General features: G+C 38.6%; 1 protein-coding gene across 3 annotated transcripts; it reads right to left on the reverse strand.

Moving 5' to 3' along the window:
* Positions 1–36,236: 36,236 nt before the first annotated feature.
* Positions 36,237–106,855, reverse strand: GPRIN3 (GPRIN family member 3). 3 transcript variants are annotated; one of them, XM_001162145.8, is made up of 2 exons: positions 106,169–106,855; positions 36,237–48,809 (listed from the first exon to the last, which is right to left on the reverse strand). In XM_001162145.8, the coding sequence occupies exon 2, from the start codon at positions 48,684–48,686 to the stop codon at positions 46,356–46,358; it is 2,331 nt and encodes a 776-aa protein (XP_001162145.2). In that variant the 5' UTR covers positions 48,687–48,809; positions 106,169–106,855; the 3' UTR covers positions 36,237–46,355. The 3 variants fall into 3 exon arrangements, with proteins under 3 accessions (XP_001162145.2, XP_009446299.2, XP_054539170.1); XM_009448024.5 differs by lacking the exon at positions 106,169–106,855 and adding an exon at positions 105,940–106,142; XM_054683195.2 differs by lacking the exon at positions 106,169–106,855 and adding an exon at positions 105,421–105,930.
* Positions 106,856–144,179: the final 37,324 nt, after the last annotated feature.

The raw sequence follows: 144,179 nt of genomic DNA on the forward strand, positions 1-144,179 counted from the left end.
TGTATTAAATAACTTTGAATGTAACTATCTGGGGGCTAACTCACTGAGGTAAATGCTCTGATGGGCCATCAGGACAAAGCACCCAGAAGTTTAAAATGGTTGAGTTTACTAAATCTTTAACCTACCAAACAACAAACAGTGAAAACTACTTTATTCCAGCAAGAATCTTGTTTTGCAAAAAAAAAATTAAAACAATGTTGTGTTAGTCCATTCTCATGCTGCTATAAGGACATGCCAAAGACTGTGTAATTTATAAAGGAAGGAGGTTTAATTGACTCACAGTTCAGCATGGCTGGGGAGGCCTCACAAAATTTACAATCAGCATAAGAGGAAGCAAACACATCCTTCTTCACATGGTGGAAGCAAGGAGAAGTACAGAGCGAAGGGACGGGGAAGCCGCTTATAAAACCAACGGATCTCTTGAGAACTCACTCACTATCACAAGAACAGCATGGAGGTAACCATTCCCATGATTCAATTACCTCCTACTGGTTCCCTCCCATGACCTGTGGGGATTTTGGGAACTATAGCTCAAGATGAGATTTGGGCGGGGACACAGCCAAACCATATCAAAGATTTAGTATCAGCTTGGAGAAATAAAAATTTCTGAGATATCTTCTAAACTTCTATCTGCTGCTTTAAGTTTAAATCAGATTAATTCTAGCAGGAAAACTGCCAGTCATCTGTGCATAGTTGAGACTGAGTTAGCCAGCACTTTCCAAGACACCTCTTGTGGTTGTCATTTTCTGTTGGCCCATTCAGATCTGAAGTCTAGTTTAGTTATCTAAGTTAGTTGGACTAGTTGCAATACAGTTACCAGATAATCCAGTTATAGTAGGTGGCCAGATGACTTATTTATTTTTCTCTTGGCAGGAGGAGAACTGAGAGGGTGGAGAAGTGGGTTAAGTTAAAAAATACTTAGAGCTTTACTTCTTAGGAAATTGAAATTTCTGAGAAAATGAATATATTTCTAGCTTTCTGGATAAATATCCATTCTTTCATTTACTTGTAAGCCCTGCAAGATAAATAAAAAAATAAAATGAAGTTAATTTAGAAGAGTTAACATCAGCTAATTTAGTGTACTGAAAAATTTTGATAAGCCAGTATCTTCATGCCAAAGAACAGAGCTTTTGCAGTATTTTGATAGATGAATATATATTTATTGACATTGGTGGTATAGAACTCACAGTCACCACTTAATTGAATTTATTTCAGTTGGAGAAATAATTGTTTAGTTTCCTCTTAGCATGATGGGCGGGTATTGTCATCTCCTGGCTTGATGGTACTAGTACAACTTTACTTGATGGAATAAAACAACGAATCTGAAGAGGAGGTAAAAGTCAGAAAAGTAAAAAAGAAAAAGTCAGAAAAGTAAGAAGTAGAACTGTGAAGAATGATTGTTTTAATGTTAGGGTTAGAAAAGAAACTTCTAAACTCATTGTATTTAAAAAAAAGATCACTTGGAAACTTATGGGATAAATCATGTTCTCCCAAATTCATATGTTGAAGTCCTAACCCCTATAACCTGGGAATGTGACTGTGTTTAGAGACAGGGTCTTTAAATAGATAATTAAGGTAACATGAGGTTATATGGGTGGACCTTAATCTAATATAACTGGTATCTTTATAAAAAGAAAAGATAAGAACACAGACAGCAGAGAGGAAAGACCACATAAAGACACAGGGAGAAGACATCCATCTACAACCAAGGAGCGAGGCATCAGAGGAAACCACCCTGCTGACACCTTGACCTGGGACTTCCAGCCTCCAGAACTGCAAGAAAATAAAATTTCTGTTGCTTCTGCCACCCACTCAGTGGTACCTTCTTATGGCACCCCTTGCCAATGAATACATATGGGACAAAGTTCTTACTTAACTGAGATAAAAGTGAACAAACATAATACTCCAAAGAGAAGTGATATGAAACTATGCATGATTCCATATTCTCTTTTCTCCTGATGAAACTCTACTTCCTATTTGATTGCTCTTATAAATCTGGCATCTGTCCAGTATTGAATAGTGTCATGGAGAGAAAGAGAGGCCAATTACACTGTCTTGAGTACTGATGAGTCCCAGGGTGACTGTGGCTCCAGGCCAGGGTTACCAGGGTCCACCTTGTTGAATCTAAGTAGTCCCCTTTCAGTGGTTAAAGGACAGAGGATGCTAAGGCTGGAGTACTCTGGAAGGAGACCCAATCTTAGGAGGATCGACAGGAGATTCACAGGCATATCAGTGGCTTGGTGCATGTCAATTCAAATTGCAGATTCCTTGGTACCCTTTACATCTAAGTGGAGCTTTTTGAACTTAAAATCCCTCTTAAAACCCTGCCTCATCTCCTCTTCTCGTTAAGAAACACTGATGCACACAAATGAGCAGTAAGGGCACACTGGCTTCATCTCTGTTTCTTCCCTCTTTCTAATGGCACCATCAAAGGCAAAATGGATTGAAATAAATAAAGGTTGTATTTTATTGTATTGCCTCAGGCAACTAAGTCCGATGGGTATCTGTAGAAATGATGTATTTTCTGATTCTGCTATGCATTTGCTTCAATCTTCCTATCAAAAGTAAGGCTTATCTTTGTAACAACAGAATTCTTGCAATATAGCTAATGTGGTGTGATCCTCAGTGATTTACTGAGTAGAAGTTTGTCTTACTAGACAAGTTACTTGGCCTGAAGGCAAATATGTTACCGTGTTAACTGCTCATGCTGAAAAGCAAATATAAAATGATGTCTGTGCATATGAAAGAGAATAAAAACAGGCTTTGATATGGCAACTGCTTTATCAAGTATTCTGTGCCACCTGCCTTTTTTGCATTTTTTGATGCAGAAATCTGAGTTACTATTGGCTTCCAGTGACATTAATAGAATGTAAGCATTTGATAACTTAATCACGTTTGCTTTAAGCACATTTGGAGTAAGGGGTTCTTTCTATTTAGATTTTACTAACACTTTTGCAAACCGTGGTACCCAGTATGCAACAAACTTACTAGGAAGCATGGTGAGATCACATCACCAGTAAATGGCAGCACGTGAGACCCTTTCTTTGTTTACATATTTTCTTGTTTCTTACACTGTTTTTCATGAGTCCTTAAGTCCTTATACAAATTTCGATTTTGGCAATCCATATAGGGATTAAAGGATCTGACTAAATGTCAGCCTATAATGGGTGCTGAAATATTGATGCATTAAAATTCCCCTGGAAATATAATGAAATGGAGAAAATTATACTCATTAGAGTTCTTCTTATGGAGATGTTCTCTGTACAATTGGAAGGAGTACTTTGATATTGCACTCTCTAGTAGCAATGCAACGAATGTGTTCTTGGTTGCATGCAGGGTTTTATTTTGCTAAGTAGGGTATGTGAGTTTGAGGCCAGAGTGGAATTGCTAGAGATAATAAGAGAAAGGGCAAACTGCAGCAGTGATGCATCATCACCTGTTTTCCATGAAGCTTTTGGCATCACCTCAAAATAAATATTAGACAAATGCTTCAAAATAGCAGTGTGACTATCTATAAAAATAACATACATGGCCCAACAGAAACACAGGGAAAAGATATAAATTGGAAGATCATGTAACAGAAACCAAAGAAGCAAATATATACATAAAAAGATGCTCAACCACACTGGTTATGAGAGAAATGCTAATTAAAACCAGAGATATTGTTTCATAATAATTACATAGTCAAAAATTAAAAGCCTGGTGATACTAGGATATGAAGTTCATTATAGTATTTTCTATAATTTTTGGTTTGTCTGTGAAATATTTAAACACAAATGAATTTGAAATAAAAGAATATTGATTTGAAGGGATGTTGTCTCAGCCTGTGTAAACCACTTGTTATTTGGCCTTTTATCGCTATCTTATGTGAAAGACTTTCTGAGATTCCAGTTTCCATGCATTAAGCTACCGAATATCTTCACCAAAATTCCTCCTAGGCACTGACATTTTAGGTTTCAGGCATTTTGTGAGGAGCTGAAGGACTTAGAGCAGAAGGTGTAGGTGCTGGACATGGAAGGAGGTTCCCAAAACCAGACTACATGTTTGTTCCATTTTCTTCTGAGAAATTTCAGAAATAAAAAGTTATGGATTTTATGTTGGGTTGCATATCTTCATGATTCTTAATAACAAGGCCAGAATTATTAAGCAATGCACTTTGGATTTAGGTGAGAAGTCAAATAGAAATATATTAAAGACCAAAAGAGAAAATTATTGCAGACAATACTATATGTTTACCAAATCATTTCATTGTCCTATAATGTACACAGGGAGACTATGTTGGCAGCCATACTTGTTACTGCTTGTGAATATGTGACTGAGTTCTGGGTAAGGTGATTTTTGCTAATTCTAGACTTGGCCATAAAATACCTTGTGCCATCTTCTTCTGTATCTTTCCCTGTTCATATGTCTGGCAATGGACGACTATGAGATGGTGGAACAACCTCATGGAAGGAATCTGGATTGCTTAGTCATCACCTGTAGTAGAGCCACCCAGGACAGCAAGACAACCAGGAATACCTACACTGGGACTATATGTATATGCAAAAAAGTCTTTGTAGTGCTAAACCACTAAGATTTTGGGGTTGTACTAGAAATTTTCCAGTAATTTCTTATGGTAAGATATGTTGTCTTGAACGTACTAGGAGGTCCTATAAATGTGCCAAGACAGCTACCACTTATTTTAGAATAATATAACTATTAGTTACACATTTAAAATAAACAGCTTTGAAATGACCCATTCTGTTTTCCTCCTGCCATTGTCACTATAGAGAAGGAACAATGCCAAAAATACAAGATGCTGTATGAACAAATAACATGAAAGCTGGAGATGAAACTAGATTTTTGAACTTGACTACATATGCCTCAAGGTTAGATGTTAGTATGGACTATTTCCTTTGACATATTAAGGGTGAATAATTCCCAGGAAAATGCAAGGATCGGGCTTGCTTTTTCTAGCCATGGTAGCTCAGCAAAACACATTTCTGATTGCTAGGACTCATTAGATTTTACCAGTTTTAATCTTGGATTATGGTTGTCATGAGGAGTTGGCGTTTTAAAGATATTCTTTACATTGAAGAATTTTTACTTTTCAAGTAGGATAATGAAATGAAAAATATTTGAGATGTAATAAATTTGGTGGGATGAATCTGAGCAGTTCACACCATTTAGATACTGAGAGGAACATAGGCCCCCTGAGACTGAAAACAAATAACCGTGGGATGGTAGATGACAGCCTTTCCAACATGTGCGGTCATGACTCAATCCAAACACTTTTTGGCCATCCCTGCCACACTGCCACCATTTTTCACCTGGATTATTTAATAGCTTCTGGACTGTTCTGCCTGCTGCTGCCTTTGCTCATGGCTTCCTGTGTCACTCAGAGTAAAAGTCAACCCATAAAATGGCTTCCAGGTTTTACACCATCTGTGTCCTTCTCCTCCCCACATTCGTTTCTCACCTCATCAACAGTCCCTCATCCCTGCACTCACTTTGCTCCAGCCATGCTGACTTCCTTGCTCTTTCTAGAATATATCACCCATGAATGACCTCAGGGCATGGAATTTGCTGCTTTCTCTACTTGGAACACTCTTCCCTCTGTGGATTGAATGTCACTCCGATGTCACTTCATCAGTGAGACCTTCTCTGACCACCCTAAATATAGCAAACCCTTTCCTAGTACCCTGTCCTCTGGAGCACATTTTTCCACTCACCCTCCCAGTGGCTGCTCCTAATGCTCTCTACTCATTATATTTTCCCCTGTACTGCATATTATCACTTGATATTTTTATGTTTTTAAAATTTTTTTATTTTACTTTAAGTTCTGGGATACGTGTGCTGAACGTGCAGGTTTATTACATGGGTATGCATGTGCCACGGTGGTTTGCCGCACGTATCAACCCATCATCTAGATTTTAAGCTCCGCATGCATTAGGTATTTGCCCTAGTGCTCTCCCTCCCCTTGCACCCGACTCCCCACCAAGCCCCGGTGTGTGATGTTCCCTGTGTCCATGTGTTCTCATTGTTCAGCTCCCACCTCTGAGTGAGACCATGCAGTGTTTGGTTTCCTGTTCCTGTGTTAGGTTGCTGAGAATGATGGTTTCCAGCTTCATCCATGTCCCTGCAAAGGACACGAACTCATTCTTTTTTATGGCTGCATAGTATTCCATGGTGTGTATGTGCCACATTTTCTTTATCCAGTCTATCACTGATGGGCATTTGGGTTGGTTCCAAGTCTTTGCTATTGTGAACAGTGCTGCAATAAACATAAGTGTGGATGTGTCTTTATAGTAAAATGATTTATAATCCTTTGGGTATACACCCAGTAATGGGATTGCTGGGTCAAATGATATTTCTGGTTCCATATCCTTGAGGAATCACCACACTGTCTTCCACAATGGTAGAACTAATTAACACTCACAACAACAGTGTAAAAAGTTCCTATTTCTCCACATCCTCACCAGCATCTACTGTTTCCAGACTTTTTAATACTCATGATTCTAACTGGCATGAGATGGTATCTCATTGCGGTTTTGATTTGCATTTCTCTAACAACCAGTAATGATGATAAGCTTTTGTTCATATGTTTGTTGTCCACATAAATGTCTTCTTTTGAGAAATGTCTGTTCATATCCTTTGCCCACTTTTTGATGGGTTTTTTTTCCCTTGTAAATTTGTTTAAATTCCTTGTTGATTCTGGATATTAGATCATGTTTTTTTGTGTCTCTTTTAAAAATCATCTTAACCATTTTTAAGTGTACAGTTTAGTAGGATTAAGTATATTCACATTGTTGTGCAACAGATCTCTAGAACTTTAATTTTGCAAAATTGAAACTCTAAACCTATTGAACACTAATTCTTCCTCCTTCTGGCCCTTGGTAACCACCTTTCTATTTTCTGTTTCTATGATTTTTACCACGTTAGATACTTAATATAAGTGGAATCACATAGTATTTATCTTTTATGGCTGGATTATTTTGCTTAGCGTAATGTCTTCAAGGTTCATCAATCTTGTAACATGTAATAGGATTTTCTTCTTTTTTTGGGCTATGTAATATTCCATTGTGGGTATACATCACATTTTCTTTACCCATCATTTGTTGATGGACACTTGGGTTGCTTCCGCTTCTTGGCAATTATGAATAATGCTGCAATAAACATAGGTGTGAGAATATCTTTAGATAGCTTGCTTTGAATTCTTTTGGATATGTACCCAGAAGGGAGATTTATCTCTTTTTAATTATCTATTCCCCCATCCCCAGAATGTAAGCCCCAAAAGGGAGGGAAGCTCTTTTATTCAATACTACCTGCCCAGTGCCTATACAGGAACATGCAAAACATGCATGTTGAACAAACAGGTGAATATTATCTCTTTATTTGAAAACTTTCTGCCTTTCTACTAGGGTGCAACTCTCTGAGGGCAGCATTACTCTCTGTTTTGTTTACTGCAGTGGCCTTGGTACCAAGAACAGCTCTTGGTTTGTGGTAGGCTCTTGTCCTAGTCTGTTTTGTGTTGCTATGAAGGAGTACCTGAGGCTGGGTAATTTATAAAGAAAAGTGGTTTATTTGGCTTATGGTTCTGTAGACTGTATACATGTATACAAGAAGCATGGTATTGGCATGTCTCATGAGGGCCTCAGGTTGCCTCCACTTATGGTGGAAGGTGAAGTGGAGCCAGTGTGTGCAGAGATCATATGGTGAGGGAGGAAAAGAGATGGGGGAATGTTGGCCCCTTTGTTTTAACAACCAGCTTTTGCGGGAACTTCTCTTACCCCTAAGGAAGGGCACTAATCTATTAATAAGGGATCCACTCCCATGACCCAAACACCTCCCATTAGGTTCCATCTCCAACATTGGGGATCAAATTTCAACATGAGGATTAAAGGGGACAAATATCCAAACCATATAGCTCTCAAAAATATTATACATATTTTTAAATGAAAAAAATTAATGTTCTTACATGAGCAGACAGGTAACAGAGGAGCAAATATAAGTTGTACAGAAAAATCTGAAAAACAAAAAAAAATTATTCTATCTAGAGATAAAAATACAAATTTACATGAGACCATTTTGCCCTATCAAATTAATACGTTTTCAAGCATGTGTTTTAAACTTTAAACTTAAAAGGGAAGTCATGAGAATAGTACAATGAGCTGAATTTCAGCTGCATTTGCCTTTGTTAGAATTTTTGTCAAATTTGCTTCTGTCTCTCTCTCCCTCTCTTAATCTCTCTCTCTCTCTGTGTTTATTCATTTATTTTGCTATACCATTTGAATTTGCTGCAGATATCATGAATGACCCTTCATCTTTAAATACTTTGGCCTGTACCTTGTAAGAAAAAGGAAATTCTTGTACATAATCATTATTTAAAACTACCCTCACATAAATTATCATTAATATAATACTACTATGTAATTGTAGCCTGTATTAGCTCATTTTCATGCTGCTGATAAAGACATACCCAAGACTGGGTAATTTATAAAGAAAAAGAGGTTTAATGGACTCAGATTTCCACATGGTTGGAGAGGCCTTCCAATTATGATGGAAGAAAAAAGGCACATCTTACATGGAGGCAGACAAGAGAGAATGAGAACCAAGTGAAAGGGGTTTCCTCTTATGAAACAATCAGATCTCATGAGATTTATTCACTACTATGAGAACAGTATGGGGGAAACTGGGAAAACTGTCCCCGTGATTCAATTATCTCCCACTGGCTCCATTCCACAACACATGGGAATTATAAGAGCTACAATTCAAGATGAGATTTCGCTGCGGACACAGCCAAACCGTATCGTAGCCCCTATTCAGATTTTCCTACTTGTACCAACCATGTTCTTTATTAGTATCTTTAAAAAAATCTAAGATCTACTCAAGGGTCATTCTTTGCATTTACTTGTAATGTTCCTCTAAGTCTCCTTTAATCTAAAACAGTTTTCCAGCCACTTTTTCCTCTTTCATGACATTGGCATTTTTTTTAAGTCCTTGCCAGTTGCTTTGCACAATGTCTCTCAATTAGGATTTGTTTGATTGCTTCTTTACCATTATATTCAGGTTAATCATTTTTGCAGGAATATTACAAAATTGGTATTGCATTCTCAGTGCCTCATATTAGGAGCATATAATATCAGTTTGTCCCAAATTTCTAAAAAGTTAAATTTAATCTCAGGTTTAGCAAAAGTGCAGTTTATAGGCACTCATATACTGCTGTGTACTTCCATATTATCAATTTAAAAAACTTGTATGAATTTTAGACAGCATGTTTAGCAAATAAGTATTTTCTTTTGGAGGAAGAAAGGTCAACTGTTTTCCCCTCCCCTCCAGTGAAGGAGAAACTGAAAAGTTTGCCAAGTAGACACTGTGGACATTAGCTAAGAGAATTATAAATTTGAGATTCTGAGTACTGCAGCAGTTCCTGTCATTATCCTTGGACAAGTTATTTAGTTGTTGGTTGCCTTGTTTTATCTTCGAAATGGTGGGAAATCATGCCTGCTGCTTACCTAATCTCTCTCACAAAGGTACTGGTCGTCTGGGCCAAACAAAGGCATTCAAAGGGGTGCTAATTTTGTAATGTAGATAAAAGACATGTAGCGACAACACTCTAGTATTATACAGACTGTTTTCATAATTAGCTTAATAGCGTTTTTAGGAAGCTGCAATTTCAATATATTGCACATTTACTAAAAAATAAACAACAGATGAGGCTGGGATGAGCATATCCTCAAGAGCAAATAATACCCTTATCTCCAAAATCTTTCCGGTAGTTAAGAACCTACACTCTTGAATGCAATCCTGTAATTATAATTAAGTATCATTTATTATGAAAAAGTAATTGGCCTTTTGTACGAAGGTGGTGTGTCAGTGTAATGGATCAAAGCCTATTAGACTGGATATTGTCATGATTCCAGATGTGAAGGTGTCGGGATGATGGCATTGCAATTATTACACTAGTATCTGTGTAGAAAACAGACACTGTGTAGCTGAACAAGATTAATTATATTTTAGCCAATTATTTTTTAGATAAGGTCTACGTAACTGTAAAAAATGCACATAACTGCTAGTCAAGGGGCTCTTTCTTCCTCATTGCCTTTTTTGGGGTTAGTTCTTGACAAAGGATAGTGCTCCATGCAGCAACTTGTTCTCCCAGATCTCATGTACCAAAAAGACATAAAGGGCATTCTTTTGGTTGTCCCTTGCTTCCAGACCTTGGCTGTTTTACCATTGTGAAGCTTAGTCATCTAGCTAGAGCCTCCGGTATCCCATTTCTGCCAATAATCTGATGTTCTAACCTTGTGTCCATGTTTATTCAACATCTTGGGATCTAGCTGACCCATCTGCCCCAATTCATGCAGTTAGAAATTTCAAAGTGTATAGTTAGAAAGATAGACTGAAAGATAGATAGATAGATAGATAGATAGATAGATACATAGATACATAGATACATAGATATATAGATAGATAGAGGTATGGTTTGGCTTTGTGTCCCCATCCAAATCTCATCTCAAATTGTAATGCCCTGGTGGGAGGTGATTAGATTATGGGGACAGTTTCCCCCATACTGTTCTTGTGATAGTGAGTGAGTTCTCATGAGATGATCTTATAAGGGCTTTTCCCCCTTTGCTCTCTCTCTCTTTCCTGCTGCCTTTTGAAGAGGTGCCTGCTTCCTCTTCACCTTCCACCATGATTGTAAGTTTCCTAAGGCCTCCCCAGCCATGCAGAACTGTAAGTCAATTAAACCTCTTTTGTTAATTAAGTACCCAGTCTCAGGTAGTGTCTTTATGGCAGTGTGAGAATGGACTAATACAGATAGCCAGGTAGGTAGATTATTATAGGGCCAGCTTCATGAGTATGCAACCTGTGCAGTCATACAGAGCTGTGCTTAGAAGGATCCGTTACATGGTAGAATGCTCTGCTATTGCCATCTTGAAGTTCTTAATTTTTTAACAAAGTGCCTGCAGTTTTATTCTGCTCTGGGCCCCACAAATTATATAGGCAGTCTTGACATTTGTTACAAGTTGAGTTTCCCAGGAAGGAGATTCTGAGATGGAGATTAGCAGAGGTTTATTGGGGATTGCTCTTGGTATTCCCACTTGTGGAAGTGAAAGGAAGGAAGAGCATTGAGCAAAGGGAGGAGCTGATTTTCTGATATAAGCAAAGGGAGGAGCTGAGTTCTGATATGGTCTTGATGGAGACCTCAACAACCCCATAAAAAACTCTGATGCTAGGATGGCCTTTCAGAATTGTTCCAAATTGAGGCAAGAGAGCCAGGAAATTATACAACTATGTTACCCAGTCATTGGATGTGGGACTTCCCAAGAAAGGAACATGGCCTTGGGAGAGCTGAATCTCTTTTCAGCCAAGGAAATTCCAAAGGCAGCTTACAGCTGAAGGCTATCTCAGCAGCCGGGGGAATGTCGGCAGTGCAGCACAACATCCACTTCAACTATCCATTCAACAATTTAGCCTTTAGGTCTTTTTCAAATGCCATTCATCCAATAACCTCAAAACATTCCTTGGCACTTTGTCAATGCAGGGACCTGCTTTATATTAGAAATCTTCATGTCCATGTCCTCCCACAACTGCTATGGCTGAGCTGATGTATGTTTACCATATAACTCCCTTTTCTGGGGACAAAGGCAGACTACATTTTCCTTGTATTTAGGTTGAAACTGAGTCCTTGTCAACAGAAATGTAAGTGGATATAATGTGCCACTTCCCATCTGAGACAGTTAAGTGTGGATATGGGTGCTTCCTACTTTTTTATTTTTTCTCCATTTGTTGGCTGTAAAGATCTCCAAGACTGGGCAGAGTTACAAGATAGAAGCAGCTCAGGACTGAGTCACCTTTGGAGGAAAGCCTTGAGGGAGAACTGCGTTTACCATATTGGACTGTGATGAAAGTGACTGAAGCACTGCTCTTCTTTAAATCAAACCAAATCAAAACAACTCCATAATACCCTCCAGGAAACTTCAGACTTTTAATTTCTGCTTGTATTTCCCCAAAGCTGTCGGTTCCTCTTGGCCATCTGCCTTCCCAAGCCAGTCTGCAAATAATAGTTGATGAAAAGCAATCTTTCATCTACACCTTTATTTGCTTTGCACGTTTTTCTCCTGCTGTGTTCCCTCAGCAAAACCCAGCTGAAGAGCAATTCAGCAACCCATTTTTTTCAACTCCAATGCCAGAATGGCTGAGGATTGCTGGAGACAATCACACAATTTATCTGACTAACATCACTAAAAAGTCATGATTTCCATTCTCAGTGGAGTCTTTAGCATTGCCTGGAAGTCCTGGGTCAGAATCCTCCTCAATTACCTCAAAAACCTTTTCCCAGTTTACTTCTTTCATATGTTCTCTACTCAGTCCCTATCCCACTTAATCTTAGAATCTTGCTTTCTTTTCAGAATAAAAAAAGATGCTCTAAGAAGAATCTTCCTCTAACTTCCTTTAACTATAAACTTTTGAACCATACTCAAGACAGACATGGAGCAGAAGGCATGATTTTGCCCCTTTAAATTTCTCTCCTTTGTGTTTTGAAACTAAATTACAAATTAAACCTGCCTTTGAGTTCCCATTCACCAGGGTTGTGAAAAATTCAATCACATTTTTGTCCTGAGATTGATCAAAGATCCTAGGAACTTGCGTGGGGCCTGGCCCATTGAGACTTCATCTGTTATTATTGCTGTTGATACTTCAGGGTCCAAACCTGAAGCCTGGCAGCCCCATTATTTTGTTTCTACCCTCTGCTTGCACTCTGAGAGGTGGAGTATTTCTCTGCCTGATGTCCAGCATCCCTAAATTGGCCACATCTCATTCCCCTCTGAGTTTCAACCATCTCCTGAGATGCTTTCAAAGACTGGGTACTGGGAGTGGGTGGCAGTGGTGGTGGGGAGCGTCATCTAGGTTTCTCTCCAGACGAGCCAACACCTCCATGCCTTCCATGTTTAGGAAAATTTCATCATCATTCTTCTCTGTTTCAGCCTCTCCTCTTAAAGTTATGCAGCCTGTCTCCCTACTTGGCCTCCAAAGAAATAACCTAGTATTGACTCTCTCAGTGCATTTCAGCTTTAAAACACAAAAACCTGGGGCTCTCTGTCTTCAAGAAACTTCTGCTTTCTGCTTCCGCTATGCAAATGCCCCTAAGGAAGAGAACACAAATGCTTGGCCACCTCATTGGGGAGAAAAATTTAATAAGATCAGATTCCAACTTCATAAATTTGTCACTTATTTTGCCACACTTAATTGCATCTATCTCCTTCCTCCCTTTCTTTAGGCTTCAGACAATTGCTTAAACTTTACCTGTATCTCTTCCCTTTTTTCTCCTCTGAAACATTAATAAGAAATGTCTTTTTCTTTTTACAGCATCTTCAATGTTTCTCTCTCTTCTTCTGTCACTCTGGAAACATGCTCTTCCTGTCAAAAAATTGTCCCTCGACCCCATGTCCCTCTTGAGGCTTTCCACTTCTCTCTTCTCTTTTATACCCAGACATTCTCAGTCAGTCTTCACTTCCTTGTCTTGCATTCATTTCTCAAGACGCATTTATCTGCCTTCTGACCACGATTCATTGAAAGTACATCTGCTAAGATGACTTGTGACTTCCAGTTGCCAATGCCAGTTAGAAAAAAAAATTAATTCTGATTTCACTAGACTATCTTAATGCATTTAAAGTTACTGATTGGCCCTCTTTCTGGAGGCTGTCTATATGGTTTCTGCTTAACTCCAGTCTTTCTCTGACCCCTTGGAGGGCTCCTCTTCCTCTGGGGGCCTTTTACATATTGGTGATTCCAAGGGATTGACTGAGAATCACTGCTTTCCTCATTGTGCTCAACCTTCCTGAGTTATTTCATCCACTCCCATGTTTCTTTTTTTAAATAGGTAAAAATTGGGTCAAAAATTTATATCCAGAGGTCTACTAAATCAAAAACTCCAACACTAAGCTCTCTGCAAAGGCTCAGATGTTCATATCCAGTGGTTTACTGGGCATTTGTTCTGGGCGAGAAACAAATTTACTCTCAGAAACCCGTAAGTAGACATATATGGCAAAGTCCTACTGCCTTGTTATGACATTTGCATATTGATTAAAATATTGTCTCATAGATAGTACAAAAGTATATATATGAATATTTTTTAGACATTCCCCAACCTTGCATGAATAGAATATAAGAGTTTAATGAGTTCTATAGGCTGTAACCTTTGTAATGGTGTTCTAAGCTGGATGCCATGGGCCTGAATTGTCCCATGGGCCTCAGGCAGTCCAGATTCTTTGATACCATATGATTGAAACAAATGCTAGCCAAAGCCTATCTCTGGAATGACTTTACACTTGTCTCAGGTGAAGCTTTTCATGAAAAGTATTTTTGGAGCTAAAGGATAAAGAGCTGGGACTTCATCATTTTTTTTTCTTATCATTGTTAAAGAACAGGTTACATGACTGTGCTGTGCCTGTTTGCTAATGGTGGCAGATTGTATTTGCCAGAGCCAGCCAGCACAGATTGTATTTCCCCCGGAAAGATGTGACCTTGTCATTCTCCCAGTAAGATACAGGAGCCTCTTTTTTTACCCTGTTGAATCTGGAGAAAGCCTGCGGCTGCTCTGGTGATAGAATATGTCAGAAATGACTGTGCCATTTCTGGGCATAGCCCTTAAGTGGCCTGGCAGTTTCTGCTTCCAGTTGACATGCTGTGGGGGGGCCCAAGCTCTATGGAGAGAATGTGTATAGGTGTCCTGGCCCCAGCTGAGCTCCCAGCGAAAGTCATCATCAAAAACCAGCCATGTGAGTAGCCATCTTGGATATTTAGTTCAATCCATCCTCCAGAACCCCAACTGGAATGACCCCTGAAAGTCCTCAAGAACAAACAAGCCAGCTGAGATTGGTCATATGTCAGAATTGTAAGGGGTAATAATCAAATTGTTTTCAACCCATAAGGTCTTAGGGTGGTTTGTTACGAGAATGGATAGCCAGAACACTAATAAATGTCTGTCTGTGCTACAGAGTTTGATGTGAAACCTGCTTTGTTTATAACCTGGCATTGAAGTTTTAGGGAGGTTTAGTCCTTATCCCCTACCTCTAAACATTCTTGGTCATTGAGATATAACAAAAAGAACCTTAGAGTTGTACATGACCAAGTTGACTTGGGTAGAAAAGGTATTTTCCCCAGTGCTAACAGAGCAAGAATTTCAAGGTCCATAGCTCAAATCTTAGGCCTGTGTAATGTGGTCTGTGGAATAGCAGAACTGTGGCTTCAAATATTACCATAAGTTACTGGTACTGACTTAGAGTACAAAAGCCAACAAGCCCATAGATTCATAATTATTTTGTCCTAGTGGGCAAAATTTCCATATGCATTGTTAAGACAGTGCTTTTTAAATGCATCTCCTTAAGATAAAAAGGACACAAGGAGGAAATACGTTAGCCATTTGCATCCTTATCTTTGCATTGCTTATTTGCTGCTTCAGAAGCGAGCCAAGCGGAAGCAACCTTGCATGACTCCAAGTCAATATTCTTACCCATTCTTGAATCTGGACCAGGTGGCCTAATGCAATACATCCACCTGAACACTCCACAGGCATCTCAAATGCATTGTGTTCCAAACAGGCATATCATATTCCCTCCTAAACATACTGCTATTATTATCTTCTCTATCTCAGTAGGTGTTAATCTTCCACCTGTTCACCAGATTGCTCTTTCTACCTCACTTGGCACTTCCAAACAATACTTGAGGCCATCTAATAAGACTTCCTAAACAGTTTTTAGGAATCCCTCCCAAATGCTGTGTCAAGAGCCTGTTCTTGATAGTGCTTTGCCTGGATCTCCTGATTCACCTCCCTGCCTCCTCTCAGCTAGCATGGTAAGCTACCCACCATGTAAATCTGACCAGGTGATTTCCTAGCCTTAAATCCATTGTCCTAAAAGCAGCACACTGGCATCCTTGCCCATCTCCCATGCCTCATTTCTCACCACCCCTGTGGTCTGAACTTTCACACTGGGTTTTTTTTCTTTTTAACCTTTTTTTTAGAATGCCTTTCCTGCTCACCAAGCTCCTTCTTGCCTTAGTGCCTTTGCTCACGCTCTTCTCTGCTCAGCATAGCTTCTCTCCGTGCCCTTTCCCACTTTCTCTGTTTTCATGTTGGGTAGTTTCCACTCATTCCTTGGAATATTAGAGCTTTAAAAAGTCCTTATGCATAGGCAACACCCCAGGTCAATTACTACAGAATTTATGTGAGTGAATTAAAAAATACAGGAATCTGAGTTTTAATAATCAGTTTCCCAGGTGACTTCCGTGGAAGCTATGGCTGAGAACACTACTTTAGAGTCAGTTCAGTCATCCTCTCTCCAAGGATGCCTTATCTGATCTGACACTCCTTTCCTCCTCAGATTGAAATGCTCTTTTATGATCCCATAATGTTCTATAACATCTCTATTATTGCACATTCCAGAAGGCTTTATAATGAGCTGTTTACAAGTTTGTCTCCCTAAAGGATGTGAGCTCCTTTAGGGTAGGAGCTGTGGTTTCACTGTAGTTTGTATTTTCAGTATTTAGCTTAGTGACTGGTAGGTACCAAATGTTCAACCAGCCTTTATGAAAGAACAAATGAATGAGAGAACAACTAAGCTTAGGCTAATAAACATTTTCAGAAAATTCATATATAAGTAAGGGAAACTGTCCTCCTGTTTCACTCCAGTGCTGTTCCTTTTTTTTTTTTTTTTTTTTTAGCTCCAAAGCACTTAGACATAAAAAATAAGGTTGGAATAAATAAAGTATGTTTTATTAATTTTGGAATGAAGATGATATGGTTCAGATCTGCGTCCCCACCAAATCTTACGTCAAATTGTAATTCCCAGTGTTGGAGGTGGGGCCTGGTGGGAGGTGATTGGATCATTGGGTATATTTCTCATGAATGGTTTAGCACTATCCTTTTGGTGTTGTCATCCTTGCGATGGTGAGTTCTCGTGCGATCTGGTCATTTACAAGTGTGTAGTACCTCCCCGCACCTGCTCTTTAGCTTGCCATGTAAGAGTCATGTTTCCCCTTTGCCTTCCCCCATAATTCTAAGTTTCCTGAGGCCTTCCTGGAAGCTGAGCAGATGTCAGCATTATGCTTCTTGTACAACCTGTGGAACTGTGAGCCAATTAAACCTCTTTTCTTTATAAATTACCCAGTGTCAGGTATTTCTTTATAGCAATGTGAGAACAGACTAATACAGAAGATATTAACAAAGATGTGCAAGCACTGTGGGTTTTCAGCAGGGTCACCTTGAAAAGGTACTGGCAGGTCCAGGAATGGGACCCAAGCTAGTGAGCTGGTAATGGGAGGTAAGGTCCTGCCTCACAGAGAGAAATAGAAAAGGGAAACATTTAGTATTTACTCAGTATCTTTGTAGAAAAAACGTCATTTATTTGCTGTAGGTTGACAAGAAACTTCAAAGGGATGGGCTAGATAGAATATATGTACTTTTGAGAGTTGAAAATTATATAACAAGGACGACACTAATTTAGAGCAGAATGCTGGTAAAATGAGAATGTTTGACAAACATATAAACCTGCAAAGCCGTACTCTGAAACCATTTCACTTCACTAACCCATTTTTGAGCATTCATATTTCAAGTTTCTGTGAACTTCAACAAGAATGTCCCTGTGCCAAGAAACTTAGCTAATGATAATGGTAATGGGAACCGCAATAGAATACGTATTTTGAGCATCAACTCTGTGCCAGATATTGTCCAAAGATCTTTATGTGTGTGTGTCATCTAATCTTCCCAATAACTTATGGTTAACTTACTATCCTCACTGTTTTTAGTGTCCAAGGCTTAGGGAAAGTAAGTCATTTGACCTAGGTTGGTAGAACTAGGATTTAAACTCATATTTTTCTGGTTCTAACACATTCTGCCTTCCTAATAGGTGAGATTAAACATATACAAATGCCACCTAATAGGTGAGTTTAAACATATAGTGATAAGATTTAGAATGTGCTATACAAAATTTAAAAAGTCCATCAGAGAATGTACTATAAAATTTTAGTTCTAACCAAGGGTGTAGAAGCAGACAGCATGGGGAAGGTAATATCGGTTAATAAGTCTAACATGAGGAGTAATTTTTCCCATTGTTCTGAGTTTATTAACTCTCCTGAAATTTTTTCTTTAGAAAGTATTTATTACAGTCATATTCTGCATAAAGACATTTTGGTCAGTGGTGGACCACATAAATGCTATACCCATAAGATTATAATACCATATTTTTACTATACCTTTTCTATGTTTAAATGCACAAATACTTACCATTGTATTTCAGTTGCCTACAGTATTCAGTACAGTAACATGTCATGCAGGTTTGTAGCCTAGGAGCAATAGGCTATGCCAGGGGTCCTCAACTCCTGGACCATAGACCAGTACCAGTACTGGGCCGCACAGCAGTCGGTGAGCAGTGGGCAAGCAGCATTACCACCTGAGCTCCACCTCCTGTTTCAGGTCAACGGCAGCATTAAATTCTCATAGGAGCGCTAACCCTATTGTGAATTGCGTATGCGAGGGACCTAGGTAGGTCACACGCTTCTTATGAGAATCTAACAATGCCAGATGTTCTGAGGTCAAACAGTTTCATCCCAAGACCATTCCCACCCCCTACTCCCATCCATGGAAAAATTGTCTTCCATGAAACTGGTCCCTGGTGTCAAAAAGTTTGGGGACTGCTGGGCTATACCATATAGCCTAGGTGTGCAGGAGGCGATACCTTCTGGATTTATGTAAGTGAGCTCTATGATGTTTGCACAATGATAAAATTGCGTAATGATGCATTTCTCAGAATGTATCCCAGCATTAAATGACACATGGCTGTATATTTGGATTTACAGAAGACTTGTGTGGGAGACCAGAATATGCCTTACCATAGCATTAAGGACTGTTGAGCTGAAGGCATTTAAGAAGAAACAGATACAGCAGAGCTCTCTGCCCTCCCTCTATTTGCCTGAAAGCAGGACATAGATTTATAAACACAAAAGGTATTCTGCCCCTACCCTTTGTTCTCCCCCAGAGCAAGAACAAAGGTTAACCCCTGAAGAGAGCTTTAGACCCTCATCTGCTTGGAGATGATACCAGAGGAATTTATGTTAGCAAGCTTTACTCACTAGTCTTTATCTGCCATATATTTACCTTTCCCCACTTGGCTGTCCATAGAAACTCAGAGTTATTTTCTTTTGTGTTGTCACTTCTCTTAGAATTGAAAATGCCATATAAGCCAGAATTCAAAGCCAACTCTTCGAGCACTACTAATTCTCTGGGTGTCTTCCATGTTTATATGAAATATACATGTTAATAAACTTCTGTTTGTTTTTCTCTTGTTAATCGGTCTTTTGTAACAGAAGTCTGTGTTCCAACCACAAATGTAGAGGGTTACGATTTCCCCCCTAAACTTGCAAACAATACACATAGAATTTATGTCCATCCTTCACCCAATTTCCCCCTCATCTTATATATCCTTGGCACAACTAGAAAATTAATATTGTTACAACACTATCACTAAATTATAGGTTTTATTCAAATTTCTCCATTTTTCCACTAATATTCTTTTTCTGTTCCAGGCTCCAAGAAATGGAATTTTATTAAAAGATGGAAGAGGAGGATATTTGAGAGAAGGGGAACTACCTAATACTGAAAACTAATACAGTCCAGGATAAATAGAAGATGATCAATAACACTTATTCAATCTAAATTACCCTATCAGCAAGTGGAGAATTCTCTCTCGGGATTGCTGTTTTCTTTCCTGCCAGTCAGCTCTGTCAGGTTGAATAGAAAGCGATAAATAAAGAGGAAAAGAATTCATTTTGTGCCCTTGCTGCACTGTTGCTTTTTCCTACTGCACCACCAGTAACAGAAAACTAGGCTGTGAGCATTTCAGTGCTAATGCACTCCAGTGGCTTTTCTGCCTTGGCCTTCTAGCTTTCGCCTCATTGCATCACACTACTGATTGGAGAAAAATATGCCAGTCTGTGCTGTGTTTCCCCAAACAACTTTTTTATTTTTCAGGGTAGAAAGAACTGATGATAATGTGCTCTATAAAAAAGGGATAAACAAAGGCATTTTCATCAAGGGCCTTCTTTCTAAAAGGCTTTCCAAATAGCCTATTTTAAAAAATGAACAAACACCCATAAACCCACAGAACAATAGTACACTAGACATACATTTAAAGAGCATGTCTCCATTAAAAACAGCTATGTCAGAAACAGGCACCTGAGTTTCTGGGGAAATATACGTGATAGAAAAATCTTAAATCTGGCCAAGTTCTCCAAGTTGATCTTTGTTCTTGTAGGATTTGATGACATTCAACCATGTTCATCTACTTTTCCATCTTGTTCTACAGGTGGACTATCTATTTATATATTTTTAAAAGACAGCCAGGAAAAATTGATTGATTAAGAAAGGTTTTCTTAACCTTTATTTGTGGTAAGAACATTTAAGATCTCTCTTAGAAAATTTCAAGTAAAAACACAGTATTGTTAACTCCAGTCACCATAATGTATATTAAATTTAGATCCCTAGAACTTACTCGTATATTAGATTTAGATCCCCAGAACGTACTCATCTTATAACTGAAAGTTTATACACTTTGACCAATATCTCCTTATTTCCCCCACTCCCTTACCCCTGGCAAACACCATGCTACTTTCTATTTCTATGTGTTTACCTTTTTTAGGTTCCCTATATAAGTGAGACCATATAGTGTTTGTTTTCTGATTTTTTTTAAATGAAAGAGCTAGGGCCAACTTCCATTCTTTGAAGTAAAGATTAAAAACAGTGGATATATTGCGGTATGACCTAAGGCATAGGCAGGGCTGCAAGCTAGAGGTGCCCATGTGATCAAGGACAATGGTGCACAGGTCACTAGTCATCACTATTTCCTGTCATCGGTGGGACTGCAAACTAGCACATTTTTAGTGACATTACTCATAAGCACACTGTGGTTGTTTAAATTGGTAGGGATGATAATGAGAGTAATTTGTGGGTAATTAAGTCTCTCCTTTCCACCTGACAGTTATGCAAACTAGAAGGAGATGAACAGCATAGTTATGTGTTTCTTCAACTAAGAAACATTTCATAAGAATTTTGAGTAATGTGGGTAAGTGATTAAAATGTTAAAGTGGAAAAAGTTAGAAACTGTTATGTTTTTAAAAAAGTTTTATTGAGGTGTAATTTACATACTATAAAGTTCACCCATTTTAAGCATACAATTCAGTGAATTTTAGTATATTTACAGAGTTGTACAATCATCACAATCTAGTTTTAGAACATTTCCATTATTCAAAAAAAAGTCATTTGTGTCCATTTACAGTTACTCCCGATTTCCACCTCCAGTCCTAGGCAGCCACTAATCTACTTTCTGTCTCTATATACGGTTTTTATCTTTCCAGGACATTTCATTTAAATAAAATCATACAGTGGGTGTTCTCTTGTGTCTGGCTTCTTTCATCAAGAATGTTTTGAGGTCCATCCATGCTGTATATCAGCACTTCATTCCTTTTCATTGCTGAATAATTCTCTATTCTGTGGCTAGATCATATTTTATCTGTTCACTCATTAATGGATATTGCGGTTATTTCCAGGTTTTGACCAATGTGAATAATACTCCCATGAATATTTGTGTGCAAGTTTTTATGACACTGAAGAGTGAAATTTCTGGCTGGGCATGGTGGCTCACGCCTGTAATCCCAGCACTTTGGGAGGCTGAGGCAGGTGGATCACCTGAGGTCAGGAGTTCGAGACCAGCCTGGCCAACATGGTGAAACCCCATCTCTACCAAAAATACAAAAGTTAGCTGGGCATGGTGGCTCATGCCTGTAGTCCCAGCTACTTGGCTGAGACACGAGAATCGTTTGAACCTGGGAGGTGGAGATTGCAGTGAGCTGAGATCACGCCACTGCACTCTAGCCTGGGCAACAGATTGAGACTCGGTCTCAAAAAAAAAAAAAAAAAAAAAAAGAGTGAAATCGCTAGGTCATATGGTAAGTCAATGTTTAACTTTTTAAAGAAATTGACAAGCTGTTTACTGAAATGGCTGTGCTATTTTATATTCTCACCAGCAACGTATGGGTTTCCAGTTTCTCCACATCTATGGCAAGACCTGTTATTGCATGGCTTTTTATTATGCTTATCTTGATGGGTTAAAAAAAAAAGTTATCTCATTGTGGTTTTGATTTTGTACTTCCCTAATGAATAATGATGTGGAGTATATTTTCATGTGACAATTGGCTTATTGGTATAATTTATTGGCACAGGTCATTTGGCTAAATGTCTGTTCAACTCCTTTACCCATTTGTAAATTGGGTTATTTGCTTATTTATCTCCTTTTTACCTCCAGGATGGAAGTGCTATTTCAATTTTTTTTTTTTTTTTTTTTGGAGATGGAATTTTGCTCTTATTGCCATGGCTGGAGTGCAATGGCACGATCTCAGCTCACCGCAACCTCTGCCTCCCGGGTTCAAGCAATTCTCCTGTTTCAGCCTCCCAAGTAGCTGGGACTACAGGCATGCGCCACCACGCCTGGCTGATTTTGTATTTTTAGTAGAGATTTCTCCATGTTGATCAAGCTGGTCTCAAACTCCTGACCTCAGGTGATCCGCCAGCCTTGACCTCCCAAAGTGCTGGGATTACAGGCGTGAGCCACCACGCCCAGCCAGCACTAGGTCAAATTTTAAGGTCATTATTCCTTTGCATTTAAAAAATTGTTTCCACCATGTATTCCTAAATAACACATTGTTTTGTTTTGCTTCTTTTTGAGCTTTATAAAAAATGGATTTATACTGTATGGAGTCTTTAACATAAAATCCTGAGTGTCTTCCTAAATTAAGTTTTCATGTTGGGCAAAAACAATTGTTTTCCAACAATGGTACTATGATATTTAAAGCAGAAAGTTATCTTTAAGAAAGAAAAGATTACAAATGGGAACACAGGGCTGCTGATTCTCGTCTTTTGGAAGATTTAATGGAGTTATCGTAAGTGGGGTATAAGAACAACAAAAAGATGTTCTTAGGATTTATGAAAATCAACTCTTGCACTCATTTGATACTAGAGTTTAGAGGTGTTTGCCTCTAGGTAGGTCTATTCTGCAGATTTTTTTTTTCACTTTGTGAGACTAATTTTTGTAGCTTTCATGTCTCTTCCTTACGCCAAATATGTTAATTACATGTCTTGTTAATTTCAGTGCTTTCAACATGCTGTTTCCTATCTGACACAGATGTAGAAAACAGGTAATCTAGAATTGTGATAAGGATTAGACTGAATAGGCTCTGATTATGAGTCTGAGGGATTCCCTCTGGCATAAGTTAATGAGCTTTAGCACATGGACTTTGTGACATTTATTTTGGTTGCAAAGGCCTCTTTTTGTTTCCTTCCTTATTCTCAACTTTTACTGAGCAGAAATTAGGAGTATGGACTTGAAAACAAACAGATTTGGTTTTGAGTCCTTGCTCTGTCATCTTATTGATTTTTTTTTAAAGAATAAATCACTCTGTTAAAAAAATTCTCTAAATGAGGATAGGAATGTATTGATCACAGTATGACATAATATAAGATGATATCTTTAAAGCACTCAATAAGTTATAAATATTATTATCTTTTTAATATATAAAGAGGCTTATCAACATCAAACTCTTAAATTGCTCTTTGGTGACATCTGAGAGTAGGAAAAATAAAAAGAGTTTAGACAATAAAATACAAAAATTAGTCTCGCGAGCTGAGAAAAAAAATCCCTGCAGTATAGAACTACCTACCTAGAGACAGACTGTACTTCATAGATAAGATATATAATGCTTATTAGACAGGACAAGGGAGGAAAAATTGAGAATAAGTATTGGATTGGTTGGAAGTGGTAGTGGTAGGAATGGTGATAGGGAGAAAGTACTCCAGGAAAGTCAGATAAGAAAAACTTTCACATTCCTGGTGAGCAAGTTGATGTCAGAAGTTTTATCATCAAGAAAAAAAAGTCCTGTAGGGGGGCTTAAACACAACATAGCTCAGGGTTCTCAAATTTGATCACCACCAAGACTTTCTTTTATTACCTTTCCCTCCATCTACTCCATTGCATAAACTGGTTTACCAAGAGAGCTGATCTATCAGTGAATTAATAGGTAATGTGCATGGGAGAACAGAATTTGGAGGGGGAAAGATTTTTTCTCCTTTTCCTCTCCAGATAATAAAGGCAGGATGAGTTTGGGGCAGCAGAGACTATAAGATAGAGAGGTTAAGAGGAGGTTTAGCTCTCAGTTTCGCCGAGGTTTATGGGCTTTCTCTGACCCTTACATAGAGACACCATTATTTTTCCTTATGTGCTGAATTGAGTTTAGCTTAAGTGCAGTAAAACTACAGGGTTCACTAGCTCAAGGGTCTTTAGGCATTGGAAAGTCAGGGAGACAACTTCATGGGATTGGCAGACAATCCCCAGAAAGTACCTGGAGCTGTGGTAATGGTATTTATGATGGATTTGCAAACAGCAGAAACCATCTAAAAGCAAGGAGGGGAAGAATACAATTTTACTGTTTTGTGGGCATTTGTGTAACTCCCCAGGGATTCTCAGAGGTGGCTATGTGAAATATAATTAAGGAGGTAGCTGATAATTGTACAGATAAGCGTGATAAATCGGATAAATTTTGGCTTAAATCATGATGTATGGTCATTCAAATCCACAGATGGGTAAGAGCTCAAGGTTTTTGAATTATGTAAATAATTTATTTTTTCAAATATGTTAATCTAGGACAAAAGTAATTACAATTATGCAATTATAATTAAGTTCTTTAGAAATATGTTAATTTAGTTAGCATACACATTACGATTCACGCATGGGTCTCTTGTAGGGCATAGACCTTTCTATTCCATTCTAGAATAGCTGTGTGTTAAAGAAGATAACTCAGAGGCATGAGTGGATTGTACAGCAGTCAGCTATGCTTGTAGCCTATTTTGCCCATCTCATCTCTAAAGATAAAATACTTCAGTTTTTTTGGGTGGAATTGGTGAAGAGACAGATGTCTCAGGCTTGTGGCAGAATGTCACCTTGGCAATTAATGGGGAAAGCAAAGATCCACGGCTTACTTACTACTAATTAAGAAGTCACAGTACAGAACTAAGGAGAAGAAAGATCTAGCATGGTGGCAGGCTGGAGCAGACAGGGTGGAGGTTGTAGCAACTAGCCGATGGGGCATTTATGGGCTTAGTTGTGTGAACAAATGTGAACTTGAAAGAGTCAGTCCTTCAGAATGGATCCCAAGTGGCTATTTAAAATAGACCAAGGAGCTATGTGCTGACCAAAGTTCACACACATACTCTGAGATGCACAAAAAGCCACACTTTTTTAACTTTGGGACTTTCAGAGCTCACCTGAACCAACCAGTCAGAGCTTGGCTCTATCAATCAATCAGAACTCAGCTGTGTCAGCCAATCAGAAATAAGGAAGTTTGAATCCTTTGTTTACATAAAAGGACCTGCTCGGGAAGCTGGGCTGAAGCTTTTGCTATAAAACCCACACTCTTTCTTTGTTCTCTGGAACCACCTTTGTTTTACACCTAAGGCTGTGTCTCACCAGTTAGCAAACCGTTCACTGGAATAAAGACTCTTTCCTTCAAATTCCTTTTCAGAGAACTTTTGTTCACAGTTGGCAGGAGGGAGAGTGGAGGGGAACTACCTCTAGGGCCTACCAAGAGTTTCAGAGACAGGTCATCCAGACCTTTCCAGCAGAGGGCAGTCACAGCTTGGTTTTTCTCATGCAACCCGTGGCTTCATTCCTTGGGTTTCACTGCCCTGACAAGGCTAACTCCAGGTTCCAACGCTTAGGGTAGGGCAGTTCACTCTCTTTTTCTCTAATCCATGGATACGGAAAAGGCTTTTATTGAGGTCTCAAATTCCAGAGAAGACCTTGGCGATATTGTAACTACATTTTTTTCATACAGGGTACAGAAATGAAGATATATCTACGTAGATTTTCTTTTTGCTTCCCTGCTCTCAAGTTTGATCAACGATCATGTTGGAACGTGTCTGTTCAGAATTTAATATGATTTAGACAAAGGCTTGAAGTTATGGTTGCTTAATTGAAAGTTTCTTGCAAAAGAGAAAAAATACAGACGTTTGAAGGTGGAAAACTAAGAGATTTAAGAAATATATGAGGAAACTCCTTTTCCCCCTCCACCAGCTTGAGGAACTTCAAACACCTAGAAGGCATTTATTATTCAAATAATTATTTTGTTAGTGATTACTGATAATTTATTAAAGTCCATAGTCCAGAAATCTGTTAATTAACTTTATATTTAAAAATTAAAATGGAATGTTATGCCATTCTTACCAACAGCAAGGTTTTAGATAACGATGTGGTATAAATGATTTCAATTAATTACTGTTTCCTTCTCTTATTTAAATTTAGGATTCAATATTTATTTTTGCCAAATTATTAAAAAAATTTTTCCGTTTCATTAGGGAAGTTAGTTTAAGAGACTTAACCTCGCAATAAACTTCCAATTAGACAGTTTATTACAAAGTCTTACGTAGTGCATTCTTAATTTAAATATTATTCATTTCTAGCTGAACTTTCACGAATGATGTAAAGTTATTAATTACTGATACTACAGCTGAGTAAAGTAAGTCTTTGGTTCCAACTGAACCAGGAGAGAAAGGTCATTATATTTCTAAGAACTGGGCCCGCCTTACCTTTGGAGGAAGGGTACGACAGAGCACAGATTTTATGTTCTAAAGATGGCGGCACCAATATGGTTATCAAACTCACATGATTTCCTTACAAGGCGATTGACACACTTCTCAGTGGGGTTTGTTTTCTCCCCTTGAATCTAGGCAGGGCTTGTAACTGCCTTGACTAATGGAGTATCTCAGAAAGGATGCTATACAATTTCTAGTGCTAGTTCATAAATGGGATGTAGTTTCTGCCTGTCTCTACTGGAGGGACGTATAGGAATGGTGTGCCAGGTGCAGGCGACATCAAGGAGTGGTGTTGATAGCTACAAACGCTAACACTTTAAAGGTGTCAGCTTATATTATAGGCAGCGTGTGGGCTTAGAAGATTTTAATATTACTCATATTCATGTTAGGGGGATAGAAACCCTCTGAAATCTATAGGTTGAATAGTCAAATTGTGAAAAGAGGATTTCTCTCTGGCTCTTTTAAATTAAACTGGGATAATTTTGGTTTTGAAGACTCTTCAATATCCCAAGAGTATAGTAGAGACTAAAAAAGAAAACCCAGGCCACCATAACCTTGCCTGTTTCCATGACTAAGACATGCACTGAACACAGATAAGCATTATGAAACAGAACTGTACAACTTTTGACCATGTAGGACAAGGTTGGAAAAATAAATGTGTTGTCTCTCAAGAACTTGAAAGGATGCATTAGATAGATTTAGACCAATGGCATAATTTCTTATTCATTCCTGTTGCTTCTTTAATGTTCATCAATAACCAGGCAAGACGTGGACAGTGAGGAGCCCTGTTGTCTGAACAGTGCTGCTAATGAATTGGTATCTGCTGTCACAAGAGTGCAATCACTAAATTGCATCTGCCTCAAATACTGACATACCAAATTCCTGATGGCTATGTGAGAACACTCCTTCTACACTGTAGTTCCTAGTATGGGGGTGTGAGGATACTGAGCATTTCAAGGCAAACCAAGTTAGAGGACACCCAAGGTGAGCACGTGAGAAGTAGATTCCTGTTTTAGACCAATTTTGTGTTGATTCACATGACTTTTTCACTGAAGAATATAATGTGATTTATTGTTTTTGTATTAGGAAACATTGAACACTGGTAGGCCATTTTTTTTTCTGCACTGATATTTGGCATTCTTTGTTATATATATGTTCCATAGATCACAAACACAACAGGTAAAAGCAAAAGGAAACAGTGGGCCTTATACGTTTTGTAGGAAAAAAAAAGCACTCTTAAAAATTATTTTGAATCAGATGTATCTTCCTCAACTACTGGTTCCAAACATGATTTAGGGGTTCTGAATAATGAAGGTTCATCTCTCCATGTCATATATCATACTGTATCATCTCCTCATATTGTATATATATATATAATATAATACATAAAAGTTTTTCTTTTCAGTGTTCATTCACACAGTGATTTTTCATGTTACAGTCCGCTTAAAAGTATCACATCTAATCAATTATGTGACCTAAAAAAATTACATTAGTAAAAATTTACCTATGTGGAGGGTATTATGTGTCCAGTGACAAATAACTTATGACATTATAATACAAGAAACTATAAATATACAGGAGTGCAAATATACACACAGACAGTGTGTACGGTGTTCTTTTATTTCCATTCTTTATCTTCATGATTGAACTTTATAGGCAGGGCCAGTGCTCAACTTCTGGGCTCCTAAAGTAACTGATAATGGCTCTAACATGGCCCTTCTCATATTGCTGTGTTTAGTGGTTTATGTATCTGGGAGCCTCTGCAGGGTAAGAGCTGAGGGTCACTCAAATTTCTAATACATGTTGGGTGCAGGTGCGTAATATATGTCTGTTGAGTAAAAGAGTGGTTCTTCTGATTTCATTTTGTTTGAATCCATTTTGGGTTCTAGGATTCAGATTCAGGTTGACATTTGACCTAATGTAGAAAAATTCTCCCAAATATAGGCAGAGCTGGTTATTATGCCCTGGAAAGTTTTCAGAAGGAGATATGATCTGTTCTTGTTTTTCCTAAATTGACCAGTTATCTAGCAAGTCATCTGTGTCAGTGCTTATTTCTTTAGTGTTTCTGATACTTTTCCCAAAGAGTACTAATGCGTTGTGTTTGTGACTTCCTTTCCTTCATTTATAAAAACATTTATTTTTAAAAATTTCTCCCTAGCTTTATTGAGATATAATTAACAAATAAAAATTGTATGTCTTAAGGGTGCACAACATGTTTTGATATACATATACATTGTGAAGCGATGACCGCAATCAAGCCTTCCTTCTTCACCTGTGTCAGATGTGTTGCTGGCTCCTGTTTTGTTGCAATGTGCCTCCTTTGAAAATAGATAAAAAATTGTCACAAAATGAAATGATTGCATCATCTTTAAATACATAATTACTTTAAAGCCCTACCTTGGGCCAATGTTACTAAGATTAGTATCTTTAAATGAGCGGTTCACCTTCGAGGGAAAAAGGAAATTGTATTAGGTCTCAGTTCTTTCATCAAGGAGCCTGGTGGTAAAATTAAACATTTATTTATACTTTCCAATAATTTTATGAATTATTTTCAAATATGCTCAAGGCTTGTTCATATATTTTATGAATTGCATGTATAACATTTATAAAAATTTAACTTAATTATTAAAACACTAGTGAGGGTAGAAAGCAACGTCATTTGCTGCAATCTCGTTTGCTACACGAGACAATACATAGCCTTTAATTTGTACAACTGTACTTCAGATTGAACATAAAATGCCTTCATACACCCATATGTTGTTTTCTTTTCCCAAGAAAAGGGCAAATAATTTTATAGCTTTTCTCTTTATATCGTTACATCATTTCTTAGTGTTTTCCTATGTTTTATGCAGTCATGACATAAAATTTTTGTTAATGTGAATATGAGGTTTGCATAGAGAATGAGTGGATATTTTGATGGCTTAGTCTGTTTTTTTTTCTTTTCTGCCACTTTATATATTATTTAGAGGAAATATATTTGAGTGATCCTTATTTACTCTCTAAAAGTAATTGTTCCCCTTTTTATATTCTGACTTTGATTTAGGGAAAGTTGTTACTATATTAGTGACATCAAATACTTCTCTGAGTTACCGAAACATTGAGTTACTAAAACATTGTAATGGTCAATAGGAGAATGTATCAGGTAGGTCACAAGGAGAAAACCATTAGGTTTTATTCAAGTAGTATTTAACATCCTGATAATCACTTTTGTTTTTATCAGCATGTTAGTGTGCAACAATGCAGTGCCTAGTTAGGTGCCTGGATGATGACACCAGGCTTGAGTGGTTTGAGTCTTGGTGCCACCATTTACTCACTATATGCTCCAATCTGCATTTTGGCTTGACATCCATAAAACAGGCACGACAATAATAATAATGTTTACATTGTAGGTTATTGTGAAGCATAATAAGATAATTGATATGATTTGACTATGTGTCCCCACCCAAATCTCATCTCAAATTGTAATCCCCATATGTCAAGGGAGCGACCTATAATCCCCCTGTTGAGGGAGGGAGGTGATTGGATCATGGGGGCAGTTTCCCCATGCTGTTCTTGTGATAGTGAGTTCTCACGAGATCTGATGGTCTTATAAGCATCTGGCATTTCCCCTGCTTGCACTTCTCTTCCCTGCTGCCATGTGAAGAAGGTTCTTGCTTCCCCTTCACCTAAGCCATAATTGTAAGTTTCCTGAGGCCTCCCCAGCCATGTGGAACTGTGAGTCCTTTCCTTTATAAACTACCCAGTGCCGGGTAGTAGAGGGTAGAAGAGTTTTGAGGGGTCAGAAGAAGATAGAACAATGTGAGAAAGTCTGGAACTTGTTAGAGACTTGTTAAATGGCTTTGACCAAAATGCTGATAGTGATGTGGACAACAAAATCCAGGCCGAGGTGGTCTCAAATGGAGATGAGGAACTTACTAGGACTGGAGTAAAGGTCACTTTTGCATGCTTTAGCAAAGAGACTGGTGGCATTTTGCACTTGCCCTAGAGATCTGTGTAACTTTGAATTTGAGAGAGATGGTTTAGGGTATCTGGTGGAAGAAATTTTTAAGCAACAAAGCATTCAAGAGGTGACAGAGCATAAAAGTTTGGAAAATTTGCAGGCTGACAATCTGATAGAAAAGAAAAACCCATTTCTCGGGAGAAATTCAAGCTGGCTGCAGAAATTGCATAAGTAATGAGGAGCCAAATGTTAATCACCAAGACAATGGGGAAAATGTCTCCAGGGCACAGGGCATGTCAGTGACCTTCACGGCAGCCCCTCCCAGCATTCTATGTATAAGAAACATAGAATAATGTCTAGTATGTAGTAAACACTTAATATACCTCAGCCATTATTATTAATTATTGAAACAGTCTGGAGAAAATATCAAAGCATAATCACCTATGATATGGTTTGACGGTGTCCCCACCCAAATCTTGAATTGTAGCTCCCATAATTCCCATGTGTCATGGGAGGGACCCGGTAAGAGGTAATTGAATCATGAGGGTGGGTCTTTCTGGTGCTTTTCTCATGATAGTGAATAAGTCTCATGATTTATGATGGTTTTATAAAGGAAAGTTCCTCCGCACATGCTCTCTCCCTTGCCTGCTGCCTTGTAAGACATGACTTTGCTCCTCATTTGCCTTACGCCATGATTGTGAGGCCTCCCTAGCCATGTGGAACTGTGAGTCCATTAATCCTCTTTCCTTTATAAATTACCCAGTTTCAGGTGTGTCTTTCTTTATTAGCAGTGTGAAAACAGACTGATACAATTTATATATAAATTTAGTTGTGACCAGAGACAAATAATACTAACTGTCTTATTTTGTGAATGGGGAAATTGAGGCATATAATTTCATGAAATATTTATTCATGAAGACATCTGTGACAAGTTGGTACCTATTTTACATCAGTAGCTTCTCTTTTACTGAAAATGACACTTTATCATATAGTAAAGAAAATCATCTATACATATGATCTACACTATTTACACAAAGAAATGCTTTCCAAATTTTCTGCAGTATTATCCCTAAAGGTGGGTGAGAATAGTAAACTTATAAAACTGCAGGGTAAAGGGGAATTGATGAAGCCAGCCAAAGAAAAATCAGTCTAAAATCTCCTGTTTTATCATTTGAAGACTGTGAATTTGTCCTTTGATGCCTGTATCAGTCAGCTTCTGGCAGGAGACAGCTGTCATTTTCAAACTGGGTAACTGAGGAGAGTGTTATAAACAGATTATTTATAAAGGTATAGGTAGGTTTTAGGGCAATCAGAAAGTAATAGCACAGTACTGTCTAGCGACAAACTGGGGTCAGGCACATCCCTCTTAGGCCTGACAAGTCAAAGGGAAGGAGGAGTTGGCAGGACCCAGCCTAATGGAGAGATCTGCCTGGTAGGGGTTCTGACTTTGTTGAGCTTGACATGGCCAACATGAGGCATCCTATTAGGGGTGGGAGTATTCAGGAAACAAATGCTCCAACCTTACTCTCTTCCCTGCCACCGCCTCTAGCCAGCACTTCTGAATGGCTGAATGCAATGGATAGCAGGATGGCAAGGGAGCCTGTTAAATCTGCCAATGCAAGTCAGCCTCCAGGTGCATAGGACGAGATGAATAAGGGTGAAGAATGAATAGAGAAGAGAAAATGAAAGATATCTAGTACAATAAATTTATGTTTGCTACAATATTAAAATGACTTCAGCATTTACTCATTAAAACTACCATCACATTTTTCAGTAAAATCGATGCTTCAGGATGGAAGGGTTTGTGTGTCCTGGTTTGGGTAGCATGGACATAAGCAAGTCCTTTACTACAAAATTGATCTTTGGCAATTTTGAATCCCTAATTGAGCTGAATGGCGTTGTATTAGTTTTGTGGCCACACAATGAACTACTGCAAACTTAACAACTTAATATAATATAAATTCATTATCTCACAATTTCTGTAGTCCAGGCAGGCTAGCTTGATTCTCTGGTTAGGGTTTTCTCTGGCTGAAATCAAGGAGACCATCAGGGCTGCAGTCTTCATCTGAGCTTGGGTGTCCTTTTCCAAGAAGGTTGTTGGCAGAATTGATTTTCTTGCAATTGAATAACTGCGTTCCTGTTTCCCTTCTAGCTATCAGCCGGGATCACTCTCAGCTCCTAAAGGTTGTCTGCAATTCCTGCAAATGTGGCCTCCATAGGCAGTTCACAAGGACGTTTGCTTTCTCCTAGGCCAGCTGGAGCATCTCTCTGACTTCCTCTTCTGGAATCAGCAGGAGAATACTCTGTCTTTTAAAGGGCTCATGTGATTATGTCAGGCCCACCCAGATACTCTCCCTAATCACAACCTGTATTACATCCAGCAGTGATTGAATAATGGGGAAAAGGTGTGTGCATACCAGAGGCTGGGAATCTTGGGGAGCATCTTCAGGTTTTGCCTACCACAGTGGGCCTTTAAAAAATTGCAGCACTCTTTCTTTCCACTCCCTGTGGAGGGTCTGATGTTGTTGCTGACCTCTAAAACCTATAGTAACTTTGGGGCCTCTAGACGAGCAGGAGCCACAAATGTAGATGCCTTTAGGGGCTAAGTAGATCTCATAATCACGGTAAGGTCATCATTAGTGACAACATCTATTTCAGTTTTGGGTACACTTCTTGATTCAGCCACAGGTCATTCAAAATTGCAAATATAGTCTCAATTCAAATTAAAAATGCCAAGTCTCATGTAATAATCATGTAAGTAATACTGTAATTCTTGTTTATAACTCAGGGTTCCCTCCTTACAAGCCCTATAGAGCTACATTGGGAAGAGGGTTGTGATTTTGATTCTTTTCTCTTTCCATCCCTAGAGATTCCATTTCTGCCAAATAATCTGGTTGAAGACCAGGGAGGAAGAGGAAGAAAGAGGGTCTGGAAAGGTCACACTTTCCTGAGTGCTGCACTCTGCCTGTGGCAGGTGTTTACATTGAACTCCTCTCATGGGCTTCCAGGTTCTCTTTGGAGAATCTTCCCTCTACAGCCTCACTCAGACACTGATATGGTTAAGCTTTGTGTCCCCACCCAAATCTCATCTTGAATTGTAATCTCCATAACCCCATGTCAAGGGAGAGAGCAGGTGGAGGTAATCGAATCATGGGGTTGGTTTCCCCATGCTGTTCTTGTGATAATGAGTGAGTTGTCACAAGATCTGATGGTTTTATGAGGGGCTCTTCCCCCTTCGCTCAGCAAATTCTCCTTCCTGCCGCCTTGTGAAGAAGGTGCCTTGCTTCCCCTTTGGCTTCTGCCATGGTTGTAAGTTTCCTGAGCCCTCCCCAGCCATGCTGAACTGTTAATCAATTAAGCCTTTTTCTTTACAAGTTACTCAGTCTCGGGTAGTTCTTTATAGCAGTATGAAAACAGACTTAATACACACACTCCCCCATCACCAGGTATCTCCAACGGGAAGATCTCTTAATACAGGCGAAGGACCCTCTTCTAACTCTTGTACATAAAGCTCTTAATTCAACTCCCATGAATCTGGAAGGTTTCCCCCAGCAACATTAAACTGTGGGGATTAGAGATTTGTTAGTGAAGTTTAGCATATTTTCATATGTTTATGATGCTTGCTTATATAGTTTGAGTAATCTATTTTATTGCTCATCTTTTAAAACTGATTTGTAGGTGTTCTATTTGCTAGATTCCAGTACATGACTTATTTTTCAATTAGTCTATGAAGTCTTTTTATCAAAGTTTTAAGTGTTAATGTAGGTAAAGTTACCAATTTTGTTTCCCCTTTCCTCCCTTTTTGAATTAGTAATATTTTATTAGTACTTAACTTTATATTTTAGAAATCACATTTAATGTGACCCAGTTAAACTTAATTAAAATCTTTTCTTAATTCTTAAAGGTCTGGCAATTTTACGTGTTGGAATGTGTTTCCCTCATGCTTTAAACAAAAAATAAAAATACTTTTAAAGTCACATTTTATGTATCTCACAGTCATACATTAAAACCATTCTTAGGCCAGGCGTGGTGGCTCATGCCTGTAATCTCAGCACTTTGGGAGGCTGAGATGGGTGGATCATGAGGTCACGAGATCAAGACCATCCTGCCTAACACAGTGAAACACCATCTCTACCAAAAATACAAAAAATTAGCCGGACGTGGTGGTGGGTGCCTGTAGTCCCAGCTACTCAGGAGGCTGAGGCAGGAGAATGGCGTGAATCCGGGAGAAGGAGCTTGCAGTGAGCTGAGATCGCACCACTGCACACTCCAGCATGGGCGACAGAGCGAGACTCTGAGGGAAAACAGAACAAAACAAAACAAAATTCTTATTATTTATCCAGATTTATCAAAAGTTTATTAAATAGAATAAAATGGCAAAATTCAAGGCTTTTAACAATTGAGTGGTAAAGTTCAAGTGGAAGAAAGCAAAACTCAGAGGAGTAAGAGAAGAAAAGAACAATATTTTGCCTATGCCATTTAATTCCCACAAATTTGCAAAGTGAGCATTGTTATTCTCAGTTTCCAGATGAATGCACTGAAATAATTTGGGTATTTATCCTCTCCAAATTTCATGTTGAAATTTGGAGGTGGGGTCTGGTGGGAGGTGTTTTGGTTTACTCAGCCAAAGAATTTAGCTTCTTTGATTCGAAGCTGAGATTTGAACCCAGGGTCCTTTGATTCCAAGCCCAGATATTTACCACAATATCTCTGTGATCATCCAATTTATATGTCTCAAGTATCTGTGCCATTGAAAAATTGTAAAACTGTGCATGTATACATTATACCTCCTAAGGTTGAGACATAGATGGAAGTGCCCAGCAAAACGTCTGGCACAAAGGCATTATTTTTTGTTTTGGCTTTGGGCTAAAAAAACATAGATAACAAGCAAATGCTTTGGAGCCCTTTAAGAAATCTTATCTTGCTTTTAAACACCTATAATAATCTTTGGCAATGACATTCTGCTTATTATTATTTTTAATGGCAGGTCAAGGCTCTTTTGCAGTTTGATTGAGAGACGTCAAGCGGGACTAAAAAAGGTGTAGGGAAATACCATTCTTGAGATGCCAGTACTCCCACCAGAAATCTCTGCAAGCACTTTCAGCTTCCATCCAGACAATTTGAATTTCAACTATGTTAGACCTCTGTGATATATTTAGAAAAACCAGAAAACCAGCTTCAGAACATTGTTAAGGTAGTTACAAGGGTCTAAACATTTTAGAACTCTGTAAATTAGCTCAGTGGTTGTGTAGAATGGTGTTGAAGAAAATTTAATAATGTTGGCATTCAGAAGTTCATTAAGAATGTGTGTGCTATGGTCTAAATGTCTGTATCCCTCCAAAACTCATGTTGAAGTCTGAACTCCTAAGGCGATGGTGTTAGAAAGTGGGGGCTTTGGGTGGTGATTAGATGGTGGTCACAGAGCCCTCATGAGTGAGATTAGTGCCCTTTTGAAAGTGGCTCAGGAGGGGACACTTCATCCCTTTTACTGTGTGAGGACACAGCAAACAGGCACCGCACGTGAGCCGGCAAGTAGGCCCTCACCAGACACCAAATTGGCCTTGATTTTGGGGTTCCCAGCTTCCAAAACTGTAAGAAATACATTTATTTACAAGCCTCCCAGTTTATGATACTTTATTATAGCAGCCCAGATAAACTCAGACAGGGTGGTTGACCAAAAGTGATCTTATATTGTTGACAAAAGGCAAACCCTTCACAAGAAACAAGAGGTATTTTGAGTTCACAATCAGTCCAGTGAAGCAATATTATGCTAAGAAGGATGTTCTTCTGTTTGCTACTCAACATTGAAGATGTGAAGAATGAGAACATTTGGCTGGAAATGGCACCTAATGAAACAAACACCCACTGGTGGGACATAAACAGCTATAGGCATAAGACAAACCATCTCGGCCCTCCTGAGACTTGCAAGATCTAACTTCTCCAGGCAAGGCATTTATATCTTTGGAAATGCATGAGGTTTTAATTTGACCAAGAATAAATGTTTAAGTATGCAAGAGTTAGAGAATGGCAGCCACAGGGCACCATTTTAGGTTAAAATAGTGTGCATTTATACACACACACACACACACAGCAGCTGGAGGGAGAGTATGGCTCTTGGAAATTTTGAAGCAATCACTGTTTAAAGTTCATGTGAAATTCACTAAATCATTGTTTTGAGATTTGGGTTTCATATATCTTGTACCTCTCCTTCTTTACAGATCCTTGATGAATTGAAGATATTCAAGGAGGTAAAAAGGGATCAAATTGTAGTGCTAGTTTTACTACTGGTCAAGTCAAACTGGGGATATGGCTGGGCTTTCCATCTCCTTCTAGGAATCCAGACTGCAGGATCCCAGTTTATTTTCTCAGGAGTAGGCAGAAAGGCTGGAGCTATATAGGGTACACCTGATGGCTCTGGGTAAGAGGCATCTAAGCCTGGACAATAAGGCAATCTAAGCGCCCTGGACCCCTACCCAGCTCTGTTACCCCACCCCCGCCTGTATTTTCACAATGCTCAGCTCTCATCATTCTCACCAAACAACACACACACAACGCACAAACACACACACACTCTGCTCTACCAAGTACAGGAAAAACCTCGCGTTTGATGACCAGGAGGAATTGTTGATTCTATGGGAATTCTATTTTAATTAAAGAAAAAAGTTCTTTCATTGCAAATACTTCCAGTTCCACTGCAGATTCCTAGCAGAAGCTGTCACATGGAAAATCAACTGATTCTGCACATTCATGGTTAAAAGAACGATTTCAATAGCAGTGGAAACAATAATAACATCAACAAAAAACAGAATAAATTGTATCTGTATTACATTTATTATGAAAAGTGAGATGCAAAAAAACATAATCTAAATTTTTTGATGGTAAAACTAAGTCATTAGTTGAATATCAGAATTTTAAGCATCCATTCAAAAATCAAATCCAAAATGAAGGTGTAAGTATACGTAATGCCAAAATCTTACTTCATCTTTGTATAAATTATAACATTTCTTCTTTTTTCTAGGAAATGAAGTTTTATTGGTCAATATCTGGAGGATGAGAACTTTCTGAAATGATTTTATGGCCTTCGTAAACATTATAATGTAGACATTATAAAAAAACATAACTTTGGATTTTAATATTAATACATTCATAAATGGACTTTCCATTTTGAATATTTTTTCTTGTAATATTATACCACACTTTTGATCTTTCTTAGTTGAGTATTTACACACATAAATGATTCTCATATTGAAAACTGCAGTTTTTAAGTTATAATTTTTCTGGGTATTATTTAAATTAATACACATCTTTCAAAAATAATCACATAAATTTATCTTTGAAGCAACCATAAGTATTGACAAACATCAAGATTTCAGGTACGCTGCACTTATAAACATGTATACTTTTATTAGTTAAAAAACACTGCCACTCTAGTTGTAATTGTAGTGTTCTTATAGCTGGTTAATCTTTTATTTTTATTTAATATACAACGATGGCACATTCGTTCTCTAAAACATGAATATGTTTTTAAATGTTATTCTTAACTTTCTACTGAGAAGTGGTTGTTTGTACTTTGCCAAATGGAATTCTCTATCAAGGGGTGATTCTGGTATTTCCATTTATATTTTCTTTTTTTTGAGACAGAGCCTTGCCCTGTCTCCCAGGCTGGAGTGCAATGGCGCGAACTTGGCTCACTGCAACCTCTGCTTCCCAGGTTCAAGTGATTCTCCCACCTCAGCCTCCCGAGTAGCTGGGATTACAGGCACACACCACCATGCCCGGCTAGTTTTTGTATTTTTAGTAGAGACGGGGTTTTGCCATGTTGGCCAGGCTGGTCTTGAACTCCTGACCTCAGGTGATCTGCCCGCCTTGGCCTCCCAAAGTGCTGGGATTGCAGGTGTGAGCCACCACGCCCAGCCTCCATGCATATTTTCAATCTGATACCCAACCAACGTAATTTTTAGTGTCGAGGATTCAAGGTCAAATTGTGTTAGGTTTTAAGAACCAGGTGAGACTTTCTGATCCCTAATAGAGCACTTCCTTTGAGAAGAAATGAGATAAATTCGAATAATATCAATTAACTGGTTGGAATTATGATAAGCTGACAAATCTTGTTCAGAGTTGACACTTGCCAGCTAATGATTCTAACGTTGTTAGAATCCACACAGTATTACCTGTTATTGATAATACTAATTTTTTGTTTGAGTCCATCTTAAGGAACTCAAGACATGAGGCAATTTCAGTGCCCTGGAACCCCACCCAAGGGTTCATTGCTCATATCCTATTATCTCACCAACATCATCTGCAATTTTTTTTCATTTAAATCTTTGACTTCTCTTCGGTGTTGGTAGGCATAGTTTTGCTGAGCTCAAGAGAAGAATGCCTGTGATCATATCCACTTTGAGTGATTATCCATGCTTGAAATCTAGGGATCCATTTCCAAAAAATGTAGGGCTTTTATTGGTTTGTGCAAATAAACACATTGATACATGTCCAAAAGGAGTCTCCAAAACATAATCGATTTTCATCACTGTTTGCCATTTCCAGATATGAAATTAGGTGCTTAAAGAGAAGCATTAATTCCCTGTAGCTACTCAGTTACCAGTCTGTGCTTCAGTTGCTGGAGTTTTCTAAGCACAAAATCTGCTACCAAGGAGTAACACCATTAATTGGGGGGGCATCTGATTCAATAATAATATTTGTAAAACAGAGCAGTCATGGAAATATGCAACTTTCAATTAGTGGTTTTAATTTGTGATTTATCTGAATATACTAGTATAAATAAAATGTATTATGTGTGCATATATATGTGGATAAGCTATTTACATTTTTATGTGTAGAAAATGAAAAATATATATTGATTAGCCCTTTTGAGGCTTTTGAACAACTGTTTCATCTTCCTTCTTTCCTGCAACTGCTTTGAGGATTTAGATAATTCATACAAGGTATGTACACAATCACACCCATAGTATGTACATCCTAGTCACACACTTAACATGGAGAGGATGTGTGAGGAATGTAAATTATCCCAGTGGTCAAAGAACTGACCTTACCTGTGACTAATGGCATGGTTAATTAGCCCTGGCATATTTAATAATATGCCAATGTACTGATTACTATATTCAGCCTTTGTGATAATTATGTTACCTACTCAAGGAGATGATAAAAAAAAAAACACAAATCAAACAGCCCTTTCTGACCTTCAAAAATAAAAGGACAAATTCTGTTACTGAATACATGTGCACACTTTTGTTGGCTTTATTCATGTATGTACATATGCCTGCCTGAATACAGAAATTGGCCTTTAAATGGGATACGACAAGTTATTTTTTTTACACATAAAAATAGAAAACTGATCACTCAGACTGTACACACTCACAGAATGTATTGACATACCACGACCAGCTACAGTATTATGCACGACATATTGTTCACACATTAGTACAGCAGAGATACACACATTTAGAAAATTAGTAATTGCTAGTATATATTTTTCTTATTTTCAGGCTGTGTTGACCTTTTTCAACCTTAATAAAAGGTATCTCCAGGGGCCCTTAAAACAAGAATTAGTCTCTCCTCTCCTCTAGGGATTGGGGAGTATGACTATAATACTGCAATCTCCTGATATACCAGCATCATTTTAAGAAACGATGGAAAACATTAGGAAAAATAAGTTACGTAAAGATGTGATCTAAAATAAATGTTAAGGAATCTCAACTAAAATCATCAAGGATGCCGATTAACATGAGTAAGCCCTTTCTACTCATTTTATATAGTTTGCTCTACACACAGCCTTTACATGTTATTAAAAGCAATGATATGAATCAGAAAAAAAACTGTTTAACTGCTCAAGAGTTTTTCTAAAGAGAGACAATTTTTAAAGCAACAAAGAACAATACTAGCAGCAATGTCAAAAAGCAAGCTATAATTTTCACCCCAGAAATAAATGAATGACATCTCCATAGTTAAGAGATCAAGAAAGCTGTTAGCAATTCTCTCCCATTTAATTCTTTGTAACATCATTAAATCACTGGGGTATCTCATCATAATTATCATCATGCAGGTTGATCATCAATATCCTTTTCTAAAGTGTAAAATATGTGATTTTTATTCCTACTATTTTGCAGCCAATTAATTTTGAGCTTGAATCCAGAAAGATACTTGATGAAGAGTTAGCATTTAGAAGTGCCCATCTGGAGCATCGTTTTCTGTAAGGCATCATTTGAAGCCTCTTTGGATACAAGATCTCATGTTTTAGTGATTTTACATCCGGGAGCCCATTTTTTTCACAGCTAAAGCTGGTAATCCTCTGGGCAGAGTTAACTGAATTGCTTTCTACATGCTAGTGTCCAGAAAGAGCAATTACCATAAGTTTAAAGTCTCCATTTCAACAAAACTTCTGGTTGCAGCTGTCTTGAGTTTTAAGCCAGCAAGACTTTGAGTGGCTCCTCTTCCCTCTGGGCTCACATAAAAACATAGATGCCAACTGTATCCTGACTAATGCTCATTAGTGCTGTACCTCTTTATGAAGCTTCTAAACAAGTTTTTCCAGGAAGAAAGCAGAAACTATGCCTTTGCTTATTTTATCCTGTGGGTTACAGTCAGTCTTCATAAAGCAAACCATCATTATATAATGGTGTGCCCATAATAGATGCATTTGCTGGTATAACTGCCTCTTTTTGGCACATTATTGCTTGGCTTTAATTTCATATTCAACAGTCTTTATTCTCATTATTAGTATCTGAGATATTTGTGTCTTAAAAAAACTTGTAAATAACATCTTGTTGCACCATTCTGGCCACCACAAGTCATTTCACCAAGGTCCAAGGTTATTTGAATGTTGTTTATAATTATCATCACGTTTACTTACCTAACAGCCAAAAGTAATGTTTCAGGATTGTTTGTTGCTGCTATCTACACATATATACAGATGTACTGGATTTACTTTGAGAGAGGTTATTTTGTTGTGGCAAGTGACTAGTTTAGCTGGTGACTGTTCACAGTTAAAAGTAGCTGTAATGACCTCTGGCAGATGTCACTGATCACTTGGGAGACAGAATTTTTCCACTTCAATCCATCTTCATTTATGTCCTTGGTCATTGCAAACCCAGCTTATTTGATTTCTGCAGCCAAGGAGAATTGTTTTCTTTCCAAGAGTAGGATAAAGTTCATGGAAATCTGTTTCAGTATTTACAAGACTATTTTTTTTCCCATTTGCAAAAATGTCTAAAATTTTGTAGACATCCTTAAGCCCATGTGTCTGGACAGATGACATTTGTAATTGCTCAGCCAGTTGAAGAATTTCATCAAGAAGGATATCGTTACAAGGATGGACAGGAGATTCAGCATATCCTCTGTTATTTGCCAGGTGGCAGCAGCTGACCCGAATTTGGAGAGAATCAACCAAAAAGGGCCACGCACAACATCAGGAAGCATTGCTAACAGAAAACAAAATGCTCAGATACATATGTAAAATAACAAACACTAAAGGGGATGTTTGACTTCTGATTTCACCATGTAGACAAAAACAGTGTGGGAATAAGGTCGTCGGCTCACTTATCCAAGATACTGCTGAGTTCACTGTTCTATCACAAAGGGAAATTCACAGGCCTCACTTCTCAAACACCACTTAGAACAAAGCAGGAGAGAGTAAACAGCATCATCTCCATGGCAGCATTACAGATAATTAGTAAATCAGGCAGGTAGAGGTCTACACAAGGCTACAAGTGCCCAGTTTTCAATAAAAACACATATACATATATGCAAACCTTATCCTAATGTATTGTTTTTCTTTATACTGATTCATAAAAGTAGACAAGGGATGTGGTTAATTATGTGTTACTAGGAGTAGACAAAATTTTAAACACTTGGCACAATATGTAGGAGGAAGAGAAGACACACATTTCACACATTTTGGCCGCAAAACAGTAACAAAGTGGATGCAGAAAAGGACAAACAATTTATATTAACAGCACACTTGCATATATCCTCTGTAAACACATTTTAAAGTAACATCATACTCTGTTCTTGGTATGCTATATATAGGGATTCTCAGAATGACAGGCATTCCCAGAAATGAGAGGAAAAACATTAGTATAAGCTAGGAACAGTGAAACCTCAATATGCTAGAATACAAACAAATGCTATTTTCCTCTTCTGCTTTCTACTTTAAGACAGCAAGCTCCTATTATGAATTTGGTTCTGAAATCCAACCTCTAAGGTATATGTTACACATGCATATTTAGTTCAATTTATTTCAATTTTTATGTTTAACTTTATAACATGGTGAACACTGGTATTCAAAACAGTATCAGAGAATTCTCAAGATTAAAAAAATTATCAAAGATCAAATTACATTCAATATAGGTGAACTTATCAAGGCAGGAAACATACTAACACATTTTATAAATATTCAATTTCAGACGTGAACAAAAAGGTTTCTGGTTAACCTTGACTTAACAGGATGTTCAACTTTTGCCAGTGACCCAAAGCACAAAGGTTAATCAATATTTTACTCTATGTAAAGTAGTTGGTCTGTGGCATTCAAAGTCAATAATCCAGAAATACATAATTAGAAAAGCATTCAAGATAAACATATGACAGCTGAAGCTGTCACATTTTTCTCATGGTCATAAAAACAGAACAATCAATCTTTAAATTAAAAATTTAAGTATTCACTTGTTAAGTGGTATAGCATCTTAATATTTTAAATGTTGAATTGTCTTCCAGACATGGAGTTCTAACTCACCTTTTTACTACTGGTTTAAGGAATATTTTCTATTTCTTGATTCAATGAAATATTTCCTCCATATATTTCAAAAATAAAATGCATGAAAAAGAACCAAATCATATCTAAGAGAAATGAAGGGTAAAACCAAACAACTTTCAACCCAATGTGTGTCATGCAGGTAAAGTAAGGAAAAAACTGAGCAAGTTCCAAGAGTCTACCAAGAAAACTGTTTTGCAACTTCATCTGTTGAATGAACCTTAGGTTTCACAAATAAGGTATACTAAATGCCTAATGCTATGTCACAGATTGAAGTGAAGGAAAATTCTCAAATAAGGTTTTATTGTGAGAGTAACTTAGGGGAGGTATCACAATACAAAAATGCTGCTGTCTTGAATAGGTCCCTATCTTATTTATCCATCTGAAGATATATTTCTGTTAATGTCCTTAAAAGCTGTTAGTTCTATAGGGTTTAATGAGCCACAAAACAAACAATATTTTTGTAATATTTTGTGACAATCTCTTGAGTGTTGTAGAAGTGAAGAATTTGGTCCCAGCACCAAAGAAAATCAGTTAAACTTAGTACATTAAACAAATTTTCTTAAAGTTTTGATAGACATAACCACAATAGCAAATCTAGCAATTTTAATGTATTTAATGTGAGAAAAATGCCAACAACTCTCTCAGGCCTCTGCTTCATTTAACTGTTTACAAATCATGTGGTTACTCTAAAGTCATGAAAATAAATATTATTATCAGAGGTGAAATTCCTTATTCTCACCTATTTTAATGCAGGGACAGCCTGTTCTAGCCACTTCACAGCAGAGGATTACCTGGGGCCACCCATCTGGAGTAGGCACTGTTGACAGCTGCTACTGTGTACACAGGCTGTACTCTGTGTATACACAGCATGTATGCCCATGTGGGAGGGAGAAGCCAGCTAGCAAGAGTTAGCAGAGAGATTATGTCCTGGCAGAGGCATCTGAGACAGAAGTGACACGAACGCAACTACAAATGGGTATTTAAGGCCCAAAGAGAGAGTGTTAGGCTAAATCTCTAATCATTAATAGTAATTTGCTTGGTAATTTGATGGAAATTTCGACATTACGTAGTATTCTTAATAGACACCAATGGGTAAGAAACTGAAAAATGTGCCTTATTAAAAAATTCCTTCTAATTTCCAAATAGAACAACTGTAACAACTCTCAGGCTCTGAGAATACTGTTCCATATATGCAAGCTTTGTCTACAGTTAAATTGCTTCAAAATAAATCAAAGGTTTTTACTAATTTAGGTTGTGTCGAGTGTAGCTTGTGCTAAGTTCAGGAATGATTTTTTTTCCTGCATATGTTCAGAATGTGCAGAACAGAATTAAAGTGAAAAAAGCCAGAACAGATACTGTGAATTGACTGTACCCATGGGACACATGAGTCTCTAGAGAGAATACCTATGGTTAGGTACTCTTTTCCAGCTCATTACGGGGAATGAGTTCAAAGAAGACAACCGGTGCCCCTCCAGCATCTAAGTCTGGTTTTCTAAACGCAAAATGGAGACCAGCACTCCCCCAACAATGTCTGCAGGAAGGGAAGCCTTCCCAGGGCCGTTGTTCATTCTTCCTTTCCACACTACCCCAATTCTCAAGCCGGTGCTGCTCATCCAGGCCAGTGCCTTGGAGGATACTCATGTGTCTCGGGACACACGTCTCTTCTGGAGACACGGGAGGGCCAAGGTCCCAGGAAGTATAATCCACCCAAATCACAAGCCACGTTTTCGTAAAGGCCTCTTCTTTCATTGGGTTTGAAGGATATTATGGGTATTTCTCTTAAAATCAATAAGTTTGCAGAAGTTACCTTTTTACTCCAGCGTATATATTTAAGCAATTAGATGATAGTAGTCTATGTACAAAAATTGTAAGGAAGCTCACATTCTAATTTGGTGTTGACTACATTTGTTACTGGAAGTTACTGAACCCAATTAAAAAAAAATCACTAATTGCATCCTGTTTACAGGAGTCTAAATTAAACATTGTTTTTGTTACTTATGAGGCTTTTATCATCACAGAAAAAGCAGTGTTTGGTAATCTGCTATTTATAGTTCCTGACCAGAACCTTAGCATTCTCAGTAGAATATCACTGGAGAACACCTGCACAGTATCAATTTAGTATTATCCCTAATTTGATGGCTCTTTTCAAGAATTCAGTCCCATGTACTTCCTCTAGGGTAAGAAAATATGAATATGTCTGGTCAGAATCACAGAGATGCGCCTTGCCTTCAGTGCAGGAAAATGGGTCTATATAAATCCATGTTTAATGTAGGCAGTTTTCATAGTCAAAAGCTTAGCTAATGTTCCTAATATAACTTTCTTATATTTATTAACAGCAATAAGAAGGTTTATAAAAAGAGTTGTCTGCAGATGTTTACAAACATTAATTCATATTTCATATTTTACACATTTAACTGTTTTTATTTAATGTTATCTGGCCTAGGAATGAATCAAATTTGTTCTCATTTTTTTCATTATGGTTCTTATCACTTATTTATAATTTGTGTGGTTACAGCATTCTTACTGCAATAAGACTAGAAATTATAACAATGTTTTTGCCAATAGTGTTTTTGCTACTTTCAATATGAAGCAGGGATTTTAATGGAAATACTATTGTGTGATAAATTGAGGCAGTTATACAAAATAATACATGTATAATGATACAATAATGCTATTTCTATGAACAACATCATATTTTTAAAAACCCAGTGAATATTATTTTCAATTTGTTAAGGTTGCAAACCTTCAGTGAAGCTTGTTTCTCTTTTCTTGTTCCTTCTTTCAAATTGAAATGACATTTTTGTTTATAGAGCTCCAGGTCAAAGGATCTAACAATTTTTAATAGCAATTTCCTATAGTGAATACTTGCTTTTTCTTCCTAGTCTTGCAGCAAAAAACTAAGCAAGCTTTGACATAGAGGGACACATGTGAATACCGTAAATTTATACACAAACTCCCATAAATACTCCCTTTCAATCTAACACAGAAGAAGGGGCAGGGCGGACGCAGCAGTTGGGGCGTCGGAAGTTCTGCAGCATGGACTGGAAAACACTGTGCTGCCTTCCTTTGAGCTTCTTATTTGAAGAAGTATCTGAGGAAATGGATCTCCGGGTCTGGCTATTTTGAGTTTTGATTAATTTCTCATGTTCCCTGATTTGTCTTTGCAAATGGTTCTGGATCGCGATTCCCAGGGACTCTGCGTCCAAGGATGCACCATACACTTCCCAGGTCATTCCCTGCTCATCCCACACGACGTCCCTGACACGCTTGGACTGTTTCAGCTGGAGCTTGGAGTCTGCGCCAAGCTGCTTTTTCTTATCTCCTGGAGTGAGTCCTACCTGAGCAGCAGCTGCTGTCACATTTAACTTTTGCTCCTTGAGGAACTCGCTGACGCGGCTGGGCCTGCGTGGGCTGGCTTTGACGGAGCGAGATGGGGTCTTCTTGCCGGAACCTGGGCTGGAGTCACCCATGGGATCAGATGGCAGGCTCAGGCTGGTGGCTGTCTTGGTCTGTCTGTTTTCTTCTAAGGTGCTCTCCTGGTTCTTCCTAATTGGGGAGGGTGTAGGATTAGCAGCTGATTCTGTGCCTCCACTTTCTTGGGATTTAGGATTGAGCAGTAGGGTTTTGGCATCCGAGGTATCAGTGCCAGTAGACTCTTTTTCTTTTACTACCTGAGGAGATGCAGGCTTCTTTTCCCTTGCATCTCCTTTATTAGTGGGATCCAAGCTCCCAGAATGATCAGCTTTGCTGATAGAGCCACAGGAGTCAGATAGTTTGCAATCTGGGTCTGTTTTGTGGCCGTTTGTCGTTTTCTCTGCAAACTCAGATGGCCTGGTTTCAAATTTCCCCAATCCATAACTTGCTTCAGCTTGACTGCATGCACTGACAGAAATCTGGTCAATGGCGATAGCTTTCAGGGAACTAGAATTAGTACCTGCGAGCTTTTTAGCAGTTGACTCTTCCCTCGCTGGAGTCATTCCTGCTAACCTCCCATCTTCTTTACACGTATGCTGGGCATTACCGGAGACCAAATTGATTGATGAGGTTTTAAGGACCCCACCTGGTAGGCTCACAAGTTTATTTTCCCGTTGGAAAGCTGTAGACTCAGCTGCAGCTGCCTGAATGTGCACCTGTGGCATGATGCCAGGGCACTGGCTGGACTCCTGAGGGGCTAGCGTGCTGTCAGAGAGCTCCAGTGTGTGGCTCCCACTGCTGTGGCAAATGACACGCAGCTGCTCTTGTTCAAAATGCTCAGGAGCAGGGCTTTCCTTCAGAAATGCAGTGAGGATACTGGGGCTGGTGGAGACGGATCTGCTCTCGACACTCGCCACTGCCTGCACCTCTGCATCTTGCCAAGCCCTGCTGGGAACTTCCTTGATTTCACTTTCAGCTTGGTTGGTCATCGTACTGGCTTCTTTGAACCTTGACATCTGACGCTGTGCTGGCAGCGGCACCTTCTCTGGACCTGGGGGACATGCCGAAGGTTCGCTAGTGAGGGGGGTTGGTTGAGGTGTCACAGAAGTTGTGCCTTGGGGGCCCGAGGCAGTGACAGAGGGCTGCTTGTTCTCTGTACATCCAGATTCTCTAGTTAGAGGTTTACAGGACCTCATTTCAGAGTCACAGATGGCTCCCTGCCTTTCCCCTTCAGGTCCACCTACAGGAGAGGATGAGTGACTAACCACCCTGGCTGCTGTCACTGGAGTCTGCACTGTTCCCTGGATTGTTTCTGGAGAAGGAAACTCACAGGACACCTGATCTTTGCTGCTACTGAGGACGCCTCCCACAGGACAACTTGGTTTCTCAGGTTGCTCTCTATTTGAGGTTCTATGTGATCTCATCAGGGAATCTTCAGGCATGGATGAGGTGATGGCATTGGGCTGATCACCTGGGATGGACTGGCAGGTGTGCTGATTGGCAGGCATTGTCAATGGTGTGTGTATAAGATCCCTTCCTGCTGCAGAACTCGGGGCTGATGCTGCGGGCTGGCTGCTCCCTGGCAGCTGGGGATTGCCGGGAGAGTTGAATGTGGCAGGTGCTTTCTGCACTTCATTGAAGACACCAGGAGAAGACATATCTGGTTGGGTGGTCTCATGCTCACAAACCTGCATCAGGGCTTCGGCAGCTGCCCTGGGGCTGAGGTCTGGTTCTGCAGGGGCACCTGAAAAGCCATTGGCATTCTTACACAGGAGAGCTGGTCGATGCCGAGGGGAGGCAGCCTGTGGCTCTCCTAGATCGTCTTCTTTTCCGGAAGCTGCAATCAAGGAAGTTTTAGCTGATCTCAGAGGGTCAGGTACAGTCCCCATGGAATTTCTCTTCAGGAGCACTCCAGAGCTCTCTTGAGTACTGTTCCCACTGGTGGGGGAGGGGAGCGCAGTCAGAGCTCAGAGTGATGACACAGTCAGGGATGATTCCTCTGAAGAACCAGCCTGTGAATCAAGGAAACAGCATCATTAATACAGTACGTCGCTTAAGGATTGAAAAATAAACCAAACTGTCATTTTTATAAGAGCACATTAAAAACTTTTCTTCCCATACCTGTTGATATAAAAATAGACCTTGTGGGGAGGGAGAAGAAAAAAATAAATAAAAATAGACTTGAGAAAAAGATTTTGAAAAAAATTATAATTACGAAAATATTATTTTGATATATTAGTTTCTGCTTGCATCCCACTAATGTCTAGCAAATAGGTTTTTCATGTATCTACCTAAGTTTGCTAACTACCTCAAAAGTTATTGGTGTAATCTGATTTAGCAAATGTCAGAAAATCCTGTAAAGCCACTCTAATTAAATCAATAAGTAAGTATTGAAGTAGGCATAAACAGATATGTGAAATAAGAAATCTAGGGAGAGATCCAAATATAAGTGGGGACTTAATCTATGACAAAAGAAGTATTACAGTTTGGTGGTGAAAGGCTGAGTTATTTCATAGAAGGAGTTGGCAAACTGTTCATTCATCTGGAAGAAAAGAAAAGTAGATGTTTATATTATACCAATTCCAAAAATAAATCCTAGATGGATGCAGTGGATTAAAGGTTAAAATATAAAATAAATAAATAAAATCATATAAGAAAACCTAGGAATCATAAATATAATCTAGAGACAGGTGAGCTAGGCTTTTTCTGAGATGGTAGAAACACTGTAAGAGAAAACAAACATAGGTGACTAAATAAAATTCAAAACCTGAATTTTATGGCATGACAAAAGATGCTATAAAAAATACAAGATTTTGGGGGAAATAAAAAGTGTATAACCCTAGAGGGCAGGCAAAAATACCTATAATATAGCAGGAGCTCTTTAACATTTACGAGGAGACCAAATAATCCATTGAAAAAATGGATAACAAATATAAAAACATAAGTTTACAAGATACGAAATTTAAATAACCATCAAGCTTATGAAAAGATGATCAAATACATTTATAGTCAAATAATGCAAATAAAGTAACAATGCAATTTCACTTCACACCAGTTGCATCTGCAAAATCTTAAAAAAAATAGACTTTTAACAGTAAGGCCTAGGGAGACCTAGCAAAAGGAAGTATTTTTATTAATTGTAGGTGCAAATAAATATGTATTGTTACAGCTTTCTTATGGAGGCAGTTTAATTTTTAAAACTATAAATACACATTTCCTTGACTCAATGATACCAACTCTATCAACAGAAATAGAAACACCAACATATATGAATATGGGGATGTTTCCTGAAGTACTATTTGTAGAAGAAAAACAGACTGGTCTTTATAAATAGGCAGAATGATAGGATAAGTCATGACGTAATTCTACTACAGAGTATTATGCAACCAGTAAAGTAAATAATTCAGCTATAACTTTTCACATGGAAGAGATTTCCTCAAGGTATGATTGAATGAGAAAAACAAGGTCCAGAAAACAGCATATACATTTTCATTTTTGTAAAACAATGACCTAAAACACTGCATATGTATGCACACAAACAGGCACACACACAGATATGTCTGTGTATGATTACATAAATTCTAAAAACATTTGGAATGAGACATATTAGGTGTTAAATAGAGGGAGAGTGATAAGTTGGGGACAGAGAGGGGAGATGAAAGTACCCAAAGATGGAAAATGCTGAATTTTAAAAATCGGAAATGATTTAGGGCATATCATTATGTAAAATTATATGTGTGTGTTTATATATAAGCTTTTTTTTTTTTTTTTTGAGACAGGGTCTTGCTCTGTCACCTAGGCTGGAGTTCAGGGATGCAGTCATGGCTCACTGCAGCCTTGACCTCCCAGGCTCAAGCTATCTTCCCACCTCGGCCTCCCAAGTAGCTGGGACTACAGGTGAATGCCACCATGCTCAGCTAATTTTTAATTTTTTTTGTAGAGACAGAGTCTCTCCATGTTGCCCAGGGTAGTCTTGAACTCCTGGACTCAAGTGATCCTCCTGCCTCAACCTCTGAAAGTGCTAGGATTATAGGTAGAAGCCCATGAACCTGGCCTATAAGCATTTTTTAGAAAGAATAACTAGACACTAGGTCATGTGGATAAAGCAATGGATCAGAAATTAGTGGATGACTGTGTTTTAATATTTATCATTAATAAGCCATGTTACTTCAGGCTAATCACTTAATCTTTCTGAACCCCAAATTAACTCACTGGCAAAATGAATTAAATGATTTCTGAGGATCTTTCCAGCTCCAAAATTCAAGGATTCCACTTCTTTGCACATGATGAATAATACATCAAACTGTATGATCTTCACTCAGGCTACAAAGTGTCAAAATAAGGCAAAATCAAATCCGGTTGGACCTAGATTTTGAAAACACATAATTTTATCCTTTAGCTCAATGTAATCCAGGTGATCTACTATCATATAAGATCTAACAATAAATAGAATGCATTTTCTCCTCTAAGCAAGCTCTTCCTTCTAACTTCATTCTTTATATGAATAGGTTGAATATATTCCCATCCCTGGTCTTAACTGCTTTCTGCTCAAACCATTTCTGTAGGTTTCTGTTCTATTTCTTCCTTACCCCAGTATTCTGTTGCAAAATCACTTGCTCTGCCCCAGCCAGTCTTTCACTCTGTTTTGCATTTGTGTTTATTATACTTTTCCTCCTACTGTCTGCCCTCCTCATCCTCAAAAAGCCTACCCATTCTTCAAGGCCCCACTTAAATCCCATTTTTTTTCTGAAGTCCTCTAAAGCCTTCAAGTTATGAAGTCTCTCTTTTCTCAAAAAACAAAACAAAACAAAACAAAAAAAACAACTCCTACAGGTTGGTTGGTCCTCTGTGTCCTTTGTATTGTTCTTTTCATGCACTGTTTTCGCACCATTGTTACTTATATAAATGCCTCATTTTTCCAAAAACACTTCAAGCCCCAGAAGGAAAAGAAAGAAGCCTATTGATTCATTTCTGTTGACTCCACAGGACACAGTGCAGGGTCTTGTGCATAAAAAGTTGTTAATTGATCCTGTTACCCTCCAAAATGGCCATTATTACAGCTCTGCCAAATGTCAAACTTACAGGAAAATTTGATCCATGGCACGAAATGTTAAGAAAAACATAATGTAAAAGAGTGCTTTTGGAAGTGAGAAAATGGTGTTATCTTACTTATTAAACTTTATGTGTCTGTAATCCAGGTTTAGATAACTAAAACCAAGAACACTGAACACCTGCTATGAAAAGTTGGAAGGTCTCATAAAGCCAGGAACACAGAATATCTCCTGTGTTGTAAGGCTGGTGCCAAGGAAGCTAATTCGCCAAAGAGGACTATAAAACATGAACAGCTCAAAGTTCAGCAACTGAAAGTTAAAAGATTTAGATGAAGATGACTTCACAAAACTCTCAGAAGTCCACTGTGTTTACTTCCATTTCCAACACATAGCTAACTTTTAGTTTAACTTTGAAAGTGCGTTTTATTTCATTTGCTTTGCTAATAGAGGTTTAATTGTCCATCAATTGAAGATCAAGAAGAAAAGCCCAAATTGCTTGGCTAAGACCTAGCACTTGAAATCTCTGTATTTATGCATAGATAACAAATCAATACTACTCTCCAATCTGTCTGCTAATGGAATTGTCACAGCATCTCCCTGAGCCCAGAAGAGACTGCCCGAAGTTCTGAACCAACACTCCTTCCCTCCCTCACTGACTGGCAGAAATCTATGGGCTCCAGTAGGTCAGACAAATCGAACATTTAAAAAGTATAACTACTTGTTGGTTTAGAATGGGAAGTATGTGTCTTTATCATCAACCAGAGTCCATTATGGTAAGATTTAATAACTTGCACTAAAAATGAGGTGCAAACAGGTGGCCCCCAGACTTAATGAGTCCCTTCTACAGAAGGGTGTGTTGCATCTGGGTGTGTGTGTTTGTGTGTGTGTGGAGTGTGTGTCCTGCATGGTTTTCTCTTCCTCCTTCCTTTCCTCTTCCCCTTCCCTTTCTTTTTCCTTCTTTCTCTTTTTTTAAACTTTTTTTTTTAAGTTCAGAGGTAAATGTGTAGGTTTGTTACATGGGTAAACTCATGTCACAGGGGTTTGCTGAACAGATTATTTCATCACCCAGGTATTAAGCCTAGTACCCATTAGTTAGTTTTTTTCTGATCCTCTCCCTCCTCCCATTCTCCACCCTCTGATAGGCCCTAGTGTCTGTTGTTCTCCTGTATGTGTCCATGTGTTCTCATCATTTAGCTCCCACTTAAAAGTGAAGTATTTGATTTTCTGTTCCTGCATTAGTTTGCTAAGGATAATGGCCTCCAGCTCCATCCATGTTTCTGCAAAAGACATGATCTCATTCTTTTTTTATGGCTGCATAGTATTCCATGGTGTATACGTATCACATTTTCTTTATCCAGTCTATCATTGCTGGGCATTTAGGTTGATTCCATGTCCTTGCTATTGTGAATAGTGCTGCAATGAACATACACATGCATGTGTCTTTACGACAGAACGATTTATAATCCTTTGGAATATACACCATAATGGAATTGCTGGGTTGAATGGTAGTTCTGTTTTTAGGTCTTTGAGGAATCTCCACACTGTTTTCCACAATGATGAAACTCTTTCCCTTTTTCCTTCCCTTTCTTTTCCTTCTGTTTCTTTTGAATTGAAGAGATCTTTCATAAAAATCCAGATTTCTCCCTTGCCTCTATTGTAAGGTTTGCATTTCCACACGGCAACCACTAGGTGGCGCCGAGAAGAACTGTCCCCCTTGACGGGCGTGGACTCTCCAAGTGACCAGGAGTCCTGCTACACTTGTTAACATTACTTACCTGGGGTTGTGTGTGCAGCTGGGTTTGAAGACCTTGCTCTAAGAGTACTGACACTAGACTTCCCACTCTAATTTGCAGGCCTCTGAGGGCAGTCTGACATTGTGTTTAAGAACATAGACTCTGGGGCAGACTCCTTGGATTAGAATATCAGTTCCACCACCTAGCTTTAGCTCTGTGTGCTTGGGCAAGTAACTCAACCTCTCAGGGCCCCAGTTTAATCTATAAACTGAGGATAATAATAGTACAAGTACAGCCTCATTGGGTTGTCATGAGGAATAGATTTGGCCTTTAGAACAAACAGCATCTTGGCACATATTAAGCACCATAAAAGTGTTAGCCTTTTCTAGAAACCTTGGTATTTAAGCTTTTATCTGTGTTAAAGTAAAAGTTATTCTGACACTTGTTAAAATGGTAAGAAGACTTTATTCAGGACTTTTGTGATGGGTATCAAGAATATTGCAATAGAGTAGAGAGATGGGGCTCAAATTCAAATACAACAAGAACAAATAGAGATATTTAGCCAAGGAGAGGGTTGTGGTGGGGGGCAGGTGTGTCAGTGGATTTAAAATTACTAAGAGGAGACATCAAGCGAAGGGGGATTTTTGCTAAACCACTTAACAAATTCTTGCTGAAAGCATGGTTGACCAAAGTGATCAGATGTCAGGGATGGTGAATTCTCTCTAAGCTGGCTTAGCAAGGTTCTTGCTAAAACTGGACTCTGCAAAAGATGAACACAGATGCCTAAGGTCAAGACCTGGTTGAGAAGAGGGCTCAGCAAATAAAGATTTTCTTAAAAGACTCTCTGTAACATTATAAATTCTTCCTGAATTGAGCAGAAATCACACAGAAGCTAATGGTACCTCTGAGTTTATCTTTAAGTTTAATGGGAACCGTTTCCTTGACAGCAGACTCTTTTGGCACCTATCCTTAAAATCGTGAGCAGAGACTTAAAGCCTTGTTCTGGTAATACAGCAAGACTGCAGGGTAAACATTATCCACCTTTTACAGGGAGGGAAACTGAGGCCCAGAGGCTAAGTAACCCACTCAAGATGGAATACCTGTAATTCCTGTTGAACTGAATTCTAATGGATGCGAATGCCTGGACGCTTCCTATGCTGCTTCCTTATTAACTGTAATCATTAGAAGAAAATGGAAAGAAAGAAAAAATTTTAAAATTTTTATAGATATCTATATATTTATATAGATATCTCCCTAGAGGAGAGGGAACCTTCTATTTGCAAGTGATTTGCAATCCAGGGGCAGCCTAGATGGCATTAACATCCACTACAGTGACATTCATAACTGGTCACCTTAGGAAAAGTCCAGCCAGCTTGTTGAAAGCTGACACTGCCACTGCCCATTCTGAAAATAGTGAGTTCCGCTACTATGCCACGCTGCCTATTTTCATAACAGACACCTGCACTTAATAAGAGAGGCAACAGGGAATCTCAGCCCTTTGTGACTTCCCCCAAAGCCACACTGATGGGAAGAGCATTAAGCAGAATGGATGGGGAGAGGCGTGGTGGCCCTGGACCGACAGGAGGCTGATGTAGTGCAGGTCATAGTGATAATCCTGTGGGCAGCAATTACCTTAGCCCACTTCGGAACCACTGCACTGCTAGAACAAGGGCTCCAGGATGTCATCATGCCTCTTTAGTGATATTAAATAAGAGTTACAGGGACCTCAGCGAGCACCTTTCTTTCCAGCCATCTGACAGCTGTTTTTAGTAATCAGATAGCTCCTGCAAAGACCCTCAGAGAACAGCAAGGCAAAAAGTAAGAGATTACTAATCCTCAAGAAAAGAGTAAAGAAAAAACATCATCTGGCATCCTATTCAATCTGATCTAATTGCTCCCTTTAATTGGGAACTTTTGCCTGGATAATTTGCATTCTGAACCCAGCAGATTCTGCCAGTGCAGAGTTTGAAGGAGAAGTGATTCAATCCCAGGAAACAGCCACAGGCTGGGAAGAGCAGTCCTTTCTTCTTTCTTTAAAAACATCATACCGGGGCACTAACAGCTGCCTAAAATGCACTTTTTGAAGACATTAGCTGAAAAATTGTTTTGTCCCTTCAGACTGTGGCTAAAGCAAGTCAAAATGGCTGAAGAGAAAGGAAGACTGCTTTGCTTAGTGCTACTAACAGTGTCATGTGGACTTTCAATTATAATGGTTACTTTAATAAAAGGCTCATGAGAAACAAGCTGCATCCCTTCTCCCCATCCAGTTTGTCTTTTCAACATTGTTCTAGAAAAACGAGTGCATGGCCTGTTATCTTACTGAATTCCACTGTAAGCAAGACTGGATAAAAACCAAGAGGTTAAAAAAAAAGGGCTTTAAGAAGCACGATGACCCTAAATATTCCCCCTCTTTTGTCAAATACAATTTGAACAGATGGCTTCTAAATTCACAACAGATTAGAATCATGGGACAGCAAGCACTTATTTCTTGCTTTCTCTATTGCAGACACTGTTCTGTATGTGAACTCATTTACTCCTTAGAACAGCTCTATAAGGATGGTCTTACTATGTGCCCTGCTTTGCAGATCTGGAATCTGAGGCAAGGTCACACCACTAGTGAGTTGTGCAGACCGAATTTAAATCCAGACCATCTGGCTCCTGAGTCCACATTGTTAACCAGTTTTACACAGGGAAGAGAGACCTCTTTTTATTTTTATTTTTTGTGGAGGCAAACTCAATGACTTGGACAAGCAGCATCATCAGACAATAAGAACAGTAACAGAAAACTCAAAAAGCATAGTGGTATAGGAACATTCCTTTAAACCCTATTACTAACCGAAGCTAATAAAGGTCAATTAGGCAATACAGAAATCCAATACAGAAATCTTCATAATGATTAATCCAGTTTGGACATTTTAAGAGCCATAGACTCTTCTGAGAAGTTGATGAAAACCATGAACCCTCTAGAATCACATGCATGTACGTGTACACACACATATTTGCAGATCATTTTAGAAGGTTTACGCTCGGTGTTTTAGGGGAGGGAAAATTCTTTTTCCTCTTACCTTCCTAGGTTCTCTGGCTGGAGCCCTGAGAACCTAGGAAGGTAGTAGGAAAAAGAATTTCCAGACAAACGCCAGAGTATCAAAAGAAAAGCATATAACTGTATTTAACATAAGCTTTATGTGACATAGAAGCCTTCATAAGGAAATGAAGACTTGTAGGAATGGTTAAGCCTGAGCATTTTTTTTTTTTTTTTTTGAGACAGAGTCTTGCTCTGTCACCAGGGTGGAGCACAGTGGCACCAACCTGCAACCTCCACCTCCTGAGTTCAAGCAATTCTCGTGCCTCAGTCTCCCGAGTAGCTAGGATTAAAGGCATGCGCCACAGCACCCAGCTAATTTTTGTAGTTTTAGTAGAGATGGGGTTTCATCATGTTAGCCAGGATGGTCTCCATCTCCTGACCTCGTGATCCAACCCCTCGACCTCCCAAAGTGCTGGGGTTACAGGCATGAGCCACTGTGCCTGGCCAAACCTGAGCATTTTTATAGTAGGGTTGATGAAGAGTGGAAAATCATGGAAAAATGTGATAAGACAAATGGGCAGGAGCTAAGAGTAGTAAACTGCAGGAAACTTAGCAAGGCCTGTTCCTTTGACTCCACTTGGATTCCCTCTGGGTATGGGAAGGGCACCACTCACATGAGGGTCGTATGACCTGCTTTGGAGAGAAAGGGGCGTGAGAGTCCTTCCTGTACTTGCCATTTCTCAAATTCCTTCAGCTTAAAATAGTCACTATGCCAAGGCGCCCTACGTCAGGGTAGTGTGTTCTGAGCCCTGTCACTAGCAGCCTTTCCACGGCTGCACATTAGTATCCTTTTCTCTATGGCATTGGAAAATGACACAAAATAAAATGGACCTGCTTCAAAGACTTGTTATGAGCTCAAATGAAATAGGTTAAACACTTAGCATGCTGCTTAGAATATAATAAACAATCGTGAGTTATTATTCTTAAAAATTAGTATTTTGGCATAATTTACCTATGGAGGCAGGAATTATGAAATGTATTTTACAGAGAGTCCATCTTACATGGTCCAACATTTAAATAAGTTTACTATATGTTCCCCTAAATCCCAATCTAAAGACTACCACTTGAAGAAGTAACATTTAGCTAACTTGAAAATTAACACACAATAAGCTTTATTCTTTTTCATTCAGGTGGGAGGAATAGACTTTTTTGGTCCGTTTTCAACAAAAATATTTTTTAAAAAAGTTGAACTCTTCTCCAGAAGAGGTGATTAAAACATTTAGGTTTGTTATTCTTTCCTTCTCTAATCAAGCTGGATCTTATCATCTACTTGGTTTGCCTGACAAATATTCAAATCTGAATATTTTCTTCTTTTGCAACTCAGCTTTGAAGGACTTCAATTGCAAGCTTATTTTAATTGCAAAGAGAATGCAACAGGATCTCAGGGCTAAGTGGTGGTTAAACAACACGCTAATAGAAGTAAACTAGGCAGCCTCCATTTGCATGTTTTTGCATTTGCATTTTAAAATCCTGTGTTAGATATGATCAAAGCTGCTCTGCATCCCAATTTTCTACAGGATATATTTAGCACCAGTAAAGTGCCACTCAGCCTTACAAACAAGTATTCTTGTCCTTGCTGCATTCTTGACCTTACTGATCTTGCTGCCTTTTTCCCTGGCTGCCACACTGCCCCCCTCTACCACCCCCAACTGTTCCAGGTTCACATTAAAACAAGTCTTCCACTCCACTTGCTTGCCTTTTGGCAAAGGCATCTTCCAAATGCAGAGGTGGACACCTAAGTGGGAGATCCCTGCTATGCCATAATAGGCTGAGAGCTTATTGGTAATTTCTGCTTTTAGCTCACATCAGACACCACCAAGTCAGACACCACCAAGTTCAAGCAGTTCTCTTGCCTCAGCCTCCTGAGCAGCTGGGATTACAGACGTGTGCCACCGCACCTGGCTAGTTTTTTTGTATTTTTAACAGAGAAGGGGTTTCGCCATGTTGGCCAGGCTGGTCTCGAACTCCTGACCTCAGGTGATCCACTGGCTTCAGTCTCCCAAAGTGCTGGGATTACAGGCGTGAGCCACCACGCCTGGCCCTACTTGGGTCTTTAATCACATCGGAGGATGGAAAAATGTCTGGTGGCAATATTTATACAGTGAGGAATCCACAGGGAAAGGGAGCTGTTCACTGAGATGGTGCCTTGGGGGCTCTTCTGCTCTTAGAGAACACAGAGAAACCCAGGAATAGGCAAATTCCTCAGGGTCTTATGGTCTATACCTGCTCTGTGCTCCCCATTTGCTGTTTGCAAGGAGAACCAGGCTGTCTGAGAGAATGTGGGGTGCTCTGCTCTTGAGAATGAATAGCTTCTTTGCTGGGGCCACAATCTTCAGGTTTGATCTGACAGTTGTGATTAAAAAAGCGAGGAAGAGAAGGAAAGAACCCGTCACTCTCTTGCTTTACAGTCTGTAAAACATTAAGTTAGGCATCGCGAGTACATAAAGGTTTTGCTTTTTGCCCTTAAGGAAATATCAATCCTTTTGAGGAGACAAGACAAATTCAATAAGAAGCTATAAGTGAGCAAGAGTGTATATAATTAAGTGGCTTAATGCAGTGGTAATAAACTACTTTGTAGATGTTCAAATCAGGGAAAAGGCCAATATTTCTAATTCAATTGACATTTCCTGTATAGCTATTCTATAGGCTAGAAAAAGTTGCCCCTATGTAAGTAAGTCTAAAGAAAAGTGAACATTTGAAATAAGAGAAAGGTGAATCAAGTAAGGATGAAAAAGAATGGTCTTTGATTAAAGATAAAATAATCCCTTAAATCACACAAAGACAATTACAAAATACTGTTGACATCCATTCATTTATTTAATAAGCTAACTGCCTTTTTGTGCCAGATATTCAGTATACAAATATAAATAAGACACACTTATGTCTCTGAGGAGCTCACACTTCCTGCATTAAACAGAATTAAAGTGTTGTAAAAGAAACAAAACACAACCCCCGCCCCCCAATGTCCTATAGAAGTACAGAGGATTTGTCATTTTATTCAGCACAGATCTTAAATTAGAGTGGAGAATCCTAACCTTTGTAAGACGTATTTAATACGATCAAGAGGAGCTAGATGTTAATCTAGGGTAGAGTTTCTCACCCTGGAACTATCGACATTTTGGACCAGATAGCTTGTAGTGGGGAAGGGAAGAAAGGAGGATTGTCCTATGCACAGTAGGATGTTTAGCAGCGCAATCCTGGCCTCCGCTCCCTAGATCCCAGTAGTGCCCCTACTTCCAGCTGTGACAATCAAAAATGTCTCCAGACATTTCTGGGAGGACGTAATTGTCCCTGATTGAAAGAACCACTGATCCAGGAGGTGAGCATATTTACCTTTGATAGACAGAAATCTCCTTAGAATGAATGCCTGTGAGTTGATGTAAGATAACTTATTCCAGCTGGATATGACTTAATGATATAGTTTTCGGCTCTCAAGTCAAAGAGAGCACTTCTCATACTCTACCTGTGAGAATGCAAGTTAGTATAATTCCTATAAAGAACAATTTGGCAATGTTTATCAAAAATGCCAGTTTGTATACACACTGACTCTGCAATTCCACCTCAGGTACTAATGTTGTAAGTAAACTAAATGTGCTAATTGATATATGCACAAGGTTTTTCACTACATGAAATAACAACAGATTAGAAGCAATTTAAATGTCCATTAATAAGAAGTTAGTTACAAAAATTATGCTATTTTGATGAAATGAATACTAAGCAGCCATACTCAATAATGAGGAAGCTCTTTAAGAATTGATATGGGGCTGGGTGAGGTGGCTCCAGCTGTAATTCTAGGACTTTGGGAGGCTGTAGGGGGGTGGATAGCCTGAGCTTAGGAGTTCAAGACCAGCCTGGGCAACATGGTGAAACCCCGTCTCTACTAAAAATACACACACACACACAAATTAGCCTGGCATGGTGGCACGCGCCTGTGGTCCCAGCTACTTGGTTAGGAGGCTGAGGTGGTGGAACTGTTTGAGCCGAGGCAGAGGTTGCAGTGAGTTGAGATGCTGCCACTGCACTCCAGCCTAGATGATGGAGTGAGACCCAGTCTCAAAAAAAAAAAAAAAAAAGAATTGATATGGAATAATCTCCAAAATACATTTTTAAGTAAAACAGCAACTAAAACAAAACAAAAATCCAATAATAATAATAAAATTTCAAGATACTGGCATATTTTGTATGCTACCATTGTATTAAGAAGAGAAAAATGAGTATCTTTGCTTGTAGACATATAAAATATTGCTGCAAGGATAAATAAAAAATTGCTATCAGAGAAGGAAAATGGTGCTTGGGGGACAGAATGGATGGAATATTTTTCGCTTAATATCCTTTTGTATTTTTGGAATTTTAAACTATATGAACTTATTACCTACTCAAAAATAATTAAAAAAATTTAAGGCCTGGTGCTCCTCACCTAGGCAAAACTGAGCAAGCATGCACGCTGACGTTTCTGTCAGTGATGATGGATTCATGCTGGTCTACGCTTCGACACCCTTTCCATCTGCTCTTTGCTGTGCAGGGAGGTCAGCCTGGCCATGCAACTAAGGAAACCATAATTTTCTTATCCATCTTGGTTATCTAAAAGCTCCAAGCTGGGCAATGTGAGTAGTTTTCAAAGTCAACAGCTGAGAAATGCTTTTTAAAGTAATGTCTGTTAGGCCACAAAATAAAAGTTTACTTAAGTTACTTTTCCCAGACTTTCTGACTCCTGTTTATTAGTTGATTTCTCTGCCCTGCCCACCCTCCGCCATCCGCCTACTTTCCTATTCCTGGTAGCTCTAGCAGTTGGTTTCCAAATCATACATTCCTCAAACAATAAATCCAAAGATGACCTAAGACAAACAACTATGAAATTAAGTCAAAACATCAATAAAAGTGATTAAGAAAAAAATGCATTTATTTTTATTTCTCTAGTCTATATTTTGGGAATTGACTAAAAGTCAACATACAAAATTTAGAAAACATATTTTAATTGCCAGTTATCAAATCCACGTCTTCTGTCAGTACTGGGCTTAACTGAATTTATCATATCTCATGAAAACGCAATATTATACTAACTGGTCTCATTTAGTCAATGCTAAACACTTACCCGCCACTTGCTGCTAATGTTACCTTTGTAAAACAAACAAATATGCCACTTCTCTGTGCATAAAAAATTTTAATCGTTCCCCATTCACCTACAAAATAAGATGTATACATTTTGGCACAGTTTAAAAAAATGTCCTTCACTATCTGATCCATTTCATTTTCTGATTGGTATGTTCTCTTATTGAGATAGCCAGGTGGGAGGGGGGTCCTTGGAGAATCTCCAACCAGCCTGTGCACTGGCGGGAATGTGCAGTGGGGTGGAGCCCCAGGAAGTCTGCACCATTTGCTGCAGGGAGGAGCCTGGCCCCTCCTCTTCCTGTGTGGAACCTGGGATTCAAACGGCCAGGCAGGAAGCACTGTAGCAGGGACTCAGGCCTTTGGAGTGTCCCTGTTTCCCCTTCTTCCTTTTCACTCAATGAAACCCTGTCTTACTAACCATTCAAATTGCCTGTGAGCCTGAATTTTCGTGGCTGTAGGACAAAGTACTCCATCTTTAGCTGAACTAAGGAAAAGTCCTGCAGCATTATTGTCATTTGTCAGACTCTGTGTGTTATTTATGTATCTGAAAACAAGCTTCAAAGAAGGATTATGGTCTTCATTTTACAGATGAGGAAACTGAGGCTCAGAGAATTTCAGCTCATCAAAGATGTGCATTTACTAAGTAGCAGAGTTGAAATTCAAAACCAAGTCTGACTCCCAAACTCATGTTCTTAAGTGTCTCCAAGAGTACAGAATGGGAAATAAACATGAACTCATGATGTATGGGGATAAAAGAAAATATAGACAAAAGGGGTACATTTCAAAAGCATTTTTGAAAGGTAATTTCGCCCCAAGATCTTTTCTGATAACACCAAACAGTAGCAATTGTTCCATTTCTCTTCTTCTATATCAGTTTGTTTTACCAACCTCAGGACACTTTGCACATATTGCCTCTTCTATAGTTTCAATGTTTGTCTTTCCAAAATTCCTGTTGAAATTTAATCCCCAGTGTTGGAGGTGGGGCCTAGTGAGATGTGTTTAGGTCATGGGGGTGGATTCCTTGTGAATAATGTCTTCCCTTGCAGATGAATGAGTTCTCTATTAGTTCCCATGAGAGCTGATAGATAAAAAGAGCCTGGCACCTACTGCCCCTCTCTTGCTTCCTCTCTCCCCATTTGATCTCTGCACACACTGGCTCCCTTTTGCCTTCTACCATGAGTGGAAGCAGCCTGAAGCCTTCCCCAGAAGCAGATACTGGTCCCAGGCTTTTTGTACAACCTGCAGAACTGTGAGTGAAATAAACCTCTTTTCTTAATAAATTACCTAGCCTCAGGTATTCCTTTATAACAACACAAACAAACTAAGCCTTATACTTGGTTCTTTTTTGGCTGCCTTCTCTTCCCTGCATACTTGGGGAAGAGAGTTCTAGGCAGAGGGTGCAGCTAGTGCAAAGGTCCTATGTAGGAGCTCATGGGGAAGAGTGAGGAGTTCAGAATGGCAGCTGGAGCCAAGCAGGTGAGGACAGAATAAGGGGCAAGATTAGAGATACAAGGTGGAGGGATCATGCAGGGCTTTGCTCACGTGTCCATTTGCAAAGAGGTTCCTGCAGACCAAGCTATTGTTAAACTGCAAGTCCATTGACTTCCACTCTCTGCCACTTCTGAAGCCCAGCTGAAATTACTATTTTTTTCCATAACATTAATCACCTAAAATACCAAAACATTTACCCATTTATTGTGAGTATTATATATGAAATGTCTTCCCCTGCTGGAATGCAAGCTTCAAGGGGGCAAGATTTTGTCTTTTTTTGCTCATTGATACCCTAAGTGCCTAGATCAGGGAACAGCCCATAATAAGCTCTCAGCAAACATTTGTTAAATTAATAAATACTGCCTTTTGTGTTTTAGCCTGCATTTGTAGAATGCTACAGTTTTTATGGTTTTCAGTTAGCTTTTACTAATTGCACTCAAAGATAGATTTTTCTCTAAGGACATATATAGGTGAGGTAATCATACATCCTGGGTGTTTTGGGGATAATTATAGTTCAAATGCTAGGCAATACTGCCACCATAATTATTCTTATACTATTCTCAATTTTCACTTAAGATATGGTTTTAATATAAAGGGATATATATCCGTGTTTTGAGGGGCTAATTTAAATAATAAATTCTATTCCTCTAAAGTCATCTGCTATGGAGACAGGAAATTTCTAATTCTGTTTGTAGATAGGGTACATCTTATTTGGGGACTTGTAAGCAACTGATTACAATACCCCTTTTTGTGTAAAATACTTTGGAAAAAATGTAATAATAAATACATTTACAGAAAAATACACAAAATTAAAGAATATTCTTTCAAATTTGTCTTTCTAACCTAGGGAATACTTATAACTATATTTGCTCCTTGGATGTTTTCTGGAACATTTAAAACTTTGTGATGAGTTCATTAGGGTAATAGTGGCTAGGAACATATGTTGACCTTGCGGACTACTATGCTTTAGAACAAAGCTAAACATTAAAATATTGTTTCCCTTCCAAAAAATTTCAGCTGATGCTTATTTATTATACTATACCACTGGAATTATTGGACTTTTCTTCCTTCCTTCCACCCTTCCTTCCTTCCTTTTTTCCTTTCTTCCCTTGCTCCTCCTTTTTATGTTGGCATAGGCCTAATATAATTTATTTGCCAATATTTTATAACAGAATCAATATGCTGTTTTTCATTACTTACTTTGTAACAATGTAATATAGTTTGTAACTAAAATGATAAGATATGACAATTTTTAAACTGCTTCTTAGGAGAAGTTGAAATGCATGCAGGGGTGAGCTCCACCACATTATGTAATACCATACTCAGGTAAATTAACACAAAGCGCTATATTTTTGTGTATTTAATGTCAAAGATTGAGAATAATGTTCAGTTGTTGTAAGGGTGGGGTGCAGTATTCTCAGTAGTGCTTATGGAAACACAAATTAACCAACTGATTAAGAACATCACAAATATCTATACCCTTTGAGCCAGTAATTCTACCCCTTGGAATTGAATTTAAGATAGTAAACAAAATAACTTGTTAGGGCTTATGAACAATGAAGTTCATTGTAGGGTTATACAGAAGAAACTTGCTCAATAACCTTCCCCTAACGGACAGACAAATTTTCTGTTCCCAAAGTGGGACTTCCTGAGGATGCCATGACTCAAGGAATCCTGGCAGCTGGCGGGCCTCTCTCTGGCAGGCCTGCCCAGTACCTGTCACTGATATTGCATGAGACCAAGAGTAAGTGGCTCTTCATAAACTTATGCATGCCACTTACTCTTGTTCTTTTCACCACATAATTTGACTACAATTATATTATATAAAAAGGATGAAGCATGAGTTCAAAAAGTGTTCTTGTTCCTTTGAAATGAAGTTGAATGGTTTGGGAAAACATGACAAAGGTGGGTTGCTAAAACCAAGTTGCTATTGAATTAAGGGTGAGTGAGACAGCTGTAAAAGATAGGAAAATCCTTGTAAACACCTAACATTCTTATTCTTAATTACGACTGCGTCTCCCTATTGTAACAAAATGGAAGCAGAAAAATATTGAGGTTCCATAGTGAGTTTCTGTAAGAAAGATGATCCAAAACTCCAATCAATGGATCCATTCTCAAAGAAGACATCTGGCCTTATAAATGATTAGTGAATGATATAAACTCACTAAATCCTTAGTGAATGATACAAATTCAAGTGTTTTAAGTTGAAAGAAAAACCTTAGGAATATATGTGTCATTTTTATAGTTCTTAATTTTTACGAATTTTTGATAAATTATATCAATTAATTGTGATGCTATAGGCTGCAATAAATTTATATCTAACATAACATGTAGAGAAAATATATATGTAAAAAAAAATTAGAAGGAAGTAGACTAAGTGTCAGTTGGTTACCATAGGATGGGGTTATGGGTGATTTTTAAAACTATTCTTTTGTATTTGAAAAACTCTGGAAACATAGTCTTATTTCAACTGTGTAAAATGTAGCAAAATGTAAAAGAAGGGTAAAACTGGGAAAACAAGATTCCTACCAAGTTGAACCCCATAGCCAAGAGGTTTCCCATTTTATAATCCTTGTTAAAACTTCCGAGTTAACCACCGCTAAGAATATTCATGGTGCAAAACTGACAGGGGTGTTCCTCTCTGCAATTGCACTTTTGAATCTTGTTTTATATCAATGCACTCTCTGGATTTTCCAATATTACACCAGTTCTTACTTTGTTTAAACCAGTTCTACACATGGGTATGAAGTATATAATTAGGCTGTACTAGATATCTGAGAAGAAATCTGGGATTAGACCTGAGGGTTAGTACTATCAAGCTGCTTGATAGTACTAACCAGCTTTAGAAGGTTCACTGTCACCCTGACATGGAGGCACATGATGCCTCTGGTTCAACAGCATTAAAATACCTTTTCTAGGAGTTGCTTATCACTGCTCCTCATTGGTCCTTAACATTCTTTCCTGTCTGGGCCCCAGTCCATCTCTGGCTTCTGGTGTAAGCCATATAGATGCCACAGTCTCTTTTACTCTGAATTTAGGATCTATTATCTCTTCTTTTGTTATTAATGTCTATAAGTGCTACATGCATTTGAGTTAGACTTTAAATGATAGGGAAGATTTCAACTGTACAGGAGGGAGGACATCAGAGAAACCTATACAAAGAAAGGTGCAGATGTTGGGGGAATATTCCACTTATTCAGGAAAGGGTGGGTTGTCCTGAAAGCTTCAGCATAGTATATTCATAAGCAGAGGTATCATCAGAAACATTTATCATCTAGTACACACCTAGATGTGCCTGACTTATCAGATTGCGTGATATTTGTAAAACCATAATACTGGGATGTAGTTACACAAAAGTGGCTATTACTGGGAGACAACAAACAGATTGAGTAAAACTGGAAAGCCTTAATAGCCTCAACAAGTTTGGGCTTTTGTGGTGGGCAATAGGAAGTTACTAGAGGTTTTCCAACAGACCAGTGAAACAATTAGAAAACTTAAAAAAGAAGTAGTTTTAAAGTTGCTCTGATTAGCAGGGGAAAGTCCAAAGGTAGAGTGATCACCTATGAGGCTGTTTCCATACAAGAGATAGGAAAGAATCCATCAATGTTGTTAGTAAGAATACAAAGAGAAAAGAGATATGGAAATTATTACAGAAGTGGCATTGGCAGCATTTAATGACTGGTGGCATGTAGGAAGCAAGGCTAGAAAAAGAATCAGGGATGATTCTAAGATTTCAAACCAGAGTGATTAGGAGAATGTTGGAGAGATTGCAAAGATGGTTCAAGCACAGGGAACAAGGCTAGACTAGAAGATGTTTGTGAGTGGCTATGCCAAGGGTAAGCAAAGGGCACAGGCAGGGCACCTCTGCTACCCCTCCCAAATTCCCCCACAACTCACTTCAAATAAATGTATAGTCCAATAAAAGCAGTGTACTTCCTATGAAGCCACCCCTTCAAACTGAGTTGATCCTGAAATTCCCTTTTATGTAAAAATTCTGAAGCCATTACTGAAGTATACAAGTGTAGAAAGATGGGAATAGCAGGCCCACAACCAATTGTGTGGTGGAGCTGGCTCACAGAGCTGGTTGTGTTCATCTCTTCCCAACCCCATGATCAGTGACATCATGTAGGTAGCTTGAAATTGGGCCACTGAGGGAATATTCACACCCCAGAATTTGGCAAGCTCTCTAAATTCAGGCACTTTTCCCCCAGAAAGCCAGTTGTTAAATATTTATATCTCTCTTGAGGAACTGGCTATGAAAGCAAGAAAAATAGTGAAGTATTACATAACCCTTGAATGACTGTTAAGATAAACTTTAAGAATAACAGCTGGAAGAAGAAAAAGGAGAAGCTCATGAGTTTGAGGTATGATTGATATGCATGGCTATGGAGGTTCATGACAGGTGGGATGGCAGATTTATTCCCATGCAGAAGGGATCTCCAAATATTTCTAGGTTAGTCATTGGTACCTTGAGGAAAAATTTTCTTCTGATTTTATAAACAATGTTTAATACTCTGGTACAAATAATGTTTTTCATAGATGACCATCGTTCCTGCTTCTCATTCTTCCTGTTAGAATGGTCCTGCTGGGTTTCCTTTACAAATTAGATGAATACTTCAATTGAGCAATAATGAATTTCTTCAGCAGGCTAGCCTGCTGAATGTGGGAAGCAATTATTAAGGAGATAGCAAATCACCATGGTAGTATATTACTAAACTTCTCTTTCAGGGCATCTTTTCAGAACTAGATCTGTGTTACAACGTCCACACCGCCCCCTCTACAAGCCCCATCTGCGCAGTCTTTCTCCTACCTCCTCCAAAAGGCTAGTGTATTTTGTACTCACTCTTTTCATAATGAATCATTTCTAAGGCTTAATCCTTCAACTGTGAAATGTATTACAGAAATTGTTCACTAGAGCAGGCAAGATACAAGAGATGATTATATCTAACTGACATTTTGCTTGGATTAAGGTTAAGATACCCATTATTTTGAACCTTATTCTCCTAGACAAGACAAAATATGGTTCTTCAAACCTACTCAACTGTTGAAAAAACCAGGAGGATTGTGCAGTAGGAATTTCCATTTCATCTTCAAGAAAGATGATTAGGTGCTACAAAATAATCCAGTCTCTTGCTATGTGGTTTGAGCACATAACCGGTGCTCAAAAATGTTTGTGGAAAGACTGGAATATTTTCCTGTTACAATGGGGTTCCATCACACTAAGCTTTAAATCAAATACTTGAGGAACTAAGAGAATAAATGTCCTTTTAACTTAAAATAATGTTTTCAATGGTTGGATTAATTTACTCAATAATGTGCAAATCTTGAGTATTAATTCTCTTAGCTTGAGTATCTTTAATTCTCATTTAAGGAGAAAATATTTAGCACGATTTGTCGATTCATTACCATTTTAAAGTTACCAAAACAGAATACATGGTGACATTAAAAAGTATAAAGAAAGTGACAAGAGAGATATGATGGATTTATTCACCATAAAAAGGGCAAAAGGAACAGGAGAAATAAAAATAGAAAGGCTTCCCTTTGTCTGGTGGTGGTACAGCTTCTCAGGAATGAAGATGGTAGATTAATATTGATGACTTGTAAGGTTGATATAAAAAATCTGGTGACTAAGTAAGTCTCTCTGCAATTCTCTTTTATGGCAAAACAAACAAACAAACAAAAAAACAAGCAAAAGTGAGTTAACTGAAATCAAATAACTTATCAAAGTTGCCAGACAAATGTATACCTCTCTGAGTCTGGAAATACAAACGACTCATCTATTTCTTATTCTTTCAACTGTACTCTTTTTCCTGTATGTATTTACCATATTTGGCATTTTAATTTTTTTGTTTGCTATGACATCTCTCATATATATTATATATATTTATATATGTATATAATTTATATATATATATATAATATAGATATATATGCAGCCTCAACCTCCTGGCTCAAGCGATCCTCCCACCTCTGCCTCCCAGTAGCTGGTACTTTAGGGGCACACCACTGCACCTGGCTAATTCTTTTCGTATTTGAAGAGAGGAGGTTTCACCAGGTTGCCCAGGCTGGTTTGCTATAAATTTCATGCATCAAGGTACACATAGGAGAAACAATAACTAATTAGACATATTGCTAAGGGCCAAGTGAATGAAAGAAAACAAAAAGTACTATGCAGAAATTGGAACTTGGTGCAGCCTAGAAGAATAAATATGCATTGTGGAAGTGGCGACTGAAACAGAAGACAAACATTTCATAGGCTACAATGCTCAGGGATAGGTACCGTGGTCAGGCTGTGAAGTGGAAGGATCTGACTAGTGTTTTGAATACAATGTGTCAGACTATGGGAAGTTGATTAGTGGCCTGAAGAGTATACATCCCAGAGGTTAGCAATATATTATGATGTGGGAACATATTTTGTTGAATGTTACTATGCTCTAGGTGCTTTTATGTTCTAAAGATTTCATAAGCATTACCTTATTGAAACTTCACAATAATCCTAGGAGGTAGAACTCATTTAACTCATATTTTATAGTCAATGAAACTGAAGCTCAGAAAATTTAATCAATTTGTCCAAAGTCAAATAGCTAGTAAGAAATACTGCTGACTTTAGAGCCTGCATTCTTTGTAAGCTTATTGACATGGTACCATGATAGGAATGGGAGGATCAAAGACCCATTCCCAGTGCATGGTATAGACATACCATCATCCAGGACCCCCACTTCAGACACCAAAATCCACGGATGCTCAAGCCCCTTAAGCAAAACGTAGTATTTGCATATAACCTACACACATCCTTCCATGTATTTTACATTTTTTCTAGATTACTTATAATACCAAATACAATGTAAATGCTATGTAAAGAGTTGTTATATGGTATTTTAAAAACTTGTATTTTTTTATTGTTGTATTGCTATTTTTTATTGTTTTCTTGAGGAATATTTTTGATCCATGGTTGGAGGAATCCATGGATGTGAAATTCATGGATAGAGAGGGCTGGCTGTATTGGGGGTAGTGGAGTAAAGGAGATGGACAAATGGTTAAAACAATAGTCTGGACAAGCAATAAGAAGGGCAGTAGAGAAAGAAAGACAAGGGTGCAATACATGTCTTGAAGCCAGAATCATCAGAACTTGCTCTCTGCTACAGACTGAATATTTGTGTTTCTCCACAACTCACGTTGAAACCTCAAACCCAATGTGATGATTATTTGGAGGTGGGGCCTTTGGAAAGTGATTAGGTCATGAGGTCAGGGACCTAATGAATGAGATTATTGCTTTTGTAAAAGAGACCCCGGAGTACTCCAAAAACCTCCTTCCCATGTGAGGTTGTGGCAAGAAGACAGCTGTCAATGAACCAGAAAGGGAACCTTCTCGAGACACTGACTGCCAGAACCTTGACCTTGGACTTTCCAGCCTCCAGAAATAAATTTCTGTTGTTTGTAAGCTATGCAGTCTGTGGTATTCTGTTACAGCAGCCTGAAAGGACTAAGACAGAGTAACGGGTTATGGAGGGTGGTGGAGGAAACAAGAACCTGGAAATGGGGCCTGTATCTTAGCAGGAAGGCTGTAAAAGTTGGGTTTCTAGAAAAAGACTGCAGGAAATGAGTGGAAAGCAGAAGGCAACAGACTCATAAAATGGCAATTGCTGGTGTTGGGCACTGAGTGGGATCATGCCTACCATACCACATACATCTCTGCTGACTCCATAAGCAATTTCCTTTTGAAGATTCATGATCAGTCACACCAGAGTGGCAATCACGATTATCACTGCACTTATCAGTTTAGAACTTATGGAAATGAAATTTTCTTTTGACATTCTCCATTACTCTTTGAGCATTTAACTCAAACTTCCATTTCCTCTGAATTTGTTTGGTACTTTTCTGATGGTATGTTTCTAATTGTTTTAAAATGAGTGTGGTTAGTAGAACTTTTGCTTTAATGGAATATTTAGGCTATCACAAACTTTCTCTGTGAATCAGCTATACCAATGGATTTCATGCTTTTTTGACACCATCCAGTGTAAAAAAAAATGATATAACAACCCAGTACACACATTCATATTCAACTACCTACCTATTTTACCAAAATCAAATGTTAATAAAACAACACTTATCTTCTGATATTCTCTATTCAATTCTATTCCATTTAAAAATGCTCACTGAAACTCACCAAATTGATATGCATAGTGACCCACAGATTGAAAACAGCAAGCTTAATTCAGAGCTCCATCCAAATAGGTAACCATCAGCTTGGGCCCTCTGGTATCTATCACAGAATCTAGCACATAGAGCTTTAGAAGTGTTGAAAATGAGAAAGAAGGAATGAACCACATTTTTTTTTGTAGATCATTTATTTTTCTTAATTTAAGAAACACTCAGTAAATGCATTACATGGCAATCTCACTAAGTTTATGCCATCTGAAAATTTAGTAAACTTGTTCCCAATCCCAAATGATAACCCAGTTATAGCTTTAATGCAATCACCACTAAAAATTAGAGCTTAAATCTACAAATTGGGGTTCACATCTCCTGAAGGTCATATTCATGACAAAGCAGAATATTACATCAATTTAGAATGTAACATTAATTGATATAGAATTTCAACAAGCTGCAAAAACAGTTAATCTGGAGTCAAACAGATTTATGGCAACAGAGCCTCACCACTCCTACCTCTGTAATTGCTAGAACATAAACTAATGTTAAAAAACATGCCTCGGTCGGGCGCAGTGGGTCAGATCTGTAATCCCAGGACTTTGGGAGGCCAAGGTGGGTGGATCACGAGGTCAGGAGTTCAAGACCAGTTCAAGACCTGGCCAAAATGGTTAAACCCTGTCTCTACTAAAAATACAAAAATTAGCTAGGCGTGGTGATGGGCACCTGTAATCCCAGCTACTCAGGAGGCTGAGGCAGGGAATTGCTTGAACCAGGGAGGCAGAGGTTGCAGTGAGCCGAGATCAGGCCACTGCACTCCAGCTTGGGCGACAGAGTGAGACTCCGTCTCAAAAAACAAACAGACAAACAAACAAACACATGCCTCATGATTACAGAAACACTTTTTTCATAGGTGCTGTACTCCAGCCAGCAAATCTCTGTGATATGACCTCACGAACCTCCTGGAAATGACCTGTGTGTACAACACCCATGACTTATATGTTATGGTATGTGTCCCTCCTTCCAAATGGCAGATCTTCCTCACTGTTATATCCAATGCCAGTTTAATGTAGTCCAATTAATTAAGCAATAGTGTACTAAGTGCTAAAGTGGGCACTGAGGATATGACATGAGTAAACATAGACTCTGTCCTCAAGAAGCATATTATGAAGTCAGAAAGGCAGATGTCTAAACAAATGATAATTCCAGAGTGGGAAAGACAGACAATGAGAGGATTAGACAAATGGGGGAAGAGGGCTTGACCAAGACAGACAAAGACTTTGCCCGATGAGTGGTGTCATTTCTCTCATGAGAAAGAATCTAGCACGTACAGCAACACGCCAAATAAATGATTGGTAATAGAAGACAAAATAACCCCGAAGTGCTATTTAACTGTGTTGTTGTCAAGGTGAAGTATGTTTGTGTTTAACTGTGCTTGTTGAAATGAAACATGTTTATTTTTGCCTGTTGTTGCTATCCTTACTAAGGTGTGGGATAACAGCAAGGAAGCTGAAACGTTTATTTGAAAGTTCTCAAAGTATAGTTCCTGGGCTTTTTAGGGTTCCAGGGTCTCTTTTCAGGGGGTTCGTGACGTCAAAATTTCTCTTATAATTGTACTAAAAGATACTTGCCTTTTTGACTATGTTGATATTTGCACGGACTGGACAAAAGGGTAATTATTTGATAGTAATCATGTTGATTTTCACAGTGTCCCTGAAGGCATGTCCAAAAGAAAACTTGCAGGAAGGCAACACAGGGCAATGGGGAAAACACTGTTATTTAGAAGACACAGACTTGATTTTTTTGGAGCCTCAATATCTTCATCTGGGAAATGAGAAGGTTGGCCTGGATTGTGGATCCCAAACTTAGTTGTGCAGCAGAATGATCTGGAAGGCTTTAAAAAAATTACAGGTCTCAGGAACTTGTAGGATGAGGCAGAGATTGGGCCTTCTGGGATGATGCTGTGGGTGGGGAAGGGTAGAAAGGACTACATTTGTCAGCAATTGTCTCCCAACCCCTTGTCTTTCCAGTGTTGCCTGCCTTCCTGATAAACTTTCAGAGCTAATGAGATTGGCACTGAGGTAGAGGAGTGACGACAGGTAGCTGCTGTCCTACTCCGGAAAAGACCCATTACTGACAGGTAAATGAGGAGGCTTGGATGGCTGGTGTTTGTCACCAAATATGAACACTGAGGCAGGATGGGTTTAGGAGCTGTGGATGTGCCCAGAAGAGCTTCAGCCTCTTTGGCAAGCACTGTGTTCTGGTAGCTTCTATATTTTCCAATAATGGACCAAGTAACTCTGTGTGTGTGTGTGTGTGTGTGTGTCCACGCGCATGTGCACAGTGTATGGTATGTGAGCCCACACATAGGGGATGGGTGGGAAGCAATTACCCTAAGAGTAAAGCAATGACTTTGTTTGCAAAGAAGGCTCAATTGCAAGACAGGTTTGGCCCTGTGATTTGGGTAATAGAACAAAAGCTGCGTATCTAATTTGAAATTTTTACTGATAATATCTATATTTTGCTAGTCAAGATATTCTAATCAATGTTAAAATAATAGTACCCTGCCGAGAGCCAGCAGCCACTCAATGCTGGATTGAGTTAGCACATTCCTTGACCTTAGGTTATGTGGGTATCTTGGAATCAGTAGAAAAAGAGAATCAAAACAGACATAAAAGACGAAAGGATAGCTTTCCTCTTCTTTCTTCAGAACAGATTCCCTGACAGTCGGGTAAGATCTGCTCTGGCAGTTTGGTGCCCTGGCTAACAAGATAATAATTGCATACACTCTTGGAGGAGCAGAATGCAGCTCTCCTTCCTCCTTTCACCCATGTCCTACCAGCCCTGCAAAGAACTGCCCAAGAAATGGTTGTTTAACCTTTGACTCGGTTGTTATTTTTTCCTTCCTTTAATGATGTAGACCTTTGTTTGCCTCCTTGTCCACGTCACCGGCAATGACGAACTACAATGCCGTCATGGTAATGCAATCTGGGATACCGATCAGATGGGTTAATATTTGCCAACACATTTCACAAAGAAAAAACTCCAATCTGCCTAACTCACCTTAATGGGGGTCAGTTTTATGTGAAGCTCCCAGTTCCATAATGAATAATGCCTACAATTAACCTAGGCCAGGCCGATTTAATTTCAAGGAAAAGTTCTGCGAGTTTTACCTGCCTCAAGAGAACTGAATTCCAGGAAATTCTTGCTATAATTAGTAGAATAAGGATAAACAGTAGTACTTTTCTCTGAGCTCAGAGCCCATCTTGTCCCTTGCCACACAGCAAATAATATAGGGTATTTTTTGATGATAACAATGAATTTTGAAGAGACCAACCATTCTTTAACAGATATTTATTTAGTACCTACTATGCACCAGATATCATGTACAATTTTATTTTATAAAATTTTTACTTCTCTTCTTATTTATTCTACAACTTGTCTATGCACTGCTCTTCAGGTGTCTTTAAAATATTTATTTTAGTAAGATTATTATAGTTCTTGTTGATGATATTCTAATTCATCTTTTAATGGAATCTTTCTTAATTACAGACCCCTTTCATTAGTTAATACTGCACTAGTCACTTCAATTATCACCTAGATTTTGAATTTTGCTTTTGCTTATCATTTATATGTGCAGAGAGACTAGTTGAAAAAGACACCATCAGCAATTTCTTTTGAAAAACTAGCTATCTCTCTAGTGCTCTTCTACAGAAAATACAGGTAATCTGTTACACATGAGACATATAGCCTCCCCTCACCTGAAATCCTTGAAAGGTAAAAGAAGAAGATAATGTGAGTGCATTGCAAACCATTAAGAAATGAAGGAAGAAGCTAGAGACTATTATTCTTGTCAGGCCTATTAGCACAGTACAGTGTTTCCCAGTCACTTTCCTATTACCCCATGATGGGAGTTCAAAGTTGATGGCATTGTTTCTCCTACTCTCATCTGTGGAGGGGACAATGTTGGCTGGGTGGTGCTTCACCTACTGAGAATCTAGCAGTATGAGATGAGCTCCTGCAGCTCAAGTTGGAACTCATAATTAATATTCCTATATGGGGGTGGGAGGAGGACATGTCCAATGAAATGAAAGCTCATAAAGATATGTGTCAAATATGCTGGTTTAGGTGGACCTATGTATAACAATTTACATTAAAAAACATAATGTTAATGTCTTTTTTTTTTCCTTTCAACTATTTATTCTGATACACGAGCTTCTCACACACATCTTGGGAGGAGTCTTCAGTCCAAACAAAGAATTTTTCTCCTAGAACCATTAAAGTTGGACGGTGCTGTGGCCTCAGAACAATCTATTTTCTATTGTAGTGGCTTTTGGGGTCATGGCTGGCTTCTCAAAATAGTTTAGAAAGTTTAGATCCAGGCCCAAATGGTAACCATAGTGGCCAGTATTCCCTTCATTTGTGGGCTAAATTCACGAGAAAACTGACAGAATTTGTCCAGGTGCGAGGCATGAGTGACGTGCAAGAGCGGAATGTCCGTCCCCAAGGAGGGGTCTGCGGTCCACAGACTGGGCGTGCCAGGGAAGGGACCAGGACCCCCAGGGAAAGCAGGACTGAATGTTTCCTGTTCACTATCCCTGGCAGCTGACCCTCATTCCACCCACCAGGTCTACAGCTTGGCTTTGCCCCTTTTGTCACAGGACCTTATATGGTCAGTGGACAATGCTGACCTTCAGGCTAGTTGTCTGCAACAAGGAGACTACCATGTCTGCCCCGTCCGCCAACTGCTGAGTCACCTGATGTGGACATCTTAGTAATTCCAAACTCCTTTTTCATCCTCTGCCTTTGGGTGTCTGAGCCTTCTGGGCCCACTGTCTTGTCACCAGTTGCCCATTGTTTGACTCAGAAAGCTCAGCCTTCATCACTGGAGTCCATCTAGTTTCACGCTGTGGTCACTGATGACCTTGATGTGGAGGGATCCAAAGGACTTTCTGCCCTCATCTTAGTTGACCTCTTAGCAACATGTGCAGGTTTCTTCCTTGAAATATGCGCTTCTATTGGCCTCCATGATCCACACAGCCTGTTCATTTTCTTCCGTCTTTCTGCCTGGTTCATCTTGGGTAGTTCCTGCTCCTCAGCTCAGATCTACACCTTGGTGTTTTTCACCACCCCCTATTTTCCCTGGGTGATCTCTCCCAATCCCACAGCTTTATAACCCCATGTATCAGTTAGCTATTGCTGCAATATTGCTGTGTAACAGACTACCCTGAAACTCAGTGTCAGACAGAAGTTGGCATTTTCTGAGTGAGGAAAGTGAGGCTCAGTGAGAAAAATGAACCTCTCGGGGACATGAGTGACATGAGTTCCAAATCAGATTTCCAGTTCACTGTATTTTCTACTGTGTTCTGAACTTAAAGAAAGGATCGATCATTATCTATCTCATTTCTATGAACAGCTAATGAGCTACCATATTTCAAAAAATTTTCAAAAATCTCTCCCTTATTTTCGTTCTCCAAAATTCTGTAAAAACATGCCATTAGTGTCTCTCATTAACTTCCTTTATCTGATTCTTAAATGAGAGCTTTCGTTCATTTGCCACAGCGATAATGACATATTTAAATTCTCCTTCTTTTTCCAAATTGTCAAAAATAATCAGTTTCTATAAAATTATTAATTATGTCTATATTTTCAAGTTCTGTACAATAAAATGTTACTAATTTGGAATAAAGGAGGCATCCATTATTCCATTGGCGGCACACAGAAGCAAATGATCCTGGCTAGCATACAGACAAGAAGAATTTATTAGAATAACAATAACCAGCACCTATAGCGCTTACTTTGATTAGGCACCATTCTAAGCACTGGACTCATTAATTTCTAGATTAATGCCTATATAGTAGGTAGTGCTATTAGCCCCACTTTACAGATGAGGAAGCCAAGGCACATAGAAGTTAAGTAACTTGCTCCAGGTTGTGCAGTTAGGGTATGGCTAAATATGGATTTGAACCCAAGCTGTGTAGCTCCAGAGTCTTAGGCACTACAGCCTGTCCAAGGATCTGGGGTAGTCACAGAATTGAGGGGAAACCTATGGAAGCAGGTTCAAAGAGGGTACAAACCAAGTCATGGTAGAGGCCTGTCACTGGAAGAAACTCTGATCACCCTCATCTCCCAAACCCTTGGTTCCATTTAAAGCCTCCAGATACAAAGTCCTGGGAGAGAGGCCCAGTTGGGCCTTGACGAGGAGAAGGCAGGGCAGCTTGACTGGCAGTTTAACCAAGGCTGAGCACAGAGGGAAGAACCGATTCCCCTGGACAAGACAGGAGTGTTGTAAAAAGAAAACAGTGAATTTGGGGAGGTTGGACAGCAAAACACTGCCCAATACATGGAGCATGAAGAAAAGGAGTTTTTTATTTCATATTAACAAATAGCTCATAATAGCAGTTGTGTGAGAAATTGCTCAACTGCCTTTAAAACGTGTCCTCAGTGGACTCCTTTATTTGGAAGAGATGTCCCAACTTTTTCCTGTCTCACCACCCGCGCCCCGCCACCATGGCCATACCCTAACTGCTCTATAGAGCCCATGTGTTCCCACTTCATTTGGATGACAGCGTGCTCAAGCCTCTATCATCAGGGAAAAGTCTTTCCTGGCCCATGTAGCTACTAACTTACATATAGCTCTGCTTTCCTTACAACTCAACTTCTTAAAAAGACAGTCTACAATCCCCACACTCCCCACTTCTTGCACAGTCACTCCCAAATCTACTATCATGTTGTTTCTTTGTCATTTCTGCTATTCCGCTGAAACTGCCCTTGCTCAAGCCACAAATCACTGGACTTTGCCAAAACAAATGAACACGTTTCTCTCCTTATCTTTGTTGCCTTCTCTGCAGCACTCCATATTCTGACACTGTCCTCTGGAAGCTCTTATCTGCGCTAGGCTCTTACTTGGTTTTCCTCTTTTCTCTGCAGAAGTCTCCTCCTTAATGCCATTCTTCAGTTCTTTTTTCTCAGTTCATTTCCTAAATGTTGGCATTTTCCAGACCTCCTGTTCTTCTCACTCTATACACTCAACCTGGAGGACCTAATTACTTATATGTTCATAAATCTCAAAATTCATCTCCAGCCAGAGCTCCCTTATTCATCTCCAAAATAGCAACTCTCCATTTAGAAGTCCTATTGATATCGTAAATTAAATATGTCCAAAACTCATCCGTTTTCACTTCTAAGCTTGTTCTTCCTTCTTAATTATCTCAGCGAATGCCATCTTCAACTTCTCATCCATGCCAGAAACTTCAAAGTCATTCTCGCCTCTCTCTCCTCATTGCTGACATCCAACTAAACATCCAGCTAAACTTGGTGTTTATGGATCCTTCCTTTGTAATATCTCCTATGTCTACCCACCTCCTCTCTAGTCTTCCTACTGATATAATGTAGGCTCTATCATTTCTTGCCAGAAATAAGCCTTCTTAAGTGATCTCTCTGCTTCCGATCTGTACCTTCTTCAATTCTCTAAATTGCTGCCGGAGAAATTTTTCTAAAATGCAAATATGATCATGCAAGTCCCAGAATTAAAATCCTTTTATGGTACCCACATATTTCAAGATGAAGTTCAAATTCTTGAGTTTGGCATACAAGTAAGATGAGGCTTCTGTTGCCTCTTAAGCTTCATGTCTCTTGTTAGGTCCTCCAGAGCCTTTCAATACAACCATAAGGAAGGATCAATGGTTGCTCAAATATGTCATGGCCTCTCTGCCTTCTTCCAAGCTGCTTCCTGTTTCCTGAATGCTCTCTACTGTGTTGGACACTGTCCCCTAAAATTCAGGTCCACCTAGAACCGGTGAATGTGATTTTATTTGAAAATAGGTTTTTGCAGATATAATCAAGTTAGGACAAAGTCATACAGGGTTAGGGTGGGCCCTAAATCCAATATGCTGGGTGTCCTTATAAGAAAGCAATTAGGACATAGACACAGACACACAAGCAAGAAGGGAAGAAAGTCCTGTGGAAACTGAAACAGAGATAGGAGTGATGCATCTATTAACCAAAAAATGCCAAGGATTGCTGGCAACCACCAGAAGTTAGAAGAGGGGCATTGTATTAGGCTATTCCTGCATTGCTATAAAGGAATAGCTGAGACTGGGTAATTTATAAAGAAAAGAGGTTGAGTTGGCTCACAGTTCTTCAGGCTTTATGGGAAGCATGGTGCTGGCATCCGCTATGTTTCTGGAGAGGCCTCAGGAAACTTACAGTCATGTTGGAAGGTGAAGGGGGGGGATAAGCACATCACATAGCCAGAGTAGGAGCAAGACAGAGAGCAAGGTCCCACATAGTTTCATGTTTTTTTTTTTTTTTAGATAGAGTCTCGCTCTTGTCACCCAGGCTGGAGTGCAATAGCGTGAACTCAGCTCACTGCAACCTCCACTTCCTGGGTTTAAGTGATTCCCCTGCCTCAGCCTTCCAAGTAGCTGGGATTACAGGCACCCGCCACCACACCTGGCTAATTTTTGTATTTTTAGTAGAGACGGGGTTTCGCCATGTTGGCCAGGCTGGTCTCGAACTTGTGACCTCGTGATCTGCCCACCTCGGCTCCCCAAAGTGCTGGGATTACAGGTGTGAGCCACCGCACCCAGCTGCCACATAGTTTTAAACAGATCTCACTTCTCACAGAGAAGTCACTCACTGTCGTGAAGACAGCACTAAGAGGATGGTACTAAACCATGCATGAGAAATCTGCCCCATGATCCAATCACCTCCCACCAGACCCCACCTCCAACACTGGGGATTACATTTCAACATGAGATTTAGGCGGGGACACAGATCCAATCTATATCAGACATGGAACAAATTATCCCTTAGAGCCACTGGAAGGAACTAACCCTGCTGACACCTTGATCTCAGATGATTAGCCCACAGAACAAGGACAGAACACATTTCTGTTGTTTTAAGCCACCCAGTTTGTGGTATTTTGTTATGGCCACTCTAGGAAACTAAAATACCCTCTCTACTCTTTCTTGCATTGCTAATAATCTCAACACAACTCAGCATTTTCTTCTATGGGAAGCCTTCCTTGCACTTTCCCATCCCTAAACCATTCCCCCTTAATTACAAGTCTTTCCTCTGTTGTCTCATTGCATTCTAAAGTCTTTATTATAATGCATTGCTATGCAGTCATCATTTTTTTTTTTTTTTTGGTCTCTTTAGTAAGAGTACTGTAGAGAGTGAGTGGGTACCTGGTAGTCTCAGTATCCTGCATGGTGCTGGCAAGAAGAAAAAGAAGTACAGTTACTGTTTGGTGAATGCTAACATGCCTCTAAAGAAATGTGATTTTTATTTCGTGTATAATGCATTGCCAACAAAATTACTGTAACATAAAAGAATAGCCATTTCTATTACTGAAGTTAATTATATTCACTAGCAATGATGAGAATTATGTCCATCCTATCTCAAATCATGAATTATTTGCTTTGAATTTATTTTACTGTTTTGAATAGTAGTTTATAACAAAAATCAATGTCATATAAGTATCTAATTAATAGAAATATCCTTTGTAAACAATAAGATACTGGGAGTCAGGAATGTTTCCAACATGCCTTGTTACCTTGACCCTCAAGGGGTTGTAATCTCTCACCTGCTTCAGTGGTGTGCATCTATTATTGGGATAAACTCACAGATTGATAAGCCTCATTAGGAAAGGAAGGATCCAAAGTATGTAGAACAAGCTTGTCCTTATGCAGTCCAGGACAGCTTTGAACATAGCCCAACACAAATCTGTAAACTTTCTTAAAACATATGTGATTTTTTTGCAATTTTTTTTTTTTTTTTTTTTAGCTGATCAGCTATTGTTAGTGTGTTTTATGTGTTGCCCAAGACAATTCTTCCAGCGTGACCCAGGGAAGCCAAAAGACTGGACAACCCTGGTGTAGAATATTAATCTGACAAATCACTTGTCAGAAGTATGGGATTTTTACCCACTAAAAACTACCTCTTCGTGGCCCGAGGTGGCTCAGAGAGCTATCACCACTTTGCTGTCATGGGAACTATGAATCATAGTCTCAGAGTCTACATCGAAGACCTCACAAATCTGTGGAAATTTGCCTAATAAAGATATAATAACTTGGACTTTTAAGAATTCACTAATTTGATGACTTGCCACACATGCGATTATGTTACCCTCAGATGGTAATGGAGGACTGTTTTTCTGAAAGTGATAAGAACACTATGCACATATGCTGGGGCCTAAAAAGACCAATTGTTATTAATATTAACAAAGATAGCCAAGGCCTTTAGTGTTTTGTTTGTAAAATCCCTTGCTTCATTGAGGGCTATGAGAGGAAGTAAAGACAGGCCTTCAGAGTAATTATTTTTCTTATTCACTCAATTCATGCAGCTGAACAATAGGCCTATGTAGCACAAACATTAAACATTACTTTTTAGGCTATCCCAAATTGTTTAACATACACAGTGTGCCAGGCCTGTGGTGGGTTCTAGAGAGCCACAAAGACTCAATTCCTGCCTTCAGAAGCTCACATCCACTGGGCAGAATGGTGATTTCATTGCTACAGATTTCAATGGTAACACAAGAGAAGAATGACTCATTCCAACTTTTGCAATCAGGGAAAGCTTCCGGGGAACCAGTGGAGATCTGCTGCAAAACAGGAAAGGAAAAAAATACCAGGAACATAGTAAGTAATCACACAGATCATGGTACACACAAGGTGGGTGGAATCTGCCAGTCCTCACCTTCAGGAAGTTCCTATCTAGTGGGGGAGGCAGAAACATAAAGGGAGACTGGACTACAGTATAATGGTGAGCCCTTCGGTAGAGCTCGGCATAGGGTGTTATGAGTGCACAATGCTGGCACATCTAAGAGAAGGCCCACCCAAGGCCTCTGAGTGTAAGCAACAGCAATGCTGCCTTGAAAACTAAGCAGGACTTCACCAGTGGGGAGGAAAGGGCATTTCAGGTGCATATGGACAAGCATGAATAGATATACAGGCAGCCTACTGGGGAAGTGGTTGAGGGTGGGGTGGGGCTGGAACAATATTTAGTTGGCATGGCTGCAGCTCCGGATGCAAGATATAGGGCTAAAGGGTGTGACAAAGTAAAACTGCGGGGGGCTTTGTAAGTGAAACTGTGAGAAGTAGGGCACTGGCAGCAGGAACTGAGGGAAGGATGGACCTAGAAATACTGAAGAGGTCAAATCAGCTGTGCCCTCTGATTGAATGCGAAGGATGAAAGAATGGAAGGATCCAAGGTTTTAAGACAAGGCAGAAAAGCAACTGTGTTGAGGTAAACGCTATAACAGATGGTATCACAGGGTACCCACCACAAGCTGGTGAGGTAAGGGCCTCAGCAGGATTCTGGAAAGGTGTGCTGGGCAGAATGAGCCCTGAAGGATGGGGAGTCAGCCAGGTGAAGGAATGGGTGGGTGGAAGAGGCCACTAAAGCAAATGAACGGCATGAACAGAGACAGGAGGCTGAAGACCACATGCTGGAGGACTGCCAGCCATTCAGAATTACTGTCCCTTACCTTCTGGAAACATTTCACTGTGTGAGAGGCACAGTGGTTAACAATGCCTCTAGGATCAGATTATTCAGGTTCACATCTGGTTGGCCACTTACAAGCTGTGTGGCCTCAGGCAAATTAGTTGACTCCCCAGTGCCTAAGGTTTGTAACACTTGCCACCCAGGAATGAAAATAACACCTTCCTCTAGGATTGTTGTGCATTCTTAGAAGAGAGTTTTGCACACAGGTTAGCTAGTAGTAACAGCAATAATATTAGTGATTATGGTAGTAGAATTACTTGGGCTTTCTTACTAACAGGAACTCACCACCAGGTCTACCTTCCAAGTCCACTGCTCCTTCCCTAGCTCCCTTTTCTCACCCTGAAATCGCCTTTGCAAAAATTATATCAGTGAGAATATTACGGCAGTGGGGGAGATCTGATCTAGCCAACCCAACTCCCCACTCCTTGCCTTTAGCTTTCAAGCTGCCTTAATTATTCTTGGACTTAGGCCTAGGCCTAGCTAACTTTGGAAGACATTTAGGTTATAGTTTAAATGAGAATGAGACCATCAGGCTAGGGGAAGGAGAGGAGCCTGAATTCTGCTAATAGGCTGGTCACAAGATATGCAACTTCCCCAATTACTACCGCAATAACATCACCAATGTAGACTGGCCTTTTGAGACATCTTTTCAGGCCTTTTGCATGTCTGACACTGCTGGCTCCACTTGGTCCTGCCAAACTGCTCCTGTGGCCCCACAGAGGAGTGACTCAGCTCAAGGGGACAGACAGCTTTGACTCCCTATGATTTCATCTCCACCCCAACCAATCAGCAGCAAGCACCTAGCCACTCTCACCCCTTCCCCCAAACTGCCTTTGAAAAATCCCTACCCTACACAGGGCGGGGTCGGTTGGGGGGTCAGGCGGCAGGGGAGGGACAATATTAGGAGAAATACCTAATGTAAATGATGAGTTGATGGGTGCAGCAAACCAACATGGCACATGTATACCTAGGTAACAAACCTGCATGTTGTGCACATGTACCCTAGAACGTAAAGTATAATAATTAAAAAAAAAGAAAAATCCCTAAACATATGAGCCTTTATGAGATTGATTTGAGTAATAACTTTGTCTACCATGTGGCATGGCCAGGCTCGCATCAATTAAACTTTTTCTTTACTGCAATGCCATGGTCTTTATTTGTGCAGTGGGCAGGAAGAACCCCCGGGTGGTTACAACCCCATCTACTCCACAATCATAGAATAACCAAAAGATCATGCTTTATAACATGACATTTTAGTTCTGAAAATGTGTTGGACACCTCAGGCTGCATCACAAATATCTCAACTTCCTGTTCTGTCACCCAATTCACTTCTTTTTACTTTTCCCAAATTTTACTATCTCCTTTCTCCATAATTACTCCTAAAATATTCTTCTGTAAACAAACTGAAACTACAGAGATGGGGAAAAGGCATGCAAAGTAAATCAGTGTATCCAAGAAGAACTGGCTTATGAACTGGTGTTTGGGAGGGAATTACTATGGATAAGTAGCTTGTTAGAATGCTCATTCTTTTGCCTAAATCTCTAACTCTGCTACTCCAACTGCTTAATTTATCCTCAGGGGAAAGAGAAGCCATATACTAGTTCTTCATTTGGATTAATCATTTTCTAGCTTGACTTCCTCAGTTGCAAAGACTGTCAGCTCTCTCACTTTTTCTTTTGCAGAACATATCCTTTTCTTTAACTTTTAGACATTTTCCTTCTTGCAGAGGTTGCTCAATTACATGTGTATGTGTATGTGTGTGTATATATATATATATATGTAAACTAAGATGACATTAATTTGTTAATAAAAATTAAGAAAAATAATGCTTGAGGAGTTGTGATATTCTCTGACTGTTTTAACAATGGTAGTGAAAGGAGGCAAAAGTTAGGAGGAACACCAACTTGCAAAACATGAGAAAGTTTCAACTAAACTATGGTTTTTGCTGATGGTCTTATTAAAGTTGTACAGATGGTATCAGGCGGATGGTGTTCATTACAACTATGGTATAATGATGGTCTGCAAAATCTTTTGCTTGTTCTTTGTCTGGGACCTGATTGGGAACAGCTTGGGTATTTCCCTTTCAGCCAAGTTTGTCTTTCGCTGGTGCTTTCCTACACTGTGTCTTTATCACAGCTGGTATTTCTTTTTGTCAGAGAATCTACCTCATCATATTCAGAAAGCTTACTTTTAAAAGTTTTATAGTTCTCTTGCCTTTTTTCTTTGTGTTTTTTAGAATGTGACCCCCAATTCAATTTTTTTTGTTTCTTATGTACATATCCTTTTATACATTAATTTTGTCTTTTTCCTTTGAGAAAACAAGACTCTCAAAAAAGAAAAGTCACCAATTACTGATAGGGAAAATATTTTCTTTCTCCCATTACAATGAAGACACCAAGACACTTAAAACAACATACAAAAAGAAATAACTATTAATCTTACAAGGATTTAGAAGGTAGTACTCCCAAAATACTTAGAAAGCAAATTATTTTTGAATTCTACTACTCCAGCTGGACCAGTGGTATGTGCCTGTATTCCCAGGTACTTGGGAGGATGTGGCAGGAGGATCACTTGAGCCCAGGAGTTTGAGGCTATAGTGAGCTATGATCATGCCTGTGAATAGCCACTGCACTTCACTCTGGGTAACATAAGGAGACCCTGTCTCTAAAAAACAAAACAACTACTCTGGCCTCAGAATCTTGAGGAATTCAGTAGTGAACTCAATGGAAAACAAATGAATTCCAGAACTATTTATTGAGGCTTCTTATGTATAAGGCATTGTGCTAAATTCTGTGGGGGCTATACAAACATATATACAAGACATACAAAACTGGCCTCCAAAACTAAATATTTCAGGGAAGATACACCATGAAAAATAACTCTTGTACTAGACATGTAGAGAAAAATGCCGTGAGAGAGCAAGAAAGCAAATGATTAATTAACATTAGGATGAATTTAAAAGGTATTTTGGAGGTATTTGGCAGAGATTTTAAAAAATGCATATAATTTTATTTCCTTAAGCTATTGAAATTTTGGGGTTGTATATGTTACAACCTGTGGTTAATACAATGAAACTGACCAAATTGAACTGTGTCCTATTTCCTAGCACAGGATAAATATTTGAGTTGGGTTTTAAAAGCTGAGCCTTTGGGCAGAGGGAAGAGGCTAAGGAAAGATTTAAAGGCAGGGAGGTACAGACTTACTGTGGTCCCTGTGGTACATTGTTACCTGGAACTTGAAAGTGTATGCAGGAAGAGCTGGATGGGGAGAAAATGGGCTGGGGCTTGGGATACTCATTGGGAAATTCAGTTCTAGACACAAGCCTATTATGAATAGACTTCAATGCCAGGTTAAGAAAATGGATTTAATTCCAGAAACTATTTCAAAGTTCTAACCCTGAAACGAGTAAAACATGAATGACTCCATTAAATAAAATGTGGAATGAAAAAGGAGAGAGAAATGTTGGGAGTGTTTAGAAGTGTTATTGAATATTAGGAAAATCATAATAAATCCTAAAGTTAAGAAAGACTGATAGGCTGATGCCATGATAATCTTGATTTTTACTGACCCCTGCAAATGTGGAAGAAAATTTGCACTAGTTTCAGTGTCAGGCCAGCAAACTTGTATCACATAATGACCAAAAAAATTCTTTTCATCAGTTTTCTTGGGAGTGCTCATGATTTTTGACTGATCATTTGAACACATGGAATAATGTACTGTCTAATTTCGGTGCCTCGAGGGCCCGTGCAGATCACAGAATCTTGCTCCTGGCATTGGATAGTTTTTCCCAGAGCAGTGGCAGATGTCCCTGAGCCGTGTCTGTTTTCTCTCTGTGACTTCTTAACTGCATACATTTTTAAGGTGGCCGATTTGAGAAAAGACATGTGATCCCAAAGAAAGGTTTTTTGTTTTTTTCTTTGCAAAGCCAACTAGCTCTTGCTTGGCTTTCTAGATCAAGAATAAAATATAATCAGTATGACACAAATAGATTTGATGGTTGTTCTATGCTGTCTTGGTCACTCATTTATAAGAAATTGTTGAAAGGGTATATATTAAACCAATATTCTCTTCAACTTTTTCCTTTTCACAGATTACTTTCTGGGTCAACTAAGTTTGCATAAATGCAAACTTCTGGAGTGAAATTCAGGTTTAATATATTCTACATGAGGGCAGCAGGCAGCTGATGAGCAAGTTGTTCTTATTCTGTGTACCTTGATAGGATTCAACTTTGGCCTGGATGAGGGGAATTTGTTTTTCCATGCAGGGCACTCTCATGAGAGTTTCAGAAAAACAATATGCTCTTGTCAGAACAGTATGCAGTTCTTCTAAAACTGGGGCTGAACTACATTTTACCCTTTAAAGGTCAGGAGATATTATTATGCAGCAAATTTAGCCTATGATTTATCTTAAAAAGGAACCATCACATATAACCCTCACAAGATCTGGGTAACGTTAAAAATGAGAATAAATTTCAATAACAGTACTAATAATAGCTCCTCCTGTGTATAAGAGATGGCACTCAGCACTGTCGCTTATTTACTCTCCACAACAAGCCCACAGGCAGGCATTAGTTTTTCAGTTTTAAGATCAAGAAACAGAATTTTATTCTTCATCTACCTTGCACTCACAGCATCGTTTTCACCACTGGTTACCTCTCTGACATTTTCCTACGTCGACTTTTCTTTCCACTTTCAGATCATCCCTTTGTAGCCTTAGATCAAACTAATTCCTTCTTTGGCCCGAAATGTTGGTTTTACTGAAAATTCTCTCCTTCAGGCCTCTTCTTTCCTGTCCTTGATAATCTCGTATAATCTTAGGGTATCTAATGGTACTGACCTTAATTGCTTTCAAGCCAGGCATCTCCCTTTCCTCATGTGCCTGGTCGTCTTCTATTACATAATAAGTGCGGGCCAGATATCTGACCTGCATATTCTGCCAGGGTCCCAAATAATATCCACCATTAGATTCAAAATCATTCTGCCAAAACAAACTTTCCCTCTTGACATCACTAATTCTGTTAATGGCACCAATGTTCTCCAAGTCAAAACCTGAAGTCATTTTGACAGCTTTTGTCCCTTACCTCCTACAGTCATAGAGTCACCAACTCCTGTGGCATCTCTCCAGAAACATTTGCAACTATCTTTCCAAGAGCCGAGACTCAAATGCCAATAACTGTTACACTCATATAGCTCTTTAAAATAAAACAAGCTCCCACAGATACTATTTCTTATAATTTCCACACTAACCTCACAGATACAAAAACTGAGGTTTCAGAAACATATGAGTTTTGTTACACAGTGTAGAAGCAAAGTGGGGACTTGATCCCAGGTCTTCTGATTCCTGTTTTCCAGGTGTAATAGTCCAACAACTGCCTGTACCTTCATGCATGAGGCACAGCTGCCTCAGACACAGTTTTTCCACTGCTCCAATGCAGCTTATGTAATCACTAATAGTGACTGTCTAATAATCATTGTTAAATGACATCTTTTTTAAAACACAGATCTGATCACATCACTCTCAGCTCAAAAGTCTGTCAGTAACTTCTTAGACTGAAAAATGTTCAAATCACTTAACCTGGCACTCTCCAGTTTGTTTCCAACACCATTTTGAAACATTGCTTCCCATGTCCTCCCATAGTACAGCCAAGCTGAACTATTCTCAGTGTTTTTGTTTTGTTTTGTTTTTGAGACAGGGACTCACTCTGTCACCCAGGCTGGAGGGCAGTGGTGCACATTAGACTCCAGCCTGGGCGACAGAGTGAGAGACCTGGACTACAGGTGCGCGTCACCATGCCCGGCTAATTTCCGTATTTTTTGTAGAGACAGAGTTTTGCCATGTTGCCCAGGCTGGCCTCAAACTCCTGAGGCTCAACCCATCCTCTTGCGTAGGCCTCCCAAAGTGCTGGGATTACAGGAGTGAGCCACTGCACCTGGCCCTACTCTTAGTGTTTCAAATATGCTTGAAGCATTTGCCTGCATTCCTCTGCTCAGGCCATGCCCCCTGGACTGTCTTCTCTGCCTTTGAAAATGCTGACTGTTCTTTCTTTTATTCATTAATTAACATCAAAGCATTGATGGAGCAATAGTGTATCAGGGACTGGGCTAGGTATGGAAAAAAGTGGGTGAATAAGGCAGGAAGGATCCATTTCTCAAAGGGCTTAGGATCCGCTGGAAGCATTAAGTTTCAGGACAAATGCCATACTCTCCACAAAATAACCCGTTCCTGATACCCTCAGCAGGAAGTGAGGACTTTCTCTTCTCAACAGCCATAGTACAGTGAGGAAACCTCGATTATAGGATTTACCATAATCTGATTTAATTACAGTTATTGAGGCATATGTCTTATCTTTCATGCTATAAGCTCCATTTTTGATAGGGACTCTAAGAAGCTCCCTATTTAGTCCTCACAGCATGTAGTGCAGGATTTCTCATTTAATAAGACCTCAATAAACAATATTGGAATAAATAATTTCTCTCAGCTTCTGTGAGTATGAGGTTGGGGAGAGACTGCCGCATGCCCCATTCACACACAAACAGCAGAGGACACAGTGAGCACACACGACTCCCACACACGCTCACCAGATGGTGAACATAACATTATTTTAGGCAACAGAACTGTCAGCTGACATCCAGGGTCCCATGATACTTGCCTCCATCCATTTAAAGAGACGTTTGAGACAGGAACCAACCCAAGATTTCTGGATATCAGAGTGCAAATCTGTTCAGAGAGCACATTTTTCTGTGTTAATAAACAGAGAGCAGGATTAACATCTCCTCCATAGCCTGCTTTTCTGACCTCAGAACTAGGAGGACGCTATATTCCTGACCATGATTTGGGACTGAATTTTTTCTTTAAGAATTAACACAAGTCACATACAGTTATATTTACTTTTTTTTGGTGTACAGGTCTGAGTTTCGACAAATGCTCTGTGTAACCACCACCACAATCAAGACAGAATAATTTCCACTGCTCCCCACCAAGAAATTTCCCTTCATGACACTTTGTAGTCAAACTCTCCTCACCTTTAATGCAGACCTCTTTCTCCACCTGCATAGTTTTGTGTTCTCCAGAATGTCACATAAATATAAAAGCTGTTTCAGTCTGGCTTCTTTAATTAGCATAATGTACTTGACGTTCATCCCTGTTGTTATGCATATCAATACTTTGTTCCTTTTTATTTCTGGACATTGTTTCACTGCATGAATGTGCCACTGTTTGTTTATTCGTTTACTAGTTGAGGGACATTTGAGTTATTTCCCATTTTTGGAGATTATGAATAAAGCCACTATAAATAAGTTTTTATGTTATCATAGGTTTTCTCGTCACTTAGCTAAATAGGAGTGGTCATATGGTAAGTGAACGTTTAACTTTATAAGAAACTGCCAAAATATTTTCCATGGTGTCTCTACTATATTTTGTATTCTCACTAGTAACATAGTAGCGTTCCAGTTGCTTCATATCCTTACCAACACTTGGTACCATCAGGACTTTTTTTTTTTTCTTTTTCTCTACTGTTCTTAGTATATAGTGTGGGATGGAATTTTAACATTTCATCTTTTTATAACCAAAATATTTCTACTTTGATACTCAGCCCACATTCAGTTTTTCCTCCTCTCCCTTCATTTGGTTCTTTGTATTAGCTCTCCCACTAGACTAAAGGTTTCTTTGTCGGTAAGGAAAAACTCTTAGTCATCTTTGTGTACATGAAGCTCTGCCACCCCATCCCAAGTGCAGGGATTTGCAAATAACACATGCTACTTAAATAAATGCTTCTATGTGATCAGATTAGATTATTAGATTAATACATACAGTGACATAATTAATACATCCAAAGGCTAATCTAGTATTGGCTAATTTTGTCAATTGTGGAACACCAAAAGAATTTTAATAAAAGTATATACTTTCTTCCCTTTTCATGAATTTTTCCATTTTCATGTATATGTCTGAAAAAACAGATTTCTGTTTTCTTGCTTTACCAAGGGCTAAATTGGAAAATATATTTGGGATTGTGAAATATTTGTGTAATAAATTTCTTGTGCTTATACAAAAGACAAGATTGTTATTACTGGTACTTAAGTAAGAAATTAAGAATTATTAATTAATTAACTTCACAAATTAGATCACATATATTTCAATGTGTTTTTTGGGTCAGAGAGAAGAAATTGGAATTACAGAGGGGACCTGATCTGTACATACTATTTGTCAAGTGAATTGGGGCAAAAAAGAGGTTGAGGGTCACTGATAAAGACTCAAAGAATCTTGAAAATGGAAAGGTTCTCAGAAGATACAGAGGCCAACCTCCATTTAAATGCTATAGCCATCAATAAATGGCTATAGCATCTGTCTTCCACCATTGGTAAACTCACCACTTCATACAGCACCAAATACACATCCTTACAAGCAAGAGACTCAAAACAAAACAATAAATAAAAGAAACATGGGGGAGGCAACTTCTTAACTGAACTTTCATTTTTCTGTAACATTATATTATATAAACCTTCTGTAGCACCTACAGAAATCTAAAAATAGAGATTAGAATCTATTGTGGCAGAAAATAAGTTTGTTACTACATCAACCAGCCACATGGGAGTTAATCTCATTAACTTTTATATTGCAGGATGATGCATACCTTGGAGAGATGAGTTCAGTGGTAAATGACATGAATCTTGGAATTTCTTTACATTAATATCTACTTCTTCTGAAACTTCAGTTTTTGAATGGAATTAAACCAACAAGTTCTAGTTGTGTATAGAAGAAAATTTGTATAAGTCTATAGCAGTCTATATAAGAAAACTTCTTAAACATAGTTCATGAGCAGCATGGATTAGTTATCTTTCAGCTGGAAGGTTTCTTGGAGAACTTACAAGCAAGGGACTTCCTGCAGAAATGACTGCAAACATTTCTCCTTTTATGGGCTAGCATCCTCTATGATGGTTTTGTACCACTGTCTTAGATCTGATGGAAACTCATTCCCAGAATTCCCTTTCCTAAATCATTCTTCATTCCAGTTGGCTACAAGGGAAATTTGTGTGACCTTTGGAAGGTAAAAGTGAAACAGCAGCATTCTGCTCTGAAGGTCAGTGTAGTCAACAAGTGCAGCTCACTGACCTCCCAGATCACCTTGCCCATGGCAGGCAGCAGCCAGGCTGCCGGACATTTGGCTCCCCACAGATCTCCTCTTTTGGTTTCTGGGCCAGGTGCACGAATGGCTTTGCAGTGAAGAGTGCCAGTCCCTTTCGGGCTGTTCAAGTCAGGGTCGTTGAGGCTGGAGAAGTATGAGTCAAATACAAGTTCCAGTTTATTTTTATGGGTTTCATTTTCTCCTGCAGGTTTTCCCTTGCTCAGCTCTACTTCAAATCTAGCTTTTCTTCCCAGTTGCCAGCTCTGCTAACCTATGATGACTTTAGCTCCATACCAGATGTGATGTGAAAGCGACTGCAAAGCTCCCACAATTGTGCAAAGTCTAAAACTGAAAATAAATCAATTATTCCATATTACCATAGTGGTTCTGCTTTTCTAAGTGATAGGGATTCCATTAAATCTTTTCTATTTAGAATACGTACTTGGTTACAAATATTCTTTAGTGCATGCCTTTCTTTTTTAAAATTTATGATATTGTCAAAAGAAATAGTACTAACGTACTGAGCCTAAGTATGTTATTTTATTCTCCCTTGTTTTGGGGATAGGGACTTGGAATATGCTCTTTTACACAATTCCTCTCAAAACTGGTAAGCTGAGGAATTGGGAGTCTGCTCTATAACCAGAGAATACAGAAAAACTAACAATTAATTTGAACTTCCGCATAATAATGAGTTAAAGACTACTTGAGTGAATTAGCTGCTTCTTCGAAATTTGTTTTAATGTGACACTTGGAAAGTTATGTCACTCATGATGAAATCTAAACATTAAAATTTTGAAAACAGGCTGGGCATGGTGGCTCACATTTGTAATGTCAGCACTTTGGGAGGCAAAGGTGGGAGGATCAGCCGAGCCCAGGAGTTTAAGACCAGCCTGGGTGACAAAATGAGACCCACCTCCTCTAAGAAAGAAAATTGAAACCAATTTCAGTTAATCAATTTTTATCATAATGTATGTGCATTGAGAATAAATAAATACTGCCATGAAGCACTTCGACCTTTTTACTTAAATTCCTAATGTTTTACATAATTTCTGAAGATTTTATGGTCTTTAAAGGCAGGGATGCATCTTCTCATTTTTACATCCTCCCATACTGGCACACAGATAAGTCCTTATTCAACATCAATTGAACTAAGTAAAGAACACATTTCAGCTTCCTGTTTTTTACAAAAAAGAAAAGGGCAGCAGGGTATGAGCAAACAACCACAACCAACTACATCCTCTGATGCTTTTCTCACTATTATATAGAAACTCCAGCAGGAAACCACTGCTATATCCTTTTCACCACTATAGCAAAATCTTATGAATTACTGGCAAGCATAAAACAGCTCCATTGACATCACATCAACGTTTGTGACAATTTATACTCACCACACTCAAGTGCTTTAAAACATCTTAAAAAAGTTTCTCAAGGACAAATTCCCAAGGAAAAATAATCATATACTTTAACCACGTGTTTGGAGTTTAATTATATGAAAAAGCAATAAGCACTATTGAAACTTGATGCACCTCTCAATGTAGCTGATGTTTACAAAAAGCTCAAAAAACTGACAAGTGTTAAAATTCCTCATATGACTCAGACTTATAAAGATTTCTAACAGACCAAAGATGTATTAACGACTACTCCAACACACGAAAGTACTATTTTTTTCCCTTTGTATTCAAAACGACCCAAGAATTAGACATTTCTAGCTAGGAAATGTAGACCCCCCTTTTTTCCATTCTCACACACTATGCACTTATATTTACAGCAACACACATTTTAAATTTGTAACGTGAGCCTTGATAATGCATTTTATCAATGAAGGGGTCTTCCATTGAAGATCTCTTATTTGTCCAAGAACTACAAAGACAAGATGATGGCAGAAGTCCAGGCCTTTCATTCAAGGGCTTTAACTTCAATGTGAAACACAGACAAATATATTCATTTTACACAGAAGTCACAGGTCTAGAACTCTGTAGCTTTCTTGCACGCCCACATTACCTAGTCCATAAGCTCTCCATAGGGTGTAGGGCTAAATGACTACATGCGTAAATGAATGAAGGCATACATGCTTGGTGATGATGAAGAGGGGGAGATAAGAAGGGCCCATTTGGGTTCCAACAAAGGCAGAAGGGGCCTAAAATTCAGAAAATAAGCCCATGAATGAAGAAGAAAACAAGCAATATTTAAAAAAACAAGTGGTGGGGCATCAGAGCTAGAATTGATCTTAGGGATTTCTGGACCAGCCCTCTCATTTCTAGAGAGGACCTGAGGTGCCATGGGCAATGACATGACTTCATGTTCCACTTTCAGGGACTGTGACATTTGTGTACCTGTTTCATGATTTTAGCCTCATGTGCTTCCTATCTAAACCATTTTTTTAACTCAATATTTTTCATTAAATTGACTTTAACTGGTGCACTGGTTGAAAACATTAGCCTTGTCCTAAAAAATAACATCTGTGAAATTACAGGTTTGATGTACTGGTTATATTATTTTTCATAGCATATATTTTTAAAAATATACTTTGAAATGTGTTCTGAACATATTTCTACATTTAAATAAATTCATAAGTATGAAAATCCAAAGCAATCTGTATGCTACCTAAGATCCTCTCACAGGTCACTGCTGGAAATCTGCACTCTGAAAAGCAGTGCTCTCTATTGTGTTACCTCCAGGAACAAAGAGTTTGAATTCTGAAATGACATGAGGTGGTAAAGACATTCCAGAGTGATAAAAAGGGTCCAGTAATAAGACTAATGCCTCTAGGTGATTTCTGTCCATTTTCTTTTACTAGAAAAAAAAATCAATTGCTAATTAAGGAACTAAAAAAATAAGGCAGAAATCACGGCTTTTTTCAGTTATTGGATTTTCACCTTCCAAATGGACAGACAGGTATATTCATCCTCCTACCAAGTACCATTAATTCATTAGAACTACAGTTTTAAGAAGGAATTCGTCTGAAATAGACCTCCTGTGCGTGGATTACCTTTTTTTTTCTTAGTATTCCATTTGCAATGAGAACACTTAGCTGTAAGCTGTAATAAGGAATTGCTTAACTTTCATAAGTAAATGAATGTCTATGATTAAAACATCAATCACGGAAACACTAGTTCTATAAATAGTTTCTAGGTCCAAAGTCCATAGGCAGTTAAACAAAGACACATGTTTGTTTTTTCTTGTGTGTGTGTGTGTGTGCGCGCGTATGTATGTGTGTGGGTGTGCACACACATGTGACATAAGAAACACATTTGGTTTTTCTTTTGAGAAACAAAGAAATGTTATTTGCTGAACATATGTGTTACCTGGTATTTTGATAAAATTTATGTTTGCCAATGTTATCACCTATGCAATGATCTATAAAATTTTAACCTAAAATACCTGTCATTGAACTCACCCTGTTTTTTTTAAATGTCTTATCGCTGATTTAGAAGCTTTCACATTTGCTTTTTAAGCAACACAAGATGAAATCCAAGATAGAAGACAGAAGTCCATAAAATCGTACTGAGTCCTTACATTTTGACCCACTGTGATTTGCATCACCAACAGAGTCCTGCAGTGTAGCATAGTGGTGAAGCTCATGGCCTTTGACATTGAACAACTGAATTCACACAGCTCCATTACCATCTGTGGGACTTTGGGCAAGTTATGCTATCTATTTCCTCATCTCTAGAATGGGGAATTATTAATGTGCTATTATTTAGTAGTACAAACCTCAGAGATTTCTTTAAAGGAGAAGTGGTTTTAGCAAGATGTCACTGGCAGATAAGCCTGAAGAATAAAATTTTTAAGGATTTATAGATATCTGTAATCTAGCCCTCACTCATTTCCTTTGGAAAGTAGATGGATATATATGGAGACATGTATTAGGGTTCTCTTATGCTCTAGAATCAAGATGGCAAAGTGCCTCAAGTGTTTTTTTGTTTTGTTTTGTTTCTTGTTCATTCTTTAACGAATTTTAAACCCTCTTCCCGCATGTGTTTAGTTGGTCTTTCATTCTTTTCCACTCATCATCATTAATTCTATAATGGAGGCTCCATCTCTTTTCTTTTATTTCCCCTACACCACCAGTCTCTGCGCTCCAAGGCAAAGGAGGTTCTCCCCCCAGTCGGGGCAAATACACAGAGATGGAATCACTTACTAGGCATTTCAGAGGCATGAATTACCACTTCAACTTCCAAGGTTGAAGCCCCGGAGAGGGAGACCAATGGAGAGTGTTGAGCACCTCCTCAGAATAAAAAGATAGCCAGAAGGCATGGGATATTTCACAGAGCAGCTACATAAATAGCTGGGTATTTACAGTCCCATTGGAATGGGTACATTCCCCAATAATGATCTGACTCAAGATCATTCCCCAAGGGTGGAAGAGCTTCCTGAGAGTCTAAGCAATTATCTAAAACAGTGGCCCTTAAGCAGTCTTAAAATACACTTGTGTATCACAAACAATTTATGAGCAATGATAAAGTACCAATGACAGCAAATTATTTATTAAAGTATAATTTAGAGCTGTTTTCTCTAATGAATTATATTAACCTCAAAAATCAAGTTATTTCTATAATAATGTCACTCTCACTCATTTCACTGGCATGTGTGGATATTTTCTTGAATAGGAAAAAAATGGAAATGAAGTTACACTGAGGTTCTGGTATCCTCATGAGAAAGAAATTTCTCGTAGTACACAGACCAGCAGACTCTTGTAAGAATTCTACATCTTATATCTGTTCCGTTTTTGTCACTTCTGCTACCCTCTGCTTCTTAGTTGTTTTTAGGAGAACTAAGTCAAAAATGCATGTGTCTGTGACTTTATTTTCTACAACATTAAGGAAGTGGAGTATGGGAAAGACATATAGTTTTCAAGTTAGCCTGGCAGGGAGGAAAGGAACCCAGGTGTGGCAAGCAGGTGGTGAAGCTGTGAAGAGGAACGGAAATGAAGCTGAATTGCTCAGCATACAGGAAGGAAGAAAGAGGTACAGGGCTGCTTGGTTAGGACAGAGGAGGGACCCAGGTTGTTAGGCTACCAGGGGAATTCTCTGAGATCGTGACCAGGAAAAGAGCCCATTCTAATTTTGTTGAACTATATTTATTACTAAGCTTATTCCCGTTGTCTGGGAATTATTTGAGAGTTCAGACTATGTATTATTCAATTTTGAGTCCCTAGCACACAAAACAGGGTTTTACATACATACATATATATATATGTGTATATATATATATATATATCTCAAGTGCTCGATACAGATTTATTAAATGATCCAAAGAATTCACCTTTCTTAAACCAGGGCCTTCTGCCAACCCCATTTCACATTCTATCTCTCACCTCCTAAATAAATTCCTATTTCCAGTTGGAGGAAAGCTTTGATTCAATTTGCAAAGTAGAAGGAGCTGACATGCTCTCAATCCAGTCCAGCTCAGGTTATTAACTTTTCCCCTCCCTCTCGGAGACTCAGATTTCATCACTCAAAAGCCACAAACCCCAGAGGCAGGATTTTTTAAAAACCTATCATTATAGTTCTAAACATCAAAATAGCCACCAGGGGAATAGCAGAACAGTTTCTTCGTAAAAGAGCATAAACATTTCAGTGAACCAAATTTGTGTTTTAAATGGGACTTTCAGTCTTTATCTCTAAAGACTTTTAACACCTATGGTCTTTTATATATTATCAACTCATTTCAGGTGACAGGACACTTGATACTTAAACACAGCCACCATTCTATAAGGAAATGCCACTCTCTTCAAAGAAAGCATAGAGTCAATGTGGCACTGTGTCCTCTGTTAGTTTCGATTGGTACTATTCTCGGCACTGTCTTCTCGGAGTGAAGCTGTTGAAACACTGACACTTTAGGATTAATAATTAGATGAGGGGATGTTTTTAGAAATAAAGTAGGAGGCACGAAGTGGGGGTGGTATGCAGCGAAGTGTGCATGAGGAAGGAAAGTGGCAGGAGAAGTTGAGAAGGCATGAGAGATTTCAGAGCGCTATGAAGACAGCTTTCCCTACCAAAGAGATCTGCCTGAGTTTTCCATCTTGTTGCCTCAAAAGGGCATTTGTCTTTATTTGCAACATGAATAAATCAACCCTGATGCAGTCACCTCATTTTTTGGCCATAGTAACGGAGCAGTTCTACACAATCAAGTGGCCAGACTGTGCAGTGATCTGCCTAGCCTCAGAGAGGGGTTGCAAACACAGCCTACTGTAATCATTAACTGAGCATTTCCAGGCTATACAGAAACACAAGCTGGGATACGAGTTGATACTACTCCTGAAAGTTTATCTCAACTGCCAGGCCTGCTAAATAAAATGCAGCATCACTTGAAAGATTGAGATACACTCTGGACTTTCAGGAAGCTATGCAAGTTTGGTCTATGTATAAAAAGTTATACATAAGATAAAGATATGGTGCATTTAAAAATACATAAAGCAATCCAATGTGAGATCTCAGTCATTGGTCTTTAAGGTAAAGAAAAAATAAATTACATTATTGTTAAAACTGCTAATATTTTTCATTTGCCACTTGTGGTACAGTAAAAAGCAAGCAAGTACACAGATGAAAAACTCCGTTATTCTTTAACAGACTACGTTAACTCAATTTTTATTCATTAAACTTTCACAGACTCTACAAATTTTGATACTGCAAAATTTTTAGACCCTCACTATGGTTAATGGGGGTTAACTATATTTGGCGCCATTACCTTTCTGCTTTGTAGACACATCAATTTCATGAGTATAGTCATAGCATTTTGGAGCTCAATGGTACTTAGGGAACACCTAAGTAGTCCAGACTTTACAGACTCAATACCTACAGGTTTGGGGTAGTAACACAACTAAGTGAAGCTGTTGGGCACTAGTGACTTATATAAATGCTCAATGTCAGTGAGACATTGAGAAGTGGGGACTACAGCGAAGTAATGAAGTAGCATATATATTGCTGTTCAGCTCCAGCCTAGAGAATGTGGGTGAGGGCTTCATTTTTTATAATAGATCTGATGTTTAAACACTGGCTTAATTAAAAAATAAATACCTGGAGGCCACAGTTTTCCTGCTAGGCCCACAGACTGCCAGTTTTCAATTCTGATTTGGTACATATATCTCCAAATCTGAGGCCCAGACAGGTAAAGTGAAGAGTACCAGGTCTCTCAGATGCTCACAGCAAAGCTTTCTTCTGCTCTGAGAATCCACTTGGGTAGACAATCCCTCATATGAAAGGAGACTGTAAGTGCATTTTCACTCACTTAATCAGAGCTCAGCCCCTTACCCTGACAATGATAGACTTCTGCTCTCTGACTGTTTTCAGAACATGTTCGACATGAAAACAAGAACAATCACCCATACCTACTTTGTCATAAGCAATTTTTACCCAACCAAGGATGCAGGTGAAAATGAACATGCATTTACTAACTTTAGCTCTGACTAAAATTTTTACTGGAATTTAAAATTCTTAATTTTAATTAACAATTACAATTTTAGCTGCTTCATTTTTACCTGCATTTTTCAAGGAGAAATACCTTATAGAAAAATTCAAAGAAAGGCATGCTTAATTAACAATATGACTAAGTATAAATTTAAGAATCATGCTATGTATAAAATAAATTAGAAACAGGTCTTAAGAATTACAAAAGTTTTGCTGCAATCATGGAGCTTTAAACCATGCTTTGAGTGGATTGAGAAACTAATTTAGAGTGAAGGAATGAGCATTTCAAAGCGATGTAATGGCAAAGGCAAAGATCAAACTCCAAGAAAGTGGAACTCACAGTGAGTCAAATGTCTTTTGCATTTTTGAACAACAATTTTTAAAAAATGTATACTGAGAAAGCACATTCATATCATAGAGTAAAAAGGAAGAACTACAAGAAAAACTTCTATGTTATATTCAGCATATCTGTCCTGTACAGTCATAATTCAGAATAAAGACACAGAGGCAATGCAAAATTTCAAATCTTGATAATATTTGCAGGCTATTACATTTTAGAAAAACTGTCAACAAGAATTGAAACAAAAAATGCTCTGATTACTCAGAAAATATAGTTCACACAAACACTTCACTCCCTCAGGCATTTCATTAAACCAAAGTTATACATTATAAAGAAAGAGAAGAGTCTCCCATAGACACAATACGCTTATTTTAATTTTATGCTATTTAGAAATCAATAACAACTGATTTCTGAAAAACAATCAAGAATCTATTAACATAAAGCATCTGATTATTCTTCATAAACCAGATCTCCCACTTGGATGGACTATTTGCAATTCAAGTTTTAAAAAAATTCTCTGTAACTCTTTTTTCCTCCAGAAAATTAACAGATGCAAATGTGATTGTCAAAGGGGCTTTGGAGATATATCTCCGTCCTCCAGCTGTCCATTACTGAATTAGCAACAATGCTGAGGTCCCCGGAGATGCCTGACATTGTGAGTTTTTACTCTCTAGCCTCCAGAATTTTTTAAAGGGTTCTCTTGCTTCTGTAAGTGTCACAAAGCTGTGAATCCTGACTAAACCAATCTTCTAGAGGTGGCTTGGTATCCACGCTATTTAGGATCCAAGAATTAAAAATTTTAAATGGAATCTGGTGTGTAAGGCCAAGAAATTGTCTTGTCTTAGATCACCCAGCTGATCCCCACGATATTTCTGCTACGCTAGACCCTTGGGACAGAGATGAGATCATGGCATTGTCATTTAGACAGACTTACTGAATTGACTCTCAATTTTGGGGGAAGGGGTGCATAGTAACTGATTCTCCTCCCTCACCATGGAGAAAACTCTTGGACATTGTCTTCAGGTCCTGGTCCTTTTTCCCTTAGCCAAGAATTACTGGGGAATTAGAAAGAGGAGTTCTGGATTTTTAGCTTCAGCTCTATTAGTGACTAGAAACAGTTATTAACTTCCTTGGGACTCATCTGTAATCATTTATTTCTTTGTAAATAAAGGCAATGGTTTCCAAATCTGGGTACTGGAATCCTTTTGGGACCTTTATAAAAATACAGATTTCTAAGCCCCACCTCCAGATTCAGATTCAGATTAGGGTCATTTATAACTGCCTGGTAATAATAATTGGGGCCCCAGATTATGCTGCCAGCCTCAAAATAAAGCCAATAATTTAATTACCGACATGAACAATTAGAAAGCTGTTAGTATGTTGCCAACTCCAATATGCCGAATTAAAAAGCTGTGAAAACTTTTCTCACTGGCATTCAAGAGAGTACGTAATTTAAATTGTAAGAGTATATACATTTTCTCCCTGAAATTCAGTAATTTCAGAATTTCAATCCAAATGCAGACTCTAAATGTTTTTGTTATTCCAGACTTGACTCTTACGTGCAAAAAGTTGGATTATCACTAATTTGAACACTCTGATATGGATAAGAAAGAGGTCCAAGTCATTTTTATTTTTTTAAAAAAAGCAAAGTTCCATATTTGGTTGCATTCCAAATCAACTAATTCAAGCAGATGAATCTCTGACTTAACTGGCCCTGGTCTTCTGTTTAAAGGTATAGCTTCATTTAAAAGGGTGAAAATACCACAAAATTGTTCTATTCCAGAGAAAAGACACCAAGAGCTGAATGAAGCCCACCAAGAAAATGTTCAGGAACACAAGTAAAGGTTTTCTTCTCTAACTTTGTCTCTTCAGAATAACTGTTAGGGTACAGCAAAACACAAGAATAAATTTTCTAGAAATGCATACAAACATATTTAAATATCTAACTAAGAAGATGGACAAGTCATAGAGCAACTGACGAAAAGAAAATATGGCAGATGCTGCCGTTCCTTTAGGAGTTCATGGCTACCAAGCGATCTGGTTCATCTTCACAGCCTGTCAGTTCCTCACATGACCACCTCGGCCTTCTGTGCCAACGACTGTAGTTGCATTCTGAGAAATGAAATAATCACGCCACAATGTGGTGTATCTCGTAATGTCAATAGTTCAACAGTAAGATTCAACTGAACAAGGCCTAACCAGTAAATTACTGCAAAATAAATAAAAAGATGGCAGGAAATGGCAGATTTATGATGTTATGGCCACTCTGGCTAGATTTTCTTAAAGTAGCAGTATTAGGAAAATAGATCTTAGTCATAAAATAATTAACAACTCAAAAAAGGTCAAATATACAGAGCTAGAGAATAAAACAGTGATTACCAGGGTGAAGATGGTCAGGGGAGGAAAAGGGGGCATCCAGGTCAAAGGATACAAAGTAGTAGATATAAAAGATGTATACGTTATTTGGTTCCACTACAGACACCGTCACCATTTTACATTTTATGTATATACATGTATACCATTATATATATTTATATATAAAAAATATAAAATATGTATATATGTGTATATATAAAAAATATATAAAATATGTATGTATGTATCTTATAACATCACATTGTATACTTTAAATATACACAATGAAATTTATTTTTTTAAAAAGTAACTCATGTAATATTTCAGTCCAAGCAGAAATTCTACTGCAGTTCTCTTCCAACTTGATATTTATTTTTTCTTTTCTAAATGATTCTTAAATATAACTGCCATTACTCCCTCATTCTTTGCTTCCTCCTTCTATAGACACGAAATCAGCACCCCTTCCTCACTGCACATCCAGGTCCATCCATCTTTTATAAACTAACTCAAGATCCCCCTCCTCCTTGAAGCCTTTCCAGATTAATTCAGTCCCCAAGGATCTTGCTCTCTGACTTTACTGCCATGTACTCACTAAATTGTAAGTCTTGCCTTCCTCAATCAGGCAATTATGCTATTCAGAATATTGTGGAAAATGCTTGTCTATCAGATCTGTCAGATCTCTTGGTCGGCTCTTGGCATCTTGCAAACTGGGAACATCTCTTCTTTGTATCACTTAAAGCAGTAGCTTTCAGACTTTTTGGAAAATGGTGTATAATGAGGTATACATTTTATATCACAGTCCATTATGCAGGCGTGCACACACACACACATACGTATATATATATTTAAGGAATTTCATGAACAATACTTACTCTTCTGTTTTAGTCTTTTATTTTTCAAAAATAAAAATGCTGATCAGACTCACTAAACTGACTTCACAGTGTGCTAGTTTGAAAAGCACCATTCTTGAAGGGCACTTAATGATTACTATGGGATTACTGTAACTATTTCTCTCATTTAAAAAATAATTTTTAAAAATGTATGTGGCCTTTGGGGTCTGTTTAACCTGTGTTCCTGAGTTACTTGTTTGTTCAGTCCGTTTTTTACACTATCATATGTTTGCCTTTTGGAGTCATCTAGGACAAATAAATACTTAGAATATACACTCTTTGTCATTCTTTTCCCCTGAGCCCTATTCTCATAAAAATAAGAATCCTTGAATTTTTATAACTCATTTCTATATAATTTAAACCTCTATTCCCTCATTCTCTCTCTTATTTTTCTAATATGCAAAGTAGGTGGTAGACATTTGTAGATGAAATATTTGAGCCAAAATAATTAAGACTTTTCCCCCTTTAAGCAGCCTATTGTAAATTAAGGTAAATATAATTTCTAGATGTTTGAAGAATATAAATTTGGGTAATCTGAATACCATAGATCCTCAAAATGAATGCATTCACCTAAGTCACCCAGATAAAATGGTTTACTGACCAGATGAGTTGGCAGGCCTTTTGGACTTCAGTTTGTAGGTGGATCCTGCTGCCCTCTCCATTCTCGTCTTACCATCTTTATGTACTCACACTGTTTTTCAACCATCTGGAGCTATGTATTTTCCCTGGTCTCTGCTTATTTTGGTCCCCATGCCAGGAATGTCCTTCCCTCTCTTCTTCACTGGGCTAGGTCCTCTCATCTTTCAGGTCCATGGGAAACTCTCCTTATTCTCTCCACCTCTACCCTGGCCTCCACAGCACCCTGTCAGGGCACTCCACCAGCGGTTGCTGGCAGTGTCCCTCCCAAGTTTTGCAGGCTGAGACTATGTCTTATTTATTCTTCTATTCCACAATCTAGGACCATGTCCAGTCCAGGATTAAATATATGTTGAATGTATCAACATATATTCATGAAAAAGTGAATGAATGAGTGCATAAAGGGCAGGAGCAGCTGCCAATGAAAGAGCTCAAATAAGAGCTGTGGCTAGAATCATGTGTCCTCCTTCTCTGAGCCCAACATTTTATAATTTTGTGATTCCAAGACCAATATTTCCGTGTTTCCTGCAAGCTGCAGATTTTGCAACTGGAAATTCAAACAGTGAAGGATAGCTGGATCTAAATATAGTCTTTTAAGTATGTTGAGGCATAATTAAGAAAATGTTGCAGGAACAAATAATTAAGCATATTGGGCAATTCTTTTGAGGCAATTAAAACACTCAAATTTCAAAACAGCTTGCTGGAATCCAGCCTGCCCTCCAATTGACACTGATCTGACTCATACAACGCCTCAGTCCTCTACTTCCCATGTGAAGCTGATGCACTTGTGATTTTGTCCTAATCATTTTCGTAGAAGTCTACTTAGTGATTAGGTGAAGGCTCACCACACCACAACACACTGTACATGGCTCTCCATGAGTTCCTCTGCTGTTTCTAAAATAAATTTCAATCATAGAACATCTAGGCCTGCAATTGCAATTGCTGTTTTTTTTTCTCTTTTGAATCAATAACCTATTCCCTTGATTAAAGACACACAAAACTTGAAAAACTAAACACACACAAGAACTCAAAAAAGAACATTCTCTAACGCAAACTCCTGTCTTTTGCAGATAGCAGCAGAGATTTTCTGCTTTGGGCTGTGACTCATGTACCTTTATTCCCACAATTGTTACTCAGGGCAGGCCAACGGTGAGCACAATGGGAAAAGAAAGAATAGTTTATAACTGGAAAATAAGCACATTCGGGCGAAGTACACTCAAAGCATTATCAAAGTAAAATATGCAGCAGCACCAACAAGAGCAAACAAAAGCCCACGCAGGAGATGTGTAAATATTTCATGAAGCAAAGCCTTAATCAACCCTCTCTCCCAAATCTTGCTGGTGTTGTAAACACTTCAGTTTCTTCTAGTCCCACCATGACCCAGATACCTTGCAAAAACAAAATAAAAACATAGTCCAATGGATCTTTAAACAAATGTGTTGTGAAAATATTTAGATGGAGCATACTCAAGTACCGCTTTAACCAAGAGGAAGAAGACACCTTACTCAAAGGTGGGTGCTTCTTGAGTGACTGCTCAGAGCTCCGTTTCTCCCCTCCCCCTCCAAGCCCTTGCCTTTTGCCCACCTCCTCGGCTGCTTTGTGGACATTCACATCGTCTTAACCTTGAACTGCCTACACCCCAAGCGGTGATTTCTCCCAATGGCCCTCCAGAAAGCCCTTGAAACCTGGTCTGGATTCGATGCCTTCCCATCACCCAAAATTCACTTCCCAGTGGCATATTAAGTACCTCTCCTTTTTTCCCTCTTTCACTGTCCATTGTTGCGTCTGAAATGATGCCTACATCGTTTCCATCTGCCTGGAGAGCATGAAGATCTTCTGTGTGTGTTGGCTGACAGGCTCCTTCAGACCTCTTCTAAAGCCCATCTTGAAAGAACCGTTTATCACCTCTAGTCTCTACCCTGATTTAATGTGGTTCCAAAGTTCGCCTCTATTAGTGAACATGTCTCTACAACGATTTCCCTTTATCAACCCCTGCCCGCCCTTCCTCTTCTTTCTGCCTACCTCAAGAAAACCTATTTACATATGCATTTATGTATGTGTGTGTATATACACACATACATACATCCATATATAATATATATTTCTATGTTTTGACCTTAAAGGGGATAAGCATAGGAAAATGAGATAAATACACACACACACACACACACACACACACCCCTCATATTCGGATATTCGCAGTGTGCAGACCCGATTGATTATAAATTCCCCTGCCCACGATCAGCAGGCGTCTTCTCCCATTTACCTTCAAAGCCAGAGCCAAAGAGAGCAATGACCTTGCAGAGAAATTCATCACCTGCGAGAAAGACTGCCCCTCCTAGAGCGCAGGATGGGACAGAGACAAGAGCAACAGGCAAAGGATCCCTGTGCAAAATGTGGGACCGAATCCCTTCCGCATCCCTACAGAGCACACCACCAGGCTCCGGTCCCCCGCGCTGGCCGCGGGGCGGAGGTGCGCAGGGGGCGTCTCCTACCTGCTCTGCCCGGCTCCGCGGCGCGGCGGGGCCACTGCCTGCGCTGTGGCGGGGGCTTCCCGTCGCATATCCCAAACACCGTCTCTCGGCGCCACACCGATGGCTCCGGCGGGCCCGTGAGCTGAGGTCCTTCTCAGCCCGGTCCCGGAGCGAGCTCCGTGCGTTCAGGAACTGAAATTACTATGCCAAGAGCAGAGGCGGCGCGCAGCAGTCGGGCGTAGACCGAGGGGGCTGCCCCCACCACTGGGCTGCAGACGCCGCCGCCGCCCCCGCTGGGCGCAGAGCCAGTTTGGAGGTGAGAGTTCACTTGCCCGACTGTTCATCCGTCAGGCCCGGGGTGTACCCATCTGTCCAGCGCTGCCCAGCCTGAGCATCCGAGAGAGGGGCGACAGCTTTGCAGGCGGCGGCGGCGGCAGCAGCAGCGGCGGCAGCAGGAGGCCGAGCTCCGCCCCCTCCAAACCCCCTCCCCCGCCTTCCCGGTCCTGGGGGAAAGTGTTGCAGCCCAGGCTGCTGAGCGCCTGGCCGGGAGCTAGGAAGGGTCTGGTGGGTTGTGGTTCTGCACCCCTGGAGACCAGAGACAGATGGAAAGTTAAGAAGGGATTAAGGAAGAGGGCTGGGGGCCCAGAGCGATTTAGCAGGCATTCTGGCCCTTGCTCCCTCCCACAGGTCACCAGACTCCATGGCTGAGTCTAGACTCTAGCAGAAGGTTTCCAATAAAGCCACGTGCAGTGAAGATCTGAAAGCAAGATCATCCGATAAGTAATATGTTTTGCAAAATGTACAGTATCCTGCGTATTCGGAGAGGCACTGCTGACAGTGCTCCTGTCCCCACCCCCTTCCCCCTACCCCATGGGCTTGGAGGGCTTTGAGGGCTTTGGAAATCTTCCCTGTTGAGCAGCTCCAGAATCCTGAATGGATGTGTAGTATGGTTAGCAGCTGTAGATGGTGCAAAATGATACGATGAAAAGAGCTTCATTATTAACTGGGTATTTGTTGGAAGGCTCTGTGAAAAATGCCTTACATACAGCCTCAGCCTCTTTAATTCTTGCTACAACCCATTGAGGTGCCTCACCATGTGGACGAGGAAACAGGCTTATATGATCTAAACACTTTGCTTGAGGTCACACAGTAGTAACCTGCTCAGCTGGGATTCAAACCAATCCAAAATATATCCTCTCAACTAGTACACAGGACTCACCTAGGGGGTCTTGTTAAAATGCTGATTGTGAACCAATAGGTCTGGGGTAGGGACTGAGGAAACGCTTTTTTAGTTTTTTGTTGTTGTTGTTGTTTGTTTTTTGCTTCGTCTCCTAGGCTGGAGTGCAGTGGCGCGCTCTCGGCTCACTGCAAGCTCCGCCTCCCGGGGTCAAGCGATTCTCCTGCCTCAGCCTCCCAAGTAGCTGGGATTACAGGTGCCCACCACCACGCCCGGCTAATTTTTGTATTTTTAGTAGAGACAGGGTTTCTCCACGTTGGCCAGGCTGGTCTGGAACACCTGACCTCAGGTGATCCGCCCGCCTCGGCCTCCCAAAGTGCTGGAATTACAGGCGTGAGCCATGCCTGGCCCAGGATAGGCATTTTAACAAGCTCCCAGGTAATGCCCATGCTACTGGCCAAAAGATCAAACTTTGCGGCACTATTCACAATAGCAAAGACTTGCAACCAACACAAATGTCCATCAATGATAGACTGGATTAGGAAAATGTGGCACATGTATACCATGGGATACTATGCAGCCACAAAAAAGGATGAGTTCATGTCCTTTGTAGGGACATGGCTGAAGCTGGAAACCATCATTCTCAGCAAACTATCACAAGAACAAAAAAACAAACACCGCATGTTCTCACTCATAGATGGGAATTGAACAATGAGAACACATGGACATAGGAAGGGGAACATCACACACTGGGGCCTGTTGTGGGGTTGGGGGAGGGGGGAGAGATAGCATTAGCAGATATACCTAATGTAAATGAGAAGTTAATGAGTGCAGCACACCAACATGGCACATGTATACATATGTAACAAACCTGCACGTTGTGCACATGTACTCTAGAACTTAAAGTATTAAAAAAAAAAAAAGATCAAACTTTCTAAGCCCCTAGATCAGGGATTTTAAATAAGTTTCTTCTTTTATGCCAGGTGTAGTTAATTGATAGCTGCTTCCTGAAGGTGGGTTAAGAAGGATTCTCTGGCTCTGTCTGGGTTCTCCGGCTAGCCATGTTCATTTTGGTTGAAGACGAAGGGAGCTGGGTCGTCTTCCCTACACTAGGCCGCTTCTAAAAGGACATCTTTATGACAGGAGTGGTTGTGGCATAATATTTATGTCATCATAGTATTCATATCATAAATATGCTAAGCACAGATGTCTTTATTCCAGTTCTCCCTCTCATTAAGCAAACTAAGCCAAAGTTTTAGGCCTAACATTTGTATAGGATGAAACACTTTGCAAAGTGCTCATGTGAATAATTTTATTTGTCTTTGTACAACACAGTAAGGCAGATATAATTTCACTCTACAGGAAAGGAAACTGAGATAGGGTGACTTGCCTGAGATTATACAATTAATATATTATATGTGTGGTAGGGACTAGATTGTGACCTATCTCTAGTTCTGTCTAGGTCTGTTTGTACTATCTTACTGTATTCATTTCCTGTTGCTGCCAACAAAGTACCACCAACTGAATAAAATACAAATTTATTAGCTAACAGTTCTGGAAGTCAGACATCTGAAAATGGATCTTTTAGAGTTGAAATCAAAGGCCCGCAGGGGCTGTGCACTCTTTCTGGAGACTGAGGGGAATCACCTGTTCCCTCCTTGTCTTTTCCGGCTTCTAGAGGCTGCCTGCATTCCTTGGTTGGAGAACTCTAACCTCTACTTCTCTTGCCTCATCTCCTCCAACTCTGATCCTCCTGCATCCCTCCTGGAAGGACCCTTGTAATGACATGGGGTCCACCTGGATAACCCAGAGTAATCTCCCCATTTCAATGTTCTTAATCACATCTGCAAAGTCCCTTTGCCATGTAAGGTAATATATTCATAGGTCCCAGGGTGTAGATATCATTGGGGAGCGTCATTATTCTGCCTATCAAAACCACATTTAGTACTTATTCTGTAGTTTCTACTAGACCTTATTCATCCTTCTCCTCTGTTTCATTTCTCAGACTGCTGGGAAGTTTTTATAGCTTAAAAATTCACAGGGAAGTTATTCAAGAGACAACAATAACAAATCAGTATTGACAAGAAATACCTCAAAGTCATGAAAAAATCATGAAAAGGACACATTGGATTATGATCATGAAAAAGACATATAAGATGTACAGCTGCTTTTGGTCTGACTGACACTGAGATGATCCTTGAGGGACATCCTAAATACAATTAAAGGACCTCTTTAGCAATACAAAGGTTTTAAAAATTCTGCTACTCAAACAGTACACAGTTCCATGATGAATAAGGTGATTCAAAACTCATGCAGAATTGAGTACAACACCAAATTCTAAACAGGGTGATGGTTTTCAGAGTGATGATACACATTAAATCAGTCCATCAAACGAAATCAATAAATGCTATTGAATGCCTTTTGTACTCAAAGCATTTATAGAAAGACTGATATACGGAAGTTTGTCATTTCATTGGGAACACAGAATTTATAAAAAATGAAATCACGAAGGATTTAAACAGAAGAAACAATAGAAGCAACTTGAGCTGGTATATTATTAATTGCCAAGTGAATTAGATGAAGTGAACATTTCATTTGCAAGTTAGGTTTATCCAGGAGAATGGAGACAAAACTAGAAATGTAGGTTGGAAGGTTGTGTTGTAAGGATCTTAAATGTCAAGCTAAGGAGTTTAGGCTTAATCCACAGTAATAACAATGGTAATAATACATTATGTTCACACAGTGCCAAGTAATTTACTAAGTGCTTTTTATGTATTTTCAGTCATTTGACCTCCTCTTCTCTCCCCCTAGACAAGCAGGCCAGTGCACGTGGGAGTGCATACACACACACACACACACACACACACACACACCCCCAATATGGGAAAGGAAATGCAAGCCTCTTATCAAAGAGACTTTCTTGACCATTCTATATAAATTAGTAGCTCCCCTCAACACTTACCTGGCATACTTTCTATCCCCCTTACCCTGCTTTATGTTTTTCTGTTGAACTTAGTACTACAGCTTGATTGGTATACATTTGCTTATTGTACATCTACCTTCAGTGGGATAGAGATCTTTGGCTCTTTTGTTCACTGCTGTATTTCTATTGCCTAAAACAGTGTCCAACACTTATTAAATGCTCAGTAAATATTTGTTACTGAATTGTTACTCTCAGTTTGCAAATTAGGGAACCCAAATCCCAGACATTTAAGTGAACCTTTACAATGTCCTACAGCTATTTAGTGGCTTTACCAAGACTAAGATCCAGTGTCCAGCCCAGTGCTTTTTGGACAGTGTGTTTCCTTTCCAAGTGAAAGTGTTAGTGGTGTTTAAACAGGAGCAGCAATGAATTTTAAAAATATAAGAATTTGAGACTAGAATCTTCTCTAAATGTCACATCTTTCCTAAAAACTTCATCAGTTTAACTGGATTGGCAAGAAGAATTGGCAGGACAGAGTTACCAACAGTGGATTCTGGAGGGCTGCCATTGGTTCTGAGTTATTTGGCACTGAGTAATACTGTAAGTTGCTTTGTAATTTTTTCAAGTTAATTTGTGTGTGCACATCTTGACACTTGGTATTACAGGCTTTCTGGGCACAGGGACCATCACTTTTAATTCCTTTATATCCCTGCCTTCTGCCCAGTACTGGACTCAAAATAGATTTGTTGCTGAATGACTACAAGAAGGCTGCCATCTTTCTAAAAATCATATCTTTACAAACTGCACACAAGGCCGGAAAAACAGAACCTCAGTGAAGACAACAGCTTTTATACATATATATTTATATTTTTTTATGCAGGAAAAATATATTTTCTAGAACTCATTGCCTTCCCTTGAGCCATTGGCCAGAATGTGGTCACTAGATCACTCAAGGAGGCTGTGGAAATAAGCATCTAGCATGCAGCCATGGTCTCGTCTTGCTTTTCCTAGGCTAGACATCTTGCTGCCTCAATTAAAACTGAGCTTGTGTTGGTAAGGGAGAAGGAAGGCAGCTTGTAGGATCATCCCATAGCAGTGTCTTCCCCCAGAGAATCAGTGGAGAAACACTGAAGGCTAACATTAAGGTCCATTTTGATATTACCTGAGTGTGTCTGGATTTCTGGAAGATCATGGCAAGCATATAAGTCAGGCTCCTGTTTCTTCCCTCTTTTCTCCCTCCTGTGCTCCCTCCCTCACTCCTTCCTTCCTCCCTGCCTCCCTTCCCCACTTATTCCCTTTCTTCTTTCCTTCCTCCCCTTCTTCTCTCTCCACCCCTTTCTCTTTGTTACTAAATAAGGCTTCTCCAGCATCAATTTTTGGTCATACTTAGTGTTCCATTGTACGTTTAATCAATGCCCTATTGTTGAGTGTTTAGATTGTCTCCATCTGGAATACTCTTAACATAGGCTTGTTCGACTGATTGGATAATAGATACTCGAATCACTCCTTGTCCTACTGCCTCATCTTTTGCGGCTCCTAATTTTACATGTTCCATTCCTGCAATTATAGTTTTTATAACACACTAATATATTGTTCCACAACAACATGAATTCGTTATTTGTGCCCCACCCTAACTCCTCCTGAAATTCCCTTTCTTCATAGTCACTTGTGTTATTCAGGGTTCTGCGGAGAAACAGAACCACTAGGAGGTATATAGATATAATGAAAGAGAGGTATGATGTTGATGGCTCATGTGAATATGGAGGCTGCCATCTGTAAGTTGGAGGCCCAGGAAAGCTGGTGGTATAGTTCCAGTCCAAACCCAAAGGTCCAAGAACCAGGAGTACTGATGTCCAAAGCGAGGAGAAGATGGATGCCCCAGCTCAAGACAAGAGCACATTTGTCTTTCCACTGACTTTTTATTCTATTCAGGACATCAACTGATGAATGGAAACATAAAATGCGGTAGGTATATATACACATAAATACACATATACATAAAATGCGGTATATATATGTATATATATAATATTTGGCAAAAAAGTGAAATAATGATATTATATTAATATAATAATGATATTAATATATGCTCCAGTTTGAAAATGGACCACAGACATTTCTGTAAAGAAGACATAAAAATGGCCAATAAGCACATAAAGTGATGCTCAACATCATTAGCCATCAGAGAAATGCAAATCAAAACCATAATAAAGTTTATTAAAGTACCACCTTATACCCATTAAGATGTCTATTATCAAAAACCAGAAAATAGCAAGTGCTAGTGAGGATATGGGGAAACTGAACACTCACACATTACTCATGGGCATGAAGAATGGTGAAGCTACTTTAGTTACCATATGACCAAGCAATTCAATCCTGAGTATATACCCTTGAGAAATGAAAACACATGTCCATACAAAAACTTCTATATAAATGTTCATGGCAACATTATAAGTGATATCCACACAGTATAACTAACTCAAATATTTACCAACTGATGGATGGATGGATGAGTAAAATGTCACATATTTATAAAATGGAATTTTATTCAGAAATAAAAGAAACAAAGTATTGATACATGCTACAGCATGGATGAACCTTGAAATCACTACACTAAGTTAAAAAAAAAAGCCAGTCGCAAAAGACCACATACTGCAGAATTCCATTAATATAAAATATCCAGAATAGGCAGATCGACTGGACAGAAAGTAAATTAGTGTTTGCCTAGGGCAGTAAGGCTGGGGAAAAGAGGGAATGGGAGCTGACTTCTAATGGGTATGAGATTTTTTTGGGGTGATGAAATGTTCTAAAATTAGACTACGGTAATGGTTTCACAACCCTGTGGATGAACTAAAACAATGAATTGTACATATTAGAAGGGTGAATTGTATAGTATGTGAGTTATATCTCAATAAAGCTGCTTGAAAATATTATTTGAACAACTAGTTTAGCCTGACAGAATACTTTTTAAGAATTCTTAACTACCATTACACTTAGGCTGAGCTTACTGAGCAACCTTTTAATCTCTAACTCAGTTTCCCTGGTGAATTACTTGATCAATGACACTTATCCTGCCAAAATGTCAACTTATATAAATAAATTGATTCTCTGGTTTTCGTGTCCTTCTCTTATAGGTTTTTCCAGTCCAAATAATTTTCCCAGAGTGTGATCACACTTGGAGTGAACTGATAGAATTGACTTTAGCAAACCACACAACTAAACACCTGGCCTGTGTTAATCTCACACAGGTACTACATCCTCAAGGGACCCTACCTAAAACAGCCCATGAGCCAACCAGTTGGCCTCTTGTTCTTTCTTCTTGACAAGTCTAATCTGCCATATATTAAATAGGATATTATTTTTCCAATGCAGAACTATAAATATTTCTGGTAGAAACGTGGTATCACATAACAAGAGAAAAATAAAGCAAAATAAATTAAAACTAAAATATAGTTCTAGAACAATGCAAGAATAAACAGTGATTTGGCATTCAGCACCACCATTATATCAGTTAATGACTGAGTTAATGAATGAACTCATGTCATAAGCATAATGTTTATGGATTGATGAATGTGTTCAGTTTGCCCCAGATTGGTTAAGTTTGTCTGGTTATAATGAAATTGGACCACTCAATCAGTATGACTTGAATTATACTCTGCAAACGCGGTGCCTCCTAGATTGTAGAAGATGGAAAGTCTGATTTACCCAATAAATCTTCTAGAATGGTACCTCAAAGAAATTTGGAACCTCAAAAAAATGGTTCTCTATATCCTATTTTTTCTGTTTCTTATTACACAGAAAATATATATATGTATATAGGGATCCATAAATCTAGATACAAAAATAATATGTTTTATTTTATATAGACTGAAGGTGTCTCTGATAAGATTACATTTGTCTAAATGCTGCCAGATTTTATGGAAATCTTTTATACACATGAAAGATAAATACAAAAAAGCCTTGCCTAGTTAACAAAAACACTTAATTCTTCTAATCATCTAATTGAAAATCATTTCAATTTGTTATTTCCAGGAATGGCTTGTCTCTCTAATTATCCATTTACTATAGGAAATCTCCATGTTTGTAGAAGTTGAATCACAATGCATATCAGTATGAAGTGGGTTATTTTTCCCTATAGCAATAGTGTTGTAATTAGGCCTGTCTTCTCTGATCATGAATACAGTAATAAAATATTTCAGAGTTTAAAAACTAACACTGTTTCATAGAAACAAATACTAAAATCTCTGCAGTCATTTAAAATAAGGCTATGTTCTAAAATCTATAAAAATAATATAAATAAGTTGTGTACATCAACTATTCAAAGAATCCCAATGTACTACAATGTACATATATAACCCTTAACAATTTTAACACACACTCACATTGCTTATTTAAAACAAATATTCCAGCTCTAATAGCCATTGTTTTAATTATACATGATTCAAGGATTAATTTTGTTTGCATTCTTGTGATTCAGAAGATGATGGAGGAAATAATGTTTTGCACTGAAACTGCTTAGGGAAGTTTGCATAATTTTTTTTCTTGATTTCCTGCAGCAAGAAGAAGCCTTAAAAATTATTGAAAAGTTCTGACTAGCAAACATTTGTTAAGATTCTACAGTATGCCAGACACAGTATATTAGGCAATGAAGACACAAAGTTGAGTAATATGTAGCTTTGCCCTGGTCTTGTAGCAGATTTCCAAACAAGCATGAGTTATGCATGAGACTCTATAGGGCACAGGGCAGCTAGAGTTTTGGGAAAAGAGAGGATCCTTGAAATGAGGATTTAAATGTAAGATAAAAATGGGTTAGTGAAGTGAGGAAGTGGAATGAACAGGATATAATTTAGAGAGTGGGTAATTCAGGCTCTGCTCAAGATTGGGTCATCAGAAAATAGAATCATTCATTGTAATGTGCACGTATTTGAAGTGCTTATTAAGGAACATAATTCATTAAATAAAATGCCTACTGAGTGTTTTATTATGTACTGGGCAATAGGTTCTAGGTGCTGCAAACATGATGATTAATGAAACAGTAAAAAATCTCTGACCTTTTGGAAGTTAAACTCTAGTGTGGCAAACAGATAAAAGTTGAATATACAAATAAATGTATGCCACAATGTCAGAGAGTAATAAATGTCATAAAAGAAAAAAAGCAGGGTCAGGGCCTGGAAAGTGACAGGGTGCTATTTTAAATTGAGGGGTGAAGGGTTAAGGAAATCCTCTCTAAAGAGGCGGTTTTGAGCAGACACCTGAATGAAGTTAGGGGGCAAACCATGTGACTGTCTAGTGAGGAAGAGCATTGCAGATACTACGAACAGCCTGTATAAAAGCTCTGAGGCAGGACCATGGCTTGGTATGCTTAAGGATCAGCAAAGAGGCCAAAGTGTCTGGAGCAACCTAAATGAGTAGACGAATAACAGGAAATGAGTTGGCAGAAGTGGCTAGCTTATGTAAAGTCTTTGAATTCACCAAAGCTATTTTTTCTACTTCCTAATTAGGTAGCTATACTGTATTTCTCAGCATGCCTTGCAGTTAGGTGTATAGACACATGAAAGATTTCTGCCTAATGGAATGCATCACTTTCAGACTTACTCATATAAATGTTGTGCGTGATTCTCTCTTCTGTTTGCTAGCCAGATGCACAGGATCCCACAGAAGACTCAAAGGCCCTGGGGAGTCCTGGGTCTCTGATCACTTAACTAGGAATATTTACATTGCACTTTGTATAAGCACAAAATGCAGTTAATTACACTAAGTCACCAAGAGGTGGGGGCTCTCACTAATAAAGCTTTGGAATAATTACGGTTTAAAAAGAAGTGTTTAATAAAGCTGACACTTGAGTTTATTGTTTTTTTCATTCTTTATCCTATATCCCCCAGATTAGACAACCCTAGAGAAGCAAAGTGGCCACAGAAGATCAATTTGAAAGTTTTTGTTTTAAAGAGAAGAGGGATGGTCATCCTACTTTATTTTAGTGATGCAGAGAGGTACAGACATCAACTTCCAGGGTGCGAGGGTCCTCAGATGCAGCCTCCGCCCACAGCTGCCTCTACCCGATTGTTTTCCTGTCCAGTTCCAACAAGAATAGCAGGAATGATCAGAACAAATCAGAAAAAGAAAAATATAGTTATCTATTAGACAGAACTGAACTTGGATCACTTCCTTTATAAGTAAAAAAAGATGATATGAGAAAGGCACTTGTGTATTGAAGAATTTGGCTCATTAATTAATAAATTCACCTTAAAATTTGCATAATGCTTTCCCTGCCTCTTCATCTTTTGGGTGCAGACACGTGGCTAAGATCCCAACAATATTTTAAAAGATTTTTTTTTTTCTCCCTGTAGAAATGATCCCTAGCTGCATTTTAAATCTGCCTGTCTTTGGCAGTTTTTTTTTTTTTTTTGAGACGGAGTTTTGCTCTTTTGCCCAGACTGGAGTGCAATGGTGTGATCTTGGCTCACTGCAACCTCTGCCTCCCGGGTTCAAGCAATTCTCCTGCCTCAGCCTCCTGAGTAGCTGGGATTACAGGCATGCATCACCACGCTCGGCTAATTTTGTATTTTTACTAGACACAGGGTTTCTCCATGTTAGTCAGACTGGTCTCAAACTCCTGAACTCAGGTGATCCGCCTGCCTCAGCCTCCCAAATTGCTGGGATGACAGGCATGAGCCACCACGCCCAACAGTCTTTGGCAAATTTAAAATGAAGATCCATGGCACTATCAAGCATTGGGTGCTTTATTTTATTTTTTATTGCACATGTACTCTGTTTCTGGCACTCTTCTAGGTACTTGGAATACAAAACTCCCTGCTCTTGTAGAGCTCAGGAAAAAAAGGCGTTTGATTATATTAAATAATATGACTTGGTTTGGTTTCACTTTTTGTATTAGTTTCCAATTACCATAGTTAGAAATTACCACTAGCTTAGTGGCTAAAAATAGCACAGATTTATTCTCTTACAGTTCTGGAATGAGGCCTATGGTGCTAAAATCGAGGGTTTGGCAAGGCTGGTTCCTTCAGAAGGCCCTAGGAAAGCACCTGCGCTTTGTCTCTTCCAGCTTTTAGAGGCTGCTGGTATTCCTTGGCTGGTGACTACATCACTCCAATCTCTGCTTCTATAATCAGATTACCCTCTCCTCTGTCTGACTTTCCTGTGTCCTTCTCATAAAGAAGCCTTGGGATTTTATTCAGGCTCACTGGAATAATCCCAGATAACCTCAGCACAAGATCACTAACTTAATCACATTTGCAAAGTGTCTTTTGCAATGGAAAATAACATATTCACAGGCTCTGGGGATTGGAATATGGATATCTTTGGGGAAAGGGAGCATGGTGTTTAGGCTACCACACTTTTTCAATATTTAAGACCAAAGAAAGTATTTTCTTTTTGGGAAAGCTTCGGACAAATTGTTTTATAGAAGAATGATTCCATTCTCTTTCTCACAGATTGCAGGTAGACCACTAGAGCATGAAGGCATGTGTGAGTTCCATTATGCTATGGGAGCAGGGTGTTCAGAGATTTGGTTCTATTACATTGTTGTCTGGTGATCTCCAGCAAATTCTTTAGTCTCTGTGACCCCTGGTTTCTTCATCTTTCCATAGCAGTGATAATGATACCTCTGTCAACTGTTGTCTGTTGTCTGAAGATCAACTGAGATAACTACGAAAACCAGTTGACATACCATGGGTGGAGTTTCTCAAACTCTCACACACAAATTTCTAGGGAATTAATAGATAGTTTTTAATAAATTTTTGATTCTCTGGATTTACATGCAATTTTTGTTCATATATATGAACATGGGGGAAATATTATCTCTTTTTAATTATATTTTCTGAGTGTATATATTTTTCAAATACTGAAAATCATTGCGCTGGATAATTATAATAACATTTCTCTTTTTCTCTCAACTTCTCTAGGAATGGAATAGTTATATTCCCTTCCTTCATCAAAACCACAAAATTGACATAGGAAAACTCTCTGACTGAACACTAATATCTGGAAACCATAGTGGTACATCCTTTTCTCTTTCTACAATGGTAATTTTTGGAACACAGAACACACCCTGTTTAAAGTAGATGACTTGCTTACCGAAAACATCCATATCCCCACGATATTGTTGCACTTAAAGTTTTATGCCCTGTTCCAACTTCCACTACTCCACTGAAGGGGATAAGTATGACTTTCACCACTGATAAAAATTTAGCCTTGATCTGCCTGGATTACTCATCACATTCCCAACTACATGCTTCAAAATTCATCAAGTCCTCCTATCCTCACTTTGCCAGCACTCACTGCCATCTTTTTCTACCTGCCCTACTCACCCCAACTCACTGAATCATGAGTGGCTTTGTAGACTAAAGTGATTTGAATGTAGGCAATTTGTTGAGTCCCTGTTCATGGCTTGCTTATTCTAGGACACAATATGTCCTTAAAACTGTGGCAGTATGATATAATCTTATAATCTTACCACATTGTATGATAGATTGCAAATTCCATTAGAGTGGAGCTCATAATTTGTCTACTTCCTTATCCTTGACACTGGATTTCATGCCTAGAAGCGCTCAGGAAATATTTTTCATATTAAATAAAATATTTACTAATTTCAAACCCATTTTTTTCCCTCAGGAAACCTATCTTACTTTCTGTTTTCTTCTTTATTAATGGCATCACCCTCTAAACAGACATCTAAGTTTGAAATTGTGATAATTTATGTTGGGGTGAATAGACTATGGCCCTCAGGCCAACTCCAGCTGCCACCTGTTTTTGTCAGTGAAGTTTAATTAGAACACACCAGAGTTGAGTAGTTATGACAGAGACTGCAAAGGCTAAAATATTTTCTATCTTGCCCTCTATACGGAAAATATTTGCCAACTGCTAATTTATGTGATAATGCCCAGCCATGTTACCTCCTGTCCATATTACTTTCTTAAATATGAATCGTCTTCCTGATTCTTTCTCAACTCACCCTTAATCCCCACTTATATCAAGTGCTACCTCATTGATGAACTCTCCATAAGCCAAGAACAATAGATGTGAGCCCCTGAGGACAGGAATCCAGTCATATTTACCTCGCAACCTCAACTGAACTCAGTAACTGTTGCTTGTGTGAAGTACGTTCTCTAAATATCTGGCCAAATATCTCACTGTCTGTAGTCATCTCTAGACTTTCCTGTAGGTATTTCATGTAGAGCACAAAGTTATTTAAAAGATATTTACCTGCACCTTTAGAAGCCTCTGCACAAATAGATGCTTCAGGGCTTATTAAAGGAGAGTCTTCACAGTGGGCAAAAAGCTCGGAAATGGCTCGGAAATGCAATGAGAAAATTATGCAAAGGGATAAGAGTAAAATAACACTGATTTTCTGTAGCACTTTTAATGATTGTGAGTGTATTGTCTAGCAACTAAATAATCAATAACAGGAAGGAAAGGAAAATCTATGTGGCATGGAGTAGTATTTTTCAACTTTTATCTAAAAAAAAAAAAACCCTGCTAATATAAAAATGAGTGCAGAGTAACCTTACTTTGCAGTGTTAAGAAATACATGTTTTATTCTGGACTGGTTGAATGACATTATTAACCCACAGAGGTTAAGATCCAATGAGATCAAAGGATTTGTAAAATTTTTCTCTTTCAGAACCCTCTCCAGATTTTAACCATGGGAAGGGTTGGTCTCCTCATCCTCTATGTTGTCAGTGGAGGAAGACTTAAAACCGATGCACCTGTTTCCTCCTATATTCTATTGTTCTTGTGACAGAAATTGAAGCTTCATAGGGCTTCCTAGAGTGTAAAGGGACCTCTTTGCTGTTCAATTTCAGAACTTTATGGGCATACATGTAAACCTTTGGGACATGTGAGGTAACATGTTTCTGTCACAAAATGGCTACAAAATAGCATTTAAATTATCAGGGCATTGAGAAAAAATGGACTTAACCCAAACCTGAGCTGATTACTATGCAAAGAAGTAAAAAGACAAGAAAGGTTGTCTCAGAGTAGGGATGGTTGGTAGGTAGGCATGGAGAGATACAGGGGCAAGAGTGTTTATTTGTTTTCTCTTTTGAATATTTTTTCCTAATTGTTGCAACATGGGCTAATTTTGTAATTCACAAGAGATTTTAATACTAAAAACTTCTAAAGATGACAAATAGCCCGATATGAGCCTGGAGATGAGTATTTAAAAATTCTAAAATCTAGATATATCTTAGTTAATCAAAATTTGATCAAAATAATAAAATATGCACATATCACAGAGACTTACACAAATACATGCATGTATTTGCCTGCCTATCCATATCTATCTATCTATCTATCTATCTATCTATCTATCTATCTAATCAGCTATCACTCTATAATAAATATCAATTTCAGAGCATTGTTGACAACTATGCATAGTTCAAAAACTATAATTATAGGCTGGGTGCAGTGGCTCACACCTGTAATTCCAGCACTTTGGGAGGCTGAGGCGAGTGGATTGCTTGAGCCCGGCGGTTCCAGACCAGCCTGGGTAATATGGTGAAACCTTGTCTCTACAAGAAATAAGAAAGTTAAAAATAAAATTAGCCAGATGTGGTGGCACACGCCTGTCATCCCAGCTACCCAGGAGGCTGAGATGAAAGGATTGCTTGAGCCTGGGAGGTCAAGGCTGCAGTGAGCAGTGATGGTGTCACTGCACTCCAGCCTGGGCGACAAAATGAGACTCTGTCTCAAAACAAACAAACAGACAAAAAATCTATAGTTAGAATAGTAATGAAGCCTGTAAAGGTTAGAGTGAACAGTAACAATATTTTTTAATATGTTGCTTAATAGTTGAGACCCAGGAAACAGACATTATACATTTTCACTCATAGGTTACAAAGCATGTACTCTTTACCTTTTAGTCCATTCCAATCTATAATTGCCTTTGAGAGTCAATAGGCCCACTCCTGTAAGGGTAAAGATAACAGTTTAATGCATCACTAGAACCAGAGAGAAAAGGCACTGGATTCAGAAATAATAGTTCTTTACTGATTTAATATATGAACCAACTCAATTATTAATCTCACTAAAAACATAAGGCCTAATTTCTCTTGGGCAATATATCAATGTTACAAGATTGTTGAATAACCCTGGACAAGATTAACTTCTATGTTATTGTGAAGGGTAGGTCAATTTCTATTGCAGAGGGAGTCAACATAATTATGTAATATTTTAAAAGGAGTTAAGAGACAGTAATAAATCTCTGATCCTGAGTCTCTGTATATACCTTATTCTAACCTAGAAACTACTCCTCTGACAGCTCATGTTTAAATCTTATTAGGTATACACTTAAAATTATACCAAAACTCCACTCTGCCAACCACACTATTACCCTCATCACCTCCTACATTCCTTCTATCTTACTTAGTATTTCTAAAACCTTTTTAATCTTATTGTTTCCTTCTCCCACTCTATCCCAAAGTTAGTACTTATTTTTGCTCCACTTTTTTTGGATTTGAATATTATTCTGATTAAGAAGTGTCAAGCTTCAATCTCTAAGTTTTCCTTTGCTCAAACATCTTCTTCAACCCACTCAAATGCTTATCTCATCAGGGTCCCCATATGCCCTGCTGAGCTGGAGAATCTAGGAATGTGGATTTTGCTGTATTTCTTATTGAAAATGTAGGCTGCAGCTTAAGTGAAACACGCAACTTCCCCAGCTCTTCGTTATTTCAACCTGAACAACGTAAAGAAAGCAAGCTATCTCCAAGGCCAGAGCAAGAGCAATTTCTCTGAGGGCGGACATCATTTCCAAACCTTCAATTTAGGTATAATGTAGCCAGAAGATGGGGACTGTAAACCAGAATAGGGTTAGAAGAGAGGAGAAATCTGTAAAGATCCCCTGAATCAATTGAAATACAAGTGGAAGGTAACAGGGAGTTACCTTACCTGTGTGACTTTGGGCAAATTCTGGACTTCTCAGACTTATCACCTATAAAGGGTGCATCATAAGACCTATTTTGTAGGTTTCTTGCGAGACTGGAAATAGCACATAGCCCAGTGCCTAGCATATAGGTGGAACTCATTTAATAGCAGTTATTGTTATTATTCTTTGCTTTGCAGAGACCAGGGCTTGTAAATGAATTAAGAAAGAGTTAAAATTTCCAGAGGCATTGTGGCAAACATATACTTATCCTGGGGTATCAAGTAAATGTTTGGGGGGAGTCTAAAGAGCTTGGCTCTGACAAGGGTAGTCTTTAGCACACAATTAGAAAGCTATCCCCATTAAATCTACTTAATATTTTTCTCACCAAGGCTCCCAAATGCCCTGCCAACTTTGAGAGTCTAGTGATGTGTATTTCACTGTTCTTCCTATTGAAAATGTAGGATATAGGTTAAATAAAATTCACAACTAAAAGCAACAGTCTGCCTCTCTTGATCCACTAAACAATTGCCTCTCCTCAGAGATATGTTTTCTATTTTAACTAAAAAGTGTCCTACTGGAGCTGTACTCCAATGGCACCTCATAACTTCTATTTTCTGTTGGGATATCTACAATGTAACTGTGAGGTTAACCCCAAGTTAGGGCAGAAGATGGCTTTGTTCCTTCAAGTACCATAGGCATGGGGACATGACAGGCAGGTTACTGTGTTTCTTTCCAAAGGCCAATAGTATGACATTATTAAGTTAAGGAATTTAGGAATGTGTTGCAGATTTTCATTATTTGGACTTTTGAAATAGTTTGCCTTACTCCATTTGGAGAAAGTCACCTACACAGAAGTCTATGAAACACAAGAAAATGACAGAGACAGTGAGGTCCCTGGAGCTGGCCTCACTTTTTCAGGTCGCACTGATAGAGCCTGTTGACCACTGACGGTGATGGTGGTCGGGGGACAGTACCACTGGGTTCTGCTTTTCCTCTGACAAGGCATCTGATCTCAGACAAATCACAGTCTATCTGAGTCTCATATTTTTCACCCAAAAAATATGGGAGTTGGACTAGATGTCTACATTCCTTCTAGCCCTAACATTGTATCAACATCATTATTTGTATTCTTGATCTGACCCTTCACGTCCTCCAGGGACCCTAAATGCAGGAAATGAAAATTGGACAGGAAGTTAGGAGTCCTGTTCTCTTAATAGTCAGTGGAGTGATGATAGTCACCTCATACTCTCTGGGCCTTGACTTCCTCTTTTGTAATGAAGTTCAGTGAAGAGCAAACGAGGCAAATTCTTTGCCCAGAGAGTAGGTCTGTGGGATGTGGGGGAGAATGCACAGGGCAGATGATGTCAATGTCCTTTCCACTTCTTGAATTCTCTGAGTCATCTTAGACACTGTCCACCATTAGTCAACCAAAGCTGAAATTAGATTTCATGAAATCTAAATTGCTGTTTTTTGTTGTTCTATGTTAGTTTTATTTTTTGTTTTTGTTTTTGTTTTTGTTAGCAGCTCTTCACAAGTAGAAAGAAAGGCTGGCTGGTAAGAAGATGATGACTCCTAAAATATTTTAAAAATCAGTCTCCTAATATCATATAAGAGGACTTCTTATAAACCCAGGAATCAAAACAATTCACAGAAGAACAGAATTTCACTGCAGAATTGTCTTATCTGTCTCTACTGCAAGAGCTTAATAAGCAACATTGTTTAATGTTACTTTAAATTCTAGCCCTTATTTGTTAAGAAAAACAGAGAGCAGAAAAACCCACATTGGGTTACTATACATTATTAGTCTTATTGATTGCTACTTCTTAGAATCACAAGAACAATTAATCTTAGTGATCAAAGAAAGGTGGTGCATTGCTATTTACCACTGCCTAATATGTATGAATGCAATTAACTGCCTCTCCCAGCTCAGAGAACCCTGCGGGTTAGGAAGGACATGTCATTGTTTTCTGTTTAGTAGACATCTATTGGTATATAAGAAATCGAATTATCTTCTGTTCACATTTCAATTAAGTAGCAAGGAAGATAAACAAATAAAACTAAATATAGCTTTGCAGAAAAAACTCTTTTCAGTTGTCTTCTTCAAAATTTCCCAAGCTCAGGCTGCTGTAAGAAATATGAACTAGAATCCTTTCTTCCAAGTTGTGTATATCGAGAGGCCACTAGCTTCCATTTTATAGATTATCTGCAATCAGCTCAACTGAGTCATTAATGGGTAGAGGCATTGTAGCTGTGTATGAATAAGAAAAAGAATGTGTGACTAAAACTGATAGGCTATGACTTTTAAAAACATAGTATTTATCCTTATGAATTCCTTACGATTCCTCAGTACACAGTATGTTTGGCCCCAAGGAATTCTTGTTGTTTCTAACACAATTATTAATTCTCTGTTGTTTCCATCTTGACACATGCAATATCAAAGTATGAATAGCTAGAAGTGTCTTTATATTTTTCTTGATAATGCTTTACTGTTTATAAGTACATAAAACACATCCAGGGGCCCAGTGAGATTTTGTAGTCATTATTAATGATAGGAAGGTTGATATAGAAAGGGCTTCTCCTATTAAATGCTTTGGTGAAAGATGGTTTTTAAATTTTTTTCTTGGAATTTTTTCTTAATGCAAGGGCCATCCATTCAATACGTTTATCCAATATATTTAGCCTCTTGCCAACCCCTGTTCAAGTTGCTATATTTGATGCTAATGTTTATCCATTTCCCCTTCACATATTTGACAATTCTAGAAGATAACAGCAATGAATAAAACTGTCCTCATGGAGCTTACAGACTAATTACATAAAATAAGAGCTAAAGCTGATGGCACAGTGAAAAACTATGAGCATTTCATTTGTAAGCTCTTTTTATTTATTTATTTTACTTTAAGCCTGGGATACATATGCAGAACATGCAGGTTTGTTACATAGGTATACATGTGCCATGGTGGTTTGCTTCACCTATCAACCCATCATCTAGGTTTTAAGCCCCGCATGCATTAGGTATTTGTCCTAATGCTCTCCCTCCCCTTGCCCCCAACCCCCCGACAGGCTTGTGATCACACACTGGGGCCAGAAGTATCTTTAAATAGCGTTCTGGTATTCTTAAAAAGTTAAATCAATAATTCAATTATTCTTAGGATTTCAAAAATATAAACTTTCTAAAGACATCACCTTTTGTTTTAAAAGTATAAACTTATTACAAAAAAAGAAAGAAAAGAAATAGTGATTTACTTAAGAAAGAAAGCTGACTTGGGTGCTTTAGTAATAAATGTAACTGTCCTTGAATGAAGAAAAGAATATATTTCTGAAGATTTCCACTTTATAAGCTTCATTTCTTTTTCTCAAGTACTTTCTTCAGAGATTTATGATTAAATCTCTTCAGAATCCCTGATTAATTCCCTTCAGAAGACATCAGAAGCCAGGTGAATGGAGAAGTGGAAGGAATATCTTGCCAGAAGTACCTAGGTCTTCTCTGCGTTGTGTCAAATCAGCCAAGTGAGTCACGTGCTTTAAACCTTGTGTTTGGCTACAGCAGTATAAAAGAATTATCATGAGCCTTGACTGAGGGACCTTAATAGGGCCCCTGAGGCATCATCCGGAGGGCAAAAACACCTTTGAAGAAAGGGGCATAAGCTCATTTAGAACATTCTGAGAAGTCTCAGTGGATATAAACTAGTGTGCCTGGTAACCCTTATATTGCTAGACTGTGGGGCGCTTGGGAACACTTAAAATTTCTACAATAATTGCAATAGTTATTTCCTTGATTTTCCGGTCCTTTCCCCAGAATTCTCACGGAGATCGTAGCACTCTCCTTTCTTTCTCTCTCACTGAGAGAGCCCTGGGGACCCTGTGTTCTTTCTCAGTGGCTGCTACTTAGATCACCCCAGGCCAGTCACTGTTATTGCTGCCGCTGCTACTTCCATTCAGTAGTCTTGTTGCTCTCTCTCCCTATCAGTACTTTGACTTGCGGTCAGAACTTCTGCTGTTGGTACCAACAATGTTGGAGGGAAGTATTTCCATTACCAATTAATGCTTTCTGGACCTCCAAGGGTCAAATTTTCTGCTTTATCTTTACTAATACCACATTAGGAATTTTGAACATGATTGCCAAAGCCCAAGAGTAACACAGCAAACATATTCCTCGCCGGTGATTGCTCAGTAACACAAAATGGGCACATGTTTGCCATATTTTGACAGCCTAAGATCCCTACCTTCTCTATATTATACATCTGCAGCCTCTCCTCCTAGCCTCCCTTTTGATGTGAGTGTGCTAACATCATCAACCTGAAGTTCAGGCCCAAAGTTTCCTTCCCCAAAGCCCAGATAATCTTTCCAAAAGAACTCTGGGAGGTACTGTCTGAGTCTCCAGACTCTGCAAGACAAATATAATGATTATAATTCATATTAATTTTTTATTTCTTCTGTAACAAATTACTACATATGTAGTGACTTGAAACAACACAAATTTATTATCTTATATTTTGTTGGTCAGAAGACTGGTGTGGGTCTCATTAGACTAAAATCAAGATACCAGCAGTCTGTTTCTTTTTGGAGGCTCCAGGGGATAATATTGTTCTCAGGTTATTGGCAGAATTCAGTTCTTTGTGGTTGGAGGACTGAGGTTCTCATTTTCTTCCTGCCTGCTGAAAGTCATTCTTAGCTTCTAGAGGACACATATTCTTTGACTCATGGCCCACTTCCTCCATCTTCAAAGGGAAAGTATGCTCCATGTTAGAATTTTTTGATTAATATATTGAGATAAAGAAAAAAATAGATATTTATTAGGTCATTAAATGAAGAAGTCTAGGTGGCTTCAGGCACAGGTTGATCCAGGGGTTCAAACAGATCTTCAGGAATTTGCCTCTTTTCATCACTTGGTGCTCCTTTTCTCTGTGCTAATTACAAATTCAGGTAGGTTATCTCTTTGTCTGTAGGCTTTTGCCTCATCATTCAATTAACTCCAGTGGAAAGAAAGGTTCTTTTCTTGTGCGTTCCATCAAAAGTTTGGGGAACAATTCTTTTACCCTGCAAGGTTATAGGATCATCTTGGAAACAGTCACCTTGTGCCAGGGTAATACAGTTCTTTGATTGGCTAGAACCAGTCAAAATCCAGACTCAAAATCCTAACCAAAATTCCCAGGTCTGGAGCCAGAAGATGGGGTAGACCCATTTTAGTCATCTGGATTGAGGGTGCGTAGAGGTGCTATTTGTTACCTAAAGTGGGTGTGAATGCTAAACAGGCAAGAACAACAGATGTCTACCATTGCTTCTCGGAATTTTGGGGAAACATCACATAGAGATGTAATATCTGAAGATAAAAATATAAGTTGCAGAAGAGAAAACAGAAGTAGTAGGTAGTCTTTAGAAAAATGCACATTATAAATTATCATGTGAATAAAACAAAGTGATTTTATCTGTCACGTAAATATTACACACCCTTCCATTATCTATCTGTTCAACTTCAAGCAAAGTATTTAATCTCAAGTTTCTCATATGTAAAGTAAAGATAATATCAATTACCTTTTGGAGTTTTTGCAAGGACTCGAGATGATGCTTGTAAGGAATGCACTTCTGTGTCTGGAATTGTAGTTGGTGTTCAACGAATGACAGCTATCATTATCATCATGGTTATTATTTTAATGAATCTCAGCTTTTCTCATTCCTGAAGAACAGTTTGAACTCACCACACTTCTATATCTGTTTCCCTGAGGGTAATTAAGCTACTTATAATGGCCTTGCTCTAATTGTCAGACTTGAAATAAAATTTTTATCAATTTGCTCTGAAGCCATTAGGCCTTTATTTACTGATTCAGCTCTAAGGAAAACCCCAAAAGTCTTAAACAGAGCAATGCTGATTGAGGTTAATTTTACTTTCACATAAACCAAAGGCCTTAAAGTGAGGTTGGACTGGCAATGTTGCTGACATGAAATTCACGTCCTTCTGAGGTGTTCTGTCACTGCTGCTGTTCATCAAAATCCAGTTTTATTTTATCAACCAAGAAGCATATGATTCTGAAACTATATATCTCTCTTCTCAATTCCAGTTCTTACAGAATGGTTTCTCCTACTGAAAAGTAGGATTGCTAAGGCCTGAGGCATGGTCTGGGTAGCAGGCTGCTGGAGTGGGCATCAAGATGGAGTCTGTGTGGAGATTAGGCCCACGCAGATCAGGGGACGGGGTGGGCAGGAAGTGCTGTGGATTCAAGTGCTGTGAGATTCGCTCAGGATTCTCCCCGAGGGGGCCAGTTATTGGGCAGATAATGGCACAATTTAATCTATGTTCCGGTAGAGAGTGGAACTGGAGGTCTTGACACACTTCCTGTCCTTATCCTGATGTTCTCAGGGTCAAGAAAGGGCTCAGGCCTGCGGGGACCCTGTATTACACACTGAGTGTTAGTTCCTATGACTGTAACAAGTTTTCACAAATTTGGTGGCTCAAAGCAACACAGAGTTATTATCTCACAGTTCAGGAGTCAGAAGTCTAAAATGAGTTGGCAGGGCTGTGCTCCTTCTGGAGGCTCGAAGAGAAAAATTGACTTCCTTGCCTTTTCCAGCTGTATTCATTGGCTATGGCCCCTTCCTGCCCACTCCATCCACAGCACTTCCTGCCCACTCCATCCACAGCACTTCCTGCCCACTCCATCCACAGCACTTCCTGCCCACTCCATCCACAGCACTTCCTGCCCACTCCATCCACAGCACTTCCTGCCCACTCCATCCCCTTATCTGCACCTTCAAATCCCTTTCTCTGTTGAGCTCTGCTTCCATCATCACATCTCCTACTCAGACTCTCCTGCCTCTTTCACTTACAAGGACCCTTGTGATTATATTGTAATGACAGTCCAGCATAATCTCCCATCTCAACATCCTTAATTTAAGCCCATCTGCAAATCTCTTTATCACGTTAGGTAACATCCACAGGTTCTGGGGATTACAATCTGGTCATCTTTGGTGGGAGGGCATTATTCAGTCAACCACACCCCATCCCAAATATAGGCTCAGCTATTTAATTCAAGGGCAAAAATATTAAATTCCCCTTGCAAGAGAAACCAAGAAACATCACAGAGAAATAATAATTTTTTGCACAGAAGTCGTTACTAGTCCCCAGGATCCTCAGTGTGTGCTTACAACACACAACAGCAGGGATATGAGTCTTATTGTGACATATTAATTTTTAGGACATTTTCCTTTTTTAAAAAAGGTCTTATCAATGCCCAGAGAGGATTGGCTGATATGAAGAAACAAATTGGTAGATATGGTAGATATGAACAGAGACTATTTTTTAAAACTTTTATAAAATCATGGTCATTTATGGGCATAAAATGAATCTTCCATTTTACCCAGACCTCAGTTAGGGGTTGTACTAGTTTACTAGGCTTCCCTAACAAAGTACCACAGACTGGGTAGTGAAACAACAGAAATGTGTTTCCTTACACTTCTACAGGCTAGAAATCTGAGATCAAGGTGACAGTAGGATTGGTTTCTTTCCAGGTCTTCCTCCTTGGTCTGTCCTCTCCTTGTGCCTTCACCTGGTCTTCCCTCTGTGCCTGTCTGCATCCCTAATCTCCTCTTCTTATAAAGACATCAGTCTTGTTAGACTAAGGCCCACCCATATGACCTTATTTTAAACTATTTGCCTCTTTTAAAAACTTATCTCGAAATATAGTCACATTTTGAGATCCTGGGGGTTAGGACTTTACCATATGAATTTTGCAGGGACACAATCTAGCCCAGAGCAGTGATCAACCAAATTTACTGTCTTACATTATCTTTTGGTGGAGTAATTTGTTCCTGCTGCAACTGTCTCTCTTCCTCGCAAACCCAGAGAGAAGGGTTGACATAGGGGTTAGCTTCCTTGCAGACACCAGGTGTTATTTCCAGACCTTGCCATCATCAGCCAGTGCCATAGTGAAACCAAGATAAGATCAATTAATTCTGGGTCCATGTCTTTGTCAAAGTTACACAGAACCTTGGGGATTTAGAAGTTATCACAGAAAGTTATTTAAAGCCATCCAAGCTGTTATCTGTTCCTTTTTTAAGTGTTCATATTAACTCACAATTCTGTTAAAACGGGGGTTATATTCTTTGGCTTTTCCTGTTTCAGTCATTTAATTTTCATATGTAGTGGGGTGGTTACTTAAAATTATTGCTTAGAAATGCAGAAATATAGTTTTATTTTCTGTACCTGAACTCACCTTACCCATAAGACCTCCGATTATGGTCAAGAATGAAGAAAAACTTTAAGTTGCCCGTTCAAGTTTTCTCAGTCATTTTCGGTTTAAATCTTCCTCTTTTCCAGGGTGAGTCAGTGTTTCTGCTTCCTTCCCTTCCCCAGGATGAGATCCAGACCCTGAATGGAGAAGCGAGGGGGAAGGCTCCTAGTCCTCCCTCTGTTGTCTTGTCCTTTCTATTCCCTGAGGTGTCTCATGCCCGGGGTTGAATTTGCTATGTAGTTAATGAAGCTCAAACTTCAGAGCTTCTCCTTTGCAGGCCTTCCTCTGAGCTCTTAGAAAGGGCCTTAATGATGGATTCACATGGTCATAGTTTTTGTCACGTTAATGAAAGTAAAACACTTTAACAGCAATTGATTGAGACACTGTTGCCTGCCACTTGACTTCCCCTCCACTAAAGCTGTCTGCCGTATAAAGTGGCTTTGGAGTGGCCGTAAGAATATTGGTCATCTAAGGGGAAGGTGACAAACCTCAGTTTATATTTAGTGTGATGTATTTATATGGTTTGGAGTCACTTCCACAAATGGTTAAGTTATATGCTGGACAACCTTTGGTAGTAATGGCTTCCAAAAATATTCTTGTCACTTGCTGTACCCACTTACAATGTGCAGGGCTGGAGTGCTATCATGATATACTGCCTAGAATGCCTGGCACCAGAAGTGTGTTGGGAGTGGAGGAGAAAAAGGCTTGGGAAAAGCCTATAGAAGTTTCCTCCAGTCATCAGAGGGGTAAAATAGTAAACAGAGGATTCAATTCTCACTGACAACTGGACATACAGAAGTTTTCTCAGGCCAGGAATATACTGAATAATGTAGCATATATACTTGTAAATGTCATGCATACATATATTTTTTCTGATGGAAATTATGCAAAATAGAACTTAGAATTTCTGTGTTTGTAGGACACAGGTATATCTGTGCATGAAGTCATGGGTTTTATGCTTTCCAATTATCAATAATAAAAAGTCAATCAAGCATACTTGAGGAAAATGTGAATTATCTACCTTTTTATCCTCTCTATAGAAAATATTACAAAACAATTATCCTATGAAGAGGTGATCAAAGAGTATGCAGTCCAAAATGTAGGAAAAATGTCTTACTAAGGTATAAACAAATAATTAATAAAAATGTTATCTAGATTTTGTGAGACTTGTAGTATTTGTAAGCTTTCTTATATTTTTTTCTCTATTAAAAAAAATTCACTTTTGGCCAGGCACAGTGGCTCAGGCCTGTAATCTCAGCACTGTGGGAGGCTGAGGTGGGAGAAGTGCTTGAGGCCAGGAGTTCGAGGCCAGTCTGGCCAACATGGTGAAACCCTGTCTCTACTAAAAATACAAAAACTAGCCGGATATGGTGGCACATGCCTGTAATCTCAGTTACTCGGGTGGCTGAGGCAGGAGAATTGCTTGATCCTGGGAGGCAAAGGTTGCAGTGAGCCGAGATGGTGCCACTGCACTCCAGCTTGGGCAACAGAGAGAGACTCCATCTCAAAATAAATAAATAAATATTCACTTTCATTCTTAGAATGATATTGATCATTTTGTATACTTTTTTCTTAAAGTGGGCTCCTAAAATTCTATATGCTTCAGGCCCTGTGGATCTTACCTGGCCTTCTCTATGCCCCTTGATCAGTGAACATTGAGTGCTGACACGAGGGGCCCTGGACCCCAGCCTGAGGCAGCTTATTCTGCATTCTCAGTGTCCAGACCCCAGAAATGTCCTGGCCAGTGTTCCCTGAGCAGGAGCATTTCAGCACACCTCTGTCCATTTCTGAATTTCAGAAGCACTGGATGCCTCAGTGACATTCAGGATGCCCCACTGGCATCACGGGCATGTGAAGTGTGGGGAGCAGAGGGCACGCGACTCCAAGGTCCCTTTCAGAACAAACACCCCATGCCAGTGCACCCACCAGTGTTGGGATGTGTGCGTGCATGTGTGCTTGGTGGGGGTGGAGGTGGGCCTAGGGACCTTTGTGAAGTCATCTTTTTTTTTTTTATTAAACAGGGCTGCACTTCATTCAGTGACGAAAGGAAGACATGATGAGATGGGACAACCAGGTTTTGAGAGAATGCTTGACTTGGCATAAGACCAATTTTATTAGCCAAGAATGACAAGACACATTGAACAGAGGTGTCAGACTTGTGAGAAGTGTATAAAATAGGATTCCAGAGCAGAGAGGGCAGCTGAACGAATGAAGAAAGTGACCTCTGCTCTGAAGTCAGCTTGTGCACTTAGTTTCTGTCCCTGGAATCAGACACAGTGAGAATCAGAAACATTTCCTTAATACAACAAAGTAATCACATCATGATGGCCAAGAAAGAGACTGGCACCACATGGAACATTCTATAAGTGTGAGGCCATCTTGACCCAGCCTCCTTTGCTTTGGAATTTCTAAACATGTCAGGAAATTTGTTGATCTACCCCCTCCAAGTGTTTGGATCTTGGAAGGCAGACCAGTCTTATTCCTACCGACACTCTCCAAGCACCTCCTCCCAACTTCAGGACCAGCTTTTATAGCACTGTGGTGTAATTTTTAAGAGCACAAAATGGAGATAAATCAAAGGGGTCAAATACCAACACCATGAATTACAAGCTGTGTAATCTTGAGTAAATTACTTAACCTCTCTGAGCTTCAGTTTTCTTATCTGTACAAAAGATTGCTATAAGGATGAATGAGTTCATGTATGTAAACTACTTGGAATACAAAATGTGTATGTTTTAACTATTATAATCCCCTCACTGTAGGACATACACTTGTACCATATATTCTTCCTCTTTTCTGGCCTATGACTTAGAGTGAAAACAATGTGGTCAGGCCTGCAAGCTTTGTTCCCTAATGTTTAAAAAGAAGCTTCTGGGATTTAGAACATTCTTTTCTATCTCAAAGACTGAGTAGTTACATTCAAAAGCCCAGATTTCAGGGCTATTGTTCCTGAGATGGACTTCAAGTGCCTATTTTGGAAGTCTAGAAATGAACATAGATTTTTAGCTTCTGCGTGCATCCCAGCTATAAAGATACTAAACTTCTCTGAGGCAATAGGCACTGCTGGCTAAAAAGAGAAAGATCATGAGCAAAGATGAAAAAAGGGGCAGTAATTAAAGTAATAATATATTTCAAAATGCTACACAAATAATAATGAAGGAGAACAAACATTTAAAATTTCCTTTAAAAGTGCCAGGTGTCAGGCCATGAAATATATATATATATATATAAACTTCATCTTTGCAACCACCTATTATATGCATAGTTTTATTTTACTGGTGAGTAAACGAAGGTTTGTAGAGTTTTGTTACTGCTCAAACAATACAGTGTGATAAGGGGTAGGCTATGATTCGAGCTGACGTTTTGCTTCCAAGGACACGATCTTTCCACTCATTGTTCCTGGTACCCCACCCCCTGCTCTCTAAAATTTAATTCTCTGAAAGAAAAGCATCTGACTGGAAAACAGCATTTTCTATGAAGAGATTTCCATCATCAGCTGGGAATGTATCAATTGTGGGGAGCATCTTCCTGAACCTTCAAAGCCTTTTCTGTGTCAGAAGAGAAATCTCAACCTCATCAGAATCTAGGGTACTGGTTCCATCTGCAAGTTTTACATCTCAATGTGATTAGGTAGGTAGTCAATTCTAATTAACTCTCCTCTTCCAGCCAATTCTGCCAATACATTGGTTCTATTTTAAAAATTCAGACAATTCTTGTGGAAAAACATCATTCCATCTCTCTCCAAATACTTGTTATTTTGACTCTAAGACCTCATCTTTATTCTTATCACAAATTCCTCAGAAGAACGGTTAAATTGATTATGCATAAGATGGTGACAAAGAAATTTTGTTTACTTCAGAATGGAAATACAGACATCAAATATATGAACTCGTTGCTCTGGCTAACATTGAAAATCAGCACCATACAAACTGTCATATGATTTCAATCTTAATCCCAGGTGAGATTGTGAGGAAGACAAAATTTGCTTTTTATGGCCCACTCCCTCCCTTCCCTCCACCTGCGACCTTGCCTTTATATCTCACCAACGATGTTGTATCTAACATTCACATTCATTCTTTACTTCTTTCTTCCAAGACCTGGTTGCAGGGAAGAGTCTGGTAGACTCACTCATGCTAATGCCGTTGGATCCCAGCTTGCCTCTTATAGCTTCTTTCTCAGTTTCCCATATGTAGATTCATAAACATGTTTGCTTCCCTCTCACCTTCCATCCTTCTTTTAGGATTGTTTCTCCTCTTGTCTTCAATTTAATTATAAGGGAGTTAGGAAGCCTCTAAATTCTTTCCATTTTACCACATGGAAGGGTTTAAAAATAGATGATTCTGCTCACAGTCACACGATCATTTATCAATGTTCTGCAAGTTCTGGTTAAGGTAGTAAGACTTAAATAGAAGTAAGTTGTGCATAAGTTTTGTAAAAGTGAAGACAACATTATTTTTATTTGTAGGTAGGAAGATATACCTAGAAAATACATGTGACTAAAGTCAAAAAGTATTATGATAAAAAAGTTTAGTAAAATTATATGTATGAAAACCATGTAACAATAAATGTGGGTTATTCCAAAAATTCCCATTTAGAAAATATAATGAAAGATGAGCTCATTCACGGTATTGGCAAAATACTTGAAGTAAGATAGAAATAAACATATCAAGAACCATAAGGTTTATATGAAGCTAACTAATTTTTTTTTTAAATGAATAGGCAATATACCTAGAAGAGAATCGGAGAAACATGGCTTCCTCTATATATGAGGAGTCTGTATATGCCAATTTTTTTCTTCTAAATAAATATATACACAAACATAATTCCAACAAATATTCAGATGGGATTAAAAATCAACTTTGCAAATGCTTACAATGTTTATCCAGAAAAATAGATAGACAAAAACAAATAAATAAAAAATAAACAAAAAAAATAACAAAAAAAATAAAAAATAAACTAAATTTATTGCTAATAAAACTTAGTAAGGTTATAAAAGTTTAAATAAAGTATTGCATGCCAAGAATTTGAGATTGATTAGGATTTTAATAAATCACTACTTTTATATACGTTCATTTAGTACTTACATGTTATAGAATTTCCGTAAGTCTTAGTAGCATGTTAAAATGAAGTCATGCTAACATTATTTTCCAAGTTATAGTGACTTAGCCTCTGCCTTTGATACTGAAGGTCTTCTTCCATCCCCTGGCAAAGTCACCAGTAGTTATTTCTGGGATGTCAGGGTGTGTCACGTGGTGGCTCGTGTTCTTCACTGAGTCACATCACCACGACCTCTGCTGCTGGTATTCTTTATAGGAATCCCCCAAGGTGGCTTCTCTGAGCCCACAGACTGCCAAAGCCCCCTCAGTGAGCAATGACAAAGTTGGGAGGACCCAGTGCGGTAACATTTATGCCCACAGCCTCAGGTGTATTTCACGAAAACATCTCCTGACCCTTCTGACCTTAATTCCCCTCATGATCAGGGCATCAATTTAGCTCCTCAAGCCAGAGAGAGATAGATCTGAGTCATCTTGTCTTACCCAGTCCTGTCCCTCCATCTTTCTTCTTTATTTCTTCTTCAACTTCTCCATTCTATTTCAGCCCCAAATAAAAACCCCCATGCTCATCAAATCGTGCAAATAAGTTAGGTTACTAGTTCATCAAACAGGCAGGTTCTGATTCCAAGTTTATGCTCAACAGAGGCACTGTGCTGTAAAAGAATAATCTTAACTGTATTATAAATCACTTATAAACAGTGAGTTATTATAGTGTATTAGAGGCTAGGCAGAGTACATAGGTAAAAAGTCATGGTTTCTGTCCTCAAAGAAACTTATTGTCCAGGAGTCACAGTTATTATTTCACTAGGATATCAGGAGAGGGCATATCAAGTGCGTTTCTAAAATACATAAACTATATTTTTCCTACTTTACCAAATTAAATGTGTTATAAAAGAACAATTAAATTGAGTCTGTCATGACTTGTTCTCAGTTAAGCTCCTAGAATTCTTTACTCCATTCTTTATGTTCTTAAAATTCATTTGATTGTATTTCTGAGAATCCACATCAAACTACAAGAATGTGGTAAAAAAATCAAAACAAGGCTATTGCCAGTCTTTTAGCAGTTTTCCTGTTCTCTGCAGATCTTCAAAAGCGTTTCACTGTCTGCCACACTCTGTTAATACCTTTGAAATGATATACTAGACAAGATGCCAGCACTTTGAAAATAATCGTGTGATTTCTTACATGATCTCCACCTCTATTTTAGACTGACATGACATAGTTATCAAATAAACATCTCGTTGATCATAGACTTTTAACTGGCAGTTGTATTATGTACAAAGGAAAACTGGTAAACAAAACACGGTCTTATTCAAAGCTGTCTTGGTTTAGTGGAGAAGATAGGTTTAATAAACAAATAATGAAGATGATGATAACGATGATAGTGACTATGATATGATGTGATAATGATAGAAGTACAATAGGCAGAAGAATACTTTTTATTCAATAAGTGGTGCTGGGCTAATTGGCTATTTAGCTGATCTCTATCTCACACCACACCCCAAATCAATTTTGGATGAATTATAGATTTAAATGTGAAAGTTAAAGCATAACATCTTCATACCTTGGGTAGAAAAATATTTCATAATCCCCTCTTGAAGCAATGTGCTCAGAACAGCATTCTTTTAAACCACATATTGTGAGTACATGGAATTCTACAATGAGCCTCATGCCCAGCCCTATCTATTTTCTTGGGAGTCAAGAGACAAGTTTCAATTTCTGCCACCAAGTTTGCAGAATGAAATGGGTACAGTATTAAAGGGAAGTGATCACCAACCACATGTGTAAAATGGCTTATTATTATCATTTTATCTCCCCTCAAGTATAAAAGAGTCAGAAGAGCCAGTATGAAAACTGGAGAGAGTCAGGGTGCTCATTATCCACAGTAGCTTTTTTTGTGTGCTGCTGAAAGAGAGATGCAAGAGCCGGAATCAAAGATTTGTAACCACGAGAGATGAGACTAGCTGTGATTCAGGGAGAAAAAGCAAGAGTTTAATGAGCAGTGCAAATGTAAGCACAATTGTGAAGGGAATTGGGTCAAGGATTGAAGTATGGGCTATGTGGGGCAGATTAGGAAATGAAGTCATTTAATAAAATGTGTTGGATGTCGTTTTATTGTGATGTCCTGTTAAAACATCAGATAAGGTTGGACCTTATTCACACCAAGTGTGTATCCCTCCTGTTCTCTCTCTTTCTTTCTTTATTTCTCTCTTTCTTGAAGGAAGATGTAAAAACTTACTTCCATCAGAGATCCAGTTCTAGTCAGGGGTATAGTTGTTTTCCAGACAAAGCACCTTCCCAAAATTCTTGCTATTTTCTTCTAATGTTGAACTGGGTTGGTCAACCTAAAAGACTCTTAAATCTTTTCTTTTCAACTAAAATTAATTCCTGAACCAAAGTGATCTGTCAGCCAGTTACATCTGAATTACCTGGGGTAATTGTTAATTAAAATGCAAATTCCTGGTTTTGCTTGAGACTCCCTGAAACAGAATCTCCTAGAAGTAGGTTCTAGGAATCTGTATTTTAAACAAGCCCTGTTGATGATTCTTAGGAATTCTCAACTAGTAAGGAACTCTCCCAAGTGTCTTTTCTCAGCTCTTCTTTTCTCTTGGCTTGGCCTCATCTCTTTAAGTCTCTAGAGCTGAAGATATTTTCTAGGCAGAGGATACACCACCAACATGAAAACAAAACAAACAACTAATATGATCTTCTTAAAAATGTCAGACTGTGTTACTTTCCAATTTTAAAATATTCAGTGGCTTCCCAATGAACTGGGAATACAATATTTCCATGGCTACATGCCCTTCATTTCTGATCTCATTCTCTACTACTTCATCTTTTCTGGCTTGATATCCTCTGATTATGCTGGCATAGGATCAGATCCTTGAACCTGCCAGGATTGTTTCTGTCCGGGAGCCTTTGAGGTTACTCACTCTCTGCATGGAAAACATTTTCCATGTCTTCCTACTGCTGGCATCATCATCATTCAGATCTCAGATCCTGCTTTACCTCAAGAAGCCCCTGACTTCCCTTTCTTGTGTGTGCGTGTACATATACATGTGTGTGCTCCACTTGTCATTCTCCAGTACATCAGACTATTTAAAATTTACTTTCTGGCATTTATCACTTCTGACATCAACTAATCAATCAATTAATCACTTTTTCGTTCTATCCTTTTTAAAGAAAACTGACCTGTCTCCCTGCTTCCCAGCTGCAAATGAATGAAAGAAGAATCTTCATATGTGTTAATCATTGCTATGCTTTTAGTGCCTAAAGTGGTGCTTGGCACACAGTAAGTTTCTATAATTACTTAGTGAATGTTGAGTTAAAAATACCAAAAGTTCAAGACATTAAAGGATTCTTATGGTCTCCACATCAACCCTCAAACCATAATGCCTTCAGTTCTCCTAATTTTATAATTGCTCCCTTTTCTACCCAAGGATCTTACCTCCAGTCTTGTAATATCTGCCCGTAATTATGTATGAGGGAAGAAGGACAAAGACCTAGATAATATAATGTGTAATTCGGCAAATGAGACCTTACACTTTAACATGGAAGCTAAATGGCAAATAGTGTCAATGTAATTCCCTACATATAAAGAAAAGATATGGACCTTAAATTAATTAATCAATTAAATCATTAGTTCAACAAGTATTTATTGCTAACCAGTTCTGTGCCGGGCCCTCTCCTAGGCAGTTAGAATACATGAGTAAGCACAACAATGACTCCTACTCATGGAGCTTACTCATATTCCTTCTTGGTAGCTAGAACATGAGAATCTTCAAGTTATGGAGAGCTTGTCTTCCATCCTGATTTATCTTCCTCAAATGTTTATTTGTAAATAATAGTTTTTGCTTAGAAACCTCAACTCTTCTTAGATATGCAAATAAGTTGCTCTGAAATACACATTTCTAATTATCTCCAAAATGTCATGCATTATAAATTGAGGCAGGATGCGGTGGCTCATACCTGTAATCCCAGCACACTGGGAGGCTGAGGCAGGAGGATCACTTGAGCCCAGGAGTTCGAGACCAACCTAGGCAACATAGCAAGACCCCATCTCTACAAATAATCTAAAAGTATTAGCTGGGCATGATGGCATGTGCCTGTAGTCCCAGCTACTCAAAATTCTAAGGTGGAAGGAGCCTGGGAGATCCAGCCTGGGTGACAGAGTAAGACCCTGTCTCAAAAAAAAAAAAAAAAAAAAAAGGAATATATATACCTATATTATTTCCAACAGAAAATTATCTGCATAGCAATAGTTTTGGAAGTTAAGAAAGTAGATGAACTCAGAGGAAGAGTAGATTACAGCAATTAGGTGATAAAAATGCCATTCAGCCATAAAAAATGATGAGTTCATATCCTTTGTAGGGACATGGATGAAATTGGAAACCATCATTCTCAGTAAACTATCACAAGAACAAAAAACCAAACACCGCATATTCTCACTCATAGGTGGGAATTGAACAATGAGATCACATGGACACAGGAAGGGGAATACCATACTCTGGGGACTGTGGTGGGGAGCGGGGAGGGGGGAGGGATAGCATTGGGAGATATACCTCATGCTAGATGACGAGTTAGTGGGTGCAGCGCACCAGCATGGCACATGTATACATATGTAACTAACCTGCACAATGTGCACATGTACCCTAAAACTTAAAGTATAAAAAAAAAAAAAAAAAAAAGCCATTCAGTTATTAGGTCATTGTTCTTCTTTATTCATTGACAATATCTATGAGTTTAACATTAATGTTAGAAAAAATTACTTGAACAAAACTCATAACTGAACTTCAATTCCATAGAGAGGTATTTATGTATATAAAACGATATATATTTATGTATATAAAATGATACATAAAATGACATTTTGAAAATTTAATGCTATCTCATCTGCAAATCTGAGGAATTAATACAAAATTTGAGATAAAGATTAAAATTCATTAAACATTTTTATCAACATATAGAAGGATAGATTTTTAAAATGCCAATCATTTAAACAAACCAAAGCACACATCCTTTATACACTAGGAAGACATGATCAAGCCATCTTTTATTCCTCTAGGTAGAAGAAAGGACCACTCTCCTTCTTGCCATCCTCAGGGTTGTACAGAACACTTATAAATATCTATTTTTCATTCTGTTACAGAGAGTAATATGCAAATGGGAATGGGATGAGGTATAGAAAAATGGGAACTGTCAGTGCTTTTTCTCTAGGTACCAGTGGCTGGATGATTTTGCACTTGTGCCCTTTTAATAAACAACTCAAAAGCTGAGAAGAGGGGAGGACAGAACAAACATTGTTATGTTAATTAATTAATTAATTAATTAATTTTAGTTTTAATTTTGTTTGAGACCGAGTCTCCCTCTGTCGCCCAGGCTAGAGTGCAGTGATGCAATCTTGGCTCACTGAAATCTCTGCCCCCTGAGTTCAGGTGATTCTTGTGCCTGAGTCTCCCGAGTAGCTGGGATTACAGGTGCACGTCACCACACTCGGTTAATTTTGTATTTTTTGTAGAGATGGGGTTTTGTCATGTTGTTTAGGCTGGTCTCGAACTCCTGGCCTCAAGTGATCTGCCAATCTTGGCATCCCAAAGCGCTGGCTGGGATTACAGGCATGAGCCATACCTGGCCGAATTAATTTATTTTTTTATTTTTAATTGACAAATAAAAATGATATGTATTTATCATGTACAACATGATGTTTTGAAATATGTATACATTGTGTAATAGCTAAATCGAGCTAATTAACATATGCATTACCACATTCAGTTATCTTTTTTGTTGTTGTTGTAAGAACACTTAAAATTGATCTCAGCAATTTTCAAGAATACAATACATTGTTATTAACTACAGTTACCATGTTGTACAATAGATTTCTTGAACTTACTCCTTTTATCTAACTGAAATTTTGAATCCTTTGACCCAGCTTTCTCCCAGCCACTAGTAACCACGATTCCACTCTCCACTTCTATAAGGTCAACTATTTTAGATTGCATATATAAGTGAGATCATACAGTGTTTGTTTCTCTTTGTTTTAATTTTTATTTACTTTATTTATATTGGCACTTATTAGATGTACATATTTTTGGGGGTACATGTGATAATTGATTTTTTTTTTTTACTATTGAGTTTTTTGAGCTCCTTATAGATTCTGAGTATTTATGAATCCCTTTTCAGATGGCTAGTTTGCCAATTTTTCCCCCATTCTGTGGGTTGTCTCTTCGTTTTGTTGATTATTTCCTTTATCTTCTATTCTGTTCCATCGGTCTATGTGTCTGTTTTTAGGTGAGTATCATGATGATTTGGTTACTATAGCTTTGCACTATATTTTGAAGTGAGGTAGTGCGAAGCTTCCAGCTTTGTTCTTTTTTCTCAGAATTGCTATGGCTAGGCAGGGTAGTTTTTGTGACATATAAATTTTAGGATTATTGTTTCTATTGCTGTGAAGAATGTCATTGGTATTTTGATAGAAATTGTATTGAATTGGTAAATTACTTTGGGTAGTATTGTCATTTTAACGATATTAATGTTCAATTCCATGAGCATGGAATATCTTTCATTTGTTTGTGTCCTCTTCAATTTCTTTCAACAGTGTTTTATAGTATTTCTTGTATAGATCTTTCACATCTTTGGTTAAATTGATTCCAAGTATTTTATATTCTTTGTAGCTATTGTAATTGGATTGCTTTCTTGATTTCATTTTTAGATTGTTTGCTATTGGTTTATATAAATGCTACTGATTTTTGTTTTGTTGATTTTATATCCTGTACCTTTGCTGAATTTTTCAGTTCTGACAGTTTTCCTGTGGAGCCTGTACATATTTCTAAATATAAGATCATGTCATCTATGTGCAAGACTAATTTGACTTCTTTTCCAGCTTGGATGTCCTTTATTTCTTTCTCTTGCCTAATTGCTCTGACTGGGACTTCCAGTATTATGTTGAATAAAAGTGGTGAAAGTGGGCATCCTTGTCTTGTACAGATCTTAGAGAAAATACTTTCAATTTTTCCCTGTCAGTATTATGTTGGCTGTGGATTTGTCATATGTGGCTTTAATTATTTTGCAGTGTGTTTTTTCTATGCCCAGTTTGTTGAGGGTTTTTATCATAAAGTGTTGTTGAATTTCATCAAATGTTTTTCCAGCATCTATTGAAACAACCATAAAGGTTTGTTCTTGTTTCTGTTAACATGATGTATCCCATTTACTGATTTGCATATGTTGAAACATCCTTGCATCTCTTGGATGAATCCCACTTGATCATAATGAATGATCTTTTTAATGTATTCTTGAATCGGTTTGCTAGTATTTTGTTGAGGATTTTTGCATCTATGTTCATCAGTGATATTGGCCTGTAGTTTTCTTTTGTGTTGTGTTTTTGTCTGGTTTTGGTATTAGGGTAATGCTGGCCACATATAATGAATTTGGAAGTATTCTCTCCTCAATTTTTTTTGAAGAGTTTGAATAGAATTTCTATTAACTCTTAAGTGTTTGGTAGAATTCAATAGTGAAGCCATCACATCCAGGGCTTTTCTTTGCTGAGAGAGTTTTTATTACAGCTTCAATCTTGTTACTTGTTATAGGTTTGTTAAGGTTTTTAAATTTCTTCATGGTTTGATCTTGGTAGGTTGTATGTGTCCAGAAATTTATCCATTTCTTCCAGGTTTTCCAATTTGTTGGCATATATTTGTTCATAATAGACATTAGTTCTATGTATTTCTGTGGTCTCAGATTTTACGCCTCCTTTTTCATTTCTGATTTTATTTATTTGGGTGTTTTCCTTTTTTCTTAGTCTAGCTAAAGGTTTGTCAATTTAATCTTTTCAAAAAACCAACTTTTTGCTTTGTTGATTTGTATTGTTTACTTAGTCTCAATTTCTTTTATTTCTGTTCTGGTATTTATTATTTCTTGCCTTCTCCTAATTTCAGGTTTGGTTTGTGCTTGCTTTTCTATTTCCTTGAGGTATATCATTAGGTTGTTTATTTAAGTTATTTCAACTTTCTTCATGCAGGTGTTTATTGCTATAAACTACTCTCCCCATACCACTTTGGCTGTATCCCATAGATTTTGGTATGTCGTATTTCCATTTTAATTTGTTTAAAGGCTTTTTACATTTCATTCTTAATGTCTTCATTGATTCATTCGTCATTCAGAAGCATGTTGTTGAATTTCCATGCACTTGTATAGTTTCTAAGGTCCCTCTTGTTGATTTCTACTTTTATTCCAATGTGGTCAGAAAAGATACTTTATATAATTTCTACTTTTCTGAATTTTTTCAGACTTATTTTGTGACGTAAAATGTTGTCTAATCTAGAGAATGTTCCATGTGCTGATGAAAAGAATGTGTACTCTGCAGCAGTTGGGTAAGATGTTCTGTAAAGGTCAGTTAGGTCTTTTTGGTCTGGTATGGAGTTTAACTCCAATGTTTCTTTGTTGATATTCTGTATGGATGATCTGTCTCTCACTGAGAGTGAGGTGTTGAAATCCCTTACTAATATTGTATTGCAGTCTTTCTCTCCCTTTAGATCTATTAATGTTTGCATTATATACTTAGGAGCTCTGATGTTGGATGCGTACATATTTATAATTGTTATATCCTCTTGCTAAATTGATCTTTTTATCATTATATAGTTACTTTCTTTGTCTCTTTTTCTAGCCCTTGACTTGCAGTCTATTTTACCTGATACAAATATAGCTACTTCTGCTGTTTTTTGGTTTCCACTTGCATGGAATGTCTTTTTCCATACTTTCACTTTTAGTTACATGTGTCTT

The sequence above is a fragment of the Pan troglodytes genome, chromosome 3 (genome assembly GCF_028858775.2).
Source record: "Pan troglodytes isolate AG18354 chromosome 3, NHGRI_mPanTro3-v2.0_pri, whole genome shotgun sequence".
Lineage (NCBI taxonomy): Eukaryota > Metazoa > Chordata > Mammalia > Primates > Hominidae > Pan > Pan troglodytes.

Coding starts and splice junctions, on each gene's coding strand:
- GPRIN3 (XM_001162145.8), bottom strand. CDS start 48,686: ATGGGGACTGTACCTGACCCTCTGAGATCAGCTAAAACTTCCTTGATT.